Source organism: Megascapheus bottae, chromosome 1 (assembly GCF_031878675.1).
Source record: "Megascapheus bottae isolate mThoBot1 chromosome 1, mThoBot2.hap1, whole genome shotgun sequence".
Classification (NCBI taxonomy): domain Eukaryota; kingdom Metazoa; phylum Chordata; class Mammalia; order Rodentia; family Geomyidae; genus Megascapheus; species Megascapheus bottae.
In genome coordinates, this window is record NC_143509.1 from 59,598,205 (window position 1) to 59,720,234 (window position 122,030).

Genomic DNA, 122,030 nt, shown 5'->3' on the forward strand with positions numbered 1-122,030 from the left:
CAGCTTCTTTGGCCTCCCCAGGACCATGACATCTTCCCCCTGGGCCAGGGCTTCCTGGCCTTTGGTCTGGGGATCCAGCCTAGCTTATGAGATGCCCTGGGTTCAATGTAGGCTATGGAAACAAAGCAACCCAGAGACCTTTAGTTTCTCTTCTTTCTCCTCCTATCCCCTCCATGGAGGTCTCAGACCTTTAATACCTGGTCTTGCTTCCTGAAATTGCTCTTCTGAGAGAACCCCTGAAGTTTAAGGTAGGGTAAACAAAAAAGGACAACTACTGATTTTCACAATGACAGCCAGTCCAGGCTGTCTGCGGCCACAGGAGGAGTCACTGAACTTCTCCCAGGAGGCCACCAGACAAATCAGCTAAAGACTCAGGAGAACTCTACTCTACATGAACTGGGAAGATTTACCATTCCACCCCATTCTGTTCTTCATGGCATGATAGTTTTATACATCGAACAGCAGCTATGAGTGTCCCTGTAAGTTACATTTCAGGATCTGCCTTTCTTAGAAAGTCAGTGAAGGGGAAACTCCGCTTTCCATTCAAGCCATGGGATTGCTCTTTAATTTTGTGAACAAAAATACATTTCCCTTTTCTGGAAACAGGAAAATCATGACCTTCTGTTAAAGATCATTTTCTATATTAGATTGTGAATAAGAAATGAATGGCTACAAGGTGCCAGGGACTCATGCCTGTTATCCTCGCTACTCTGGAGGCTGAGATCTGAGGATCGTGGTTCAAAGTGATCCCAGGAAGGAAAGTCCATGAGGCTCTTAATTCCAGTTAATACCAAGCAGCCAGAAGTGGAGCTGTGGCTTAAGTGACTGAACATTAGTCTTGAGTAAAAAAAAAAAGTTAGGAAGGGACAGGCCTTCAGTTCAAGCCCCAGAATCAAATGAGGGGAGGAGGTGGAAGGGGAGAGAGAGAGAAAGAGAGAGAGAGAGAGAGAGAGAGAGAGAGAGAGAGAGAGAGAGAGAGAGAGAGAGAGAGAGAGAGAGAGGAGACAAAGTGGTCATTGTCTAGCTTACTTTTCAGGAAAAAAAATACAAGAAAAATGAAGATGGGGCGGGCAAGGGAGAAGAGAGGAGGGAAGAAGAAGGGAAATTACTCAGTGGAATGAATGGTAAACAGCTCAGGTGTCTACGCAGTAAACAATACCCTACCCTGAACAGGCCGTGTCTGGGACTCTCCAGATGTGATTCATTCAAGCTCCCACTCATGACCGTACTGCCTTATTTTGAAAGCATCCAGATGTCTCTGACTTTCTCCTGCTGATGACCCCCGACTTTGTCAGGGAAAACAAAATGAGAAATTGAAAAGAGTGTCTTTTCTTAACTTTGTTAGCAGTTCTGGTGAGCGGAGGACGAGATTGGAGGGGTAGGGGCAGGCAGTGGTAATGATGTCTTTAATATTAGCAATCCTGGACTGGTTGTGTTCCAGGACAGGCAAGGAGCCCAGTGTCTTCTCTTCTTAACATTTAGTTTCTCTCTTCCTCTTTCTTTTCCTTCCTTCCTTCCGTCCTTCCTTCCTCCCCCCTCTCTCTCCCTTTCCCCCTACCTCTCCTCTACCCTCCTCCTCCTTCCTTTCTCTCTTTCTGGTATTGCTGGGGATCAAAACCAGTCATGCTAGGAAACACCCAGTCCTCCAATTCTAATCTCGTCTTTGCTTCAGGCATCAGGCACCTTTCCAGTTTCATCGCACACAACTAATTCTTCTTTAAACTACCAAAATTTCTCCTACATCCATTTCACATTATTTTCTTCCCTTGGTTCTCTATGACAAGCTCTCAAGCAACAGGAACACTTCAAGGTACTAGAGATTAACAGATCCTTCAGAGCCTCCTGTCCAGTCAAAAAAAAAAAAACCACAACACCTCAGTCTTCCATTACACTATCCCCTAGGGTATCCAGGTCAGCACCCTTTTTGTTTTTGTTTGTTGCATCTCCTAGACCATCTCCATTTTCTACATGTACTTTGAAACGGAAAATGAGTATGTCAGTGAGGATCCAAGCTCATATGCAAAGAATATACAGAGGCAATTCTGGACCCCTGTAGGTCATCCTTCCATTCACACCATTCCATGCTCAGTGGCCTTTGCCACTTCCTACAAACTCAGATTCATATGCTCACATTTTTAGTCTTGCTCTGTGGTTGCTTTTTTTCTTTTCCTTAGTATCTTGTTCTCTTCTCTTCTGATCTAGACATCTTTCTTCTTTTTCTCCAGTACTGGAAACTGAAATCAGGGCCTCGTGTTTGTCAGGCAAGAACTCTACCATTTGAGCTACAGCTTCAGGCCTTTTCTGCTTTAGTTACTTTCTTTTTTTAATTTAATTTAATTTCATTATTACAAAGAAAAAATTCCTCTCCATTCCATTTCCTGGAGTTCATAAATATTCTTTATATGTCCATATGCCCACAGGCATTGTGCCTTTGTGTTCCTCTGCTAAGAGTGACCTCCTTTGGTCACACTGTGTGTGAATGCCTAGAGTCCTGTATAATTTACCATATCCCAGGATACTTTAGATCTAGCTTCCACATATGACAGAAAACATGCACTTAGCTAACACGTTTTTTTCCTAGGTCCATCCATTTCTTTGGTTATTTTGCTTTGTTTTGTTTTGCCAGTCCTGGGCCATGGACTCAGGGCCTGAGCACTGTCCTTGGACTTTCTCAAGGGTAGAGCTCTACCACTTGAGCCTTAGCACCACTTCTGGCTTTTTTCTATGTATGTGGTAACAAAGAATTGAACCCGGGTCCTCATGCATACTAGGCAAGCACTCTACCACTAGGCTAAACTCCAGGCCCTCTTTGGTTATTTTTAAAGTAGAGTCTTGCTGGGTGCTCAGGCTGGCATGGGCTGTAATCTTCCTACTTATGCATCCCCACATTACCAGGGAATGCACTATTGCACTTTGTACTTTCCCTATAGCTGGAATAGCAGGTGTGCACTACTGCACCAGCCATTGAGTGACATGGATCCTCCAAGCTTTTTTTTTTTAATCACCAGGCTGGCCTCTGTCCCTTGATTTCCACTTCCCAAGTAGCTGTCACTCCAGGCTCAAACTAGTGCACCTGGCTGATCTAGTGATTTTTTTTTTTTTGCTGCTGTTTCAGGTATATAGTGGGTGCTCAGTAAGTTTGGAGGAGTTGTGAAATAAATGTATAGATGTTAAGAATTCAGAGTAGGGGACAGAAGATGGAGTAGAGAAATCCAGGAAGTGAGTGGTCTTTGGTTGTTCTTGTAAGGAACAAAAAAATATTTGGGGGCCGGGAGTTTGGCCTAGTGGTAGAGTGCTTGCCTAGCATGCACGAAGACACGAGTTCAATTCCTTGGTACCACATATACATAGAAAAAGCTAGAAATGGTGCTGTGGCTCAAGTGGTAGAGCTCTAGCCTTGAGAGAAATCTAAGGACAGTGCTCAGGCCCTGAGCTCAAGCCCAGAACCGGAAAAAAAAAATTTGGATGGGCAGAGAGAAAGAGGAAAGAATAGCCAAAAAATCTAGGATGCCAGTGGTTCACGGTTAAAACCCTAGCTACTCAGAATGCTGAGATCTGGAGGACTGTAGTTCAAAGCCAGCCTTGACCCTCTCCCCGACCCTACCCCCACCAAAAAGTGTCTATGTGAATCCATTTCCAATTAACCAGCAAAAATGCTATACTAAAGAAGTGGTTCAAGAGGTGCAGGTATGATCAAGAAAGCCAAATTAGAGCACAAAGCCTGAGTGCAAGTTCAGGAACTGGAAGAAAAAAAAGAAAGGAAGAAGGAAGGAAGGAAGGAGGGAAGGAAGGAAGGAAGGAAGGAAGGAAGGAAGGAAGGAAGGAAGGAAGGAAGGAAGGAAAGAAGAGCGGGAGAGGTCGGAGTTTGGCCTAGTGGTAGAGTCCCTGCCTAGTATGCACAAACACCTGGGTTCAACTCTTTGGTACCACATACATAGAAAAAAGCTGGAAGTTGTGCTGCTGTGGCTCAAGTGGTCAAGTGCTAGCCTTGAGAAAGCCCAAGAACAGTCCTCAGACCCTGAGTTCAAGTTTTAGGACTGACAAGGGGGGGGGATATGAGGAAGGGAGGGAAGGAGAAAAAGGGAAGAAAGAAGGAAGAAAGGAAAGAAGGAAGGGAGGGAGGGAGGGAAAAAAAAGAAAAAGAAAGTTAAGGGACAGCGTGTTCTGGTTTGCAGGTAGGAAGAGAAGAGATCCAAGTGACAAAATGAAGAGAGACTTTCTTTTGAGCAGCGCTAGCTTCTAAATTCTTCACTTTTCATTTTAAACATTCCATTAATCTCCACTTCAAGTAAACAGGATATTGAGGGAAAGAGGTGGTCATTTTTGCCTACCCACCATCGTTAGCCAACTTGGCACTAGTCAGAGCACAGTGGCCTGAAGGCCATGAATGCCTAGGTCTGGCTGCTGTGGGCTGGGTACAGGCTGTCTGGCAATGGTGGGATAAAGAAGGATATTTCATTCTCTCAGATCATGTTAGAAAAATGGAAAAATAAAACTTCCTGGAAATTTTTTGCCATTGCATTAATATGTTGTGTTGCCTTGACCACAGTGAGCTCATTGTTGGACGGGGGGATTCCCAACTCCATTGCCCACATCTCATCTGCCCCAGCACCTTGAATCCTGAATACTCAGTAGGCAAATAGCAAAACTCACAAGTTTGGGAAGTCACCACCAGTGTGGCCTGCCCTGTGAGCTCCAGAAAGAATAGCAAGAAGCCTGAGCTCAGCTGGACCTGAAGCAGGAGGAGGTGGAACAGCTCTCAGATCAGGAGAGGAGAGAATGAACATTTCTGAAGACAACAGGCTGGTCCAGGATCAAAGCAGAAGGCAAGGTGCCCCACCACACCCTGCCAGTATGTCCTGAGTGGACATGGCTGCCTCTCCCTCTGGTTATTCCCTTCTACAAGGTCCTCTTCATACGTGGAGTCTGTGACTTTGTAGTGAGGGAAGGGTAGGAGGCTTGAGACTGAGTCTCGAGCTGGCCTCAATCTCTCAATCCTTCCACCTCAACCTCCTTGGGAGTCTGGGATTCTAGGACTGCCGGACTGTCTACATAAACTTTTGTTTCATTTTTGGTATCTTGAATTGTATATGTTGTTGTTGTTGTTGTTGTTGTTGTTGTTGTTGTGTGACTTCCAGGTTTTATGCCTAGCTCTCTCACCCAAGGATTCTAAAAATAATTAAGTAAATCACACTTCTAAATCTTCCTATAGAAAATTTAAAACATAGTTTATTATGCTCCTATTAAAAGGAAACTGAATTAAAAGATGAAGGGAGTCTAGGCTCTGATCCTCTCCAGACTCAGGGAACAAATACCTCTTTGGACTGATTTTTTTTTCCTTCTGATCACACAGGAATTTGGGTTTGGCTTCCTTTGCCCTGTCTTACCTATTATCTCTACCCATTTTCCTGTTTCTAGAAACTTTGCCCATAAATCTTTGCTTTATAGATCATTCTAGTCTCACAATTACAAATGTGCTTTGTGTGTATGCTGGTATTGGGGCTTGAACTCAAGGTCTGGGCCTTGTCCCTTATTTTTTATTTTTCATTCAAGTCTAAAGCTTTACTATTTGAGCCATAGCTCCATTTCATGTTTTTGGTGATTGGAGATAAGAATCTTATGGAGGGCCTGGTGTGTGGCCTAAAGGTAGAATGCTTGCCTACCACACACAAAGCCCTGGGTTCGATTCCTGGGTACCACATACACAGAAAAAGACAAAAGTGGTGCTGTGGCTCAAGTGGTAGAGCTAGAGTGCCAGCCTTGAGGAAGCTCAAGGACAATGACCAGGCCCTGAATTCAAGCCCCAGAACTGGCCCACACGTGTGTGTGTGTGTGTGTGTGTGTGTGTGTGTGTGTGTGTGTGTGTGTGTGTGTGGTGCAGGAGAGAGGATTAAACCATCCCATTGTTGTAAAACCATGGAAGAGAAACTTTCCATGTTTTAGGCAGAAGGAACCAGCTGTGAAGAATCTGTTGATGACCTTTACCTCCCAGTTTCTTTGATTAAGTCACACCCAGGTGTTTCAGCTATTACTGGAACCCTCAAACTTTAGCATATCTTTTATACTCCAACTTTTTTTTGTTTATATGCCCACAAATAGAATTTATCATATGTTTTTGCTTATTTGTAATTTTGTATTGCTCTAAATATCTGTGAAGGATATAGACACCTATGTGTTATACTGTCAGTTTAGAAAACATTTCCATTACCCTGAAGTAGATTGAGTAGACTCAAAAGGGGCATAAATTAGCAGGAGTCAGTGGAAACATTTCTTCTAAGATCTTGATGAATGTTTAAGAAAACATAAAACACAAGTTTACTTAGATTTGAAGTCAGGCAGTTGTTACATCCTTCCTCCTTGAAATTATTCAAAATATGCATCTGTGACTCACAGTATGGCACGGTGAGAAGAACGAGCGAGGCTCACCTCAGGCCCCTGCTCTGAGAGAAGGTCATGATCCACAGATCAGAGGAAGCCTTACCTGCTCAGGCCTGACTATTCCAACTCCAAGTGTCCTTCCATGTGTGTATTGTTTTTTTTCACATGCTCTTTGCTTTTTCTGACTCTGCAGAAACAATTTCTGTCACAAAACAGATAGGAAGTAGAAGTCCCTCCTGCCATCCCCCCCCCAGTCTCAGACTCATGAGTTTCTGAAGCCATATGGAAATATGAACAAAACAAGAAAGAACTCAAGGTCACAAGGCCTATCTCTTGAACTTACATGGAAACCACAATGACATTGATTGTCCCTTTGACATTTTGAAACTTTTTAACTTTCTAGAATATTCTGCCATAATAAGAATCAAGTTAGAGCTGGGCACTGATGGCTCACCTCTGTGAGTGATCTTTACTCAGTAGGCTGAGATCTGAGGAGCACAGTTCAGAGACAGCCCAGGAAGGCAAATCTATGAGATCCTTTTCACCAGTTAACCAGCAAAAAGCCAAAAGTGGAATATGGCTTACATGGTAGAATGCCAGACTTGAGCAAAACTGAGTTTAAGCCCCAAGACCAGCACACACACAGAGAAATGAGTGGGGGGAGTAAAGGAGGGAGAGAGAGAAGAGAGTGTATGTGTGAGTCAAGTTAGATTAGTTGGAGTAGAGATGAGCCTTTCTATTTAAATAGAGAGATGGCTAGACCCTTTCATTTTATGTTAGTTTTGGGTTTCTTTTTTTCCCCAGTCCTGGGGACTGAACTGAGGGCCTGAGCACTGTCTTTGGACTTTCTCAAGGCTAGAGCTCTACCACTTGAGTCACAGCACCACTTCTGGCTTTTGTATGTGTGTAGTACTGAGGAATTGAACCTCGGTTTTGTGCACTCTAACACTAGGCCAAACTCCCAGCCCCTGTATGTTAGTTTTAAGAAAGAATATATAAAGAGAGTGGAAATTTTGAACTTGATTCTCTTAAAATTATCAGTGTCAGGTACCTTGGTGTCTGTGGATCAATCACATCACGACCTATCAACTGCCACTCACTCCATGCAGAAGATTTGGGTCAAACATAGCCACAATTTTGCAAACTTAGGACAATCCCTGTCTAAGGAAAGCCTGCTTGTTATACCCCAAGCCTGAGCAGAGTCTGAGCATGGTCTCCAGACAGCAAAGCCTTTATTCTTCCCTTGTGTTTCTTTGGGTGATTTTTACTGTTCCTTAACCTTGGGACACCCATAGGCCTTACAAACATGGCATCTTTCCCTCTCAGCATTTTACTTAAGCAATCTCAATGCCTTTGATGACTTAAAAAATATAGAACCTTAGGGGAAAAAAAATAGGGCCTTAAATTGCGATTGTAATTTTTTTGGCCAGGAAAGATTTCTGTTTGATTTACATCAATATCTCAGATGGCTAATATTTCATATTAGCCATGCTTGCCAAATTCATATAGCACATCTAACTATCATTTTCCTTTTTCTCTTCAAATTAGATTCTCTGCTTCTACAGATTTACTTTAGAAGGACAACTATTGTCTCTCTAACATACCAAGGATTAATATTAGCCTGAATTTTCTGGAGAAGCAAGGAAGGGGAAAAAAAGAATGAGTAAACTACTTATGGAAAAAACAAACAAACAATGAGTACAAGCCGGGTGCAGTGGCTCACAACTATAATACTAGCTATTCAGGAGACTGAGATCTGAGGATCAAGGTTCAAAGCCAGCCTGGACACACAGGGACCTGAGACTCATCTCCAATTAACCTCTAGCAAATGGGAAGTGGGGCTTGGCTTGAGGGTAGGGCAGTAGCTTAACCTGAAGAGCTCAGGGACAGTGCCCAGGCTGAGTTCAAGCTCCATGACTCACCAAAAAACAAACAAACAAAAAAAAAAACACAAGCATGGTGGTCCAGGGCCAGGAAGTAAGACAGCAAAGTAGAGAAACCAATACACAGTGTCTCTCCCAAGTTGGCTTCTGTTAAAGGTGACAGGTCTTCCATCCCACTGAGATGTCTCTCAGAAGTCCCCACCTGGGAGACAGAAGGGGTTCAATCTGCTTTGAGCCCATGCTTGCATACAAAACTTCCCAGGGCGGTGGGGTGGGAGCATGGCCTAGTGGTAGAGTGCTTGCCTAGCATGCACAAAGCCCTGGGTTCAATAGCCCTGGATTCGATTCCTAGGTACCACATACACAGAAAAACCCAGTAGTGCTGTGGCTCAAGGACAGTGCCCAGGCCCTGAGTTCAAGCCCCAAGACTGGCATACCACACACACACACACACACATACACACACCTTCTCAGGGTACCCCAAGCCCAGCACTGGGTGGGGCCAGAACACAGTATGAAAAGTGAAGAAGCAGTCAGGCCAGGCCAGTGCGGTTCAGCTCTCTGAGTTCACAGGTTCACTGAAAACATGGTTGGCTGCTTACCCATTCTTAGGTCCTCCCAAATTCTACACAGAGGAACGCAAGGGAGCCAGGCTAGATGAAGGTGGTGGGAGTAGAAAGATTAAAATCATCTTCACCCCATCCCTTGGTGCTATCATCCTACTCACCTGGTGTGCAATCAACTGTGATGGGGTGAACAGGACACAGGAAAGTCCAACACGGCCTCTGGAAGCCCTGTCTGTGAGGACAGTGGGAGATGGGACCATAGGAATGTGGCTAAGGGTAGGAGGGTGAGTTAAGGCCTTCTTGAAAAGTGTTCACTACAGAAGGGGAGGACAGGCTGCTTCTGAAGGACTTTCACCATGACTAGGAAGAAGTAACTGGATATAATAACAAAACTTGAGGGCTGGGAGCGTAGCCTACTGGTAGAGCGCTTGCCTCATATGCACGAAGCCCTGGGTTCAATTATTCGGTACCGCATACACAGAGAAAGCTGGAAGTGGCGTTGTGGCTCAAGTGGCAGAGCACTAGCCCTGAGCAAAATGTGTCCAAGGGCAGTGCCCAGGCCCTGAGTTCAAGCCCCAGGACTGGCAAAACAAAACTTGAGACCCAACTCAGAAACCACCAATCCCCAAAAGCTCATATACCACCCCTTCTGGGTGTTTTTTCTCTTCTCCCTGTCCCCAGTACCCCGAGAGCTTTGTGTGCATTAGCTGGGGCTTTGTGGTGAGGAAACGCTGCTGAGCCGGGTGACTTGCCCGGGCTTCACCCTATTAGGAGGTTACTGAGAGAAGAGCAGAAGGAGCTTCCTCAATCATTTCCCACAAGGGCAATCTCCACAGCCTCACACTGTTCTAACTAATTTCTGAGTGAACTTGACTCCTCTGTCAAGCAAAGGGAAGTTGGAAAGTTGGAAGTTGGTGGGGGGAATGCCGCCTCTCTGATACTTTACTCATAGAAATACTGAGAGTCCTGCCATTACCTCACAGGCAGCAAAGCGAGCAGTCCAGAAGCAAGTGAATCATTTGGTTTTGATCATAAAAGGAAAAGAAGAAATTCTTCTTCAGCAAAGTAAGTACATTAACTATTATCTTACTATAGGATAGATTGGTAGTTATCATCAGTCTAATTAGTTTTCCTTTTTTTGTTTGTTTTAGTACTGGTATTGAGGCTTGAACTCAGGGCCTAGGCACTGTCCCTTAGTTTTTTTTGTTTTGTTGTTTTTCTGAAGGCTACCGATCTATTTCAAGCTTTTTGGTAGTTAATTGGAGATAAGAGTCTCATAGACTTTCCTGTCCAGGCTGACCTCAAACTGTGATCCTCAGATCTCAGCCTCCTGAGTAGGTGTGAGATACTAGTCCTGGCTCAATCCATTTGCTTTATTTTCTTCTTTTTTTGTTGGTCATGGGACCTGAACTCTGGGCCTGGGCACTGTCCCTGACCTCTGCAGCTTAAGGCTACTGCCCTACCACTTGAGCCACAGGACCACTTCTATTCTTTTTTTCTTTTTTTGCAATACTGAGGAATTGAACCCAGGGCTTGGTGCATGTAAGGCAAACATTCTAACCCTAGGTAACACTCCCAGCCCACCCATTTGCCTTTTTTTTTCTTGGCCTAGGCACTGTTCCTGAGCTCTTCACCATCCTACCCTTGAGCCAAGCCCCACTTCCCATTTTCTAGAGGTTAGTTGGAGATAAGAGTCTCAGGTTCTTTTGTGACCAGGCTGGCTTTGAACCTTGATCCTCAGATCAGCTTCCTGAGTAGCTAGGATTACAAGTGTGAGTCACCATACCCAGCTACCCATTTGCTTTTAAAACAAATATATCATCACAATTTTCCCTAAGAAGAGCCTTCTAAGGACTCTCACTCCTAAAAGATGCTGAGACTTCCCGACGCTGGTAGAGAAACACCATCATAAACACCATCTGTTATTTTGGAATTTCCTAAATGGTAGAAAATGTTTTTTATAGGCTGAATCTGAATTTTTCAAATCAGTAAAACTTCTGATGATAAACTGCATCCCATCAAACCTTGATTAAAATACCCTGTTAGTCCATGAAACAATCTGGTATGTTAAGCACACCGGTTCTGAGATGGCTTCTGAACAAAAAGCCCAAACATATCTCTGGTCAGCTTTGGACTGTGTCACTGGGAGAAGTAATGTGTCACCATCAAGTATAGCATTCATTTTCATTTCTCAATTTTGATATATTTCCTAGGGGGGAAAACCCCCAGTGTCTTCACATCAAACTACACAAATATAAATAAGAAATGTTTACAATGTGCTTTTTTCTTCCTTCTTTACTGGTAGATTTGCTGTTGATTGCAGTCCCTTTATAACTTATTATAATGCTTGAGGACTTTGCTTTAAGTAGAGGTGTTTTAAGAATTAAACATTTGAGCAAGGCGCCGGTGGCTCATGGCTGTAATCTTAGCTACTCAGGAGGCTGAGGTCTAAGGATCGCTGTTCAAAGCCAGCCCAGGCACCAAAGTCCATGAGACTCTTATCGCCAATTAACCACCAGAAAAGCAGAAGTGGCACTGTGGCTCAAAGTGGGAGAGCACAGCGCCCAAGCCCAGAGTTCAAGCCCCACGACCACAAAGACATTTGTTTTTCTATATGAATACGAAAAAAGTTGTTTAGTAACTCACATACTGCCTTGAACAAATACATCCTGATGGTGTCTCTGTTTCTGGAAATGTTCAAAAGAGGATTTGAGCTAGAGTTCTCCCTAGAGTTCTCTGTGGATTGTTGGTTGGATTGGGTTGGGTGGAGGTTTGCTTTTGAAACAGTCATATTGGATTATCTAGTCTAGTCTCACACTGCTGGACAGAAGTGGTCCTCTTACCTCAGCCTTTCAAGTGCTGGGAGGGCAGAGCAGAAGCCATGAATTCTCTGTGTTTCTAATAAAGTGAAGCAGTGAGTCATGTCAATAAATTGTGGTTGGTTCTTGGAACAGGCCTAGGCAAGGTCACTTCTTGGCAGTTTCTGTCCACTTTTGCTTTTTCATCATAGCCACACCCTGGTTTCAAACCTTACTGAAGAACTTCTATCTTTTAACCCACAATGTGTAGACCCTCATTCCTTAAAATTTTTTGCTAATTTCTTTTTCAGGTTGTAAGAATAAATCCACCAGTTTTAGAGACCCAAGAATATTATCTATTTCTCACCAGTGTGAAAGATTTGCAACCATTATCAGAGGACCTCGGTTTGAGACAACTGAATTGTCTTCTGTCCCTGCTACAAATGCATGGCTGAGCATTCTGATACCTTCTTCTACCTGCTTTTGTGAGCCTAGGAGGTGCTCAGATCCTGGGATATACATTGTCATCTTGTGTTCTTCATCCTAAGCCTCTGAAGCCATGGCTCACTCAGTGAGCTGGGAAACATCACGACCCAAGTGTCTATACTTCTGGCTTTTTATGGTCGGGATGCTGGCTTGTATTTTTCACATCTCTTCAGGTAAGCAACTTTCAGGAACTTCACTTTGTCCTGAGTTGAGATTTCTGGGGCAAAAAGAAATCCTCTGCACATCTCTGTGCCATATCCCTGTGATCCCTCCTGGCTATCCTGTGAGCTGAAATGTCTTTCAAGGATGCTTCCAGATCAGTTCAGGACTAAGAAAGCTGTGGTCTAAGTTTATTCATCTAGCTCAAAGAGTATAAAAGCTACAAATAGGAATCACCATTTTGAATCACTAACTCCCATTTCCTGGGTGGAGAGCAGTAAATGTTTCTGTCCTTCATTTCTCCTTACTTCATACTATCCTATTATACCAAATAACTTAGCCTGTTGTATTATAATAATCTTGGCCAATACTTAAAAAGAGAGACATTCACAGACAGGCATAAAGGAAAGGAGCAAGGAAAGGAAGGAGGAAGGAAAGAAGGGAGGGAGAGAAGGAAAAAGGGAGGGAGGCAGAAAAGAAAGAAGAATCTAAGAAAGGAAGTGTGGGGAGAAGCTGGGAGCTGGTGGCTCACACTTGTCGTCCTAGCTACTCAGGAGGCTGAGATCTGAGGATTGTGGTTCAAAGCCAGCCCAGCAGGAAAGACTGTGATACAGCTATTTCCAATAACCACCAGAAAACTGGAACTGGAATTGTGGCTCAAAGTGATAGAATGCTAGCCTAGAGCAAAAAGAGCTCAGGGAGAGCTCAGGCCCTGAGTTGAAGCTGCATGACCAATAACAAAAACAAAAAAGATGGTAAGGAAAGAGAGAAAAAAGAAGCTCAAGGCAACAGAAAATTAGTGGTAACACAGAAAGTTAGTGACCAGGCTAACCCAAGAACCCAAACTTTAGAGGAAGGGGTGAGACATTATTTGAACAAAATTGTGAAGGATGGCTTAGAGCTATGGCCTCTTCCAAGAATAATGTATGTTCATGTTCATGTCTGGAGGGGCCAAGGGGAGTTGGTCTTGGGGTCTAGACTACATTTCTGTGGTATAATGGTGATGTGTTTTGCCTCTAAAATGTTACAATGATTTTTTTCTTTTTTTGGCGGGGTATGGAGAAGATAATTGAGTAATGCAATCTTTTTTGTTTGTTTGTTTGTTTATCATGGGGCTTGACCTGGGTGCTGTCCGTGAGTTCTTCAGCTCAAGGCTACCGCTCTACTCCTTGAGTCACAGCACCCCTTCCAGTTTTTTAGTGGTTAAGAAAAGTCTCACCGACTTTAGTATCCAAGCTGGCCTTGAACCTCAGCTCTCAGCCTCCTGAGTAGCTAGGATTATAGGTGTGAGTCACCACGCTGGGGTCTTTTCTTAATTTTTTTTTTAATTATGCTGTACTGGGGCTTGAATTCAAGGTGTTAAGCTCTTTTTCACATGAGACAGGCCTTCTAGCTCTTGAGTCACACCTCTACTTTTTGGGCTTTTTGCTGGTTAATTAGAGATAAGTATTTCATACACCTTTCTTTCCTTCTCTCTTTCTTTCTTTCCTTTCTTCCTTTCTTTCTTTCTTTCCTTTCTTCCTTTCTTTCTTTCTTTCTTTCTTTCTTTCTTTCTTTCTTTCTTTCTTTCTTTCTTTCTTTCTTTCTTTCTTTCTTCTTTTCTTTCTTTCTTGTGCCAGTCCTGGGCCTTAAACTGAGGGCCCGGGCACTGTCCTTGGACACTCTACCACTTGGGCTACAGTGCCATTGCCGGCTTTTTCTGTCTATGTGGTACCAAGAATCAAACTCAGGGCTACATGCATGCTAGGCAAGCACTCTACCACTAGGCCACACCCCCAGCTCCTTTCATGAACTTTTTTATTCCAGTCCTGAGGCTTGAACTCAGGGCCTGAGCACTGTCCTTTGGCTTTCTCAAGGCTAGAGCTCTACCCCTCAGCCACAGCACCATTTCTGGCTTTTTCTATGTATGTGGTACTGAGGAATTGAACCTGGGTCTTCATAAAAGTACTCTACCACTAGGTCAAACTCCCGGCCCCTCTCTAGAGTTTTCTATCTGACTTTTCTTGAAACCACAATCCTCAGATCTCAGCTTTTTCAGATCTCAGTTTCCTGAGTAGCTGAGATCATAGCTGTGAGCACCAATGCTGGTCAAATCTTCTTAATGTTAAATCTTTCTTTTTCATATGTTATGGGTACTGACACCCTTTGTCCACACTGGCATATGATAATAAGTAGTTTCAGATTCATCCCTATCATATTTATAGTTATTCTTTTTTTTACTTTTATCTTATTTCTTTTTTGAGACAAGGAGGGTCTCGCTACGTAGCTCAATCTGACCTTCAACCTACTATCTTCCTGTCTCAGTCTCTGGAATACTGGGATTACAGGCATGCACTACTATGTCCAGCTAATTTCAGCTGTTTTTAATAGCTACATAAGTATTACATATGTGCCCCACAAAGAGTACATCTCATAAATGAAGAGAAAACTTGGGTGTCAATGTGGTTATCCCATCTGCCAAGAGCCATCCAAACTGCTCACTTAAGCCCAGAGTATCTAAGTATGAAAGACAGGGAAAAATATGAGAAAAGAAACCAGCAGCCCCAAGATTCGCTCCAACATGATGGTAATTGTAACTTCTGTGACTCAAGTTACAAAACCTGCTACCTTACCCTACTGCAGAACCAAGAGAACCAAGAATGCTTTTAGTTTTGCAGTGGACACATCAGATTTTTGTATGTGTGTAATATTGAAGCTTAAACTCTGGGCCTCTTGTTCCTGCTCAGCTTTTCCTGCACATAGCTGGTGTTCTACCACTTGAACCATGCCTCCACTTCCAGCTTTTTTTTACTGGTTTAATTAAAGATAAGACTCTGACCTAGCCTGGCTTGGAGGCTCACACCAGTAATTCTAGGAGACTGATGGATATCAATTCTAAGCTTTAAAGACCAGGAGATTCTAATCTCCAGTTAATCACTAAAAAAACAGGAAGTAAGAGTGGGGCTGTGGCTCTCGGGCCTTGAGCTGAAGAGCAACAACCCCAGGCCCAGAGTTCAAGCTCCACAACCAACCAAAAAAAAAGAGTCTGCCCAATCTAGTTCCAAACCACAATTCTCAGATCCCAACCTTCTGAGTAGGTAGGATTATTGATTGGAGCCACTGGTACCCAGACCCACACAGCAGATTTTGTGTAGATTTGACAGTAATAGTACATGTCCAACTACCACAAAGTTGCATATTTCTTCTGAGAAGTTGTGGATGTACACGCAAAGTCTTCTGGAGGAATTTAATCATGAGCTTAAACTTGGAAATAAGAAGTGATAAGGAAGAATACGAAGGAGATGTGGGGGGGAAAAAAGGGAGAAATAAGGGTGGTAGGAAAGAATACTAAGAAAAGAGAGAGAAAGAAAAAAAATAAACTGACTGTAACTGTATCAGAAAAATTAAAATCAGAAGTAAACTGAAGGAGCAGTCAGGAATTTAGCTTAGTGGTAGAGTGCTTGCATGGCATGCATGAAGACCAGGGTTTGATTCCTCTGTACCACATATACAGAAAAAAGCCAAAAATGGTGCTGTGGCTCAAGTGGTCAAGCCCCAGCTTTGAAAAAGCCCAAAGACTATACTCAGGCCCTGAGTTCAAGCCTCAGGATTGGCAAAAAAAAAAAAAGTAAACTGAAGGAAATGGTCTTTGAACAAAGGGGAAAAAACAAAACAAAACAAAAAAAACCTTGTTATATAGCTACATCTCATTTCCATGAGCCCCTTGGATTTAAATATGCACTTTGCACCATGAAGGTAGAGCCTGGAATTCCTACTTGTAGAATGGTTGGCATATATTACTTGGAGAAACTAAACATTAACTAACATAAAAATGAAGTACAGTGAAGTGCTGGGACCCAACTGCAAAAGCCCAAGATCTGGGAAGAGAAGGGCTGGGCTGGGCTGGAGTAGATAGAGAATGAGCTGGGGGTATGGGGAGGATGGGAATGGAGAGAGGAGTTGAGTTAGGACAACAACCTGAACAGAGAAGGTAAAGAAAAAAAAAGTCAATTCATCCAATATGGAGCAGCTCCTACATACAAGATACTTTTCTTAGTCTTGGGGAAAAATTACAAGGAAAATGAATATGGCTTTTGCCTGGCACTGGTGGCTCATGAATAGAATCCTAGCTACTTAGGAGGCTGAGATCTGAGGATCACGATTCAAAGCCAGTGAGGCGAGAGTCCATGAGACTCTTATCTCCAGTTAACCTCCAAAAAGCTGCAAGTAAAGCTGTGGCTCAAGTGGTAGAACACTATCCTTGAGCAAAAAGCTAAATGGCTTGTGGTCCATGATCAGAAATCTAAATGTTATGAGCAGAGCATTAAAAGAATCCATGGAAGAGTCTTAGGCAGAGACAGCCCAGGGTCCCTCAGGACTGTGCACATTTGATGCATGCATGCCAATCACCTCGGGGCTGTTGAACCAAGTTTCTAGCATGGGGGATTTTTTAGAGAAGTGAAACTCATTTGCATAATACAGCAATGATGGGTATGTTGCACATTTTTCAAATCTATAGAACATTCACCACCAAGTGCACTCAAAAAAAAAAAAAAGAGTGCACTCTAAGTAAACTATGGACTTTGGGTAACAATGATGCAATCAAATTTAACCTAAAACTGCCCTGGGAAACAAAGTCTCTCTCCACCCGCCCACCTCCTGCAATACTAAGTACTGAATTTTGCATGTTATTTTTCAGATAGGATCTTGCTTCCTACCTGGGCAGGTGTCTGGGCCTGATACACCTAGGTTAGGCTTCTTGGTGGGTGAGATAACAGTTACATACCACAATGTCTAACTCTTCCTTTGGAGAGGGTCATGCAAACTCCTTTCTTTTTGTTTTTATTGTAATTAATAGAAAGCTTACACTTATATTCGCCAGATAGAAGGTGCATTACTTCACACACCTTGATACATACCCCTCCTCATGTTTTTGTCCCCATTTCCCTCCCCTACCCCCTCCCCTCATCTTGTTTTCTCCCCTTCCCTTTCCTATTTCAAATAAACAAAGTTATATACAGTATACCAGGTAACAAGGTAAGATACTATAACAATATGAGAATAACCAAGGGAAAACGAAGGAGACGAGAAATAACATAGTTCATTAAAAACAACAGTCACATATTATATGGCTCTTGTTTCCATATCCTGGAGGTCCTTTCATTTAGCCTCATCCTATATGGCTTTATGTATCTAGGTTTTGAGCTATTGTAATCCTCTGCTAGGAGAGTCCTAGGTTTGTACGAACTATTACAAATGAGGGAAACCATTCAGCCTATGTTCCTTTGAGTCTAGCTTACTTCACTTAATATAAATTTTTCCCAGTCTTACCATTTCCTTACAAATGGGGCAATGTCATTCTTTCTGATGGCAGTGTGTATAAATACCACATCTTCTTGATCCAATCATCTACTGAGGAGCATCTTGATTGGTTCTATATCTTTGCTATGGTAAATAGTGCTGCAGTGAACATTGTTGTGCTAGTAGATTTAGTATGTTCTTGTTTTTGGACAATTGGGTAAATGTCAAGTAGTGGAATTGCTGGGTCATAGGGGAGTTCTATGTTTAGTCTATTGAGGAACTGCCATACTGCTTTCCATAGTGGTTGAATGAGTTTGCACTCCCACCAGCAGTGTAGTAGTGATCCCTCCTGGCCACATTCCTGCCAGCATCTGTTATTATTAGATTTCTTGATAATGGCCATTCTAACTGGAGTGAGGTGGAATCTTAGAGTTGCATGCAAACTCTTTTCTGTCCACATGGCTAGGATTGCAAGCATAAGCCAATAGCACCCAGCAAGTCCTTTTTTTAATTTCCCCCCTTTTCCCCCTTTTCCCTCTTTTTTTAAAAATTTGATCTTAAATGTTGTGTTTGCATAGGTGGGTCTGGAATGAGGTCTGAGATTCTGCATTTCTAATAGGTACCTTGGTGATATTTGAGTAGTGAGCCTGTGAATAACATTACAAAAAAAAGCACCAGTGGCTCATAACCACTAGTATCTTAGCTACTCATCAGGCAGAGGTCTGAAGATCAATGTTCAAAGCTAGTCAGGTCAGCAAAGTCCATTGGCTTGAAGAGTCTTATCTGCAATTAGCCAGTAAGAACTAGCCAGAAATGAAGCTGTGCTCAAGTGGTAGAGCTCCAGTTTTCACACCTTGAGTTCAAGCCCTCATATGGGCTGGATGAGCATGGATGTGAGTGGTCTCTGCCTATGACAAGATAGAATGACTAGAGTGAAAAGAAACCATGGAGGGCTCTGGTTGAGAGCTGGGGAAGAGCCATACAGGTCCCTCCTTTCCTGTCCTGGATTGGGAAGTCCCCACATTGACACTTTCTCTTCCCAGCAATGGACTTCTAGGGCAGATGACCATCTCCTGAGCAAGGTGGCTGTCCGTCTGGTCCCTCGGGTTTTTGGCATGCCCTGAGTGGCACAAACACCTGGCTATGAACTGCAGAAATAGGTGGCTCTCAGGCAGACAATAGAATAGGGCTGTTGTCAGAGAGAGCCACAAAAGCTACTCTTCCTTCAACACTAGAGGACTTTATGGAAGATTCTAAGAGAGGCCGAAAGGCATTCCACAAGAGGCAGCCAGGAATTCTGACACATTCTGAGAAACACAGATTTAGAGAGAGGGCAGAGGGCTATTACGAGAGAACTCCTCCACACCCATATTACTCTCAGGATGCTGCTGGACACAGGGTCCCTTTTTTCTTTTAATGCCAGTCCCGAGGCTTGAACTCAGGGCCTGAGCACTGTCCTTGGACCTTCTCAAAGCCAGAGCTCTACCAACTTGAACCACAGCATCATTTCCAGCCTTTTCTATGTATGTGATACCATGGAATCAAACCCAGGCCTTCATGCATGCTAGGCAAACACCGGGCCCCAACCAAGGGATGGGAGTTACCATGGTAACCATGATAATAGCTGTTCGAGACTGCACATTTGAAAAACTGCAAATACTATTTATGAAAAAGAGTAGAAACATAGGGATTCAATTTATAGAGTATGTAAGCTAGTCTAAATAGGAGGGAAAGTTGGAGCCATGTGTTGCTGGGCACCCAACCCAGCCCAAGCCAACACCAGCCCTCCCAGTGTGGTTTACTTGTTGGAAAGCTTAGAAAAGGGTCCCCAAATGTTACAACCACAAAAAAATGGGGATGAATGTATAAACATCAACAGTAAAATCTCCACATAGTAGGATAACAGATATTTATGCTGTTTTTACTCTTCATTCTTTCTTAAAAAAAAGTTTTTTTCAAAGCCAGACGCAATGGCTCACACCTGTAATCCTAGCTACTCAGGAGGCTGAGATCTGAGGATCAAGGTTCAAAGCCAGCCCAGAGACTCTTATCTCCAGTTAACCCCTAGAAAATGGGAAGTGGGGCTTGGCTCAAGGGTAGGGTGGTAATCTTGAGCTGAAGAGCTCAGGGACAGCACCCAGGCTGAGTTCAAGCCCCATGACCCACAGAAAAAAAATTTTTTCAGTCTTGGGGCTTGAACTCTGGGCCTGGGCACCATACCTAAGCTTTGCAGCTCAAGGCTAGTGCTCTACCACTTGAGCCATAGCACCACTTCCAGGTTTCCGGTGGTTAATTGGAGATGAGAGTCTCATGGACTTTCATGACCAGGCTGGCTTTGAACCATGATCCTCAGATCTCAGGATTACAGGTGTGAGCCACTGGCACCCAGCTCTTTTTAAATTTAATGTTCTTTTTCTCATAGTCCTGAAAAATGTCTATTTAACAAACACAATTAATTGGTGTATGCCACACCACTTGATAGATTTTGTACTGCTGTACCCAGGTCAGTTATTTATTTGTTTATTTAATAGACTTAATGCTGGTATTGGGGCTTGAACTCAAAGCCTGCATGCATTCTCTTGGCTTTTTTGCTCAAGGCTAGCACTCTACCTCTTGAGCCCTGCTCCACTTCTGGCTTTTCTTCTCTTTTTTTTTCTCATGGCTAATTGGAGATAAGAACCTTACAGATTTTCCTATCTGGGTTGGCTTTGAACTTCAGTCCTTGGATCTTAGCCTCCTCATAAGCTAAGATCATAGCTGTAAGCACCAAGGCCTGATTTTTTTTAAGCTATGCATTAAATTGTTTTACTATTTTTATTATACCTTACACCTTTCCCTGGATATTTTGTCATGCCACAAGTCACCATTTTAATATTTTTTAGAATTAATTAATGAATTTATTTATAAATTCATTTTTGCAATTCTTGGGTTAAACTCAGGTTGAACTAAGGTTAGACAGGCACTTTAACATTTAAGCCATGTCCCCAACCCCAAACTCACTATTATAAAATGTAAGCTTCCAAGTGTTTTGTGGGCTTTCTTTCACCATTTTATGATTCCATCACCACTATCTAATTTCATCACCCCATACAAGGAACCCTGTGCACCTTAGCACCTCCCTCCCTTCATGTCCTGGTAAGCTCTAATCTACTTTGCATTGCTATAAATTTTCCTATTGTTGACATCTCTTACAAACTGAGCCATACAGCATGTGGTGTTTGGTGTTTGATTCTTTCACTTAGCATTGTGTACTCTGGATTCATCTGTGATAAGCATGTATCAGGACTTCATTGTTTTTTAAATCATAATATTCTGCTGTAGATGGAGTTCATTTGCCAGTACCAGGGAGTGATTGTTGCATTTACTGGTTAAGAGCATGTTGATTTGTCCCCGAGTGGGTGGGGGAGGTGCTAGGGGCTGGGGTGAACACTTCTGAGTGTCCCCGATATGCCATATACAGGGATAAGGTAGCCACATTACCCAGAACAAGTGAACAGAGTTTCTTCCCAGCCTTGCCTTCTCTCCTAGCCTCTGTCCCTATCTGACTAATACTATCTACAAGTCTTGGACCCCCTTTTCCCCACCAAGTGAAATAGTACAAGGCAGGAAAAATGGGAGCAAAAGTAATGTTTATTTGAAAGTGAGAGTAAGATGCCAGGTAAACTGAAGATGGCCTTGAGACTACTAGAACCTTTGGCTGGGAGAGCCACTTGTGCTTTATAAGTTCCTGTCTACTCATTTCACAGGCAGGGAGGAGGGGTTGGAGAACACAGACTTCTCACAGCAAGAAGTAGGACCCAGAAATGCTCATAGGCCCCCCTTTTCTATCCTTTTGGGTGAGTCTCAGCTATTCTAGTATGTGATTGAGTCATTGTCCCACGTCACTGTAAAAGAAGACACCTGTCCCCTGCACAAGTATGCTCCAGGCTTGCCAGGAGCGTGGCTTCCATCAGGGCCACACTCTCTCCCACTGAGGGTCTTCAGGTAGAGGAAGGAAGGGGCTTGATCTCCACTGCGTGTTGTTTCTCCCTTTCTGCCTTTCCCGTTTTTTTGTTTGTTTGTTTGTTTGGTTGGTTGGTTGGTATTTTTTTTCCTGTTCTTGTACTCAGGGACCGAGTGCTAACCTTGAGCTTCTTTTACTCAAAGTTAACACATTATCACTTGAGCTACAGCTCTATTTCTGGCTTTTTAATTTATTTGTAGTTTTGTTTGCTTGGTGGTTTATGGAAAATAAGAGTCTCACTGACTTTTCCGACCCAGCTGTCTGAACTGTGCTCAGTCTCCTGAGCAGCTAGGCTTACCGGCATGAGCCCCCAGCATCTGGCTTGCCTCTCCTCTTGACTGTTAATGGGTAACAATGTCCTAACAGATACCTCAGCCCAGCTTTGATACTCATCTCAGCCCAGACAGTCATCTTCATCTCATCCTGGGTGTGGGTTCACGAAGCAGGTTGTGGTACTTGCTCTAAAACCCTGTAGAATGTCTTGAAATTAGCAAAACACCTGTCCCTAGTGGCCTATGACCATTGTGATAATTACATAATTACATTCAGGAAGGCAGTATACCCACTTCACAGAAATACTAACCAGTGCCAAAAGAGGTGAACCAACTTGTTCTCATCTGTAATGTGGATAGAACTAGAGCCCATCTCCCAAATGCCTTAGCCAAACATCTCCAGCAAGTATTTACTGGCACCAGGACTTATTCTAGAGACTTGAGATGTGACAATGAGCAAAACAGACATGGCCCTTGGACCCATGATATTTAGATGTCCCATGTGTAGAAGTACACCCTCCTGCGAGGAGACTACAGACCGATGAGGCTAGTGGAGGATACTGTGAAGACATCTGAGAAGGGAAGACGAGGCCACATGGATACAGGGAAAAGATTCTGACTCCTCGAATGTCGGTTGAAGGGCTGTGTCTTCTAATCCTCACCCCTGCCCTGTAGTGTTGCAATGCCCATTTGTAAAATGGCCTGGGTAACAAGCTCAGAAAAGAAATGAGGTGTTAGACATTCACACAGCGGTTTCAGGAAACAGACTTCCCTCCAGAGCCTCCGACACAGCCAACCCTCTTCAGCAGCATCCTCATTATTCTACATGACATATGTGCTGTCTTTCCATGGGAGCTGGGCTCCTGTGGAAATTTCCAAGTAGCCCGGAACATCTTTTGGTTCCTCTTTCCAGTCTGGTTCTTCCTCAGCCCCTGGGTTGGGGAGACGAGGCCCTCTCTCAGATAGGAATTCAGAGAAGCCCAGTGATGATGCATCCTGACCTTTAGTGACACCCACACCTCTCCTCAGATGGCCGAGCAAAAACTCCTTAGGAATTGTCATTGAGATAATAAGACTTCACTTTTAGTTATGGTTTCCGTCTTACTGCTCTCATCACTTAGCAGAATTAGAAATGCTGGATTCTTTTGAGACAGGAACTAGCAGTGCTGGTAGATAAGGAGTAGTAGACTCCACCACTTGGGGCCCCAGGTGGATGAGCTGCTTTTTGTCATAGAGACTGGGCCATAGCAAGAACAGGGTCTTATATTTCGGACTGAACTCCTGAGCAAGACAAAGAAGGAGGAGGAGGAAGAAGAGGAGGAAGAGGAGGAGGAGGAAGAGAGGGGGAGGGGGAGGGGAGGAGGAGAGGGAGGAGGAAGTGGAAGAGGAAGAGGAGGAGGAAGAGGAGGAGGCGGCGGCAGCGGCAGCAGCAGCAGCAAAGGGTAAAATTTGGGCAGGCAAAAAAGGAAAGAGAAGAAAAGGAAACCCATGTCCCCATATCTACCATAAAAATGAATTGTACAGTGATTCTGAGCGGGTAGATATCTACCCATTTTACAGATAAGGAAACAGATCCATGAGCAAGTGGCTGAACTGGGCCAAGAATATAAGTCTATGAGAACAGGCTTCGCTAGCATTTTCTTTTTCTTTTCATTTCTTTCCTAAAATAAACCCTTCACTATGTTGATACAGAGGTGCCTGGGACTAGTCTGTAGGACCTGGCTATGCAACTGTCCATCATCATATCTCTCCCTTCCTACCAGGGTGCTGGTGGCTCATCCCTGTAATCTTAGCTACTCAGGAAGCTGAGATCTGAGGACCTAGGTTCAAAGACAGCTTGGGCTGACAAAGCCAAGAGATTGTCATCTCTAACCAGCAAAAAGCTGGCAGTAGAGATGTAGGTCAAGTGCCAAGCCCGAGTGGGAGATTCTAAGTTCAAACAACAGTACTAACAAACTATAAAAAATAAATAAATAATGGGCCGGGAGTTTGGCCTAGTGGTAGAGTGCTTGCCTAGCATGCACGAAGACCCGGGTTTAATTCCTCGGTACCACATACTTAGAAAAAGGCAGAAGTGGTGCTGAGGCTCAAGTGGTAGAGCTCTAGCCTTGAGAAAAAAATCCAAGGACAGTGCTCAGGCCCTGAGCTCAAGCTCAGGACTGGCAAATCAATCAATCAATCAATCAATCAATCAATCAAATCTGTCCTATTTGCCTCTCCTGTAGGAACAGATAGGGTGTTCAAAGCAGTGAAAGAAATGGTAACCCTGTCCTGTGGTTACCAAATTTCCCTTAATGAACTGTCAAGAAGTCGAATCTACTGGCAAAAAAACAAGCAAGTGGTTCTGAGTATCGTGTCTGGGGATATGGAGGTGTGGCCAGCGTACAAGAACCGGACCTTCTGTGAAGTTTCTAAAAACCTCTCCCTCGTGATCCTGATGCTGCACCTGGCAGACAACGGCACCTACACCTGTGTCGTGCAGAAGAAGATGGACCAAAATTACAGGGTAGAACACCGACATTCCGTGGACCTCTCTCTCCGAGGTTGGTGGCGTTTTCAGACTCACTGGTACATTTTCAATGTCCTTAAATTAAGATGCATGTCTATTGAGTTCAACGGCACTTTTATCTTGGGGGGGGGGTCATCCTCAGTTTTTCAAAAGATTCTACTGGATTTCTCAAGACAGAAATGTCTGTGAATGTATGTTTCTCCATACATTCTATGAAGGCATGCTACTTGCCACTTCAAGTGGACCACAACTGTGTAGGGTCCTGTGATGACCTAACATGCCTTCTGCATCCTGAAGGACATGTTTGCTTTGGCAGAGTTGTACTATGACTGTGCTTGAGCCAGCAAGTTACGCCTGTGAACCCATGCAGGAAAGAGCAAAACCAATACAGGCATAATATTGACCAAGTAGTATTCAAAAATCTAGTAGCCTCTTGTTCCCACCTCCCCCAAGTCAAGAGAGCTTCTCTCTTCTTTTCTACTTACCGCTGCATTGCTAATCTTTATCTTTAAAAAGAATATTCCTATGGCTATTTTAGTCAAATAACATGTTGTATTATCTTCAAAGCAAATAGTTGTTACATATTTAAGGCTCTCATTGAGAATCATAGGGCTGGCTTTGAACCTCAATCCTCAGATCTCAGTCTCCTAAGGATTATAGGCGTGAGACCACCAGTGCCTGCTTTATTTCCTCACTCTTGAAATTCAAACTCTTTCTTTTTTTTTGCATGAAATCTAAACTTTATACTTAGTATAATATAAAGATTAGTCTTGAAAATATAGAGTATTTCAGAAGATCCTTTGTGAATTTCTCACCATCCTTCCACCCTCAATCCTTACCTACAATTTTCCTGGGGCTGCATAAAACTTAGTGGTATGCCAGAGTTCCTTATCTTCAACTAGTCTCTGTGTAGTTTATGTTCATAGTTGGAGCAAATGATTATACTATGATGTGATTTCAGGAGTACTGAGAAGCCCTGATCTTTCAAATTTTCACCAATCATTGGGTCCTGGAATTCCTTTCAGTATAAACAGATACCTTGGCTTGTTTCAACATCCCTGCTCTGCCCCAAGATCCCTGTCAAAAATAAAACTGTGCAAGCCAAAGGAGGTATCACCACAAGCACAAAATACTGTTAGTTAACTTCATTATGTTCATTGTTAGCTGATAGGATATCCCAGGAGACATAACTTCAGGATGGAAAGGATAAAGAAGGAAAACCAAGGAGAAGAGATCTACTGGCAGATTACAGTGAGGCAATCAAGGACAGATAAATAGGAGATGATGGGATTTCCAGGAGAGGTTGAGCTCAAAAGTCAGTGAAAAGAAGACAGAAAGGGCAAACTCACTTACCTTATCCAGAACCATGCAAGCCAGCTGAGTTCATTAAAGCCTTCTCAATGTTCATGTCCCACATGGGGGCAAATTTCAATTCAATACGAGGGCTTGGATCTGAGATTCTGCACTTCTACCAGGCTCTGGGAGATGCCATTGCTCAAGTGAGGACCACAGTCAGAGGCAAGGAATTAAACCAACTCTTAGTCCGTTTGAGTATCCCACTGTTCTACTTCACCAGGGAGGAGGGCTTTCCTTGGGACACGAGATTTTTAGTGCTAATCTGAGAAAATAGCTGGGCATTGGGGATTTTACACCTGTAGTCAGGCTGAGATCTAAGGAGTGCAGTTTGAAGCCAGTCCATGAAAGAAAGTCCTTGAGACTTTTATCTCCAATTTAAAAAAAAAGAAAAGAGAGAAGCAGAGCTATGACTCAAGTAGTGAAGCACTAAGTCTTGATCAGTAAAGCTCGGAGGACAGCATCCAGGTCCCTGATATTAAGATCAGGGAGGGAAAACAAACCTGAAAAAATAAATCTCTGGCAAAGGAAAGCAAGTTGGTAACTCTACATTGGTCTAAGGTTGCAACACAGCAACATTCTATCAGGATAGCAATGTATGAAAATTACTATTAAGTAGCACACTGGAGGAGTAGCTATGCTACTTAACAGATTCACATGTTTTTACCTTTCTAAAACATGTGTTCCACTCACTGATTAGTGGATGACAAAAGGACTCATTCCCTGATGAATCGGTGTTGCCCACGGGCCCTATGAATGACTAACCAAAACTCATCACCTTGTAGAAGGGATCAGAGAAAACCTGAGGCCTTTCTACCCCTAGCCAGACATGGAAAAGATGACTTGCAGTACAATCATTGGTGTTAGGGGCTTTATGCTGGTATAACTGTCTCTCAGAGGGGGCAAAAAAAAAACCAACAGAGCATAGAAATGAGCAGGAATCTAGGTCACAAGTTATTTGGATCTATTATACCAAATTAGAACACATGACATATGGATGTTATAAGAAAACTCAGGAGACCCCCCCCCAGGCCCTGGTGACTCACATGGAAATCCTGGATATTCAGAAGATTGAGATCTGGTCTGGAAGATCTTGGTTTGAAAACTATCTGGACAGAAAAGCCTGTGAAACTCCACCTCTAATTAACTAGCAAAAGTCCAGTCAGGCAGCAGAGCTCAAGTAGGAGAGTGCCAGTTGAGTAAGGATAGCATTTTTGCTGTTGGCTGCTAGTGTCCTGATCTGAACTTATGGGATAAATAAATGAATAGGAAATCATAATGCCAACTAAAAATGACTGAGAACCTGTGTTGTTTCATTTAGAAACAACACAGAATAGGTAAGGAAATGGGGGATTTCTCTTGTATTCTCTAGTCATTACCCCATGCTGTTTTAGTGTACTTTAGTATCTTACTGAGAGTAATGAAATGAAAGAGTGCCTCAAGTGCTTTTGAGAAAAGCCATCTGTCCCTTTAAGATATTTCAGAGCCAGTGTGGTGGCTCACACCTGTAATCCTAGCTATTCAGGTGGCTGAGATCTGAGGATCAAGGTTCAAAGCTAGCCCAAGCACAAAAAGACCTGGAGACTCTTATCTCCAACTAACCTCTAGAAAATGAGAAGTGGGACTTGGCTCTAGGGTAGTGTGGTAGCCTTGAGTTGAAGAGCTCAGGGACAGCACCCAGGCCTAGTTCAAGCCCCATGACCTGTCCCCCTGACACACACAAAATACATTTCAGAATAGCAAAGGAATCAATGAAGTGCAGAGGCTGAGATTAAAGGCTCTATATTGTACAGCATGGATTCAGGCTGGTATGAGTTAAATACTGCCTTTTACAAAGCAGAATGCTAAGCATGAATTTAGGGTATAGTTCATCTCAGTCAGGGAACCTGGAGGCAGGAGGAGATGTATGTAAAGTTCCTGCCAGTGTTCTGCTTCTCTAGATGGACGATAATTTCACAGATACCTTGCCGTCTACTAAGTAAATATATTAAGGAGAACAGGGCCATTGGCATAATTCAAATATCAGGAAGAAAACGAGGAGAGGAAGGAGAGGACCACAAAGACATTTCTGTGGCATCTCCGAAATTTGAATGCAAACCTTAGTTTTTCCACTTGCCAGTAATGACTTTTCTAAAGCTCAATGGTTTATAAAATGGAAATAGTATTAGACTAAATTACATGGAATGAGTGCTATTCAACCTTTTCATTTTTTTTTAACAGTCAGGGTCTCACTATGTTGCTCAGGCTGGTTCTAAACTTGTGTATTTAAGCAGTCCTTCTGCCTTAGCCTTTAATAGCTGGAACTACAGGCAAGTGTCACCATGCCAAGTTTGATATTTGACCTATTTTTATCTTTATCCGACCTTCTAGAGCTGTTGTAAAGACAAAATAAGATCATTTCCAGGCCAAACAAAGAGGAACCCAATAAATACTGTCTGTTTATCTCTTCTCCTCTTACAAATGTCTGTATTTAGTCAACTTAAACCTACTTCTTTCTCTAAATGTCTTCCTATTGTCATCTCCAGTGCCAGTGACTCATACCTATAATCCTATCTAGTCAGGAGGCTGAGTTCTGAGGATCACAGCTGAGCCAGCAGAAGCAGATAAAGCCAAAAGTCTTATCTCGATCAATCAGCAAAAAGCTGAAATTAGAAGTGTGGTTCAAGTGTCAATCACCAGCCCTGCACTGGTCAAGCAAGAGCTCAAAGCCCTGAGTTCAATAAGCCCCAGTACCAGCACCAAAGAGAGCACGTGCAAGATCCTTAGCACCACCACCACCACCATAATAATAATAGTAATAACAATAGTAAAGGATAAAAGTGTTAAAGAATTAAATCAACTTAAAGTATTTGGATTATACATAGCAGTAAGTTATAGGGAATTTCAAATTAGATATAACTTTTATCATTCTGATTAAAGCTAGGTACCTAATTATTTAAAATATGGCCCCATACCCATAGATATGAATCCACATGTAAAAATATACCCTTGTTCTTTCTTTAGCTGACTTTCCCACTCCTAGTATAACTGAATTTGGAGATCCATCTCCTGACATTAAGAGGATAACATGCTCAACCTCTGGGGGTTTCCCAAAGCCTCACCTCTCCTGGTTGGAAAATGGAGAAGACATAAAAGCCCTCAACACGACCGTTTCTCAAGATCATGAAACTAAAACATACACCATTAACAGTCAACTGGATTTCAACATGACCACTGACCACAGCTTCCTATGTTACGTCCAGTATGGAGATTTCCACGTGTCACAGAACTTCACCTGGCATGCACGTAAGCATCCTTGTCCTGGGAGTGTCTACTGTGTAGAATCGAAGAAAAAAAGAACTTGGCCAGACAAGTTTTTAGAATGGCAAATGCTGACTTTTATAATGCTATGTGCTAGAATTTATTAAGGTCACTTTACAAGATGTAACTGATTCTATTTTCTCTCTTTTATTTTGCATTTGGTTTGTTTGGGGGCTTGATTGACAGAATCTCACTTTTTAGTCCAGGCTGGCCTCAAGCTCTCAATCCTCCTGCATCAACCTCCCAAATGCTGAGAAAATAGATGCACGAGTTACTGATTTGATTTCCTTTCAGGAAATATTCTAAAACTGCCTCACCCAATCATTTATCCATTAAGCAGTCATCTTGGCAAGTAATTATTATAAGTTTTAGATTGAAAGCACTAAATTTGGCCTATTCTGTCATTCCTTTGTAACTGCTTTGGCAGTTTCTTTCAGATACTTCGTGCCCATATGCCCCATAAGGCAATTGCTTGTCTTCAGTGAGCATACTTATTAGAACAGGCAACTGTTCTGCCACAAGCACAAGGCCCTGGGTTTGACACAACTTTAATGAAGAAGTTGAATGATATTTGAAGGAATGCCTGAAATAATTCTTTTGGGTTTTTGTTGTTGTCGTTGTTGTTTTCTTTTGTCACAGTACTGGGGCTTGAACTCATGGCATCACACTCTCCCTTGTTTTTTCACTCAAGGCTGGTACTCTGCCATTTGAGCCATACCTCAATTTCTGGCTGAGATTCTGTGATAGGGCTTATCAAACCTCATCGTGGTAGAGTTTCCTTTTAGCTTCTGTAACTCCATTTTGCTCTTGTGACTCACTGTATCCCACCCATGAGAGTAAAGATATGTGTAGACATGGTCCCTTTTCTATTCCTAGGTAACAATTGTTGTAATGGGTCATAGAAATAGGTCATAGAAACATCATGGCAGCAAGTCATGCTGCCTCCCTCAATACTTGCTTTCAGCATTGTCCAAGCTTCTTTAACTTCACGCTTGGCTTGCACTTGCAGGAAAGAACCATTAGGGACTTGGCACTCCTGAGCAAATATAAGGAGGTGGGTTTTCTGCTTTTAAAAGGGCCATGAAGTATGAATGTAGCAGTAACCCCTCTATACCTCATCCTGACAATACATTTTTTCAAAAGGGGGCGGAGGGAGAAGGCAGGCACCAGTGGCTCACCCTAATCCTGGCTACTCAGGAGGCTGAGATCTGAGGATAGTGGTTCAAAGCCAGCTGGGGCATGAAAATTCATCGTCTATGAGGCTCTTATCTTTATTCAACCACCAGAAAACCAGAAGTGGTGCTGTGGCTCAAAGTGGCAAAGCGCTAGCCTTGAGCTGAGGAGCTCAGGGTCAGCACCTAGGTTCTGAGTTCAAGTCCCACGACCAACCATGAAGTCAGGCTTAGCACCGCACTTTTGGCTACCTGACTGCCCAGTGTAGTCCCAGTTTGTAATAAAGACTTTCTATTGGTTGTACTCCATGTCTGTATGGCCTCTCCAGGTGGTCTTCCCCACCATATTTCTCAGATCTCAACCTCCTCAGTAGCTAGGATGATGGGCATATGCCACCAGGGATGGTGAGGTCATTTTTTTTTAATCCCATACTTTATCTTACAGATAGAAAACTTATATAATTACCATTCCTCAAGTGGGAAAATCACCTGAAGTATAAAATGAACAAATTGGGTTTATATAACACAATTGTCACAGGAGAATTCGGACACTTGAAATAGATATCTAACTTGTGTAACTTACAGGTAGCTGCCAACTCTAATCCAAAGATTAGATCTGCACAGTGAGCAAGGGTGCACTGAGAATGATATTCGGTGGTACACAGCAAGTAGTATAAGCTATGATACAGCTTCTGTCTTCTTCCTGTCTACTGGTTGAGGAGATGTCTCAGCTGATTTACTAGTTGCCTCTATTGAATGATTTGTTATACATCTTTCAGACTTCAAGTACATTCTTTTTCTGGTTTGGGTTTTTATTTTATTTATTTATTTTTGTCAGTCATAGGGCTTGAATTCAGAGACTGGGTACTCCACCAATTTGAACCACAGCTCCATTTCCAGTTTTCTGTTGGTAAATTGGAGGAAGAATCTCAAAGACTTTCCTGCCTGGACTAGCTTTGAACCAGGATCCTTAGATCTCAATCTCCTAAGTACCAGCTTGGTTTTTATTTTTTTATTTTATTTTATGTTATTTTTTGCCAGTCCTGGGGCTTGAATTCAGGGCCTGAACACTGTCCTTGAGCTTTGTCAAGGCTAGTGCTCTACCACTAGAGCCATAGTACCACTTTGAGCTCTTTTCTGTGTGTGGTACCAGGAATCAAACTCGGGTCTTCTTGCATGCTAGGCAAGTACTCTACCAGTAGGCCAAACTCTCAGCCCTGTGGTTTTTATTTTTATTTTATTGTGTCAGAGTCTTTTAGGCCAACTGACCTCAAATTTATGACCCTTCTGCCTCAGTCTCTCCTAGTGCACTATGCTCGTCTTGGAGAGAGATTCTTTAACTATTTCCCTCAATGGGTCACAAGAAAATTGCCTTAGAAAATGAGTTCCAATATGAACTGTATTTTAATATAGGTGGGGTTTTTGTTCATTTATTTTGTTGGTCATGGGAGTTGAACTCAGGGCCTGAGTGCTGTCCCTGAGCTCTTTTGCTCAAGGCTAGCACTCTACTATTGTAAGCCACAATGCCACATCCAGTTTTCTGCTGATTAACTGGAGATGAGTCTCACAGGGACTCTGCTGCCAGAGCCAGATTTGAACCACAATCCTCAGATCTCAGCTTCCTGAGTAACTAGGATTTTAGTCATGAACCACTAGCATCCAGCTTAATATAGTTTTATTCATACTCTACAAATTCTACAAATGAGTTGGGTGTTGGTGTGTGCGCGTGTGTGTGTGTGTGTGTGTGTGTGTGTGTGTACGTGCTAGTACTGGGACTGGAAATCAGCCTGGGAGCTATCAGGCTGGTGCTCTACCATTTAAAACATAGCCCCACTTTTGGCCTTTTGGTGATTAAATGGAAATTAGAGTCTTACAAAGAGATTCCTACCCAGGCTGGGTTTGAACCTTGTCCTCAGATCTCAGCTCCCTGAGTAGCTAGGATTACAGGTGTGAATCACCAGCTCCTAAATATGACCTGGTACTTCAGAAACCAAAGAGAAACTAACTTTTCCCAGACTGGAAGTAGTAGCATCCTATGATCATATGTACTTTAGAATGAAGACTATAATAAACATGTTTAAGAACTGCTACAGCCTAGAAAACTTGAGACAGAATATGAGAAACAGCCAAAGTAAGGCAGTTGCTTCAGAAGACACAATTAATATCAAATTATTCAACAGACAGCATAGAAAGCACATGAAAGTGTCCTGGGGCAGTGAGCTCAAGGGAAACACACACTCCTAGCTCAATAATTTTGCGTGTCTCTCACTGTAATGACAAGGATGATAAGTAGATGTCCTTTGGAAAAAGGACATCCTGGCTTCAGCTTTCACCTTGTAGAGAAGTTGGCCTCCAACTGTCAAATGAGAAGCTGGAATAACAAAATCCAGAGCTCAGAAATTAGGTCAGAAATAAAGATATACAGCCAGGCGCAGTGGCTCACACCTGTAATCCTAGCTACCCATGAGTCTGAGGTCTGAAGATCAAGGTTCAAAGCCAGCCTGAACACAAAATGACCTGAGACTCTTATCTCCAGTTATCCCCTAGAAAATGGAAAGTGGGGCTTGGCTCAAGGGTAGGGTGGAAGCCTTGATCTGAAGAGCACAGGGACAACACCCAGGCCCAGGGGTAGGGTGGTAGCCTTGAGCTAAAGAGCTCAGGGACAGTGCCCAGGCCAAGTTCAAGCCCTATGGCCCACAAAAAAAAAAAAAAAAGGAAAGAAAGAAAGAAAAGAAAGAAAGATATACAAGCCTAGAAACCAAATGGCATGTTAAGTCTCAGATGGGGAGATCACCCGGGAGGAGCAAGCTATAATCAGGACCTGGAAAACAACAGTTATTTAAATGACAAGAAGAGCCTCCAGGAAAGCTGAGCACAACTAGCAGAAATAGGAAGGGGTGTGATAGGAGCCCTGGGACCAAATGGTATGGAGCTGTCCAATAAACTAAAGGACAAAATGGTCACACTTGGTCATCAGAAAAAAAAGGAGAAACAATAAGTTAGTAAAATGTTTAATATTTACTTCAAATCCATTCCAGAGAGCCATAGGAAATGGGCTGCTAACATTCCTTCTTATGTATATGTTCTTGTATTCTCTTTCTCTCTCTCTCTCTTCTCTCTCTCTCTCTCTCTCTCTCTCTCTCTCTCTCTCTCTCTCTCTCTCTCTCTCTCTCTCTCTCTCTCTCTCTCTCTCTCTTGCCCACCTGTATCTTCCTTATTTTCTCCAGGGATTGGAAGTATAGCTAGCAGGAGGGAGCTGGACCAGCTGCCATACCTTCCAGTGTGTCTCTTTTTTTGGGGGGGGCGGGGGGTCATGGGGCTTGAACTCACCCTGGGTGCTGTCCCTGAGCTCTTCTGCTCAAGGCTACCACCCTATCCCTTGAGCCAAGCCCCACTTCCCATTTTCCAGTGGATAACTGGAGATGAGTCTCAGGTCCTTTTGTGTCCAGGCTGGCTTTGAACCTTGATCTTCAGACCTCAGACTCGTGAATAGCTAGGATTACAGGTGTGAGCCACTGCGCCTGGCTCCAGCGTGTCTCTTCTAAGCCAAGCTACAACTATTTATACTTCTTTGCCAGTCTCTTCCAAAATCTACCACCCACCCCGCCACACACACACAAAATTCATTTGAAAGCAAATGTAGCTTTAGGCAACGCACGTGTGTGTGTGTGTGTGTGTGTGTGTGTGTGTGTGTGTGTGTGTGTAATATGCTAAAAGAATGGGAAAAGACATAATAGTGCTAGAGAAAGAAAAATAAGGTACATCTGGAACACGACATCAATTGAAGTCTAGTGATATCAACTAGAAAAACATCTGGGCACTAGTGACTGGTGTCAATCCTGTAATCCTAAGTACTCAAGAGGCTGAGCGCTGAGGGTTGTGGTTCAAAGCCAACTCAGGCAGAAAGTTCATGAAATTCTGATTTCCAATTAACCAGTAAAAAGCTGGAAGTGTGGAGTCATGGCCCCAGTACCTACACACACACACACACACACACACACACACACACACACACACACACACACACACACAACGTGCTATGAAAACAAGATGAATTTTAAAGTATCACTTGGACCAATTTAGCCTAGCAAATGCAAAGGTTCAAATTGTCTTTTCCATAGTCAGTATCTGCCATCTGACTATAATCATGTGCACAGAATTGCTGACGAAGTAAAACAATTGTTGTGCAAAGGACAGGTAGAAGAGGCCTGGAGAGGAATCCAGGCGACAGTACACCCATTACGGCTGACATTACTCTTTTCTCTCAGCAGCCTACAAAGAGTTACCCGACAAACAGTTCCTATGGTGGGTCGGCATTGTGGTGCTTGGAGCTATAACCATTGCGCTGATAGCTTTCCTGGCCTACAGGAGTAAGTGTGTTTTCCTACCTCTTGCAATCCCAGACTTCACCTACATGTGTCAGCATTGCTGACTTTCTAGCCTCTTCTCTTCTGAAGCAAGTCCATACTGTCTCCTTGTCCCCAGTCAGCTCTGCTTCTTCACTAGACAAACATTTCTTTAAACCCACCCCTGTTCCGTTGGTGCTTGGCACTGTCCTAAGCACTGAAGTCACAAAGATAAGAAGTCACTGCCCTTATAGAATGTTCTAGGAAGTGGCACTGTGGCTCAAAGTGGTAGAGCACTAACCTTGAGCTGAAGAGCTCAAAGGCAGTGAGTGCCCAGACCCAGAGTTCAAGCCTCACGACCAAGGACAACAAGAACGAAAAAGACATTCTGGTTTTGAATGCTAACTTTGTCCTTCTCACTAACTGATTCTCTCTGATGTTAAGGGATATTCTGATCTTTGGTTTGTAGTTGGAAGAAAGGTTGAATGTTAAGATCCATAGGAGGAGTAAAGTTGTTTTGTTTTGCTTTTTTTTTTTTTTTTTTGAGAACACAATGTAGTAATAGAGCCAATAGGCTCTCTGGCCACAAGTGGCTTTATCAGCTTCTTTAGAAGACATTGTTGGAATGGTTATTGAAAGGAAGACATTGAGGAATGGTTATTGAAAGGAAGACGTATAAGGGTATGAGACCCTCTGAGTTTAGACCTTAGGCCTGAGGCATATCCTGCCCCTCAAGCTCTGTGATTCGATGCAGAGGAACTGCCAGGCCACAGCTATGGCTGTGTTGACTCTGTAATTGAAATCATATTTGCTAAAGCAAATTAGAAGATGAGCCTCTGCTGATTTTCCAGCCTTCAGCACACATTCACTAATGTGGAAGCTCAGAGAAACTCCTTCCACTCTGCTATGAGCTCACCCTCCCTCCCCAAGGGAGGCTTGAGCCTGAGGGGCTCAAGATGTTTCTACTACAAACTACCCAGCCTCACCTTGGAGTTTGGAGCTCCTCCTCACAATCAACTAGATTCCTATGGACACGTGGAGCCAGGGAATCTTCATTCTACACTGCTGTTCTATACATGGGACACTTCAGCAGCTTCCTTGGCTTCCACTCAACAGGTGTCAGCAATACCCCTGCCACAGTTAAGATATAGTTATCTTAACTGTTTCAGCAATTAGCCAGTGTACCCCAGAGATGGGTCAGAAAAGGCCCCCTGGTTTGGGAACCACTACTGTAGGCCTAAGGCAATCTGAAGACTTGCTGAAATATATGCGCTAAGAGACTCTAATATTTTTATTGTTCATGTTTGTCTCTGAGAATGCAAGGTGACAAGGAAAAAGATAAGAACCGGAAGGAGGATATCCCAGATCTACACAGGCCCTGTGGCAGCATGAGGATGAGCGGTATGGCTGAAGTAAGCCTCCCATCGCGTTCCCCTAACCACCGGGAAATCTCATGCACAGCAGGAAGCAGTCTTGCTTTCAGGACCAAATCTGAACTTCAGTACTTGTTATCCACACATAGTTTCATCTCCCTACACTAGATGCCAGTGAGTGGAGTCTAGAACTTTAGATTTGGTCCTATAGGAGTCTACATGCAACCAGAAAATGACTATATGGAATGACTATATGATCTGGAATGTTCTTTCAAAGGAATAAATATCATTAATTTTTTTTTGTCAGTCACACTGTTAACTACGTCAACTTTGTGTTCTCTTAAGAGCTCCTAAAACAGGAGTCCAGGAGTGTGGCTTAGTGGCAGAGTGCTGCATGCATGAAGCCCTGCGTTTGATTCTTCAGTACTACATACACAGAAAAAGCTGGAAGTGGTGCTGTGTCTTAAGTGGTAGATTGCTAGCCTTGATCGGAAGAGCTCAGGGACAGCACCCAGGCCCAGAGTTCAAGTCCCATGACAGACCCAAGTGGGGGGGTGAGGGAAAGAGGGGCTGGGAATATGGCCTAGTGGTAAAGTGCTTGCCTAGCATGCATGAAGTATCACAAACAGAAAAAGTCATAAATGGCACTGTGGCTCAATTGGTAGAATGTTAGCCTTGAGCAAAAGAAGCTTAGGGACAGTGCTCAAGCTCTAACTTCAAGCTCCAGGACTGCCCCCCTTCTAAAAAAAAGGAAAATGATATTTAACATCATGTGTTTTTTTGTTCATTCTTTTCTTCAGGCATCACCTCCATTTGAAACAGACTTCTAGACACTTTAGATGATGAAGTGGGCCCCACCTTGGCCTTCAAGCACCTGTCCTGTATAAGGAGTTTCTCTACTCAGTGGCTTTGCAAAGTGTCTACAGGAATGCAGCCGGTACCATATTGACTCTGGCCTTGGTCAAGGAGGTCTAGAAACAATTCTTTGTCTGGGACTTTAGAGAATGGGTGTTCAGGAATCCAGAGTCCTGTTTGGCCCTTCCCTTCATCAGTTAAACTCTCAGCCCTGAACTGGACAGTCTGAGTGCTTTAGGAAACAGAATTTGTCTAACACCAACTGACTGTAAGAGATTTCATCCTATGTTCCTATGCACTGTTGAACACGAGATTATTTTGTTGATTTTAAAAGTCTAATTTGTAAGAAGGGTGTTGGTATGTAGGCCTATTTGAAGGTGTTGGAAATAGTGTCCTTTAGCCAGCACTTGATTTTTCATCTTCTTTGTAGTTCTCCCACTTCCACATCAGATTCAGGAGAAAACAGAACTGTCTGAGGTGAATCTCCTCTGACTCTAACACGTAAGATGAATGAACATCTTTCATACCTCAGAGTAACACATAAGTTGGAGATAGATGTTTACAGATTCACAATCTGCTATTGGACTGGCAACATCTTTAAATGGTGTTATGTTAGAAAGTTCTCATATAAGGTAGGGTTTTCTGTGTGTTCTTATTGTGTATATTCTATGCAGCACATATAGCCCTCGATTGGGCTTCCTTAGATGCCTACAAGTGGCTCTCCTACTTGAAATTTCTGGATCCTTCTTCCATCAGTGGAGAATTAGAAAGCAAAAAGTAGCCAGCCACTGTTGCTGTTGTTTTCAACTCCTCTGAAACTGGTGTCTACTACTCATAATGACTAGAGTCGATCAGGTGTAAGCTGGGCCAATGAGATGGTCTCATCTGAAAATATTTAGAGTTGAATAGGAAGAAATGACCAAACTTCTCAATGTGGCTGGCTTTTAAAAGTTTTGTTTTGATAGCTCTCATAGGGCCAACACAAAACACAGGTCTGCTTCCATATGGGTGCTCTCAGAAAAGCAACCACTATAGAAATAACTGACTCAAAATGGTAAAGTGCTAGCCATGAGCTGAAGAGTTGAGGGACGGCGCCCAGCTCTCCCCACTCCCGGCCCTCAAAAAAAAGAAAAGAAAAAGGCAATTTGCTGGCTTGTCAACTGAAACAAATATCAAACAAAACCCCCAGAAGTACCATGTTTAATCAGATTCATAATCCTTAGATGGACTGAAAAGAGATCTCAAAAAAGAATTAGGCACAAAATAGGGGAAAAAAACTAAAGGAATATTTACTAAATTCAAATAAATTATATTAAATTATTACTTCATTGATAATGTTTTTTAAAGTTACTTTTATTTTCTGTTAATTTCATGATATGAATAAAATTATTTTTAAAGCAACTCCCTGGTTTTATTATTTCTAATTGACAGACTTCACCTATGTGTGATTGTGATGCTATGTGCCAGAGCACACATTACACAAAAGGCTTGTTAAAAAAAACTGCTGTGATCTGAAAGGTGTGAGTTTTCCCAGCCAGCCAGCAACCATGTACAGTAGATACTGAGTCTGACACTGCTTACCGAGAGGTAGCATCAGAGATCAGGAAATTCAGGTTCTATTAGTTTGCTTAAGCAGCCTTTAGAACTCAAGAGAAACACTTGCATTTGCTAGTTTATGGCAAGAAACACTGCTAAAGTACAAAGGCGGAGGTGCATAGGGAGGGTGAGGTATGGCCAAAACGGTGTAGAATGCTCCCTGGTACACCATCTGCCTAAGAACTTCATGTTAACTCATCCACAAGTTCCCCAAAGCCTGAATGTTTGGGGTTCATGAAGGCTTCATGTACATGACCTTGGCCATTGGAGACCAGCCCAGCCTTCAGTTCTCTCCTCTCTTGTGGGGTGGGTCTTGAGTTCTGCTTTGAGATTTCCAGTGTCTCAGTTCCCAAGTGGCTGCCAGACACCCTTTAGCTCATACAAAAAGACACTCATTTCAGGTATCCACAAGGACTATAGAAATTGCATATCAAATGTGTATTTTGCAGTCTCACAATTTCATTTAATCTCTATTTTCAAGTAGATGCTATTTCACTGGACAGGTGAAAACACTGAGACAAAATCTGATGGCCTGGGGATGTGACTCAATGTATGCTCCCTAGCATGTGCCAAAACCCTGGGTTGATCCTTAGTATGGCAAAATGGCTTTGCCATTGGGCACATGATTGCTGAGCCATTAGCCTGAGAAGGGAAGCCAGGTTTCTGGAGATCATGGATTTAGCTAGTACATGATGCTGCTCCACATACCTTGTTCTGTGCAACAGTAGTATAGGAGAGGGATCCAACACCAAAATAAAAGCCAGCAGTTTTACACCCGTTGGTATAGAAGTCCTGCCTTAGCCACGGAGGATACTTCCAAGACCCACCAGTGATGCCTGAAGCCTTGGTATTGCTAGATCATAGTCAAGAACTCTTTTTTACAAATAAAAGCAAAATGAGGATTCGCTACTACAAGCACTTGACCTAATAAGCAAGAAGACAATGTACTAACTAAGCAAGGGGAGTATACTGTAAGACCTTCTAGTTAAGATTGTCATGCTATCTAAAAGAAATTGTTTATCAAGAAATCTCCACTTCATATTTTTGGACCACAGTTAGCTGGAGGGTAATAGAAAACTACTCCAGATGAGGAAGGGCTGTCACACATTTAGTTCACCCTTGATTGCTTTGCAAGTGCTGACAGTGGAAATCTTGCAGGACAGTCTCCTTTTTTTTTTTTTCAGTCCTAGAGCTTGAACTCAGGGCCTGACCAATGGGCCTTGGCTAGAGCTCTGAGCCACAGCACCACTTTCAGCTTTTCCTATGTATGTGGTACCAATGAATTGAACCCGGGTTTTCGTGCATGCTAGGTAAAGCACTCTAATACTAGGCCAGCCCTCACTCCCCGCCCAGTTTCCTTCTTCGGCAGCAAGCTCTTGAGTGTAGAAATGGCAACCCTCCATCAGCAAGAGGAAGCAAGGCCCTGCAGTCTCTTCAACCTACTTCCTTCTTGTTAAACTTTGTATCTATTTCAAATGGCATAAGAATAACCTTTCATTCTCTACTCCCCCCTCCTCTTTCAGTGCTAGTATTGGGGCTTAAATTGAAGGCTTCAAGCTTGCCCTCAACTTTGTGGCTGTAATTCTACCACTGGAGCCACCTTTCTACTTTCAGCTTTTTGTCTACTAAGTAGAATAGGAACCTATTTTGTCTGCCTGGGTTGGCTTTGAACAATAATCCTATATCAGCCTCCCAAGTAGCCAGGATTAAAGGCATGAGCTCCTGGTGTCTGGATTTGTTTTTGATTCTTAAGACAAAACTGAACATTTAGGACTATATCCAGGGCCTAAGGACACAAGTTTATTTACAAGCCAAATGGCATATAACCTAACTTGGTCCCTTGGTTCTCTTCTAACAGTAATCTAGCGATTCCTAGAGATTCCCCCACCCACGTACTTTGTTTTTTTAGATCTCATGTATCCTAGGCTGGCCTTGAACTCACAATCCTCCTGTCTCAACCTCAAGAGCCACTAGGACTAGAGTATGTGTTGTGTGCTCAGCTCTACCTTGACCATCCATGAACAAATTAGAATCCAACTTTTAAGAATTCTTTTAAGAATTGTTTACTCATGACTGGGAGGGGGAGGGGGAAGAAAAGGGGAATAAAAACATGAAAAGGAGTATCGAGGTTCAAAAAGTAATGTACTCATTCCCTGATGAATGTAACTGTAACCTCTCTATACATTATCCCCACAATAAAATACGATTAAAAAAAAGAATTGTTTATTCACTTTGATGAACTCTAGGAAAATGAAACCTAAACCTATAAGTAAATCAGTATAGATATAAGTACACATTTAAATTAAAAGGGCAAATAAAACAAAAATACACTAGCCCAATCTTGATTTTTTTTTTTTTTTTAAGAGCCAGTCACTGCCACCAAAGGTTTCAGTGCTTATGTTTGTCAGCGGGCTGACCAGGTGTCACCTAGCATGGGCATTCATGGGCACAGCCATGTAGTTCTTCAGCAAGCCCATGAGGTTCAAGTCCATAGTCTTCTCAGTCCTTGTCCTGTTTATCTGGTGATGAGGGGTTCCTAGGAAGGCTTAGCAAGGCATCAATTTTCTTAACATCTTCTTCAGCTCTATTTTTCTGTAAGCCACTTTCAATTTCCTCAGGGAGGAGTTCAGTAATTTTCAGGCTGTCTTTCCTATAATCAAAGAATAAAAGGATGTGTCAAGCACTGCTCCATTTCTTCAAAGACTAAGAACAACAAAAATATAGTTTACCTTGTTCTCTTCCTTTGACATGACAATCTAAGAGCCAATTCTGCCCCTAGAACTTCAAATACAACCTTCTCTCCCTTAACCTGTTCCACTTCCAGCCAGCCAGGAACCCTAGAGAACCCAAAGACACAATGCGGGACACCATGCTCCAAGCCCTTACTGCACCCACACACCTGTGCTAAGGTTAAGTCCTGAAGCTGTGGTGTCTTCTCGCTGTGGGAACCTAGCAGATGGAGCAGTTGCCTGCCACTCTATGAACTCTCCCCACAAACCCTAGGAAGCAGGATTTGTGGAGACATGGATTTGTGATGATTACAACCTCCTTTCCAAACAACAGATTCATTCTTTTAGTAAGTGTTACTCTCTTCAAGTGATAATCAGGGTCTCTTGCAACTTTCTCCTTAACATTATTATGCCTACTTCCTCCATGCCCCTATCACCACTTTTCTGTACTTCCTGCCAATGCAGACAGTTATTAAACTGCTTGTAAATATTTTGTTAAAGTTATCATTAAACTTCTTGCAGCAGACACTACAAGTCCCTTATGTACTTTCTAAACTCTTCTTAGAAATACCACAGACATATACTAATACATAGGAACATATATGAACTCTACCTCAACATTATTTTCTGTTGCCAAATCAGTCTTTCATCACTCTGATTTAAATTATGGTTTATTCATTCATAAGGCTTTTCCATCTCTACATCAGTGACAACTTCAAGTTTTCTCAGTTTCTTTTAAATTTTAAGTTATTATTTGTCTATATTTTCCAAATGGTAATTCTTTATAGCATCCTAGAACAAAGTCAAATAGCCAATACTTAGCTTTCCTTTCTAATCTCGTTCTCAAAGCTTTCCTTTGGACAACTCTCTGTGACACCAAGTGGCTCTTGAACTTGACTCTCCACAGCAGCATACTGAGTCTTAGGCGGTTCATCAGAACCTAGATAACTGAATGCTTGCCCTCCCGAGTGCCAAGGAAACAAGAGAGTGGACAGTGTGGTTAAACCTGCCCCTTGGAAAAACTGAAAACCCGAGGAGTTGAAGGTAGGGGAAACTATCTGGGACTAAGCTTACTTTTCATTTTCATTGGCTCTAAAATCAGTATGCTTTTCCTACACACTTAAATCTTTGACAGCAGCCCTACAGAGGTAAGAATTTCTGCGTGTGTGTGTGATGCACACAAAGCTCTCAAGTCACATCATTGATCCATTGCCTAACTAGTGGCCTCTGCCACCATGTCCTCTTTATCCTGTGGAGGCTAAGCATAGAGACATTTGTCCCCTCACTAGGTGGCAGCAGGTTACACTGACCTTCCACAGAAACTGCACAAAGCCTGCTATCATGGACTATCCCACCCCAGGAAAGAGAGGTTGCCCTACCCCAGGAAGATACTAGGTGACACAGGCAAAAGTTTTCACTAGTGACACTGTCTTGCCCATAACAGGAAGTAGAATTTTTGGATGTGGAGACATGTTCCATGTTATCATAGACATACGGTGTGTAGAAAGTTAACAGTCACTCAACTAGGCAGTGCAGCTTACTCCTGACCTGCATTCCTTCTAAGTATCTTCCATGTAATCAAGACAAGAAAATTTGCCTTAAATGAAATTCTGGGCTGGAGTTATGGGCACAGTTGTAGAGCACCTGAAGCCTGAAGCTCTGAGTTCAAACAAACACACATACAAAACACAAATACACAACACTCCTCCCCACTAGGACTTGAACCCAGGGCTTCCTGCTTACAAGGCAGCAGCTCTACCACTTGAGCTATACCCCACCCCTTTGGTTTTACACATAGCATTTGTTTTTCACATAGGATCTTACCATTTTGACTGGACCTGACCTCAGACTGATCCTCCCACCTACACCACCTCACAGCTGGAATTACAGATACTAACTACCATATTCTATTTATTTGTCCAGATGGGGCTCTCATTAAATTTTTGCTAGTGTTGGCCTCAAATGGAAATCCTCTACATCTCTGTCTCCCAAGTAGTTGAGATTTCAACTATGAGCCATTATACCTGATTATTTAACATTTTAAATGCCTAATGTTAGATCTACTTCAGATACAAATAACTTACTGTTTTCTTTTCCCCATTCTTAGTGAAATAGACTAAAAGACTACAAAGGGTAGGAGACGAAGGACTCAGTAAATACAAGTTCTCTGAACTGAGTAGGAGTTTAACAGATTTTGTGGCTAGGACTGAGAGACTGGTCTCTACATGTTCCTTACCACTCTTTCAGTTTCAGTTCACGGAAGGCCTTCACATCGTCCTCTTTTCTCTCCTGTACTGTCTCACCAACATAGCTCTGGAGTGCCATGAGTAGGCTTCCAACTGGCAGGCTGAGGGGAAATCGGAAAGTTTAAGGTAGACATGAGCCCGTGTGCTTTATGCATTTCTCCACTAGGCAACACCACAGAGACATATGCTCACTGTCAGATAGAACAAGAATTGACAACTTTAGTGTCTGTTAAATGAAGACATGAATCCTTTTTTTTTTTTCTTTTTTTTTGGTGCTGGTCCTGGGGCTTGAACTCAGGGCTTATATGCTGTCCCTGAGCTTTGTGCTCAAGACTAGCACTCTACCATTTGAGCCACAGTTCCATTTTCGGCAGTTAATTAAAGAATCTCATGGACTTTCCTGCCCAGGCTGGCTTCAGTCCATGATCCTCAGATTTTAGTGACCTGAGTAGCTAGGAATATAGGCAGACAAAAGCCATTGGTGCCTGGCAAATATTGAGGTAATTCTTTCTTGGTCCGAACAACAAGGAAAAATAATCATTAGAAGATGGACATGGTAGCACATGACTATAATCCCCACCATAAAAGAGACATTTGGCCTGAAATATCTATTGCCAATGAAGACTGGAGATCTTGCCAGGCACCAGGGGCTCACACCTATAATCGTAGATACTCAGTGGCTGGGATCTGAGATCATGGTTCAAAGTCGGCCCAGGGAGGCAAATCTGTAAGACTTTTTCTCCAATCAATGAGGAAAAAAGCTAGACTTAACATATGGTCCATGTTGTAGAGTTCCAGCTGCGATTGACAAAGCCAAGTGAGGACTCAATACCAGGAAAAAAGGAAAAAGACAGAGATCTTTGTGTGTGGGTACCTGTATTTACTGGAGTTGAACTCAGAGCTTTGATGCTGTCACTCAGGTTTTTTTTGTTTTTTGTTTTTCCTCAAGGGGCACTTGAACTATACTTCTACTTCTGCTTTTTTTTCTTTTGGTGGTTAGAAATTTTTTTAATTATTATTAACGATTTTATTAACATTGATTTTTACATCATATTTCAAATGTCATGTTTAACAAATAAGTATTCAAGAAGAGAATCTATATACAATCACTGGCACATAGATCGTAGAACATAATTAAGCTGAAGGTTTGTATGTCATAGATACATATTAAAATACGTAATAAAACATTATGTCTACAGAGTATATAACCCATCATAGATTTTTATGTCTATGTAGTTACGTTTATATCTCCAAGACCATGTCCATAGCCTTGGGTACACAAATATTGAGTTATCGCTGTTGTACTGTTTGGATCTAATATCCACACATTAAGGATACCATGCGCCTTTTGTTCCTTTGGTCTTGACTTATGTCACTCAACATGATGTGCTCTAATTTTATCCGCTTCCCAGCGAATGTCATTATTTTATCTTGTCTGTTGGCTATGTAGAATTCCATTGTGTATATATATACATATACACACCACATTTTTTGTATCCATTCATCTGCAATAGGGCATCTGGGTTGTTTCCATCGCCTGGCTATTGTAGATAGTGCAGAGATGAACATAGCTGAGCAGGTGTCCTTATCATATCCTGGGTTATGATGCTTAGGACAGATGCCCAGGAGTGTTATGGTGGGATTGTAGGGAAGGTCTATTTTCAGCTCTTTAAGAAATCTCCAAACTGCCTTCCAGAGTGGCTGAACTAGTTTACATTCCCACCAGAAGTGCAATGGTGGTTAGACATTTATTAGAGTCCCTGCTTGGTTTGGCTTTGAACTGAGACCTTCAGATTTCAAGACTCCTGAATGGCTAGAATTGCAGGCATGAGCCACTAAAGCCTGGGCACTCAGGATCACATTTGGTTTTTGTTGGAAATGAAAGACATTTTTAATTTAAGGCACTAATAAAATTGTATCAATTTAGAATCAAACCATGTTAATGCTTACCCAAATAGGGCTCCAATTATACCACCAGCCACCAAGCCTCGCATGCCCAAGTTTATTCTGAAAAGGCTTCCTGTGACAGCTATTTAACAGAAAAAAGTAATATTAAATCATTGTTAAATACTAGATTCCCATTAAATTTTTCCCTTCAGTAATAAGAACAGACATCTAGATGAACTTCCTGAACCCAATTAATACAGCACTTCAGCCTAGATTCCCTCAATCTAAAATGCTCATATTGGGAGTTTCCTATCTATTCTACAGATTCCAAAGGAAAAATATCCCTTAAAAAAAAATTTCACTGAGCAAGAACAAGGGAAGGTGTGACAATGCACTCCTCAAAGTACTCTTTACCTGATATATATACATAACTGCAACAATAAAAAATTTTAATTATCTTTGAATAGTTGTATAAAGTGGATATCATTTAACAAAAGTTTATGAATACAATGTATCTTAAGCAATGTCACCAATTTTACTTAAGTCCCTTTATAAAAAAGAATGTTTAGTCTGTTCAATGGGTCCACACGACATTCCTTCCATTCCGCTTCACTTTTGCCTATTTGCCGAACACATCTGTAAAAAGTCCCTGCATGAAAGTCTCTTTATTTTCTTCAAGAAGAGTTTTTTTCAAAATTAATAAAATCCTTCCCTTGGCCCCACAGAAAACGTTTCTTCCCAGTCTTACCTTATCTGTACTGCCATGGGCAGCTGGTGGGCAGTGCCTACAATGCCACCTGCTGGCCACAGGGAGCACTTCCCTCCCATCCTCCCTCTGGCAAGGTGCATGCAAGACATCCATTTACTTTTCCCATTTATGGTATACAATGAAATAAATGCCACCTCAAGGAGCAACAAGTGATACTTTGCTTTATAAGGTGTTGAGAATTGAACCCAGGGCCTTGCACATGCTGGACAATTGCTTTACAACTGAGCTCTATTCCCAGCACATAATTTTTAAAGAATAATGCCAACATTTGAAATCATATTTTTATTTCTTATATAAAAAGAACAAAAATCATTTGTGGTCTATTTATTTAGAGATAGTAAAATTTTTGTCTTTTGTTTCAGCCTACCAAAGGTTTTTTTGGGGGGGAGGAGTATGTAGAGGAAGGATGAATTCAGGGCTGTGTGTTTGCTAGGCAAGCACTCTACCACTTGAGCCATAGTCCAGTTATTGAGTTTTTTGGTTTGTTTTTCCAAGTAGAAGCCTTGCTATATACATTCTAAACTTGTTTTTCTCCCAACATATTAAATACCCTATCACCAAAAGTAAAAATCTGGAACTAATAAAATCTCCTACATGTTTCTATTGTACCACAAATTGTCAAACACAGGTTTTCTGGGTATGGAGGTTTAAAATAAAGGCATAATAATTCCTACATACAAACTTTTAGCATTTGATTGCTTTCTTGGCATCAACTCAAGAAATGGAGTTTCTGGCCAGGCACTGGTAGCTCACATCTGTAATCCCAGCTACTCACAAGACAGATCCGAGGATCACAGATTAAAGACAGCCTAGGCAGAAAAGTTTCTGTGAGACTCTTATCTCCAATTAACCACTAAAAAGCTGGAAGTGGGGTTAATTTTTATAATAGAGGAGGTAAAGTTGATCAGAATACATTGTAGGTATATAGGGAAATGTCACTATGAAACCACTCTTATACAATTAATGTATGCTAACAAAGATAAAAGTGAGCAATTATTAAATTCATTATGAATATTCTTGTGTTTTATAAAGGAAACTAGTTTTTAAGAAATCATGGCCTAGTGGTTAAAGTGCTTGCCTAGCATGCACGAAGACCCGGGTTTGATTCCCTGGTACCACATACATAGAAAAAAGCTGGAAGTGGTGCTGAGGCTCAAGTGGTAGAGCTCTAGCATTGAGAAAGTCCAAGGACAGTGCTCAGACCCTGAGCTCAAGCCCAGGACTGGCCAAAAAAAAAAAAAAAAAAAGAAATCATGGATGGGATATAAAAATTTATTTATGTCTACTATTTTGAGATTTAGTTATTTGTTTCTTGAGTTACATGGAAGATTAGGCATAACTTGTTCTTCTGTCCCCTCTCCACCACCTTGGGTGTAGGTTCTTGTTATATATGCCCAGGAGGGTCTGAAACTTCTTGCCTTAGCCTTCTGAGTGCAGTAATCACAGGCACACACCACAAGACCTGGTTCAATGTGAAGATTTTTAAGAAAGTGCTAACCTGTTTCTAAACAATTATGCCAACTTATATTCCCCTAACAATGTAAGAGGATATCTGAATTGCATCCTCATCCACCCTTTTTTAGCCCCCATACCAGGTAATGAACTCAGGGCATCACACTTGCTTAGCTGGCAGGCACTCTTACCACTGGAGACATTCCTCCAGCCTAAGTTTTTGCTGCTTATTTTGGAAATGGAGTCTAGCTGAGACTCATTTAAAACTGTTTTTAAAAATCTGATGTACGGGGCCGGGAGTTCAGCCTAGCATGCATGAAGACCCAGGTTCGATTCCTCAGTACCAAATACGTAGAAAAATGAAAGCCAGAAGTGGTGCTGAGGCTCAAGTGGTAGAGCTCTAGCCTTGAGAAAGCCCAAAGACAGTGCTCAGGCCCTGAGCTCAAGCCCAGGACTGGCAAAAAGGCAAAAAACAAAACAAAACAAAAAAATCTGATGTATAGAGGGAAATGGGGACCAAGACATGAGAAAGGGTATCCATGTACGTGAAGTAATACACTTTGTATCTGGTGAATATAATGTAACCCTTCTATTAATTACAGTACAAATATATGAAAAAAATGTACAAAAAAAAATCTGATAAATAGGGCCGGGAGTCTGGCCTAGTGGTAGAGTGCCTGCCTAGCATGCACAAAGACCTGGGTTCGAGTCCTAGGTACCACATACATAGAAAAAAGCTGGAAATAGTGCTGAGGCTCAAGTGGTAGAGCTCTGGCCTTGAGAAAGTCTAAGGACAGTATTTAGGCCCTGAGCTCAAGCCCAGGACTGGCAAAAATAAATAAATAAATCTGATAAATAGAAATTACATGTCAATGGAAACAGTATGATAGTAAACGCACACATATACATATACACACAATTAGAAATGGCTAGTTCAAGTTTATCAATAAGTATAACCTTCCATACTTTTTTGTTAGGAAAAAAAAACACTTAAAATCTTATCTAGCAATTTGAACCAAATTGTACAAACTATCTGCAACTCGTATCCTTTGACCAACATCTACACAATTCCATAATTTTTATAATTTGTTACTTTCCATCATCTTCATTAGACCTAAAAATTCATTGAAAGTAGGTCTTGTCTTATTCATTAATTGTACTTGGGGGCCAAATATACTACTATCCATAATTTCATTCCCATGAATGCTAAGTGGGAATATAATCCAGCAGCTGTGATTCACAGGTCATTACATATTTTCTGAACCATATCTGAGATTGAAAAATGTGAATTAAAATGGAGTACCAATAGCTCATGCCTGTAATCCTAGCTACTCAAGGCAATGAGATCCAGAGCATCATGGATCAAGGCTATCCTGGGAACAAAAGTCCTCAAGACTCCATCTCCCAAAAATAAGCAGCAAAAATGTGCACTTGAGGCCCACCAAACTGAGTGAGAAGGAGGCCCTGAATCCAACCACTGATACTAGGAAAAGAAGAAAAGAAAAAAATATATAAATAGGAACAAAAGTGTCTTACCTCCTGCAATGACAAAATGATTCAGGAAGTTTTTATTTTGGTACACACTGAGTCCTGAGGTCACTGTGCTGGGAAGAAGGTAGAAAAAATGAAACAAAATTCAGAGCACATACTACTTAACACTGACTGCTATATTCACTAAAATGGAAAGTGTCAGAGAGCCTCTATTTTAGTCCCTGGTCCTGGTCTAGGTCCCTGAAAGTGATCTATTCTGCTGATATAGAAGGAAGACCTTCTGTTGAGAATGAATTAAAGAACTATCAAGTTTCTGGGGGTGAATAGTCACTTAGAAGGTGTCTGTAGAATTTTTTTCTTTTGTCAGTCATGGGGCTTGAACTCTGGGCCTGGGTGCCCACCTAAAACCCTTTGTCTACATTGATCCTGGCTGGGAGGGAGGGCCATATCATGGATGTGGCAGTACAGCTGGACAACTGTACCAAACTCTTAACATAAGCAACCCAAGAGATCCTGAGGGAAAAAAGGCATCTGATTCTTCCATGTGAGAGCTGTGTTCAGAAGCACTTACTTGAACATAGTCACAAACAGCGCAGTTCTCCAACTCCAGCGCCAGCCATATCGAATGAAGCCTCGAATGGCAGCTTGATGTGCACTTTGCTAAAGGTAATAAAAACACTGTGAGGTTCCAAGACACCTGCATGTTTTTCCTAGTCTAGAACTGTAACAGAACTTTGTCAGCTATGAACTCAGCATGTATATCTAACTAGAAATCAAGGAGAGGACATCTCTGGAGATAATCAGACTTTATGGAGGCTCAAGCAAATCTCATATATCCATGCTACCATGGATGGACAGGGAACCAAGATAGGCCAGTGTTGTTCCAGCATTACAATCATTCACCTGAAGACAATGTGGAAGCCACCCTGACAGTGAGAAAAGAGAACAGTACTCAGAGAACAAGGAAGAAAGCTAAAGTACACTGGAGGTGACTTGACTCGGCTTCAATCCTGACCAACTTAATTAGAAAAAATAATGAGTGCTGGGGATATGGCTTAGTAGAGTACTTGCTAGCATGCATGAAGCCCTGGGTTCAATTCCTTACTACCACATACACAGAAAAGGCTAGAAGTGGTGCTGTGGCTCAGCTCAAGTGGTAGAGTGCTAGCTTTGAGCAAAAGCTCAGGGGCAGTGCCCAGTCTGAGTTCAAGACCCTAGACTGGCCCCAAAACAAGCAAACAAAACAAAACAAAAAATGACAATAAGACGACAGTAGAATGAAATAAGAAAACAAAACTGACAGTAGAATGAAATAAGAAAATAAAACCGACTACTATACATGTAGTCATGCTCTACATAACTACCAAACAAAGGTGGTCCCATGAGATTATAATGCACTGTCTTTGTAAATGTCTTGTTTACATAAATACTTCTATGAGGGCTAGGAATGTGGCTTAAGGGGAGAGTGCTTGCCTAGTATGCATGAAGACCTGGGTTTAATTTCTCAGTAGCACATAAACAGAAAAGGTCGGAAATGGCACTGTTGCTCAAGTGGTAAAAAGCTAGCCTTGAGCAAAAAAAAGCTCAGGGACAGTGCCCAAGCCCTGCACAAGTCCCAGGACTAGCAATAAATAAGTAAGTAAGTAAATAAATAAATAAATAAATAAATAAATAACGTGGGAGTAGGAGGGTACTTTCTCTTTTTTTTGGTCCTGGGACTTGAACTCTGGGCCTGGATGTTGTCCCTGAGCTCTTCAGCTCAAGGCTACCAACTGACCTCTTGAGCCACAGCACCCAGTGGTTTTCTAACCACTTCTAACCACTTTTGGGTGGCTAACTGGAGATAAGTCTCGAGGTCTTTAGTGCCTGGGCTGGCTTCCTGAGTAGTGAGGATTAAAGGTGGGAGCCACCGCACCCAGCTAGGAGGGTACTTTCTTAGAGCAGAACACCACCTTTGGTGTAGAAAGAAAGAGTTAGAAAATGCCCATTTAGCAACCACCATTGTAACTACTATCTTAATGCTAAAACTAGAAGGTAGGAATCTGACAAAAACAGAATATTTATACAATCTCAAAAGATAAATTAAATAAAATAAATAAATTAAATAAAAAATGTATTATTGCAAAGGAAAAAATAGCAATTTTTACAATGGACAAGCCTGACAGATGCCATCTTAACCAACTGACTAAATACCAAAAGTAAAAAGGCAAATAGCTGGTGCTGGTGGCTGACTCCTGTAATCTGAGCTACTCAGGAGGTGAGACCAGAGGCACTCAATGTGAAATCAGCTGGGCCAGGAAAGTCTAATGAGGCTGTTAACTAGCAAAAAGCTGGAAGTTAGAGCTATGGCTTGGGCAAAAAAACCCGGGGACAGAACCCAGGCCCCAAATTTAAGCAGGACTGGCACCCCATCCTACCCCCCACCAAAAGTAAACAGATATCATGTGCTTCTGAGAGTAAATCAATTCTAGGTCTATCTGTCCACTAAGACTGAATCTTATCATGAGAAAACATCAAACAAGCCTAGGTTGAGGGACATCCCACAAAGTATATAGCTCAAAACACTGCCAAGTTCAGAATAAGACGTTCCATAGCCAAGAGAACTAAAGAGGTATGGGAGACCAAGCTAATGTGTTAAGACCTTAAACCAGGGAAAAAAAATATTTCTTAAACGATAAGACCTAGGAAATATCAGTGTTAACTTCCTGATTTTGATCATTATAACTGTGGTTACATAAAAGAATAACCTGGTAGTTAATTAAACTTAACTAAATTATTCCTCATGTTTGAAATTTCCTCTCAAACAGTTCAGGAAGAAGATAACCGTATTCACTACACGAGAAACACTGTACAAAGTTAAAACATTATGCAGGTAAAAGGTAAGGAAATCTCTGTGTTATTTGTGAGATTTTTCTTTAAATGTGACACTTTCCAAATAGAAAGTTAAAAAAAGCCTCTCAGAGCTGGAAGTTTGGCCTAGTGGTAGAGCACTTGCCTATCATGCATGAAGCCCTGGGTTTAATTTCTTGGTACCATATACACAGAAAAAGCCAGAAGTATCACATAGTGAGACAAAAGGAGGGTACACTTCGGGGAGAAACACAGACACAATGCCTATGTGCCTCTAATCATATAAAATGCAAATGAACTCTAGGAAATGGAAATAACTTTGTAGCTTTCTTTTTCTTTTTGTCTTGTTTTGTTCACTTATCCATCTTTGGGAAGGTAACGAGGGGAACAGAAAAGGTGGGAGAAGGGTGAACAAATGTAGCAGTGACACTCACTAGATACTACGCTGAAAATGAACTATATAGAACTTGCAGGATGGGGAAGGAAAAACTGAGAGAGGGAGAAGGGATAACAGTGTCCAACAAAAAATATACTCATTACCTGACTTATGAAACTATAACCCCTCTGTACATTACCTTTATAAAAACAACTTTTAAAAATGCATTAAAAAGACACCGTCTAAAAAAAAAGGGGGGGCTGGGAGTTTGGCCTAGTGATGAAGAGTGCTTGTCTAGCATGCATGACGATCCGGGTTTAATTCCTTGGTACCACATACATAGAAAAAGCGGGAAGTGATGCTGTGTCTCAAGTGGTAGAGCTCTTGCCTTGACAAAACCAAGGACAGTGATCAGGCCCGAGTTCAAGGCCCAAGACTGGCAAAAAAAAAAAAAAAGTTACTGTTTTAGAGATGAAGGCAAAACTCAGGCAGTGAAGCTCTTGTCAATCAAATGTGAGGGCCTGAGTTTCAAACTCTAGTTCCGCCAAAAATCAAGAATTACAGTTTGGGGGCAAGGATTCTGGCCTAGCTGTAGTGTGTTTGCCTAGTATGCATGAAGACCGGGGTTGGGTTCCTTAATACCACATACACAGAAAAAGCCAGAAGTGGCACTGTGGCTCAAGTGGCAGAGTATGAGTGTTGAGCAAATTAGTGCCCAAAGACAGTGTTCAGGGCTTGAGTTCAAGCCCCAGGACTGGCCAAAAAAGAAAGGGGGGGAGGAGGAAAGGGAAGAGGAAGAATTACTGCTTTAGTATCAACAAGGCCTTGATGCTTCAGGAGGAAGTTACTGTTTGGAAAAAGTCATAGTTGTGATCCTACACATGCTGGTTTCCAAGGTAAATAATTAGACAAGCTGGGCGCAGTGGCTCATGCCTGTAACCCTTGTTACTCAGGAGGCTGAGATCTGAGGATCACAGTTCAAAGCCCGCCCGGCACTAAAGGACTGTGAGACTCTTATCTCCAATTAACCACAAAAAAAAATGGGAAGTGGGGCTGTGGCTCAAGGGGCAGAGTGGTAGCCTTGAGCTACAGTGCCCAGGCCCAGAGTTCAAGTCCCATGACCAAAAATTAGACAATAGTATAGGTTCTTCAGCCATATTAAGAACAGACTTAAACAGTGCTGGAGGTGTGGCTAAAATAGATTGCCAGCTGAGAACAGAAAAAGCTGCCCCACAACAGTGCAAGGCCCAGAGTTCAAGCCCAAGTATGCACACATACATAAAACATAAACTTCATTTCTTTCTTCTGACATGTTAAATCTCTCTTAACCCATGATCTAACAAAAGATTAAGAAAAAAGTGAATTGCTCAATTAGTGTGCATCTAAGTATTATTTAACCACAGAACTTACCACAGCATCTAATCGGTTGTGATAAATTTCTCCTTGGTTCTTTTCAATGTAGCGTTTTTTGGCATGAATAAAAGCTGGTATTCCCCCATATGCCCAGCCAATGACGCCTGCTGCAAGTGCTGCTCTGTAGATACTGTCAAGTTCCTGTGAAATCCTCTGATTCTCACTGAAATGTCAAAAAGACAGTTGCTGGGACATTGTGTAAAATATTATGATCAGAATTATCCCAAATGCTAATGCCACATTTCTCATTGTGGATGGCTGGAGTAAATCCTTTAGTGAAGTAAGCAGTAGTTACAGTAACAGTACAATCTGGGTCTGGTGGCAAGCTTCTTTAATGCCAAAACTCAGAAGTCAGAGGCAGGGCAGGATTGTGAGCCTGGGCTGCATACTGAACCTCTATCCTTTTTTTTTTTTAAGCAAACAAAAATCTCAGGCAAAACTATTTTGCTAGAAACTAAGATAGTAATTACCACAATAGGAAGACTGACATTAAAATTTTGTATTTTATCTTTTACAGTGACTAGGATCAAAATAAAAACTTGTCGGGCCGGGAGTTTGGCCTAGTGGTTAAAGTGCTTGCCTAGCATGCACAAAGACCCGGGTTCGATTCCTCGATACCACATACATAGAAAAAAGCCGGAAGTGGTGCTGAGGCCCAAGTGGTAGAGCTCTAGCCTTGAGAAAGTCCAAGGACAGTGCTCAGGCCCTGAGCTCAAGCCCAGGACTGGCAAAAAAAAATAAATAAATAAGTAAAAATAAATAAATAAATAAAAACTTGTCTCCCAAGCCAGGTATGGTGGCTCACGCCTATAATCCTAGCTACTCAGGAGGCTAACATCTGAGGACTGTAGTTCAAAGCCAGCCTGGGCACTCAAGTCCCTGAGACTCTTATCTCCAATTAATCATCAGAAAACCGGAGGTGGCACTGTAGTTCAAAGGGTAGGGCAGTAGCCTTGAGCTGAGGGGCTTAGGGACAATGCCCAGGCCAAGAGTTCAAGTCCCACTGTGACTTGGAAAACAAAACAAAACTTGTCTCTAACAAAACTCAGACAAGAGAAAATGTAAAAGGGCTGAAACTTGAGATGTGCATGTCTTACCTCTTGTTATTCTCTCAATAATTCCACAATACACCTAGTATCTATCTCCATTTTGTCAGTATGGAGGTACAAGTTTTACAAAGTTGTGTGATTAGGCTAAGATTATCTTTCAAGGGCCTGGAGTTTTGCCTAGTGGTAGAGGGCTTGCCTAGTATGCACAAAGACACGGGTTCAAGTCCTCGGTATAATATACATAGAAAAAAGCCAGAAGTGGTGCTGTGGCTCAAGTGGCAGAGCTCTAGCCCAAGGACAGTGCTCAGGCATTGAGTTCAAGGCCCAGGACTGGCAAAAAAAAATTATCTTTCAATAACTAATGCATGGTGAACTTATTATTACCGTACTGTAATGGATCTAGACTTAAGTTATTCATGGAGTTGTGGTCCTTGCTTTGCCACACATGGCTAAGCAATCCAAAGCTGGTCACAGTCCATCTGGACCATCCACAATATGGAAGTGGGCATGAAAGTTCTATCATGTTTCTTGCAGAGTCAGTAATAACGCTGATCAAAGTTCACTCTGTTATAATACTATATAGTCCACCTATTCAGAGACAACATAAACAAAGACAACAACTTAAAATAATGAAATACAAGTTGGCCAGCTCCCCTGCACCCCCACACATGTGTGATGTGTCATTACATATGTATCTGTATGTATATATATACACAAGCATACATACATAAATAAAGCTTCTACTTATCTAACCACTTCATAACAGAAGATGGTAAATTAGTTCATGAAAGAGCAAACTTTCGCCAGTACTTGATCAATATGAGTTAATGAATGAACTTGAGGGTGGGGGGAGGGAGAGGTCAGGGGGCTTGAACTCAGCCTGGGCTTTATCCCTGAACTCTTCAGCTCAAGGCTACCACCCTACCTTTGAGCCAGGCCACACTTTCGGTTTTCTAGAAGTTAATTGGAGATAAAGAGCCTCAGGTCCTTTTGTGTCCAGGTAGGCTTTGAACCTTGATCCTCAGATCTCAGCCTCCTGAGTAGCTAGGATTACAGGCGTAAGCCACCGCGGGCAGCTTTGAACTTGAGTTTTTAATCAATTGAAATTAACTCCATTTAAAGGGCTCTGGCTGATTCTAAAATACTTTGTTGTAAAAAGCTATCTTATCTTCGATAAAGTAAGAGGGGTAAGGATGTAGTTCAGTGACAGAACTCTTGCGTTGCAGCCCAGAGGCCTTTTATGTTGGATCCCTAGCACAGCAAAACCGGACAGACAAAAGCTGTTTTTGTTTGGTGCTGATCCTGGGGCTCGAACTCAAAACCTGGGCGCTGTCCCTGAGCTGTTTTGCTTGAGGTTCGCATTCGACCACTTAGGCCACAGCTTTATTTCTGGCTTAGTCTCAAGGATTTTTCTGCCTCGACTGGCATTGAAGTCCAACCCTTAGCCTCTTGAGTCGCTAGGATTAGAGGCGTGATCTACTCGTGCCTGGCTAGCTGCTCCCCTTTTTCACTCAGTGAGCAAAAAAAAAAAAAAGGTAAATCTCTCTGCTTCCTCAATTCCTATTTTCTGGAACATTATTGATCACGAAATATATTCTAGGCCCAACTAAAATAGGACAGTGGAGTGGTCTCTGCCCAGCTAAACCATAAAACCAGGGTCTAGGTTTCACGGGGACGGTAGTCCCTTCCCTCCTTCAGGCTTGGGGCACGGACGTCTGAGACGCCGGTGCCCCCGCGCCGGGCCGCCCCCGCCCCAGGCCCCGCCCCGGCCCCGGGGGACGCGTTTACTCTTTGGCAAACAGCTTCCGGAGGCGGTCCCAGCCGGTCTCTGCCCAGCGGGGCTCCTCCGCCACTCCAGAGTCCGAATCGGCGGCAAACGCTCGGGGAAACAGACCCAGCGCCCCGCAAAAGGGCCTCCGAGGCGACTCCATCACAGGCGTCTGAACCTCGAGATCGCCCGGAAAGTGAGCAGGAGGGCTTGCGGAGGGCGCGAGCTAACCTCCCGCCAAGTCCTCCATCGCAGATCCGACAACCTTCACTGAGAGCGTGCCGACACACATGGACGAGCTGGGGACACAGGAAGTCCCGCCCCCCACTAGGGCAAAGGCCAAAGGGCAGGACGACAGCGGAGCCGGCGCAAAAGTAACTTCCGGTTAGAGTCGGGAGGCGGTAGCTTCCCGCCCCTCCCCCCCGCCCCATTCCCGGAAGTGAGTTGGCGGCGAGTTGGTCACGCTTAGAGCAGCCCCGCCATATTTCCGTCGTGTCCCTGCGTCCCGCTCCGCACCGTCCGCACCGACTTGAACGACGCCGGAAATCCCACGTAAGGTAGTGCAGTGTTCCGTGCCACTGGAGTAGAGGCAGGATGGGGACCGACCCCGACTGGGCCCGTGCAGGAGGATTTCTATTCAATATTTGATAGTCCAGAGCAAGTTTCCCACTTGTATAGTTGTGCTCAAATGCAGTGCAAAATATTCCCTTTTTTCCTTCGTTGGTCGTGGGCTTGAACTCTGGGCGTGGGAATGCAAAATATTCTTAAACCGGGTGGCGTAATTTCAGTTTTACCTTTATTAGTCACCTAACAGTCCCTTAATTTAACAATCACCAACTTTATTCCTTTCTAATTGTAGTTTAAAAACTACTACACTCTGCCTGGTGCCAAGTGGCTTTACACCTGTGAACTTCTTAGCTACTCAGCAGGTTGAGATCCGAGGATCTGAGCCAACTCACGAAAGACTTTTTTTTTTTGCCAGTCCTGGGCTTGAGCTCAGGGCCTGAGCACTGTCCTTGGACTTTCTCAAGGCTAGAGCTCTACCACTTGAGCCTCAGCACCACTTCGGGCTTTTTTCTATATATGTCGTACTGAGGAATCAAACCCAGGTCTTTGTGCTTGCTAAGCAAGCTCTCTACCACTAGGCCAAACTCCTAGCTCGAAAGACTTGACTCTTAACCTACAATTAACCAAGTTACAAAAACAAGTGACTCGTGTACTTTTGAACAAAAAAAGCTTAAGGGACACTGCTCAGGCCTTGAGTTCAAGCCTCAGTATGGGCACATAAATAACATTACAACACGTTTTAATAGTTATAAAATAGAATCCTAGGACTTGACAGCTGAAAATCCTATAGGAAGTGACTGACCAGAGTGACCATTTGCTTAGTGATAGTGTCAGGACTTCTCTGGTGTCTGGGAAACACCAGATACAACACAGCCCCAGCAACACTGTTGTACTCTTAATTGCTGATCTAAGTAGACTTAATTTTGAAGTCTGAGGCTATGTATATCTCTACCTTCTGAGTCTACTTAGTGTCTGACATTAAGTAGGTATTCTGTAAGTCTGTCCAGTAGGGGAAAGAAAGCAAAGCCCCTAACTCTGTCCCATCTTTAGGGAGAAATGAGCAACAAGAGGAAGTTCCAAAGCTGAAATACTACACAGGCTATCCAACCTCCATGTAGAGAAAGTCAAATGCTTGCACTAGTCCAGCATGTTCCAAGTCTTAGGTTTATTCACCAGCACTACGAAAATGGGGAAGCAGTCACAAAAATCAAAATACTTAAAATAACCCTAGAACCATTCTGTGATGAGAAAGGACTTGGAGTGTGATTTGGTAGAGGCTCGGCAGATGCAATGTTAAGCCATGTTACCCCATCACATGTTCCCCACTTCCCCAAGCCCTCAGACCCTTTCTTCCTTTACCAAGGAAATACCCTCCCTCCCCTGCCCTTTTTTTGAAATGTATTAAAGCAACTGTCCAAGTCAAAAGGTGTTAGGGGATATGACTGGATTATTCTGTAAACACAGCTCTCATCCTAGGGAAATGTGTATGCCAGCAGAGTATCCACATGGGAGGATTTCAGTACCACACTGCCTGGAACTCCCACTTTACCCTCAGTCCTTGTTGCTGAAACTTGCACATAACTTAATGGCTTCTTTTTCCATAGTGAATTTCCTCCTGTCATGGCCAAGTTTACAAACTACAGCCCCTGCTGCATATATATTATATGTAATGTGATATATATACACATTACATTCGTTGTCAATCTATTCCATAGGTAGAATGATTTTTTTTTTTTTTTGCCAGTCCTGGGGCTTGAACTCAGGGCCTGAACACTGTCCTTGGGCTTTCTGAAAGCTAGAGCTTCAGCCATTGCACCACTTCCAGCTTTTTCTATGTATGTGGTACCGAGGAATCGAACCCTGGTCTTGGTGCATGCAAGCACTCTACCAATAGGCCAAACTCCTGGCCCCTAAATTTTTTTTATATGCAGATGTGACACTTTTTGATATTATTCACTTTCTATCATTTTCTTTCTCTTTCTTTCCCCTTATCTTCCTAAACAGCACCATAGTGACAACCATGTTGTATGTTGTATGTATGTGTATTGTGTGTCTATATGTAATGTCTACATATACATTATACATGTATACATATATAGCATTGTACACATATGTGTATATGTATGAATATGTACAACCAACATGATCTCCAGCTCCATTCACTTTCCTGCAAATGATATAATTTTGCTTTTCTTTTGAAAAAAATGATTCTGAAGACTGAGCTAGCATCAATATTAACAAAAACCAGTAACAGCAAATCAAAAACCTTGAAAAGTTGTGGGAAAACTATTTTTAAAAACATAGTTTACATATTGTTATAAACCATCCTTATTCCAGCTACACTGAAGTAAATGTATACAGTATAAAATCTGAGTAACTTTTGCTGTATTTAGAGACAAAGGCAGCTTCTTCCAAAAACAAATGAGGATTTACATTGATCAATTCTTATGGTCTTATCCAATTCCCTTGGTGCTAATGGCTGAGGAATCTATAAATAGATTCTACTTCATACAACTGTCTTCACCACCTGCCCATTCATCCACCTATCATGGATTTGGGAAGAGTCATGCTGGGGATTTAACTCATAATATCACACACAATAGGGCGGGGAGTTTGGCCTAGTGGTTAAAGTGCTTGCCTAGCATGCATGAAGACCTGGGTTCGATTCCTAGGTACCACATATAGAAAAAAAGCCGGAAGTGGTGCTGAGGCTCAAGTGGTAGAGCTCTAGCCTTGAGAAAGTCCAAGGACAGTGCTCAGGCCCTGAGCTCAAGCCCAGGACTGGCAAAACAAACAAACAAACAAAAAAACACACACACACAATAGACAAAAACTCTACCACTGAGCTTTCATCACCACCCATAAAAGGTTTGTGATTATTATTCTGTGAGAGGCACTGTGCTGGATAATGGAGTCATCAAGATAAGTAAAACCATGATTCCCTCACATCAGTAGGCACACAGGATAAAAGAAATAGTCAAGCAACTAGAGTGCAATGTCTTGTCAATTAATATGGGCATGAGCAAATTATAGTAATCCATAACTACCAAGAATTGGAGAAATCAAAGTGGTAGAGCACTAGCCTTCAGCAAAAGAGCTCAGGGACGTGCCCAGGCCCTGAGTTCAAGCCCCATGACTGAAAAAAAAAAATCAACAGCTTAGGTATCAAGGAAATGCAACTTAAAAATACATTGAAATTTCCTTACCCCAGTCATGATTGCTACCTTAAAAAAACAATAACCAAGAATTAGAGAAAAATTCAAGGATGAAATTTGACTTGTGACTTTAAATTGAGAAGAATCCCAGAAAAATGAAACATCGGCTCCTAATTTGGAGAACATAGTTACACCTAGTTGAGCCTCATGGTAACAAGACAAAACCACATGACAACTCAGAGAAATGTGCTGAGTATGGCTATCATCTAAAAACATAGTCCCTGTGAGTTATCACCACGCAACAAAAGTAACTTTAAATATCTGCCCTATTTCAAACAATGGTTTTACTAGGGATATTTAACTCTTTCTCCCCACCTCCCCCAGTACTGGGGATAGATCCCAGGGCTATTGCTCAAGCTATGTCCCTCATCCTATTTGTATTTTCTTTTTAATTTTGACTTTCCCCCCCATTTGGGCCAATCCTAGGGCTTGAACCCAGAGCCTGGGTGCTATCCCTGAGCTTCTTTGGCTCAAGGTTAGTACTCTACAACTTGAGCCACAGTCCCATTTCCTGAGTAGTTAATTGTACGTAAGAATCAGGGATTTACCTGCTTGGGCATATTTGAACTGCGATCCTCAGATCTCAGCCTCCTGAATAGCTTGGATTATAGGCATGAGCCATTAGCACCTGGCTTTAACTTTGACTTCTGGGTGGTATTAGGGTTTGCTAATCTAAGCATTCTACCACTTACACCATTCAGCCAGACAATTTTTCCATTTTTATGTTGGTTATTTTCAAGATAGGGTCTCTTTATGCCCAGGCTGTTCTGAAACATGTTCCTGATACTTGTTCCTGGGATGATAGACACATACCACTGTATCCAGCCATTGGTTCAGAAAAAGCCTACTGAGACTCCTGTGGGTCTGCACAACACTGACCTAGCCCTGCTGGTTCTAGTTTCAGAAGGAAAGTAAGGTGTGCAAAGGGTGAAGAATGACTGCTCTCCTCAGCCATTTTAGAGTAAGGATGAATTCTAAATTTATTAGTAAGTTTTATCCACTTCCTTCCTTCCTCTTTTTCCTTTCCTCTTGTCCTTTAGAGGGACAATAAAAAGAACAACATGAAGGCACAAAATAGGAGTTTGAAATCAGCTGCAGTATTCACGCAACTGGGTCCTTTCTATGTGGTATTATAGACACCTCCTGAGTACCAAAGTTTATGCTTTTATAAAAGACAATTCCTACATCACTACATGGCACAACCACTGCTTCTTTACACCTTTCAGGAAACAATCCCTAGGTATTTTTCACAAACCCTACAGGGTTTTCTACACTGAAATAAAGCAATAGCAATCAAGCCTAAAAGTAACTTCAGATTTGTGGTGATGAGTGGTACGAGTTCCAAATAACAGGTTTTCTGCTCCAAATGGTGGCACAAAGAACATCAACACATGGACACAGCCAATTTCACAGTGATGAACATATACATACAGGTGACCTGATGATCCGAGGCACAAGCTGTGATTGGTAATCAAGTAAATGAAAGGTAGAAGGTGTTCACAATCTATAGCTCATCATCTCTGCTCATTCAAACGAAGAGTTGAGCTGCTTCTTAATTGTGCGTCAGACACACTTTCTATCTTTCTTAAGAATTGCTCTGGTGCAGCATGATAAGGAAAACCAGATGCTTGGCTTGATAAAAGGTGTTCCAAGTAAGCTCACAGTAAGCTTCTTACCACAGGGTATCTGCTGCCATAAGACATTGGTCCTATAAGTACTACAGTTCAGTTTTCAAAATTCTGGGACTAATCTGATCATAGCCTTTTCTTCTTGTTACATTATAGGACAGAAATTTGGAGTAATCATTCAAGAGGTTTTCCCAGTAACAGGTGATGTCATCCATCTGCAAGTGGTTCATGATAAACTGGCTTCCCCTAGAGAAAAGATTAACGAGAATATTTTAAGCAAAAATGTAATAATACCCAACATTTATTCAGAGGATTGTAATGGTGTAACTCCTTCAAACAGCTAACTTGCGGCCTAACAAAATGAATATGAGGAAATTGAAACTTGTCAGAAGGAGGGGAGATGAAGGGGAAGGGGAGGCAGACAAATGGAAAGATGAAGGATAAGGTGAATGCAGTCATAATATTTGATGTATGTATGTGAAAACGGAATTTAGGATATGGGTGGGGTTGGAAGAGATGGGGGAGAACAATGGACAGAGTGACACTGAGCAAGACAAACTATACTCATAAATTAGTATTTTGCATTAGTATTTTTACAACTACTTAAAGATCATTTTAAAAATAATACAACGTAGACAGACACTGGTGGCTCACACCTGTAATCCTAGCTACTCATGTGACTGAAACCTGAGGGCTGCAGTTCAAAAAGAGCTTTGGCAGGAAAATCTATAAGGCACTTATTTTCAACTCATCACCAAAAGGCTGGAAAAAAAGCTATGGTTCAAGAGGTAGAGCACTAGCCTTGAGCAAAAAGGCTCATGGACAACACCCAGGCCCTCAGCTCAAGCCCCAGGTCTGGAAAATCAAAATAAATTAAAATTTAAAAAAACAGCCTACACTAATATTGGTTATCTTGGGCCCAGCCCTGTTCATACATTGTATCAGAAGCAATCCTAGAGCCAGTATATCCGAATACATTTATGCAGTAATATGCATATGCAGAATTTAACATTTTCATAACTCTGAATTATTTTTTATGAGGCTGAAGTATGGAAATCATCATAGTACTAATATTCAGGTAATTTTAGGGAAAAATGGGAATTCTAAAGAGAGGAAAGGGAAAATGAACAAAATTTACCTTTCAGCAATTTCCTGAGCAATATCATCATTTGCCTTCACAAACTGCAATAGCTCCCTAAAATGAAAAGAATCAGACTTCAATGTATGTACTAAGCTCATTAGTACTAAGTCAGACTGTAGATTGAGCTCTAGGTAGGTCAATGTTGGATAATTTGTTTTTTTTTTTGTTGTTGTTGTTGTTGTTTTTTTGCCAGTCCTGGGCTTGAGCTCAGGGCCTGAGCACTGTCCTTGGACTTTCTCAAGGCTAGAGCTCTACCACTTGAGCCTCAGCACCACTTCTGGCTTTTTTTTCTATGTATGTGGTACCGAGGAATCGAACCTGGGTCTTCATGAATGCTAGGCAAACACTTTAACCACTAGGCCAAACTCCCGGCCCCAATTTGGTTTTTTTTATTGTAATTAATAGAAGGATTACAGTTATATTCACTAAATGGAAGGTGCATTACTTCACAAACATTTATACCCCTTCTCATGTTTTTGTCCCCATCTCCTTTCCCTCACTCCCTCTTGTTTTCCCCCTTCCCTTTCCTATTTCAAATAAACAAATAAAATTATATACAATATACTAGGTAACAAGGTAAGATACTGTAACAATATGAGGATAGCCAAGGGACAACAAAAGAGATGAGAAATAACATAATACATTAAGAACAACAATCACATTATATAGCTCTTGTTTCCATATCCTGGAGGTCCTTTCATTTAGCCTCATCCTATATGGCCTTGTGTATCTAGGTTTTAAGCTATTGTAATCCTCTGCTAGGAGAGTCCAAGGTTTGTACTAATTATTACAAATGAGGGAAACCATTGAGCCTATGTTCCTTTGGGTCTGCAGATAATTTATTTAAAGCAGAGATATCAGGGTCCTTGCAAGAATACAATAATAGGTAAAATAATATAAATTAAAAGCAGTCCTGTTATACATTTTGGATTTCTTTTAGAAAAAAAAAAAAACAGAAATGTTCAATGGTAGACATCAGAAATCATGAAAATAATACTGTCTCAATGGGGCCAGGAGCATGGCCTAGTGACAGAGTGCTTCCCTACCATGCATAAAGCCCTGGGTTCAATTCCTCAGTACCACATACACAAAAAAAAGCTGGAAGTGGTGCTGTGGCTCAAGTGGTAAAGTGCTAGCCTTGAGAAAGCCCAAGGACAAAACCCAAGCCCTGAGTTCAAGCCCCGGGACTGGCAAAAAAAAAAAAATATATATATATATACTGTTTTCAGATTTGTATCCTAATTCCCCTAAGAGGGAACTAAGCTCACACTTTGTCCCTACTCCTATCTCCTCCTACCATGAGAGACTTGCCTAAGCCTCAATTCAATCAGTGCTCATACCATAATAGGAAATCTCACTGACAATATAACAAGATCAAATTTCTCTATTACTAGTCTTTAAGAAATTAGAGCTTTAACCAGGTGCAGGGGCTCATGCCTGTAATCCTAGCTACAAGGAGGCTGAGATCTGAGGATCTCATTTCAAAGCCAGCCCCAGCACCAAAGAATGTGTGAGACTCATCTCCAATTAACCACGAGAAAACAGGAAGTGGGGCTGAGGCTCCAAGGGTAGGGTGGTAGCCTTGAGTGGAAGAGTTCAGGGACAATGCTCAGGCCCAGGGGTAGCCTTGAGCTGAAGAGCTCAGGGACAGCACCCAGGCCCAGAGTTCAAGCCCCATGACCTACACACAAAAAAAAAGAAATTAGAGATTGCTCACTTCATCCTGTCTTAACATTACTATGGAATTAGCATTAAAATACTTCTAGTAAAATCCCACTTACAGCCCATCTGGGTAATAATGCAACAGAACACAATATTTGCAAACCAAGTAAAAGGGATAAAAGTTTCGCTGGAAAAAGTCATCAAGAGTAGTTAAATGACTTTAGTAGCTGGACTTAAGAGGCAGAATGCGGGGCTACTGAGCTCTGAACTGAGGGTTAGCTGCTTACTGGACATTGGAAAGATCCGTTTTGACTGGGATATAGTGAACCCAGGGTTTCAGTTGTGGGTAGAAGAATTCTAGCCACTGGTCACCAACATGGAAAACAAGTGAACCACACAGGAAGAGGTGTTTGAACCGGAAGCTTGCAGCTACACCCCGAAAATTAAACAGATACCTGGGGGAAAGATAAAAATACATTCAATACTCTATGCTTGCAACCACAAATATGTCCCTTTTTTCCCCTTATTCCTTCCATCCTCTCTTCATTTTCAGTTTGCAAGGACATATAAACGCTCCATAAACACCCTGCTTTTCTAGAGCTGAAGGCTATAGGCTATTCTGAGAATGTCAGATTGGGGAGAGGGGAAGAGGATAATTTCATCAAACAGAGCTAGACTGGGTCAGAGGTTAGGTGCTGAGAGGAAAGGAGAAAGGGCTTAGAAGGAAATAATAGCCTCTTGTAGATAGAAACATATTTAAGGAAATACAGAAATAGTCAATGGCATACATCAAAAATCAAGAGAAAAACAAATTTACAAGCTATGCTGATGGATCCCAAAGCTTTCTTTTTCCTCCCATCTAATCTCCCTGCTTCCTGGACACTGTCTCCTTCTCCAAGTCTAGGATGATCAAAAAAGAGATCTTAGAGCATCTTTCCAAAATCCCCCCCCCACACACACAGTCATACTTACACACCAACCTATCTCTAATATAGAGCTCTAACGCATAGCCCCACTGTGTCATTAGCATTTTTACCTGTGAATTTCCCTCTACTATTCCTCTAAGCCCAGATTTACCTGTTAGGTTGATTCTGAGTCATGGCATTTCATGTTTGTTTGGTGGTGCTAAGGATCATGTATGTGCTAAGGATCATGTATGTGCTAAGGACCTCATGCATTTAAGCACAAGCTCTATTACTGAGCTACATCCTTAGCCTCTCAGTATAATATTTTTTAATCTCACAGTTAACTTCAACTACTGGGTGGGTAGTTAATGGAGAGAGAGAATCCCTCGGCTTTAGTTAATGGTAAGCTCTCTGGAAACAATGACCATATTTCACTCTTTTCTGTTACACGCACAGAACTCAAGTCAGTGTGCAGCAAATCTCAGTAAAAGGTAGCTAAAGGGATTAACACTAGATCTTAGATACGCTCACTCAAAGCAGAGCTATTTCAAAACCAAATGGAGACCAGTAACTGGAAGGCTTACTTGTATTTGCAGTGATCCACAAGATGGACATCCTTAGCGGCTGGTTTTCCCAAGGTGTCCTTCAAGTGAAAAAAAAGGTATGAGCACTAGTGATAAGGGATTTATAGGGACCTAATGTCCATGAAGCATTATTAAACATTCCAACAACTTAATCTCAGTTAAACCTTATGATAAACATATGAAGGAAGCATTATGATCTTCATACTGAAGAAAGCCAAGGTTTCCAGAAACTGAGAGACTTACTCAGTTACATGACCCTAAGTAGAAGTGCTAAGGTTTTAGCACAGGTCTATCTGGTTTAAGAATTTTAAATTTAAGCCGGGCACAGTGGCTCAAACCTGTAATCCTAGCTACTCAGGAGGCTGAGATCTGAGATCTGGCAAAAGCCAGCCCAGGCACTAATGTCCGTGACACTGATTTCCAATTAACCACTAGAAAATCAGAAGTGGTGCTGTGGCTCAAGGGGCAGGGCCATAGCCTTGAGCTGAAGAGCTGAGGGACAGCACCAAGGACCAGAGTCCAAGCCCCACAACCACCAACAACAAAAAAAGAATTTTAAGTTCACCTGAAACCTTACTGCAGGGGGGTCATGGCTTGCAGCCCATTTCTGTAAATAATATATGCATATACCATAAACATTGGCAGGTGGGATGAAGGGTGTATGTAGCTTACATGTAAGTTCTGTTGGGCATGAAAAGTACTTAAAAATAAAATACTCAACCCGGTGCTTGAGCCAATAGCTCATATCTGTAATCCTAGCTACTCAAGAGGCTGAGATCTGAGGATCATGGTTCAAATCCAACATGGCAGGAAAGTTGCTGAGACTCATCTCCAATTCACCACCAATAAAATAGAAGTGGACATGTGGCTCAAGTGATAGAACACTAGCCTTGAGCAGAAAAAGTTAAACAAAAGCACGAGGCCCCGAGTTCAAGCCTCAGTACTGGCAATAAATAAAAAGGTGACAGGATACATGTAAAAATCCAGATTCTAATTTCCCTAGGGATATCTGGTAAACCAGGCTCCTACCCTAACCAGCAGCTGAAGCTTTCGGTGGTCTGTGGCTCACTCCCTCACTCACCTGCTGGCCCCTGAGCCCTGGGTCTAGGACCTGTTGGTTCATTCCCCCTTGTTGGTAAGAAGGTAAACTTGATGAGGAGAGTTTGCTTTTGCTGCCTCGGTACACAGTAGGGTCAAAGACTTATATGCAGAATGAATATATTCTTCCTGCTTTTATTATTTGACAATGTTCCTTGAACTCATTTGTTCCTATCTGACTAAAACTATCAAACAATACATATATCTCAGATACATTTAGTTTACATTTAGTTTAGCTCCCAGGAGTTTAATGCTTTTTCTTATACTATCCGTCATACACTACATGGAAATTTCAGATAAGGAAATATATGGCTTTAAGTTCTTCATTAAAAGCAAGCAGCCAGAGTTAGAGATGACAAAGACAGACTGAAAACTAAAGGTCCCAACCTTTGGCTTCATCTCTTAGAATCATATGGAAAGTCTTAAAAGAAAAGAGTATTTCTGGAATCCATCTCCACAGACCTGGAATCAATGGGTTCATTCATCTAGTTATACTATTCAGCCAGGATTAGGATCCAATGGTTTAAACCAGAGGTTAGCAAACTACAACCCTTAAGTCAATCCAGCCCCTAGTTCATTTTGTAGAATCCATGGACTATTTTTACCTTTTCAACTGGTAGAATGAAATAATTTTGTAATGTGAAAATTATATGACATTGAAATCTCAGTGCCCATACATGGAGTCATTATTAAGGAACAGCCATGTTCATTTGTTGATCTACTAATTGTGGCTGCTTTTCCTCTGCTACAACAAAGCTGAATGCAACAGAAACCAAACAACTCTTATAGTCCAAAATATTTCCTTTGGCATAAAAAATTATTGACCTCTGGTTTAAACCTCTGGAGTTATAGGATATACAAGTCACATGACCAGAAAAGCAAGAAGAATTTGCAAAAAGAACAGACATAAATGCTAATACAAGGAACTTTCTCAACATTCATCTCACCACTGAGAGGAAACCTAATCTTATCAATTCTACCCAGGTAGAAATGCTGTTTGAGTGAAAATATTCACTGCTGTAGTTCTATTCAGATGATTGCTGATTACTTTCATAGATTTCCAGGCCTGGTTTTTGGTGTATTCTGCATCAACAAGTTTTGGATTTTTCCGAGATAGAAGAATAAGAGGATCCCGTTCTGGACTTGTCCTATGAAAGAAGCACATGGTGTAAAACTACAAAGCCTACATCACAGTACTGTTCCCAGCCTCTGAAAGGTGAGCAGCAGGACACCCAGGTAATGTCTGTCTGCACACATGGATGGTTCATGGCTTTTTGTAGCTTTAGCAGATGGGGATCCTCTGTACTACAACATCTAAGAGATCCTGATTCTTCCTCTACTGCACTCCACGACAGGGGGTGCTTCACTCTCTCTCTTATATTTAGTCTCCAAGGACTTGTTCTGGTCACTATAGCTATATATCAGGGATGAGCAAAAAAAAAAAAAAGTTCAGGGATAGTGCCCAGGCCTTGAGTTCAAGCTCCAGGATGGTATACACATAGAAAACAAGATAAAACAAAAACCCATGGAGGTGTAGCTCAAACAGTAGGGCATCAGTGATGAATGAAGAAAGAAAAAAAGAAAGAAAGAAAGAAAGGAAGGAAGGAAGATAGATAGATGAGTCCTGGGGGCCGGAAGTATAGCTTAGTGGTAGAAGTACTTGCTTAGCATGCACAAAGCTGTAAGTTCAATTCCTCAGTATCATATCCTCAGAAAAAGCCAGAAGTGGCATTGTGGTTCAAGGTGCAGAGCATTTACCCTTGAGCAAAAAGTATCCAAGGACAGTGCCCAGGCCCTGAGTTCAAGCCCCATGACTGGCAAAAAAAAGAAAGAAAGAAAGAAAGAAAGATGAATTCTAGTTTGAGCTCTGGTACAAGCACAAAATAGTAACACAAAAAGGACTAATGGAGTGTCTCAAGTGGAAGAGTACCTGCCTAGCAAGTGTGAGGCCTTGAGCTCAAAATCAGCAGCTGCAAAAAAGAAAAGAAACAACAACAAAAACCCTTAAATGAAATATAACAAAAGCTGAGAATGGTATCTCAGGTCTCTAATCCTAGCTACTTGAGAGGCTAAGGCAGGAAGGCCACAACTTTGAGGCCAGCCTGGGAACCAGAGCAAGACCCTATCTCAGAAAAATAAAATAAAATAAACATTTCAAAGGCATTAGAGATACGGCTCAGTGGTAAAGTACTTACATAGTATGTATAAGGCCCTGGGTTCAATCTCTAGTCCATCAAAACACAAACAAAAACATACTAAAGGGTTCAAAAACCTGGAGACCACATGTGAGAAAAGTCCAAGTAGCAGTTAACTGCTCAAACAAGGAGGGGAGCAGACAGTGTGATGTGATAAATACCACAAAAAACTGGAGCGGGAACATAGCCTAGTGGTAGAGTGCTTGCTTAGCATACATAAAGCACTGGGTTCAATTCCTTGCTACCACATACTCAGAAAAGGATGGAAGTGGTGCTGTGGCTCAAGTTGCAGAGCACTAGTCTTGAGCAGAAAGTATCCAAGGACAGTGCCCAGGCCCTGAGTTCAAGCCCTTGGACTGGCAAACAACAACTAGGGCCCAGAATTTGGCCTAGTGGTAGAGTGCTTGCCTAGCATGCATGAAGTCCTGGATTCTATTCCTCACTACCACATACACAGAAAAGCCTGAAGTGGTGGTATTGCTCAAATGGTAGAGCACTAGCCTTGAAAATGCTCAAGGATAGTGTCCAGGCCCTGACTTCAAGCCCCAGGACTAGCAAAAAACAAAAACAAAAAACAAAACAACAAAAAAAAAACATAAACACTACAAACCTCTGTCCTTTCCTGGTGTTTTCCACTCATCCACTGGTTTCACAGGTGTTTACTGTGCAACTATACCAGGTATTTCTCTTGGCTCTGAGAATATGGAGCTCAACAACACAGGCATTGTACATATATCATTCTCTATTTCTACCAGCATCAGAATTATTATACACAGCTTGGAAGTCCCATGGCTTGATCAAAAAGGCAATTGGTATACCTGGTGATGATTGCTGCTCTGCACTGCACTAATCAGCAGAGTGACTGAGCCATGATAAACTATCCCTAAGAATCTAAACACAACAAAAACTTTCTGTTCTGTTCATATTATAGAGACATCCATTGTATCACTCTGCTAACTGACAGGTGAACTGTACTTCTTTGACTTCCAGTTCAATTCAGAGGGTAACTTGGAGATAGGTGTAGTAATGCATGCCTGCAATTCCAGAAGTCAGGAAACTGAGGCAAGAGGACTATGCGTTTAAGGCTAGATTGGACTCTACAATAAGTTTCAAGATGGCCTGGACTACATAGCAAGACCCTGTCTGAAAAGAACAAAATCAAAACAAAACAGTGTTTTCTTAAGTTATTTAGCTTTCTTTTGAGCCACAGAGTTGTTTGATTTTTTTTTTTTTATCAGTCCTGAGGCTTGAACTCAGGGCCTGGGCACTGTCCTTGGACTTCCTCAAGGCTAGAACCCTACCACTTGAGCCATAGCACCACTTCTGGCTTGTTCTATGTATGTGGTAGCGAGGAATTGAACCACTACACCACACTCCTAGCCACATCCACATAGTTCTTTAAAGCCTTAAGATTACTTATATTTTACATAAGCCTTAGGAGAATATATCTTATAAGTAGTGAGAAAAAATAATCACCTTGATCCTCGGAAATATGCTGTAGAATTTTTCTTATTCCATGGCCACTGAGCTGCTGATCTAAAAAATGCAGACTCTGATTAGTTTCTTTTATTTTTTTCTAAAATATATAAGGCTATGTCTTAACCATTTTTTATGAAATTAGCACACATTCATATACAAAAGATCTCACTGTCACAAGTCCATAGATGTAGAGTGAACTTTAAACAGGTCTTTCTTCTCTTACTGCATTCTCCAAATCCCTTTATCCTTCCACTTCAGCAAACACTCTTTGGTGGGTTTCATTAAACTAAAATCTTCACATATATGCACAGTATTCTCTCTTCCCAATGCACTGTCTTTTTAGTTTTAAATTACACATAAGTAAAAATGTGGTGTTTGGCTTTCTGAGCTTGGCTTATCTTGTTCCATATGACCCATCCATTGGCTCCATCCATTTTGCCATAAATGGCATTTCACTCGTCTTTATAACTGAATAATATTGTACTGTGTATAAACACTATACTTTCTCCATTTGCTTGTTGTTGAGCAGCTGTGCGGTTACTGTAAATAGAGTTATGAATAAAGAATGGGTACACAGCTATCCCTATTGTATTCTAACTTTACATTCCTTTGAATATATATCTAAGAGTTGTAGAGCAGGATTAGATAGTAGTTCCACATATAATTTCTTAAAGAACCTTCATACTGATTTACACAGTGATGACATTAACTTGTATTCCTACTAACAGTGTGTGAGTTCCTTTCCCCCTCACATCCCCAACCCACATTATTGTAGCCAGCATTTTTATTGTTTTCCTTTTGGGGGGGGGGCGGGCATGGGGCTTGAACTCTGGCCTGGGCACTGTCCCAGGGCTCTTCAGCTCAAGGCTACCACCCTGCCCTTGAGCCACAGCCCTACTTCCTGTTTTCTAGTGATTAATTAGAGATAAGAGTCTCTCAGCTTTATATTGTCCGGGCTGGCTTTGAACCGTGATCCTCAGATCTCAGCCTCCCGAGTAGCTAGGATTACAGGTGAGAGCCACAGCGCCTGGCTATTATTATTTTCTTGATCATTACCATTCTGATTGGGGTTAGTTAGAAATTAATTTACATTTCCTCTGTAACTACCAATGTTGAAATTTCAAGTACAGGATCATATCATCCTCAAATAGGGATAATTTCAACTTCTTCCTTCTCTACTTGAATCCTTATTTTTTTTCTCATGTCTTATTGCTATTACCAGGAATTTTAGTATATTGAATAAAAGTAGGGAGAGTAGACAGTCTCTTCCCATTCCTGACTTTAGAGTAAACAGTTTCAGTTTTCCCCCTTTTAAGTATGATATTGGCTATAGGTCTGTCATATACACCATTTATTGTGTGATGATACATTGCTTGTATTAACAGTTTCTTCATATCTTTTAGATGAAAGAATGTTGAATTTTGTCACAAGCCTTTTCTCTATCTGTTGAGATGACTTTTTTTTTGGTCCTTTTTCTGTTTATGTGCTACATTATGTTTTCTGTATTATGTTGAACCATCCTTGTATCCTTGGAATATAACTTACCTGATCATAATATATAATCTTTTTTAACATTTTACTGTTTCATTTGTAATTTTTTTGTCTTTCTTTGTGACGGCCCTGGGGCTTGAACTCAGGGTCTACATGCCATCCCTGAGCTTTTAAATTCAAGGCAATCACTCCACCACTGGAGCTACAGTTCCACTTCTGGCAATTTTTTTGATGGTTAATTAGAGATAAGAGTCTCAGGCAACTTTCTTGCCCAGGCTAGCTCTGAACCATGATTCTTGGATCTTAGCTTCCTGAGTAACTAAGATAAATGGTGTGTGCTACCAGTACCCAGTACACACTCGCGCTCTCTCTCTCTCCATGTGTGTGTGTATGTATATATATAATGAATGTTTATATTTATACTAGCTTGATAGAATGAGTCTGTAGCATTCTTTTTTTAATTTTTAATTTTTGGCAGTGCTTATAAATAGGCATGGACTACTTGAGCTAGACACTCAGATCTTTGTACTTTCAATGATTTTTCAAAAAGGGCCATGTAGGCTGGGAGTTTGGCCTAGTGGTAGAGTGCTTGCCTAGCATGCACGAGGACCTGGGTTCGATTCCTCAGTACCACATACATAGAAAAAAGCTGGAAGTGGTGCTGAGGCTCAAGTGGTAGAGCTCTAGTCTTGAGAAAGTCCAAGGACAATGCTCAGGCCCTGACTTCAAGCCTAAGATTGGCAAAAAAAAAAAAGCCATGTATTTCTGTTTGGGCTACCCTGGACCATCATCCTTGTATTTATGCTTTTGAGTATGTATTTAGCAAAGATGATAGGCATATGCCACCAAGCCCAGCTTTTATTGTTTGAGGTGCAATTTTATTAACTTTTTCCCTGAGCTGGCCTCAAATCTCGATCCTCTCAGTCTCTGCCTCCCAAGTAGATAAAATTATAGGCATGAGCCACCACACTCAGCAGCACATCTCTCCTTTCTATTTTATAAAATACTTTGATGAGCATTGAGATTCTTAAAAGAATTTCTGCATTTGACTTTACCTTAAAAGTCTGGCATCTCAAAACACAATTGGTTATATTCTTTTGCTTATTTCAAGAAAACCCACAAAGAAAGAAAAACAAAACAAAACAAAACACCAAAACCCCTATAAAGGCCCTACCTTACCAGATCTTCTCTGAAGAGGTCCCACCGTCCAAGACCTGTGGGATAAATTGGCCAAACAGCAGGTCCCCCTTCCCAAAATGTCCAAGCAGGATACATGATATCGTGGTATTCTGATGTCTTCGACAGAAACAGGAAAGTGTTATAAGTAAGTCTCAGAAGTTACAAAACCTCTCACTAGAAAAGTGAGAAGGAGCAAGCAACATTCATGACACAAGGTCTGGAGAAAGGCCTGGCTATAATATCAACTTGCTGAAGATACTGTCTCCCTGCTCCTCCCCACCCCCATACTAGGACTTCAATTCTGGGCCTGGGATCTGTCCCTGACCAAAGCTAGCGCTCTACCATATGAACCACAGTACCATTTGTCGTTTTTCTGAGTAGTTTATTGGAGATAAAGAGCCTCATGGACTTTCTTTCCCAGGATGGCTTCAAACTGCAATCCTCAGATCTCAGCCTCCTGAGTAGGATTACAGGCATGAGCCACTGGCACTAAGAGCCAAAGATATTTTCTCTGGCCTGCAAGGTCTAGACTCTAAAAGGCAAAAATAGCAGCCTTAATGGCTCACACAGCTATTCAGGAGGCTGAGATCTGATGATCACAGCTTGAAGCTGACCTGGGCAGTCCCTGTGTAATTTTTTTTTTGGCCAGTCCTGGGCCTTGAGCTCAGGGCCTGAGCACCGTCCTTGGGCTTTCTCAAGGGTAGCGCTCTAGCACTTGAGCCACAGCACCACTGCTGGCTCTTTCTATGTATGTAGTACCAAGGAATTGAACCTGGATCTTCATGCCTGCTAGGCAAGCACTCTACCACTAGGCCAAACTCCTGGCCCTCCTTGTGAAACTCTTATCTCCAATTAACCATTCGAAAATCAGAAGTGGCACTGTGGCTCAAGTGTTAGAGCACTATCCTTGAACACAAAGAGGCTCAAGTACAGTGCTGGGGCCACTCATTCAAGCACCACAACTGACAAAAATAAACAAACATACATAAATAAATAAATAAATGGCAAAAGTGATTACAGGTTAAAATTCCTAGAATTGAGAATCGTATTAAAGGTTACTTCTCAGTTCCTAAAAATCCTGTTTTTCTCATTTTTGGGGGGTGAGGGGAGCTTGTCTTTATTTTTTTAGTTCAAGGAAATAATATACCCAACTGTGAACAATCTGAGATCTTTCTGATTTTACTCTGGGGATTTACCTTGCCTTATGAGTTCTTGGTTACTTATTAATTAAGTCTTTTGAAGTAAGACCCAGGCTACAAACTGTGCAGTGATTGAGGGATGGATCACAAGGATCTAAATATTAACTGTACTTCTCTACATCTCTACTTGAGTTCTTTAATCTTTCTAGGCCTCCATTTCTGTACCATGTAATAAGGAAAATAGTATTAATAATTCCATCTAATTCCATTCAAATACAAAATGTCTTGAAAGACACCAATTTCAGACTATGTCTGGTGTATAATGAGTACTTAGAAACACTGGTAGGTAATACATCTAACTGTGGCACAGCTGAATTTATTACTTACAGTCGTAAGTGCCACAGGAAGAAATGGGAAAGAATATCACACATTTTCTTTTTTTTTTTGGCCAGTCCTGGGCTTGAGCTCAGGGCTTGAGCACTGTTCTAGGACTTTCTCAAGGCTAGCACTCTACCACTTGAGCCTCAGCACCACTTCCGGCTTTTTGCTATGTATATGGGGTACCGAGGAATTGAACCCGGGTCTTCGTGCATGCTAGGCAAGCACTCTACCACTAGGCCAAACTCCCAGCCCATACATTTTTTTAGTTTATATTGTGCCAGTACCAGGGCTTGAACTCAGAGCCTGGATGCTATTCCTTAACTTTTTTTTTGCTCAAGGTTAGCACTCTACCACTTGAGCCATAGCTCCACTTTTGGATTTTTTTTGTGTGGTTAATTGGAGAGAATCTCACAGACTTTCCTGCCAGGGCTTTGAATCACAACCCTCAGATCTTAGTCTCTTAAGTAGTTAGGACTACAGGCATGAGGTATCAGTACTTGGCTAACATATCTTTTGAAGAAAGTTTATACCACCTTTCCTTTTTCATAGTTACTTCTGCTAATATATGACCATTATTGCTTCACTGGAATTACATGTGCAATATGGTGTTTGACTTTTCTTAAATATTTTTAAAAATACGTGATTGATCAAGAACCTCAAATATAACAGCTGTTCAGTAGAGGAAGGTATACAATTAACCGTAAAATTGGCAGACTAAACCCTCCTATGGAAACTGATATAAAAAACGTAAGAGGAAAGAGAGGACAAAAATACAATTAGTAAGGTGCTGGTCATATTTTATTATCTACAGAAAGAACAGATAATAATGGACACAAGGTCCTTACTGACTTACATGGGAGCTTCTATCTCTTTTTCTGGGAGAGTATCATCATAAACCACGGGACCAAGTACCTTTGTGAAATGAGGTTAAACCATGGGCAATATAACACAAATAGGGCCTCAGCCCACTCGAAACACAGGAAAAAAAACAAATCTAGAGAGAAAGTAAACTTTCTGGGAGTAAGAGGTCTCTCTGCTTTGGAGGAGCCACATCAGAGATCATTTTCCTTTCCCAAATGCGAGGGTTTTCCAAAATCCATTTGTCTAGCCTTCCCATCCCCCAACTCCAAATGCTTTCATAACTGTCAATATAGTCACCAGGTTAGTTCATGCAAATGATAAGGTTAAGCACAAACGACTCACAGATGCTAGTTCTCCAAGACACACTTGTATCTCCACAATGCAAACCAAAGGTCCTGCTATCATATACCCTATCTCTACAATGGATACAAACTATCTGGAGCTACCCAGAGCTTTCAGGGTCAGTTCTAGATATGCTGGGCCTCTGGGCTACAGATGATTTTTGACATTTTGGCTGATACATTTGTAGGAAGGCAAGGACTTTTAGTGGGTGTTTGTTGTTTGTTTCTTATTGAGACAGTGTCTTGATACATAGCAGGCTGGCCTTGAACTTGGGATCTTCTTGGCTCAGCTTCTCAGTGCTAGGGCTATAGCCATGAAGTACTATGCCTAGCGGTAACAGTTGTTTTTGTTTTTTTGTTTTTTTTTTGTATTTCCTAACTCCAAGCCGGTAAGTTTTTTGAACTCCTCTCCTCATGCTCTATAGGATCTTTAAACATCTTGTAGGGTCCTCAGGCATCCATCTCCCTAGCTTCTACTCCTGGCCATAAACACTTAAGTTGTCATACGTTACTCATAGGTCTTTAGCTCTACCTCCTCAGACTCACTGCTCAACTAGTTCCTAGTAGCACTGTGGCTCAAGGGATAGGAGAGTAGCCTTGAACTGAAGAGCTCAGGGACTATGCCCAGGCCCACAGTTCAAATCCCATGACCAAAAAAAACCCCCAAAAACAAGAAACGAAGAGGGATACTCCTCTTTACTAGACCTTATACCTCATCTTCCTCTCTCCCCATCAGATTCTGATAAAGGACAGCAACCTCTTGTTCATATACTCAGCATCACCCTCCATCTCCCAGGTGGCTTTTCTTACACTCACCTTACTGAAGGAGAAGACTGGGATGGTAGGCTCCATCCACTTGGGAACCTGGGGATAATCTCGCACATTGATCACCATCTCCATGTCAGGGAGGCGCCCAATCACTTCCAAAATAAAGTGCTCAACCCCACTACACCTAGAAATGAGAAAAAAACAAGTTACCAGACCATATCTGGTGACCAGGAGAAGGAAAGGTCTTCTCGATCAAAGAAGTTAACTATATACAAGTGTGTTACCATGCAAGTTATCATTCATGGCTAAGCTATTCCAGCTTGTAACACGTAATGAATTTATTCCAAATAAATTGTTGTAAGTTTGAATACTATTGCTACTACTACCCCTTTTCCTTTCTTCATTCCCTTTATTCATTACTCCAACTTTTTTCTTACTTTTACTTTTTTTTTTTCTTTTGCCAGTCCTAGGGCTTGAACTCAAGGCTATGCTTGAGCTTATTTTCTTCAAGGCTAGGACTCTAGTACCACTTGATCCCTAGCTTCACTTCTAGCTTTTTTGTGGTTAATCAGAGATAAAAGCCTCATAGATTTTCCTGCCATGGCTGGCTTTGAACCTTAACCCTAAGATTTCATCCTGCTGGGTAGCTAGGACTATAGGCATGAGCCACCAACAGCACCTGGAAGCTCAGGGTTTTCTTTACTACTCTGATAGAGAACAATTTAATTTTATAGAAATATACAAATTATGGGCCAAGTTGGGCCTAGTGTTATGACCTGGCTTCAATTCTTTGGTACCTCACATAAGAAAAAGCTGGAAATGGTACTGTGGCTTAAGTGGTAGAGCTCTTGCCTTGAGATAGCCTAAGGACAGTGCTTAGGGCCTGAATTCAAACCCCATGACTAGCCAAAAATAGGAAAGAAAAGATACAAATTCTGATAGGAATTGAAAGAATTAATTTCTAACTGTAGTCCATGGGCTTTGCTTCCCGCAAAGATACTGTAGTTAGGGTTCAGAATATCTTCAGAGGCCTACTGTTTGGATTAGCCCTCAGCTGGGCACTATTGGGGAGTGATTAAAAGAAAACTTTAAGAGGACAACAGCTGGATATTTCAGATTATTGAAAGTTTTCCCTGAGGGAGACTGTGGACTATATATCCCTGCTATGATGTGCTGCCTTGCCAGACTCAAAAGCATTGACTAAGGATTACAAACTCTGAAACAATGAACGAACCAAAGTAAACTCCTGGTCATGATGATTATAGCATCATTATCTGCCTAGACTCACTGCAAATTCTCAGAGGATTTCACAAAATCAAGAGAAGCTATAATGACAGATTAATTGGTACCTGCTGTGTGCTTCAGGATACTGACAAGCATCATATTAGGGCAGCATTCAAAGGACTGGTCAAAATTTTCTGGTAGTTGGGTGCCGATGGCTCATACCTATAATCCTAACTATTCAGGAACCTGAAATCTGAGAATCAAGGTTCAAATCAGCTTGGGCAAGAAAGACCATGAGACTCCTATCTTCAATTCACTACCAAAAAGGAGGAAACAGAGCTCAAGTGGTAGAGTGCTACCCTTGAACACAAAAGCTCAGAGATGATCACCCAGGCCCTGAGAAGCACACTTGCAAAAAATTTCTCACAGACTCAGACATGGTGGCACAGCGACTGGGAGGCAGAGTCGAAGGATCTCAGATTTTTTTTTTTTTTTTTTTTTTGCCAGTCCTGGGGCTTGAACTCAGGGCCTGAGCACTGTCCTTGGCCTTTTTCCTCAACAGTAGTGCTCTACCACTTGAGCCACAGCACCACTTCCAGCTTTTCTATGTATGTTGTACCGAGGAATCGAACCTGGGTCTTCGTGCATGGTAGGCAAGCACTCTACCACTAGGCCGAACTCCAGGCTAAGATCTCTGATTTGAGATCAGCCTAAGCAAAGTTAGCAAGACCCAATCTCAAAAAATATAAATGCGGGTTGGAAGCACAGCCTAGTGGTAAAGTGCTTATCTAGCATGCATGAAGCCTCAGGTTCCATTCCTTGGTACCGCATACACAGAAAAAGCCAGAAGTGTTGCTCTAGCTCAAGTGGTAGAGCACTAGCCTTGAGAAAAACCCAAGGACAGTGCCCAGGTCCTGAGTTCAAGCCCCAGAACTGGCAACACACACACACATGGCCAGAAGTTTGGCCTTGTGGTAGAGTGCTTGCCTAGCATGCATGAAGACCCAGGTTTTGATTCCTCAGTTCCACATACATAGAAAAAGCCAGAAGGACTACTATGACTCAAGTGGTAGAACTCTAGCCTTGAGAAAACCCTAAGTTCAGGCCCTAAGTTCAGGCCCAGGACTGGCAAAAAATATATATATATTTTATATATATATATAGAAAACAAAATCTGAAAAGGTAGAGTGCTTGCCTAGCAAGTTTGAGGGTCTAAAAAAAAAATCTGGCAACATGAAAATGACCAATTTAAAATTGTTTTATATAGGGCTGAGATGAATCTCAGTAGCAAAGTGTTTGCCTAGCAAGTGCAATGTCCTTGGCTCAGCCCCCAGTACCAAAAAAGAAGAGTCAAAAAATTTTTAAATTGTTTTATATATATATATATATATATATGAAGATAACTACAAAAAAAAAAATCAGCCAGACATGGTGGCTCACACCTGTAATCCTAGCTACTCAGGAGGTTGAGAGAATCATGGTTCAAAGCCAGCCCTGGTACCAAAAGTCTATGAGACTCTTATTTCCAATTAATCACCAGAAAACTGGGAATGGCACTGTGGCTCAAGGGGCAGGGTGGTAGTCCTGAGCTGATGAGCTCTGAGACAATGTCCAGGCCGAGAGTTCAAGTCCCACAACTGGAAAAAAAAAAATCAGTGGGGCTGGAAGAATGGCCTAGTGGTAGAGTGCTTGCCTACCATGCATAAAGCCCTGGGTTCAATTCCTAGGTACCACCTTCATAGAAAAAGCTGGAAGTGGTGCTGTGACTCAAGTGCTATAGGGTTAGCCTTGAGAAAGCCCAAGGATAGTGCCCAGATCCTGAGTTCAAGCCCCAGGACTGAAAAAAAAAAATCAGTAGTTGATAAACATGCATAAAGATGTTCAAAAGTATTAGTAACAATGTCAATGAGATATGATGCTAATTGGAACAGTAAAAATGAAAAAGTCCTGGTAAGGGAGGGTACGAGTTCTAGTCTGAGCATGTGATGTTAATAGCAGAAGTGTAAATAGGCATAACCTCTTTGGAAGACAATTAGCTATATTTATCAAATTTTGTTGTTAGTGATGATGGTGGTTTTAAACTCGGGGTCCTGCGCTTGCTAGGCAGACAATATGGCAGCTATGACCTCAACCTCTTAAACCAGACATAGTAGCGCATGCCTGTAATTCCAATACTTGGGAGACTGAAGGAAGACAGTTGAGTTCCAGGCCAGCTAAGGCTGCACAAAAGTACTCTGTCTCAAAAATAATATATATACATATATGTAAATATGTTTTATATTAGCCATTAATTAGCCTAGGTATGGCACTTTTCAGGTTTCAGTCATATATCCTGCATATGTCTTTACATGAGTGCTCAAGGTACATGCAGAAGAATGACTACAGTTGACTACAATGCTATTTGTTGGTTACATTCAGGGTGGTAAGGAAGAATGTGAATGTTCATTGATGAATTACACAGCCATGCAAGTTCTCTATTGACATGCTTTCTCTGGACCTGAACGGTAATACTAAGTACCTATGCATCTCCTCCTCCTCCTTCAGCCCAACTCAATCTGCTAGGTCTCAATATCTCATGCCCTGCAGTACTAGAGCCAGAGAAGGAACAGAAGGGGCAGAGCCATAGTCATTATAACCAATGTCATGACCCAGCCTCACAAAAACAGAGATGACAGGCCTTGTTTGACAGAAAAGCTGGCAAAAAAAAAGAAAAAAAATGTCCCTAGCCAGGTGCCAGTGGCTCACACCTGTAATCTAAGCTACTCAGCAGGCTGAGATCTAGGGATCTCAGTTCAAAGCCAGCCCAGGCACTAAACTCCATGAAACTCTTATCTCTAATTAACCACCAGAAAGTGGTTAATTAACCATTGGAAGTGGTACTGTGGCTCAAGTGGTACAGAGCTGTCCTTGAGCTGAAGAGCTCAAGGAGAGTGCCCAAACCTAGAGTTCAAGCCCCACCAAAAAAAAGTCCCTGGCAAGGAAAGCAGTCCCCCTGGAATGTAAGGACTCACTAGAGAGTCCTCTGTACTGGCTTAGTATGGAGTAAGGTTGTATGTGATGAGGTGAAGAGATGTCTACCACTTAACTCTTACCTTGAGGGGAACATGCAATCATTCTCTCGGTATAATCTGTTCTTAATGATCTGATAGTGTGTTCCTAGTTTCCGTCTCACTACCTCTGCCATTATCTTCCTGGAGATACCTCCTCGGAAAGGAGTCAGATCCTCTTCTATGACACTGGGAAGGAATGAACACAGACCAAGGGAATGAGTCCAATTCCTTCTATTTCCTAAATATAATTCTGCTTGATACTAGAGAACACAGCAATCCAAGAGCAAAGGCAGAAGGCAGGAACAAGCAACACTGCCCCAGAAACACCATGGGTAATGGGAAAACCATCAAACAGCAAAGCAACAAAAAGTAAGATCAAGTCAATTCTCCCTTCCCTCTCTCCTTTCAGGATTGCCCCTTCTTTAGCAGATCCATATTTTTACTTATGCTATATACATGCCCTCCCAACCATTTCAGTTCTGCTATTGCCCCTTTTTCTGGATTCTACAGAAGGTAGGGTTCATGTTTCAGTCCAAAACTAACTGTCTGTTCCCCAATCCACCCCTATACATGCTCAAAAACCTTTGCAGAAATAACCAGAGGGGGCGGGGAGTTTGGCCTAGTGGTTAAAGTGCTTGCCTAGCATGCATGAAGACCCAGGTTCGATTCCTCAGCACCACATGCATAGAAAAAAGCCAGAAATGGTGCTGAGGCTCAAGTGGTAGAGCTCTAGCCTTGAGAAAGTCCAAGGACAGTGCTCAGGCCCTGAGCTCAAGCCCAGGACTGGAAAAAAAAAAAAAAAGAAAAGAAATAACCAGAGGCCGGGAGTTTGTCCTAGTGGTAAGAGAGCTTGCCTAGCATGCACGAAGACCCAGGTTCGATTCCTCGGTACCACATATATAGAAAAAAGCCAGAAATGGTGTTGTGGCTCAAGTGGTAGAGCTCCAGTCTCGAGAACGCTCAAGGACAATGCTCAGGCCCCAAGTTCAAGGCCCAGGACTGGCAAAACAAAAACAAAAACAGAAATGGGGTGGGGAGTGTAGCCTAGTGGCAGAGTACTTGCCTAGCATGCACAAAGCCCTGGGTTCGATTCCTTGGTATCATACACATAGAAAAAACCGAAAGTGGCATTGTGACTCAAGTGGCAGAGCAGTAGCCTTGAGCAAAAAGTGTCCAAGACAGTGCCCCAGCCCTGAAGCTCAAGCCCCAGAACTGGCCAAAAAAAAGAAAAAGAAAAAGAAATAATCAGAAGTAAAACTAGCTGGGCTTGGCTGCTGGTGGCTCACGCCTATAAACCTAGCTACTCAAGGAGGCTGACATCAGAGAATCATTGTTCCTGGCTAGCTCAAGAAGAAAACTCTTGCTACACTCCATCTCCAAAAATGCAGGGCTGGAGGTTTTGCTAAGTGGTAGAGTGACAACCTAACAAGCAAGAGACCCAGAGTTCAAACCCTTGTGCCACAAAAAAAAAAAAAAGGAAAGTTATTAAGTAAGTAAGTGTTTTAAGTAAATACCATTAGCCTTCCCTAGATTTTTTTTTGCCAGTACTGGGCTTGGGCTCAGGGTCTGGTCTGAGCACTGTCCTTGGGTTTTCTCAAGACTAGCGCTCTACCACTTGAGCCAAAGCACCACTTCTGGCTTTTTTCTATGTAGGTGGTACTAAGGAATCAAACCCCTGTCTTCGTGCATGCTAGGCAAGCACTCTACCATGAGGTCAAACTCCCAGCCTTTCACTAGATTTTTCAAGAGATCAGAGTAGCAGATAAGAAGCCACAGAACTCTTGTTTAGCTGATGAAGAATCATGAGCCCCACAGAACTTAGGTGGCTTGCCACTGGGCAATTAGGGGGAGGACTAATGCAAGTCTGTTTTTAGTATATTACAATATATACCAAGTCCCACATACTTTTAAAGACAACCAACCGGAAGTGAATACTGACAAATACATGCACCCCCAGACCTTAAGACATTTCTTGTACAGGGGAAAACCAGTGAAGCCCATGTGATACATCCCCCTGGGATGTAGAAGTGATGTGGGTACCATGAGCCTCTCCCAACCCAGGACATTTTCACTCCTTCGAATAAGGCAGCCTTTCTGCTTTGAATACATTGCTAGGTTCTGTGACCACTACAACCAAGATCTCTGGGGGACAGGCTTGTGACAAGAACTCACCCATGGTAACAGCTGCAATTCTGACTTGAACACGGTTCATAATTCTCCAAAGACCTGTTAATTTGGTCAATAAATACTTTCCATTTTGATCCTTCAAAAAGGGAAGTAAACGACAGTTAACAGAATACCCACCCCTGACATTCTTATTTGCAAGCAGCAGGCAGAACAACAACAACAACAAAACTCCACTGAATTCCCCTTTCCCGTCACTCTGGTGGAAACGAAATAAGGGATTCTTTCTGCCGCTTGACCAGGCCCTTTTGCCTGGCCCATCACAGGAGTCCAAGGAACTGGAAAATCCACAAGCTAAATACTCCCAAGGGCTAGGGACAGACAAGAGCCTGAGACACACACCCTCCCCTTCTCATCGAGACAGAGCCCCGTAAAGAGAGCCCGCGTAAAGTCACCCCGCTTCATCTCTCCCGGTAAACGCACGCGACGCCCTCACCTCCGTGGGCTCGGGGTTCCCCCTGCCCGAGGGTGGGTGGCCCGGGGCTTTCTCCTCCCTGCCCTCCTCATCACTCTCCGGGTCCAGGGCAGACCCAGTCAGTCGGGCGCCCTGGCTCTCCACCTCCAGGCCCCCGTCGCGCCGCAGCGAGGGGCGGGAGGCGTCCCGGGACCCGGCCCCGGCTGGGCCGCGCCGCAGACCACAGAGGCGGGCTCCGACCCCGGGCCCCTCCTCCCGGAGCCCACCTGACTCCTTCTGGCGGCCCTGAATCTCGGGCAGGAATAGCAAAAGCAGCAGCCAGAGCCGAACCGCAGAGCGTGCACGCCGCTCCATGGTCCGCGGACCCATTGCGGATTCCCCGCCGCGGCGGCCGGTGGAAGCGCTGCCCTGCACAAAGATGGCGGCGGGCTGCCCTGCTCAAAGATGGCCGCCGAGACCTGCCCCGCCCCCCCCCACGGGCCCCGCCCGGCGCCGCTCGGCTGCCGGCAAACCCGTCCCACGATGAAGATCAGAGGGTCACAGCCAAAGCCTAGAGGTCTTTCTATACCAAACTGTGCATTGAATACACTGCAGTTCTATAGTAACCGCAACTGAAGATGCTTCTACTGAAAAGGACGGAGTCCTTCCTTACTTGAGCCCTCAAACTAAGCAAAAGAAGACGTTGCCTCCATTGTCTCTGTGGTCTCTGCTTTAAGCCCTTTTATTTTATTTATTATTTATATTTATTATTATTTCTGCCAGTCCTGGGCTTGACCTCAGGGCCTCAGCACTGTCCTTGGACTTTCTCAAGGCTAGAGCTCTACCACTTGAGCCTCAGCCTGGGTCTTTGTGCATGTTAGGCAAGCACTCTACCACTAGGCCAAACTCCTGGCTCCCCCCCCCATTTTTTTTTTATCTTTAGGCCATTTTATTTTTACTGTCACTTTGCAACCACTTTCCATTCAAGGAAGAACGGGGCATATCAATAACATCTCATGAGAAGTGGGGGGAGGCAAAAGCTGTCCCAAGGGAATGTAGTAAGTACTTTGTACCCACTACCTCATTCCTTTTCCATAGACAATAAGGATTAAACGGAATTTTCTTCTGCTGTTCTTGAGGTGGGCAGAGCCCATTTGCTTTACAGCTAACGTTGCAGCCCACAAGCAAGCAATGCTGCAGCTTCACTGCCAGTGCAGCTGCTGTAGTTTTCTTGGGTTCTACTCTGACAATTCTATGAATGAAATCCAGGAGAAAGGAGGGTGAATGTGGGCAACTTTATTTACCTAAGTATCTGGGTCAAAGTCTCTGTTTCCCTGTCTTTCCTGCTGCTTTCCCAACCTACTGTGTTGTCTTGCTAGGGGTTTTTAGTTCCCAGAGCTGTGCTCTGATTGGTTGCCCCTATGCAAATGAAGTGCAGGGCAACCAATCAAGCAGCGAAGTCCTGCTGAGTCACTGTGGATCAGTAATTCTAAAATTACATGCTCAATTTGGTCTGTCTCCTGCATCTCCTCCCACCAAGTAAGATTTAGAGAAACTAGGAAGGATGGAGGCTGGACATTCTATTCTCCACAACTGAGGTTTATTTTTTTTAATTGTTAAGAGTTTATTTCCTTTTGGACCATGCTGTCCCTTCTAATTTTCCCCTTCTGTCCCTACCCACAAGTTGTTTCTTTTCCTTTTTTTTTTTTTTTTTTTTTGCTTGTCCTGGGACTAAACTCAGAGTCTGGGCACTGTCCTTGGACAGTTGTTTTTTTTTTTCTTTTTTGCTCAAGGCTAGAGCCCTGTCACTTGAGCCACAGTGCCATTTCTGGCATTTTCTGTGTATGTGGTACGGAGGAATTGAACTCAGGGCTTCACTCACTCTACCACTAGGCCAAACTCCTGGCCAAGTTGTTTATTAACATCCTGTCTAGTGAGTACCACTGCTGCATTGGTTTACCCTTTCTCCCTCCATTTTGGCTCCTCCCAAATGACATAAATGCACAAACAAGGCAAAAAGAAAAGAATACAAAAACACAACAAAGAAAAACCCTATTGTAACCATTTCCTGGAGTTCATTTCAATAAATATAATTTTGTAACAATTCACATAGGCATTGTACCTTTGTGTTCTTCTCTAAGACTATCCTTTGGTCACACGGTATGTAAATGCCTAGAGGCCTATATAATTTTTCATGTCTCCATGCATTTTAGATCTTGGCTTACCTTGCTTAATCTGATTTGTTTTAGGTCCATGCATTCTCATGCAAATGACATAATTTTATTCTTTCTAATGGCTGTGTAAGACTGCATTGTGTATAGGGGCCACATTTTTGGTAACCACTCATCTATTGTAGGGCATCTGTGCTGTTTCCACAACTCAGCTATTGTGAATAGCATAGTAGCAAACATGAATGTGCAAGTATCTTTACGGTATCCTGGCTTGTGATATTTTGGATAAATGCCCAGGAGTGCTGTGGCTAGGTCATAGTGAAGATCTAGGTTCAATTTTTTGAGGAACCTCCAACCGGCTTTCCAGAGTTGTACTAATTTACATTTCCACCTACAGATCAACATTATTGTTGTTTGAATTCACAGTGTTGGCCAATCTAACTGGGATGAAATGGAATTTGAGTTGTTTTGATTTGCATTTCCTTTGTGGCCAGGGATGAGGAGCATTTCCTTATGTGTTTCTTTGCCCTTCTTACCTCTTCCTCTGAGAAGTCTCTCCTTTGTTCCTTTGTCCATTAAGTGATTGGTTTATTAGATTCGGGATGGGTTAGTTTCTTGAATTCTTCCTTGTACATTTCAGATGGGCTTTTTGGGAAACAATCTTGTATTATCCAATTATCCAGTATTACTTTATTAGCTTGCCAACCGCAACACAATTCACTGCAAATTGTTCTCCAGTTAAAGAATCTACCAAACTTTTAAACTTTGAAACTAAATCTACCTTTTCATAACCTATAATGATGAGACTATGCTCTGGAGATGAAGTAACTATTTCATGGGAATCAGATCACTCCCCTAGAGTGAAGACAATGATTTCTGATGCCTAGGGAAAGTGACATCATTCTGGTTTGGGTTTGGTTTGTTGTACTCTATTCCAGGAACTCAACCCAAAACAGAACATATTGAACATCACTAATGTGATTTGCATCACATTTCTGTTACAAAAGGACCTGTGCCATACATACTATTTGCAATCCCTTGTTGTCTATTAACATGCACAGTGATCCTGAAATCAGATTTTTAGATGCCAGGCTCAAACTTCTGGGATTCTACATATCAGGTCATTTGCTCCTATATGGCAAATAAAGAGACTTGGTGAAGGGCATGGAAAGGAGGGCATAAAGGATATATAATTCTTAAATAGCCCCAGTCACATATGTTCTGGTGTTGAGAGGGAAAAGCAGACAGACTGGCAGCTCATTATTGTCTCAGAACTGGTTATGTAGGGCCTTGATCATTTTTTCAGTTCTAATTCTTCCAGGGCTGCAGAGAAATTGTTGCTGTCATTACTTGAGGTATTGCTAACTCTACTGACTCTACTGCTAAACTTGGTTTCTTTTTTTTCTTTTTTATTGATATCCCGGCTTGAAGTCAGAGCTTCTTGCTCTTTTATTTTTTTGTGGGTCATGGGGCTTGACCTCTGGGCTTGGGCACTGTCCCTCAGCTCTTCAGCTGAAGACTACTGCCCTACCCTTGGGCCACTGCCCCACTTCCCATTTTCTTGAAGTTAATTGGAGATGAGTCTCAGGGCTTTGTAGTGCCTCAGCTGGCTTTGAACCTTGATCCTCAGATCTCAGCCTCCTGAGTAGCTAAGATTACAGACCTGAGCCACTGTGCCCGGCCCATAGTGGTTTTTATTATCAGCCATTCAGTTGTTACTAGAATTTGAGGTTTCTACCACTGAAAACTAAGACACAAAAGATGGTGGAGGAGCATAAACATGAGTATGCAATGCTGGCCTTGAAAAAAGAAAAGAAGAAGACTTCTCTTACAATCTCTGAATGTTCATGGAATGGGAAGGTTGTTATGGCAGACAAAGGGTAATCGTATGACAACTGTCAGGAAAATCCCACTGAACATGGGAACTTTGCTCACCAGATGCTATCTTCTTTCCCACTTGCTAAAGTCCTCCTGGAGGGCTATGTGCATTTTCTTTTCGTTTTCCAAAGTTTGTCAGTCATGGGGCTCTTGGACTCAGGGATTGGGTGCTGTCTCTGAGTTTTTTGCTTTAGCGCTCTACCACTTTGAACTACAATTCCACTTCCATTTTTTTTTTTTTTGGTAGTTTATTGGAGATAGGAGTCTCACAAACTTTTCTGTGTGGGCTGCCTTCGAATCATGATCTTCAGATCTCAGCCTTGTGAATAGTTAGGATTACAGATGTTTGCCACCCTGCCTAGTGCATTTGCTTTTTATATAAACCAGTTTATGAGACAAGGGGCATTTATAAAGGTGGAAAGGGAGGATCTTATGAATGGGACTGGGAGAAAGATCAGGAGAGGTGACCAAAATCTAGTGTCTCTGCCATAATTTCTTCTAATTCTCCAAAATAATCAAGTCCAGAAGTTTGTTGTTCTGGACATATTTCTTTAATTTCATATTTACGGCATGAACATGATTTCCACTTGTATTGTTATACCCTCGACATACACACTGTCATTCTTTATTTCTCTGAGATGTGGGGTAATGTTCTGTTTGGTGCTGAGTGTAGGGTAGAGCTAAGGATTTGGGAATGGAAGGTCCTCACTGGATGAGATATGTGCAGGCAAATCAGAAATCCAACAATGGAATTTGAAACCCTCCAGGAAGTTAACTGAAACTGAAGGAAGGACTTCTCTTTAGCAAAAAGAATTATGAAGGGATGGTGGGTGGTGAGGGGGGAGCACAGTCCAGTTCCTGTTACAATTCTGGCTACTCCAGATAAGAGTTTTTCATTTTGCTTTTTGGGTCATGGGGCTAGAACTCAGCCTGGGCACTGTCCCTGAGCTCTTCAGCTCAAGGCCACTACCCTACTCCTGCACCTGCGTGTTGTTCCTGTGCTCTTCAGCTCCAGTATACCACCCTAACCTTGAGCCAAGCCCCACTGCCCATTCTCTAGAGGTTAACTGGAGATAAGACGCAGGTCCTTTTGTACCCCAGAACCTTGATCCTCAGATCTCAGCCTTCAGAGTAGCTAGGATTACAGGCAAGAGCCACCTCGCCCAGCCAGATGAGATAGGTATGTATACATATACATATATATAGTCCTGGGCCCTGAATGCAGTGCCTGGGCACTGTCCTTGGGCTTTCTCAAGGCTAGAGCTCTACCACTTCAGCCACAGCACCATTTCTGGCTTTTTTCTATGTATGTGGTACTGAGGAATTGAACCCAGGTCTTTGTGCATGCTAGGCAAGCACTCTACCACTAGGCTAAACTCCCAGCCCCAGGTGAGGTTGTTATTTAATTTTATTTTTTGTGGGTCATGGGGCTTGAACTTGGCTTAGGCGCTGTACCTGAGCTCTTCAGCTTAAGGCTACCAACCTACTCCTGGGCCTGGCTTTTTGGCTCAAGGCTTCAGCCCTACCCTAGAACCAAGCCCCACTTCTCGTTTTCTAGAGGTTAATTGGAGTTAAGAGCCTCAGGTCCTTTTGTGCCTGGGTTGGCTCTGAACCTTGATCCTCAGATTTCAGCTTCCTGAGTAGCTAGGATTACAGGCTTTTGCCACGGCGCCCAGCCAGATGAGGTATTTTTAATGTTCGTGAACGTCTCTTAATTTCAATGTCCCCTGTAAATTAGAAATCCTGCTAGTAGCTACCGCTGTATGAGATTTGTTTCTCCTCGAAAGTGTTGATCTCACATGGTAGGCAAAGTGCTCCATCATTGAACTCTTGTCACCAGACTGACTTATGAAATTTAAATGTGTAAAGTTGCCAGGCCAGCATCTGAAAGAACAACAAACCATAAGCATTACCCAAACTAGATACGAGGTTATTTCTCTGTATGTCTTTTTGTGCCGGGACGGGTGCTTGAATTCAAGGCCTAGGTCTTGTTCCTTAACCTTTTTACTCAAAGGTAGTGCTCTATCACTTGAGCTATAGCTGAGCTATAGCTCCACTTCAGTATATATATATATATATATATATATATATATACATATATATATATATATACATATATATATATATATATTTTATTTTTCTTCTTGTTTGTGCCTAACTAAAAGTAAGCGCCTCACAGACATTTTCCGCCCCGCTGGCCTCGAACCACAATCTTCGGACCTCGGCCTCCTGCGTGGCCGGGAGCGCGGGCGCGAGCACCGGCGCCCCGTAGGCCTTCTCTCTTCCCCGGGCATCGGTGTGGCCTGTTACTTAACAATACAGTAGACGGCAGGCTGAGACTCGACTTCATGACTGGTCTTCCTTATTTAGCAGTGACGTGATGTGACCTCGGGTGATGTCTGCCGATCCTCCTTCACCTGTGTGAAACCGGGGCGGCGACAGGTTGTACCAGGACATTGGGGAAAAGTCCTCAAAGAACCCTAAGAAAAGAGAGCTGAGCTGACCGCAGCAGGGGAAGAAAAGCGTCGAGGCCTTAGGTGCCCAGGAAGGCGGGGCCAGCCTTTGCAGAAGCGGACGAGCCCCATTGCGCAGGCGCACTCCACTGCGCAGGCGCAGTCCCGAGCTTTCAGCGAGCGGGTCGGCTAGGCAGAGGAACTTGTAAGTTCCGAGGGCCGACGCGGGCTCGGTGACGTCATCTCCGTGCGCTGCCACGTCTGCTCAGCTCCCGGGTAATGGAGGCGGAGGATGGGTGCTGAGTGGGCCGGTTCTGCTTCCAGGGTTAGCTTCGATTGTGGTGGTCACTCAGGTTCTGGGACTTGGCGGACTAAAGCTTGGCCATCTTTTCTCGGTCCTTCTAGGCAGGCGCAGCCTGCGTACGAGCAGCTGGACTGGAGCGCTTTCAAGAGGGAGAGAAAGTTCTTGTGCGTGGGGTCCATTCTGAAAAGCCGCCGCCGCCGCCGTCCCCACAGGGATCCCGCCCCCTCGGCCGGGCCTCCTCCATGCGTGAGTATTACCTAGTGCCGGGGCCTCCGGGGGTCCCCAGCCGGGCCTGCGCGGTGAGGGCCGCTTTGTCGTCCCTTCTCAGGGACCAGTCCAGTGAAGTGCTTGGTCCCTCGCCATCCACCTCCCCCCTTATGTCCTCCCCATCTCCTCTCCTCCGTCCTCCCCATCTCCCCCCACCTCCGTCCCAATATTTTTGCCTCTTTCCTCTTTGCTCGTGATAATTAAGCAAGAACCAGAAGTTCCTCCATTGAACGGTTGGATTGCTTTGTCTCACCTGACGTTGGTTGGTCTGCTGCCAAGGCTGATAACGAATGGGAAATTTTGGATCGGACTGTTGTAAGGATTTAAAAAAACAAACAAAAAAAAACAGTTTTTTTTTTTCTCAGCGCATGATTCTTCAGTTGTGTGTGTGTGTTTGTTTAGGAAACATTTGATGCCTTATTGCTGGAACCACGTTTTGTCCTCCCCCCCCCAAAAAAAAAAAACTTGAGGAAAAATATTTTCTTTTAGGAGATCTTTCTCAGTAATTTTTGAATGACTTTTACATCAATTTTGCCGGAGTGGACACAGTAAAAAGGAGATTATTACTTGAACGGTTTTGCTTCATTTTGGTCGGTCCTGACAAATGCCTCTCTAGAAAGTGGGACACCTCTTTTTGTTGGTGCTTTGTTTTATTTAATTCTTGTTGTAGAAACAAACTCAGAGGATAAGTGAAGTCCGCGCAGATAATATGCTACCCACGCAATCCATTGATAACAAACATTAACCTTTCCACTGGAAAAAGCCTGTCAAGTTGTGGTGTTTCTTGACAACTTCTACCTAAATATAGTATGTTTCATATGATAAAAGCCAAATGAATATGATAAAAGCCAAATGAACGACACATATTGTGATTTTCCTAACACTGAGCAGAGCTTAAATTGGAATTGAGACTTCTGACCCATTAGCATCTAAGTAATCTTTTATTAGAACAAAGTAGGTAATAGACACTGGATCGTTTGTTAGAAAATCTGGTTTTACAAGGTCTGCTTACTCAGTTTTTCTGGTGGTTTGTTACAATGCCTATTTAAAAATAGTTAACTGATATTTGTTTAATTTAGGGTTGAAACAGATTGGCAACCATTAACCTGGGTTGCAGCTACAAGTGGCACTGGAAGCAGATTGGTTCCTGGACATGCCCGGTGGAAGGAGGGGCCCCAGCCGGCAGCAGCTAAGCCGTTCAGCTTTACCTTCTTTACAGACATTGGTTGGTGGGGGCTGTGGCAATGGAACAGGCTTGAGAAACAGGTAAAGAACAAAGAAGACTATGCATGATATGTAATGTCCTGTGATCAGTAAGACTGACATTCAAAGGTTTGCTTATCAAAACTAATTATTTACACTGAAGTTGAAATTCTACCCTGAAAGACTGAAAATTCGGGAAAAGTACTGGTGGCTAACTCCAATAATCCTAGCTATGCAGGTGGCTGAGATTTGAGGCTCAAAGCCAGACTAGACTGGTGCTTATCACCAGTTAAACAGCAAAAAGCTGGTTGGAGGTTTGGCTCATGTAATAGAGCACCAGCAATGAACTAAAAAGCCAAGTGAGAATATGAAGTCCTGAATTGAAGCCTTAGTACAAAGATAAAGTAGGGGGTCTCACAAAGTGAAAACAGTCTGCATCTTAATGGCTAATAATCCAGATTTTAATTATGACCACATTAGGGCCATCTTGTAGCCCTTTTGTTTTTATTTTTTTCTCTTGTTATCTTTTTAGATAAGATCTGGAGTTTTTTTGTACGTGTGTGTGGGTCCTGGGGCTTGAACTGGCCTGGGTACTGTCCCTGAGCTCCTCAGCTCAAGTCTACCACCCTACCTTTGAGCCAAGCTCCACTTCCCATTTTCTAGAGGTTAACTGGAGATAAGAGTCTCAGGTCCTTTTGTGCCCAGGCTGGCTTTGAACCTTGATGCTTAGATATCCTCCTGAGTAGCTAGGATTACAGGTGAGAGCCACCACACCTGGTAAGATCCAGAGTTTTTGTCTGAGGTCTCCTCAGACCTGCCTGTTTATATCCTCCATCATAGCTGGAATTTCAGGCATGTGACCACATGGCTAGTTTGCTCATCACTTCCTTCCCAGTGTTTTTGCCTCTCACTTTTTGTTCCCCTTTGCTTGTTAATTAAGAACCAGAAGTTAAGGAATATGTGGTGGCTTTGGGAGTATGAGAAGAGTTAAATTGTCAGCCAACCTGAAGTTCTTTATTAATTTTGCTTTTGTGTGTGTGTGTGTGTGTGTGTGTGTGTGTGTGTGTGTGTGTATGTATGTATATATATAGACCGTTCTAGGACTTATTTATTTATTTTTGGCTAGCGTACGGCTTGAACTCAGGGTCTAAACACCGTCCTGGGCTTTCCTCAAGGCTTAGTGCTTTACCACTTGAGCCACAGCACCACTTTTGGCTTTTCTATGTATGTGATACTGAGGAATCAAACCTGGGTCTTTGAGCACGCTAGGCTAGCAGTCTACCACTAGGCTATACTCTGGACCCCCAGTTCTCAAGGCCTGTGCACTGTTTGTTAGCTTTCTCACTCAAGATGCTTTATTGAGCATCTTGAAGTATGAGTCATAACAGATTTTCCTGCTCTGGCTAGATTCTATCTACAATTCTCAGTTCTCAGCTTCCTGATTAGCTAGGATACAGACATAAGTCACTGATAATTATTATTTTTTTTAAAGATAGGATCTCAGTGTTCAGCTGAGTCTAGTCTTTTTTTTTTTTTTTAATCAGTCATGGGGCTTGAACTCTGGGCCTGGGTGTCCTTGAGCTCTTCAGCTCAAGGCTATCACCCTACTCCTTGAACCACAGAGCCACTTCCAGTTTTCTAGTGGTCAATTGGAGATAAGAGTCTTACGGACGTTAGTGTCTGGGCTGGTTCTGAACTGAGAGTCTCACATTTCAGCTTCCTGAGTAGCTAGGATTATAGATATGAGTCACTGATACCTAACTATTCCTAACTTGTAAGAGTTTTTAAGGGGAGAGACTAGGTTTTGACTAGAATTTTATGCTTGCTTAACTATTGAGCTATACCCTAGTCCACAATGTTATTTGTAATTTTATCCAGGGTAACTTGCATCATCATCAGGTTTGATCATATATCAATGCAGAGGTGCCTTTTACCTGGATAATTTTTGCCAGTTTTTCTTCTTGAACAGGGATTTTCTCTTATATTAATTTAATATTCAGAGCTTCATTTCTTTGGTTTGCTCTCTTCATTGGCCCTCTCCACTCCAACTTATATCTGTCCCCAAGTACATTTTTCTTTGTTGACGGAGGGGAGGGGCAGGGGGGCAGTGCTTGAACTCAGGGCCTGTGTGCTGTCCCTGAGCTTTTGTGCTCAAAGCTAGCATTCAATTACTTGAGTCACAGCTCTACTTCTGGCTTTTTGGTGTCAATTGGAGATGAAGGTCTCACAGATTTTTCTTCCTGAGCTGGCTTTGAACTGCAAATATTAGCCTCTCAAATATTAGCTAGGATTATAGGCATAAGCCACTGGCACTTGGCATGATTCTGTTGTTGTTGTTGTTATTGTTATTGTTGTTTAAACATATATTAATTGTACAAAGGGTTTTCACCATGTTAATTCATATCTATATGTTATAATTTAGTCAGATTAAACTTATTTGTTGATCTCTTTTCTACTCCCCATATCTTTGTTGTTTAATCTTTCTGTGAGTTTGTTATGCCATCCTTCACACAGAGATATCATGTATATTATATTTTGTCTTCTGCCTTAATGTTAATAGCCAAAGCTGTATACCATATCATGAGCATGTTTTGAGTATCGTTTTTGGAAACCAGCATTCATTGATGCCATTAATAGGTAGAAGTGTAACTCTAAATCATGTCAGCTTAGCATGCGTTTTCCTTTTATATTTTGACTGAAGAAGAATATGAATTTTTACTTTGTTTAGGTTAGAAGCTCTTGGTAACATTTTTCAAAATACTTTAGTTCAGCATCATGATTAACTAGGAATAGGTTGGCTGCTGAACTTAGTTATTTATTTTTTGCCAGTCCTGGGTTTGAGCTCTACCACTTGAGCCTCAGCACCATTTTCGGCTTTTTTCTATGTATGTGGTACCAAGGAATAGAACCTGGGTCTTCGTGCATGCTAGGCAAGCATTTTACTACTAGGCCAAACTCCCAGCCCAAACTTAATTTTTTGTATCCAACTTATAGTATCGTTAACAAGTGAAATTTGTGTTCCTATTAGTTGAACAAGTTACTATAAATGCCACCCAATAGAAATGTCAGAAGATGATAAGACTAATACTGTTCCTTCTCTTCAGTCTTTAAAAGTATCAAAACCAAGCATCAGGCCCAGGAGTTTAGCACTAATGGTAGAGTGCTTGCCTAGTACGCATGAAGACCTGGGTTCAATTCCTTGGGATACCACATACATAGAAAAAGCCAGAGTGGCTCTGTGACTCAAGGGTGGTAGCCTTGAGCTGAAGAGCACAAGGATAGTGCCCAGGCCCAGAGTTCAAGTCCCACAATCAACACAAAAAAAAGATACATACATTTGGGCTGGGAGTTTGGCCCAGTGGTAATGTGCTTGCCTAGCATGCACGAAGACCCAGGTTCGATTCCTTGGTACCACATACATAAAAAAAAAAGCCAGAAGTGGTGCTATGGCTCAAGTAGTAGAGCTCTAGTCTTGAGAAAAACCCAAGGACAGTGCTCAGACCCTGAGTTCAAAGCCCAAGACTGGCAACAAATAACTGGCAACATATACACTAGAGCTGACTTTTCTGAGTTCATTGCAAATATATACCTTTTTTTTAAATTGTAATTAGTAAAAGGGTTACATGATATTTGCCAGATAGAAGGTGCATTAATTCACATACATTGATACCCTTTCACGTGTCTTGGTACCCGTTTCCCTCCCCCCCCAAGCAAATATATACCTTTACATTGAGAAAGCAGCAGACCAATATAGTCATGAAAAAGAGGTCCTTTATGACATAAATAAAAATACAAAGATTATAATTTCTGTATTCTTGTTCTTCTTTCCAAGCTCATTAATAGGTCAGAAATAGCTTTACTCTCTGATGTGATAACAGGGGGATAAGAAAATTTCTTTTTTTTTTTTGCCAGTCATGGGCTTGAGCTCAGGGCTTGAGCACTGTCCTTGGATTTTCTCAAGGCTAGAGCTCTACCACTTGAGCCTCAGCACCACTTCCGGCTTTTTGCTATGTATGTGGGGTACCGAGGAATTGAACCGGGTCTTCGTGCATGCTAGGCAAGCACTCTACCACTAGGCCAAACTCCCGGTCCCAAGAAAATTTCTTACTGTTAATATGCCTACTATTGTTCACACAAGGAACTGAGACTTGGTTTCTTTTTTTTTTTTTTTTTTTTTGCCATTCCTGGGGCTTGAACTCAGTGCCTGAGCACTGTCCTTGGACTTTATCAAGACTAGAGCTCTACCACTTGAGTCACAACACCACTTCTGACTTTTTCTATGTATGTGGCACCGAGGAATCAAACAAACCCAGGTCTTTGTGCATGCTAGGCAAGCACTCTACCACTGGGCCAAATTCCGGCCTCATAATCCAGTTTTTTAGAGAGTGATTGGGTATGAAGAAACAGGAAAAACCTTTGCCAAGATTTTTAACATAGGCAGTTAATTAGCAAGGTAGATCATGAGCGTGGGTCAGAACTATAGTAAGAAGAATGCAGATGTCCAGTGGGGAGATAGATTAGCACAAGTCTAAAACCCCACAGTGAATTCTGTGAAGAGACTTTTAGTCTTCATAATGCAGGAAACACTGGGAGTCATGACTACATCTTAGATCACGTAGGGTGTGTAGAGGGAGAAAAGAAGAGGAATCTTGGGGAAGGATACTTCCTGGGTGGGTGGAGGTGGCAGGGCTTTGTGTGCTGTATGACACTGAGGCTGTCATATCACCACTTGGGATAACTGTGGTTTTTTTCTTTCAGGAATGGTAGCACTATTGGCCTTCCAGTCCCACCTATCACAGCCTTAATCACTCCAGGTCCTGTTCGCCATTGCCAAATTCCTGATTTGCCTGTGGATGGGAGCCTGCTCTTTGAATTTCTTTTCTTCATCTACCTGTTGGTTGCTCTGTTCATTCAATACATCAACATCTATAAAACTGTCTGGTGGTATCCTTACAATCATCCTGCATCTTGTACTTCACTGGTAAGTCTTCATAGGTCTGTAAGTTCTTTGTTAGTAGGCAAGAAACTGAAAAAAATCTATGCGTAAGAATAAAACTTCATGATGATTTTGTTTGAGGAAATAAAAATATAAATGAGAATTCAGAGAACATTTCATTTATGATAACATCTCAGAATGGTTTGGTATTTAGCCTTCTTTAAACTATGTTTAGACTTTCTGCCACTTGAGCCACAGATCCACTTACAGGTTTTTTTGGTTAATTGGGTGAGTCTCAGGTTGGCTTCTACCCATGATCCTCAGGTCTCAGCCTCCTGAGTAGGTAGGATTACCGGCATGAGCCCTCAGTGCTGGGCTTTCTTCTTTTATGAGATAGAATTTTACCATGTAGTCCAGGCTGGTCTTGAATTTGAAGCCCTCTGACCCCTGTGTCATTGGGCTCAGTGTGAACTTTATTATTTTAGTTGTCAAGATAACAGATACACCCAAAATTATGCAATGTTTCTAACATAAAAGTCTGAGACAATTGATTACTGATAGGAATTCTTCCATGTGGCCAACCTTAGGATTCAGGTGAATGAAGATTTCCATCTTCTACCATGTGGCTTTCCAAGTGGGAAAGAAGAATGAGCAAAGGGAAATAAAAAGGTCTTGCATGCCAGGTCTATGGTTTTCAAACTTTAGAGAGTTTAGAAAATATAGTTCTTCTTTAGGTAAATGAAGTGTTAACATGGACACGATTCAGTTATATTAAAAAAAAAGGCTATGAAGTCTGGCTGTCTGCTGTGGTAGATTTTCTCTGATGTCTTTCTCTTCTGTACTCTGTTAGGTGATTAGGTATGCATGTTTTTGGCAGTGGTGGGTTTGGATGAGTGAATAGTAAGGTAAAGGAAAACTGGACGTGGCGCTGTGGCTCAAGGGGTAGGAGGGACAGCACTCAGGGCCAGAGTTCAAACCCCAAGATCGACAAAAAAAAAAAGTAGGGGCTCATTCCTATAATCCTAGCTACTCAGGAGACTGAGATCTGAGGATCAAGGTTCAAAGCCAGCCCAGACATAAAAGGACCTGACTCTTATCTCCAATTAATGGGAAGTAGGGTACTTAGCTCAAGGATAAGATGGTAGCCTTGAGCTGAAGAGCACAGGAACAGTGCCCAGGCTGAGTTCAAGCCCCATGACCCACCAATAAAAAAAAAAGTAGGGGCTGGAAGTGTAGCCTAGTGGTAGACCGCTCGCTTAGCATGCAGGAAGCCCTGGTTTGATTTCCTTGGTACCATATGCACAGAAAGCTGAAGTGGCGCTGTGGCTTAAGTGGCAGGCTGCTATACTTGAGCAAAACAAGTCCAAAGACATTACCTAGGTCCTGTGTTCAAAGACCAGGACTGGGAAAAACAAAACAAAACAAAACAGTAATCTTTTCTTATCTGAAAATAATCTCCATGAGTCTGTTTTTGAGTGGAGAATTACATATATTATGACGTATCTATATGACATGACATATCTATGTATATGTGTGTGTATATAGAGAGGGGGAGGTCATCTATCTGTGGCCAGATTTTCTAGGGACAGGTGGGAAAGGTTAATTGTTCCCAAGAAACATGTCAGAATCCCTGCCACTTTTTTCCCTCATAGACGTGGCAGAAACTAAGCTAGAAGAGCAGGAACATTGGCTGTCATCTTCACCACTAGTATCCAGAAGAATACCTGGCATATTTGGGGTGCTAGGTACCTTTTCCCTGGGACGCATACTCAGGGTGTGGGCACAGTCTGTGATTTTTTTTCTCTCTCAAGTCTATAGCTTTACCACTTGAGCCGTAGTTCCACTTCGGGCTTTCTGCTAACTAGCAAAAAGATGAATTGGAGATGATTGGAGATGAATCTCACAGGCTGGCTTTGAACCTTGATTTCTAGATCTCAGCCTCCCGGGTAGTCAGGATTACAGCCATGAGCCACCAGTGCCTGGCAATATTTATTCAATTAATAGAGAAATTCAACTTTTTTACTTTGAAAAGGCATTGTAGAAACCTGCCATCAAAATGAATAGCCCAGGGTTGTTGGTTCCTAGGATATTGTTATATACTTCATTTTGCTTATTAGCACAGTTATACAGGCAGAATTAGAAGAAACTGTAGATGTCATCTATTTATTCGAGAGGAGAACATATAAGATGTTTCTTTTTTTCTTTTGGTGATACTAGTCTTAGCTCAGGCACTTGAGCCATACCTTCAGCACACTTAATCTTAAGTGAGAAAAAGTGAATATAAATGATGTGTCATTAGGAGTTTTTGTTTTTTTTTTTGTTTTGCCGGTCCTGCGGCTTGAACTCAGTGCTTGAACTCAGGTTCTGAGCACTGTGCTTGGGTTTTCTCAAGATTAGCACCCTACCACTTGAGCCACAGCACCACTTCTGGCTTTTTTCTGTGTGTGTGGTACTGAGGAATCAAATCTGGGTTTTTGTGTATACTAAGCAAGCACTCTACCACTAGGCCAAACTCCCAGCCCCCAAAAGGAGTGTTTTTTTGTTTGTTTGTTTTTGTTGGTCAGTCATGGAGCTTGGACTCTGGGCCTGGGCATTGTCCCTGAGTTCTTCAACTTAAGGCTACTACCCTCCCCCTTGAGTCTCAGCCCCACTTCCTGTTTTCTAGTGGTTAATTGGAGATTAGAGTTTGACGTTCTTTAGTTCCTGGGCTGACTTTGTACCTCAATCCTCAGATCTCAGCATCCTGAGTAGCTAGGATTACAGTGTGAGCCACCGCGCCTGGCCCAAATAGGAGTTTTATAGATGCTCTTATAGACTAAGTTTGAATGAAAAGTTCACAACAGTAATTCCAATAACCATGCATCCATTAAATGAGACACATTATACGTATGTCAGTTTAGATGAATTGTTCTTATAATTCCAGTTAACTCCCAGCTGTAAACTTTTCCTTTTAGTGTGGCAAAGTTTCACAAAAGGAGGAAAATATATTCTGTATAGTTTGAAATGATACTTAAAAAGTAAGTTTGTCTTGAAAGGACAATTAAAAGGTGAGCAGTCTTTTCTGAAGCTCTCATGTTCCATGGTCTGTAAGGGTGAAGTGATTGCAGTTATTCTTACTATCATGTGTTAATGGCACAAAGGGGTTTCATGATCTGTCCATTGTGAAAGAAGGTCTTTTCCGGGGTGAACCTCTGTCCATATACTAGTTCCAGCTAGGTGGGGACACATGGTATTTCTTTCTGAAGCAGTTCTTTGTTTCTCTTATAGAATTTTCATCTCATTGATTATCACCTGGCAGCATTCATCACAGTGATGCTTGCGAGGAGGCTTGTATGGGCCCTCATCTCCGAGGTATAACAGCTCATTTACTATGTTCTGTCACTTGGAGCTACACTGACTTGCTAGCATGGGTTCACACTGAACATGTGAAATGTCCAAATATAATTTAAATAAAACTGTAAGTTGACTTCTTTATTAACCCCTGTGTGAGTTGTGCCAATACATTTAAGAAAGGGTTTCCTGCAGTATATTGAAAATTAAAATGTGAAATAACTCAGAACTATTAGAAATAGCATTGTAGGTTAGGTTCTTGTTTTCAACTCCTAGACCTTTTTTTTGTACAATTTTTACTTTAAACAATTTGAGTTAAAAAAAAAAACAAAACAGGATGCATTTCAGGTAGCTCCAAGAGTTATCTACACATTTGGTTGAATCTAAAACATTGTTTCAGGTAATATTCACTTGAAATAGTTTATAAACCATTTGTAAAATTTACTAATAAGAAACCATTGCTTAACTTCATTAAAACTTGTAATTTTAGTGAGGAACTGGTAGCTCATGCTTGTAATCCTAACTACTCTGGAGGCTGAGAATCAGGAGATAATAGTTTGAAGCTACTTTGGACAGAAAAAAAGTCTATGCAATTCCCTCCCCAAAATAACCAGCAAAAAGCTAGGCTGGGAACACAGTTTAAGCTCAAACCCTAGTACCGATTGTATAAAACACTTAGAACTTTTAAAAGGTAATGCTAAAATTTGCATAGGATTAAGTTGAAAATTAGTACATGGATAATCAGGTAAAAGAGGAAAGAATAAGATCCTTGAATTTGTCATGGTGGGGGTGTGCAGAGAGGAAGGGGGTTAATATTGAAATTTGAGGCCAAGGCCTGAAAGTTGCCAGACTTGTGCTCTGCTACTTGAGCCTAGCTCCCAACCTCCTCCCACCTTTTTTTGTCCTCAGCCTTTTTTAACTTTGGTTACTATCAGGTAGAATCTCACATTTTGCCCAAGGCTGACCTCAGATGATAGTACTTTCTAGGGCCCCGTGCATAGCTGACTTTATAGTTATGAATTACTATGGTTGGCTTATTGGTTGAGATGAGATCTTGCTGGGTCTGGCCTTGAAACTTGATCCTTTTGATCTCTACCTCTTGAGTAGCCTGAAGTATAGGCTCATGCCTGGCCTTAAACATCTTTTAAAAATTAAGTTATTGGGCTGGGAGTTTGGCTTAGTGGTAGGCCATTCACGAAGACCAAGGTTCATTTCCTCGGTACCACACACATAGAAAAAAGCCAGAAGTGGTGCTGAGGCTCAGGTGGTAGCGCTCTAGCCTTGAGAAAGTCCAAGGACAGCCCACAGCGCTCGCCCTGAGCTCAAGCCCAGGACTGGCAAAATAAATAAATAAAAAAAAAATTAAGTTATTGAGAGTTGATTATTGATATCATTTTTGTGTATTTATAAACTCTGGTGAGGGAGAAAAATATACTTTCATAAAATTTTATCTTCTAATCCATAATTACAGATAAAAGATACTAGAGTGGCTAATAGTTTTAATCTTGGAACTTAAATTCCAGTGTAAAATTTTAAATGAATAGTTGATGTAATCACAACTGAGTCAGTTTTTCAATTTTAGAATATACACAATCTGTGAAAGCTCTGTAATTTTCAGGAACTAGATTTCTGTAAGCACAGAGTAATTGAAAATGAGAAGTCGTGATCTAAAGCCACTTGAATGATATGAAACAATGGTAGTAAGAATTCTTCTCACAGTGGAAAAGGCTGTAATCTTTCCTATAGGTTTGGTATTTAGGATTTAAATGAAGACAATAGTGCTCACTTTTGGGTATATTGAAAAAAATGGTAGAGGAACTTGAAGTTTTTTGCATTTCTTCAAATAGGCAGGGGAAAACTAGAAGCTCTTTATTACTTTGTCTTACTAACTTCCTAATAGCCTTCGTGCAGTCATAATTGGAGAGCACATTACTGTTTTCAAAGAAGCTGTGATTTTCCTAGGAACAGAATATTTAAGCTAAATTGAAATGGACTTGTGTTTGTGTGTGCATATATATGTATGTGTGTGTGTCCATTATATCAGGGCTTAAATTCAGGATTTTGTGCTTTTGCTGGGCTTGCTTGCTCTTACCTAGAGCTTTTATCATTTGAGCCACTCCTTTTGTTGGTTTTGAGCCAGCCTTTTGCTGGTTGAGAGTCTTGCAATTTTTTTTGCCTAGACTTGAAACTTCTTTGCTTCAGTTTTAGCCTTCTAAATATCTAGGATTATAGATGTGAACTGCTGACACCTGACTACATTTAAACTGATTTTTTAAATAGAGACTAGAATCTGTACCTCCATCATCAGTAAGGGAATGTTAAATAATTGCTATATATCTATATATCTCCATAATGGGTTATATATTATGGGATAGTATACAGCTATTGAAAAGATCAGAGAGTGCTTATGTGTTGACCTCCCAAGTGCTACATGAAGAAAACAGCATGCTTTTTTTTTTTTTTTTCGGGGGTGGGTCATGGGGTTTTCTTGCTGTCCCTGAGCTCTTCAGCTTAAGGCTACCACCCTACCCTTGAGCCAAGCCATAGTTTCTCCATTTTCTAGAGGTTAACTGGAGATAAGAGTCACATGTCCTTTTGTGCCTGGGCTGGCTTTGAACCTTGGTCCTCAGATCTCAGCCTCCTAAGTAGCTAGGATTACAGGCGTGAGCCACCACGCAGCTCAATATGCTTTCTAAAATAGTGTGTAAATTAAGGCAGATAGAGGGAACAAAATGTATCTGTTTATATATAAATAAGCTGTCTCCAAGGGGAGATAGAGACTAGTAACAGACTGCCCACTGGTTGCTGGGGGACAAGACCAGCAAAAGGGAACCTTACTACTCCATAAACACTGTAAATATTTTCTAGTTTGAATTATGGCATTGTATGAGGTTCTCAAGGACAAAGAGCTGCATTGTTATTTTAGTTAGAGGGCTAGGATGTAGCTCAGTAACAAAGTGCTTGCCTAGCAAGTACAATATTCTGGGTTTGATTCCCAGTACCAAAAAAAAGTTAGATAAATCCATCATGAGTCATTTTTTCCTTCCATCAAAATATTTGCCTTTTTTTTTTCTCTTATCACAACAAGGATTCCTGAGAATTACTGTCCATTTAGGTAGACTATGTTTATTCATCTCCAGGCTTATACTACTATTTTAATTGCTTCCAATAGTAAAAAGAAATTCAGCTATTCTTTGGTCAACTTGAAACAAATGGGTTCTTTCCCTTTGTGGCCAGGCATGTGGTGCTTGCCTTTAATCATAGCACTTAGGAGGCTGAGGCAGAAGGCTCACAATTTCCAAGTAGTCCTGAGCTACTCTTTCTGCTTATTAAAAAACAAACACAAAAAAACTTTCAAAAATTGGGTAACTTAAAGCAGAAAGTTAAAAATTGCTTTCCTCTTAATCTTTATAGTAATATAAAGGTTCTTACATATATTCTGATGTATTAGGGGCTATCTGTACTTTCACATAACATAGTATCATGCATAGTTTTCTACTCCTCACCTGACTAGCATTTGCTTATCCTTTAGGTCTCAGCTGAATATCACTCATCTATCCCCTCCCTGTACTAGATTTTAAACTCAGGGCTTTGTGCTTGCTTGGCTTGTCAGGTCATCTGGTTCACTACTACTAAAGCCATGCCCCAAGCCCAGCCTTTGCTGATTATTTTGGAAAGGGAGTCTCCTGGTCTCATGGGCTTTTCTGCCTACACTGGTTTTGAACTTCAATTCTAAGACACTGCAGCCTGAATAGCTTGGCTTAAAGACATTGCCCACTGACACCTGCCTTTAAAAAACAACAAAAACCCACTTCCTAAAGGAAACATCTAGTTTAACATCTTCTAGTACATTATACTTTTTTGGGGAGGGTGGGGTATAGGGCTTGAACTTGGCCTGGGCACTGTCCCTGTGCTCTTCAGCTCAAAGCTACCACCTTACCCTTGAGCCTATCCCCACTTCCCATTTTCTAAAAGTTAATTGGAGATAAGAGTCTCAGGTCCTTTTGTGCTCAGCCTGGCTTTGAACCTTGATCCTCAGATCTCAGTCTCCTGAGTAGCTAGGATTACAGGTGTGAGCCACTGCGCCTGGTTTGGTACATTATATTTTTCCTATAACATTAACCACAGTTGGGCTGGGAGTTTGGCCTAGTGGTAGAGTGCTTGCCTAGCATGCACGAAGACCCGGGTTCGATTCCTCGGTACCACATACATAGCAAAAAGCTAGGAGTGTTGCTGAGGCTCAAGTGGTAGAGCTCTAGCCTTGAGAAAGTCCAAGGACAGTGCTCAGGCCCTGAGCTCAAGCCTCATGACTGGCAAAAAAAAAAACCATTAACCACACTTGTAAAAGTGATTGTGGAATTCTCGCTCCCTCCCACCCCCACCCCCATCTCACTGCTTTGAACTCAGAGCCTCATGCTTTCAGCTTTTTTACACTTTCTCACTCACAGCTGATATTCTGTCATTTGAACTACATGTCCAGTAAGCTTTTCAGAGATATGTTACTGGATTTGTCTGCCCAGGCTGGCTCCAAACCTTGGTCTCATATCTCAGCCTCCTAAGTAGCTAAGATTAATCTGGCAAATATCATGTAACCCTTTTACTAAGTAGCTAAGATTATAGATGAAGTCACTGGAGTTTGGCACATTCTTAAACTTGGTTTAATATTTCCGTTTCTCCCCCCCCCCCCCCCCCCCCCCCCCCCGTCGGTCATGGGGCTTGAACTCTGGGCCTGGGTGTTGTCCGTGAGCTCTTAAGCTCAAGGCTACCACCCTACCCCTGGAGGCACAGTACCACTTCCAGTTTTCTGGTAGTTAATTGATAAGAAGAGTCTCACAGACTTTAGTGCCGCGCCCAGGCTGGTACTGGCTTTGAACCAAGATCCTCAGATTTCAGTCTCCTGAGTAGCTAGGATTACAGGCATGAGCCACTGCACCTGGCTTGTCCAGGGTTTTTTTTTTTGTTTTGTTTTGTTTTTGCCCTGGTAGCATAAGGCAGAGCAGCCATTCTTATTTCTAACCCTGAACTTCTGAAGACCAGGGCATTAAGGTACACCAGCATTGAGCATGTTAGGCAGTGATATGGAGCCATTTGCCCTGCTTTAGCTAAATATAGCTTGCCCCTTCTCCATAGTTGCAGTCTTGAGCCTTCATACATCTATCAATACACATCACCTCTAATGTAATCCAGAATTGCTGTAAGCACAGATGTATGAGAGTGGATGCTTCCTGAGTTAACATAGTAGCATACTGTTCCATGAGAAACTTTTTAAAAGTAGTACACCTTAATGTTGAAAGAGCTAGTAAATACAGCAAGTGCATACTCTTGTAAGTTCACTAGTTGTTTACTGTCTTTTTTTTTTTTTTAGTATAATGTGCTGCACACAGTTATCTGTGCTGCACTTTAACAAAACTAAAGTTCAGACTTTTGGTTTACATTGGCTTCCATAAACATGTAGGCAAGGCTGTCTACTATGACATGGCAGCTATGATAGTACTAGGCCATTGGATTCTTTTTTCTTTATCTTTTCTCTCCTTCCTTCCTTCCTTCCTTCCTTCCTTCCTTCCTTCCTTCCTTCCTTCCTTCCTTTCTTTTTGTTGTTGTTGTTTTGGTTGGTCGTGAGGCTTGAACTCTGGGCCTGGGCATTGTCCCTGAGCTTCTTACCTCAAGGCTAGTACTCTACCACTTGAGCCACAGTGCCATTTCCAGTTTTCTGGTGGTTAATTAGAGATGAGTCTCACGGACTTTCATATCCGGGCTGGCTCTGAACTGTGATCCTCAGATCTGAGCTTCAAGAGTAGCTAGAATTATAGGCATGAAACACCGGCATCTGGCAGGATTTTCTTTTCACTGTCTTAATGAGGCAACAAGAAGTCTATTTCCTCCCTCCCTCTCTCCCTCTTTCCTCTCCCCTTCTCTTTTCTCTCTCCCCCTCTCTCTCTCCTCCCCAGTCCTGGGGCTTGAACTCAGGGGCATGAGCACTGTCCTTGGACTTTCTCAAGGCTAGAGCTCTACCACTTGAGACACAGTACCACTTGCAGCTTTTTTTTTTTTTCTATGTATGTGGTACCAAGAAATTGAACCTGGGTCTTGTGCATGCTAGGCAAGCACTCTACCAGTAGGTCAAATTTTGCCTCCCCCCCCTTTTTTGAGATAGGATGTTACTATATTGCTCAATCTGGCCCCCAATTTCTGGGCTCATAAGATCTTCCCATGTCATCCTCTCAAGTAGCTGGAATCACATAGGCACGTGCTTGAGCACCCAGATCTCCCTGTAATTTTGTAGGACTGTCAGCATATCCACAGTTCACTATCTGAAATGTCACATAGAGCATTACAGTAGTATATGTTGTATGTATTCCAAATGCTGTATTGTGCGCTCCACAATGTAGAAATGGTTTCAGGTGAGACTTGATAAGCATTCTTACGTGTACTGGTGACTCCAGATCTTTTTAGCCCTCTCTGGCCCTAACACTGCTGTTGTAGAGGTATCTGCATTGTGCAAAGGCTTTCTTTCCTACAGCATGTTGGAAAATCAGCAGCTCAAAGCTTCAAGTTTGACTAGTTTTTTTTTTACTCTATGCACACAGTTTTAAAGACATGATCTTAAAGACTATTTGAACAGCAATGATTGAATTGAAAGTGCTTTGTATTATTTCTTTGTGTGCAGATCTTTATTTATGTAGGGCTTTGTCAAAGAATATGTGGTTATTTTGTGAACTTTATTAAGCATTAACTCAGCATATAGTTCAGAGGTGAGGACTCAAAGGAAAATAGAAATAAAGTTGTTGCTCCTGAGATTCTTTGAGTGTGGTAGCAAGAAACATATATAAGTTGATAGCACTCTTTTATGTACATTGAAAATCACAGGGAGACTGTTAAAGTATACATTCCTTGACTCCAAATTTTATTCCCTACTTCTGGGCAAGAAAGTTGAGATTTATGTTTAATCAGCAACCAGATGGTTCTAATGATTAGTGTGGGCCATGTTTTGAGAAACCCTAGTGTAAACAAATTGAAAGTAATCTTAAGAATTGAAAGGTGTGTATGAAGAAAAAAGAAATGACTTAACTGCCTAGAGAGGTCTGGATTTTCAAACATTAGGAAGATAAAGGAGTTGAGCAGTCCCTTCTTCTAGTCCCTGCCTTCCCTTCTGTTTTGTTTTGTTTTGTTTGCCAGTCCTGGGGCTTGAACTCAGGGACTTGGCAGTATCCTTGGGCTTTCTCAAGGCTAGAGCTCTACCACTTGAGCCACAGCACCATTTCTGGCTTTTTTCTATGTATGTGGTACCGAGAAATTGAACCCGGGTCTCTGTGCATGCTATGCAAGCACTCTACCACTAGGCTAAACTTCCAGTCCCCTGGGCTCCCCTTCTGCGTCACTTCTCATATTTCTCTCCCTGTCTCTTCAATAGCCCAAGATGACCTCAGACTCCCAGGTGCTAGAATTACATTATGCATAGCCATATCAGCACTTGCCAGTATTTTAGGCAGTGTAGCTTCTGGTAAACCTACTAAGCCCTTATTTGAGTCAAATTTCTTTTGAATAAAATCATTTACAAAATGTTCCTTTTGGTGCTTCCAAACTTTCAGGCCACTAAGGCAGGTGCAGCTTCTATGGTTCACTACATGGTTCTGATATCGGCTCGCTTGGTGCTACTTACTTTGTGTGGATGGGTGCTTTGTTGGACCCTCGTCAATCTCTTTCGAAGTCATTCGGTCCTCAATCTCCTCTTCCTTGGCTATCCGTGAGTACTCCAGTTTTACATTCTATTAGTAGAATTTGTTTGGGTCATGCAAATTATACTATAAATAAGAGGAAGATAAAATGCTTCAAATATAAATTAAGAGTTCAGGAAATTAGAACAATAGTGTGTTTATAACTTGCTCTTTAAACTGTCTGCCTAAACTAAGACTGACCTAAGAAAACAGGCTACATGGCTATGCTATCAATAAGAATATTTTAGTCAGCTCTGTTCACCAAGGAAAGATCTCTAAGAGGTTTACTATCCTCAAAATGGTTCACAGTGTTCTCATTTTAATTTAGATATATAAAGAAGCTTGTTTGTCTTTGGAGGTTCTCCACACCCTACACAACAAAATATGCATGTCATTTAAACAAATTATAGGTTTAAATATATTTAAGGCAGAGTCTTGTAAAGTCTAACTTTTATATAAACTTTAAAAACTAAATTGATTTCCCCCCCCTCTTTCTGCCCCTTATTTCTATCCATCTCTGTTTTCCTTTGTTATTTCCCCTTAGTTTTCAAATAGGAAAGTTAGTAGTCTTTACCTGTGTGGCCTCTAAACCTACCTTGAATCGGCCACTGCTTTCCCTGTTCCTATGTTACATTCTAAACCTCTGTCTGACCATGGGCTAGTATATTCTTACTCCCATTGGTTCCTTTTCATTATAGCTAGAATGATTGTCAAAATGCAAAATTTAATTGCGTTACTGGCAGCCTACCTTCTTTGACCATATTGGGATTTGATGCTTGCTAGGCATCGGAGCAATACTAGGGTTTGAATTCAGGGACTCATCACTCACTGGTGCTTTACCAGTTCACCTACATCTCCAGCTCTATTCATGCTTCTGACTTGCTTCCTGCCCATGCATGCAACTGAACCTTGAACCAGCTACTCCAAGCTCTCTGTTGTTGCTGGGATATCAGGCACATACCACTTCTTCCAGCTTCCCTCTCTGGACATGGAGTCCCCTGGGCTGGCTTGGAATTGGGACCTGTCTAGACTCAGCTTTCCATGTAGCTAGGAAAGAAGGCATGTGCCACTATATCCATGAATGTGAACAGATTTTATGTTCTTTTTCATCCTGGTTGGCCTTAAACCAAGGTCTTCCCATTATAAATTTCCCAAGTAGCTAAGATTAAAGGTGTAAGCCACTGGAGTCCAAATGCTTTAGTTATTTTGTTTTTCAGATAAGGTCCTGCAGTTGTTCTTTGGGGCTGGCATTGGATTGCAGTTCTCTTATATTTCCCACAAAGCTGTGATTACAGTCATGAACCACTATATTTTAGTTTGTTTGTTGCAATGGGGTGAGGGGGGAACCTCACTAACTTTTTGCATAGGCTGGCCTCCAACCATAATCCTCATTTCTGCTTCCCAATTAGAGATGTTACCCTTTACCTTACAAAGCCTATTATAGTCTTAAGCCCATATACTATTCTATCCTGTATCTTATTTTACTTTCTCTCTGGTGCCAAAGTACCCCACAAAATCATACTAGCCTATGACAACTTGTATATATTGTACATGTGTTTGGGTTGGCTGTAAGTCAAGTGTCTTTCTTGGCCATATACCTGGGATTGCCTGGCCATCATTTTAGGCAGCTGGAACAAACAACTCAGTCTCCCTTCCCCTCTCATCCTCCAGCAAAACTAGCCTAGATATGTGTAAAAGAAACTGGTAGAGCATTGAGAGACTGAGCATCTCAAGCTGATGCTGTCCCATGTCTCCTGACAGTTCACTGGGCTAGAACAGACTCACTGTTGAGCTCAGCATGCAGATCGAATAGGTACCTATAGAATGTACACTGCTCTTGCCCTCCTGTTCAGCTTGGGTCAGCTTGTGTCTCAGCAGTGTTGAACTCCTGCATATTTTTGTAGTCTTCAGTTTTGCACATGTGTTTTTGTATCTGATACTTGTACTTCCTTCTTTCCTCCCTGTGGGTGTAGTCACCATGCATCCTGGGCTCCCACTAACCATACTGTTAATAATGAGCTCAGCCTTTTCCCAGTATAGACCTCCTAACTGCAAACACATGTCATTTGGGTTTATTTGTTTGTTTTTACTGGTTCTAGGGCTTGAACTCAGGGCCTGAGCACTGTTCTTAGGCTTTCTCAAGGCTAGGAGCTCTTCCACTTGAGCCACAGCACCACTTTCAGTTTTTCTGTGATAATGAGGAATCAAACCTGGATCTTTGTGCATGCTAGGCAAGCATTCTACCACTAGGCCAAATTCCCCGCCCCTACTTGATAGTATTTTTAAAAATTTAAATAATAGTTTTTGTATCTGAATTTTCATCAGTGAAGTGTCCATTTTTTTCATACCACATAGGTAACAAAGTAAAGTTATTTAATGATGGCTTGAAGAAGTATTTAAATGTTTAAGATAATAGGAGGTTTTTTTTTTTTTCTTGTTTGTTTTGTTTTGTTGCCAGTCCCAGGGCTAGAACTTAGGGCCTGACCACTGTTGTTGGGCTTTCTCAATGCTAGAGATCTACCACTTGAGCCACAGCACCGTTTCTGTCTTTTTGCTATGTATGTGTTACTAAGGAATTGAACCCAAGTCTTCATATACTCTACTACTAGTCCAAACTCCCAGTGCCATAATAGCATTTTTTAAAAAATTGTAATGCATAAAGGGGTCACAGTTACATTCGCCAGACACAGGGTACATCACTTCTCACATGACACCCCCTCTTATGTTTTTGTCTCCATTTCCCTCCCCTAACCCCTCCCAATCATCTTGTTTTTCCCCCTTCCTTTCCTATTTCAAATAAACTATAATATATCAGGTAACAAAGTCAGATACTGTAACAATATGAGATTAACCAAAGGGCAACAAAAGAGAAGAAAAATAACATAGTACATTAAGAACAACAAACACATAATACAAAGCTCTTGTTTCCACATCCTGAAGATCCTTTCATTTAACCTTATTACCTATATGGACTTATGTATCTAGGTTTTGAGCTACTGCCATCCTCTGCTGGGAGAATCCTAAGTTTGGATTAATTATTACAAATGAGGGAAACCATTGAGCCTATGTTCCTTTGGGTCTGGCTTACTTCACTTAATAGGATTTTTTCCAAGTCTTTCCATTTCCTTACAAATGGGGATATGTCATTCTGATGGCAGCATAGAATTCCATTGTGTATAAACACCTCTTGTGGATCCAATCATTTACTGAGGGGCATCTGGGTTGGTTCCATATCTTTGCTATGATAAATAGTGCTGCAATGAACATCATTGTGCTAGTAGCTTTGGTATGTCCTTGTTTCTGGATGATTGGGTAAATCTCAAATAGTGGAATTCCATAATAGCAGTTTTTGTATGCATGAAAATAGAACAGTGAAAGCTGTTGAAATTGTTTTTAGGAGGGAGAGTGAATGGGGTGGTAGTGATGGAAGAATGCTGATTGAAATGCATTGTTTACATGTGTGTAGGGAGCCTAAGAAATGCTAATAAAAGTAAATACTCAAAAAATATGTAAACATGAGAATGCTCAGTACACACAAAGTTAAAGTAACAGAATACTAAATAGTTTAAATATGAGTTCAAATGCATAATAATGAAAGTGTAAGTCTCGAGTTTATGCATTGGAAAAAAGTTTATCCAGTAATTTAAGAAAGTGATTATTTATTATAGATGGTGTCTACTTTATCGCTGCAATTTTGTGTTGTTTCCTCTTGGAAATGGCTTTTGTGGAAAGCATTTCTCATCAGCAAAGTCTCCTTGTGTTAGGTTACCTCTGTTGGACGTGGATGGTGGTATTAGATGTGTTCATGGGTATGTCTGGTCCTATTTTCATGTTTGCCCTGTTTTACAGGTTTGGTGTCTATGTTCCTCTCTCCTGTTTCCACCAAGACAGCAGAGCTCATTTTCTTCTCACAGACTACATGGTTCAACACCAGGCTGTAGAGGAAAGTGCCTCCACTGTGGGTGGCTTGGCCAAATCCAAGGACTTCCTTTCCTTATTGTTGGAGTCTCTGAAGGAACAGTTCAATAACACCACTCCCATCCCCACCCACAGCTGCCCGCTCTCTCCAGACCTCATACGCAATGAAGTGGAATGCTTGAAAGCAGATTTCAACCACAGAATCAAGGAAGTTCTCTTCAACTCCCTCTTCAGTGCCTACTATGTTGCATTTCTCCCCCTGTGTTTTGTGAAGGTGAGCAATCTTGCTTTACACACTCCCTGGATTTGTGTGTAAATTACATAAACTGGGTATTTCTTGTTTAATCCCCCTTTTCTCTGTCTCCCCTTTGGCAGCCTGGATGGTGGAGTTTGGTTGCATCTGGAGTGCACTAGTACCGCTCCTGGTTGGTGCATAGGTATTTCCATATATGTGATACACCTGTGGTAGTCCCCTTTCTTTTCTTTCTTCCTTTCTTTTCTCTTTTATTTTGCTTTTTAGTTTCCAGTTATTATTTAGTAGCTTAAAAGAACCAAGGTTCCAATAAAATTCAGCCTTCTGTGGTTGATATCAACAGGATTATCAGAAGTTTCCTTGAGTTGAATCTAACCTTTGAACTTCAATTTATTTCAGTAGACAAAGAAAGGTGGTCTGGATGTCACTTGGCCCAGAATCTTGGAAGCATTTTAGTGTCCTTCCTTCACCCATTTAGAAGCATTTCTGCAGCCGAGTGGTCCTTGAGAAATATTCAGTTCTTCTAGGAAGGAAACACTTAAAATACTACCACCTCTCCCTCCCAGCCCTAACTCATACAGCCAGAAAGTCAGGTTGCAGGATTTTGGAGGACATTGATCTTGAACTTTCTGCACGGACAGCAGGACAACCAGTGCATGTTGACTCTGTGTGGCATTTGTCTGCAGGGCCTGTGTACACACAAACCCATCCCTGACTCTTCACCACCAGTGCATGGCTCATTCTCTCTCTTATGATCTTTTCCAGAGCACCCAGTACTATGACATGCGGTGGTCATGTGAGCATCTCATCATGGTGTGGATCAATGCTTTTGTCATGCTCACCACACAACTGCTGCCATCTAAATACTGTGATTTGTTACACAAATCAGCTGCTCACCTGGGCAAGTGGCAGAAGCTAGAACATAGGTCCTACAGCAATGCTCCCCAGCACATGTGAGTAGTCAGAGGGTAAATCCATGCAACACTTTTCTACATGCTGTGATCATGTTGATTTGCTCTGTGTCATTCTTGTTCTTGGCTTTGAACATTGTTTAGTTTTTTGTCTACATGGATGTTATTATCATGCTAAACCAAATTCAGGGCCATTAACTCATTTCCACCATCATCCCCCAACCCCTTCTTAAATATGTCTTACCTTTCAGCTGCCCAGTAACTAAGAGAGTGTAATTTGGGTCCCAAGCTGTATTTTAGAGTTCTGTTTCAGTCTGAATCCTTTGCCCAAATTTAGAGAGTCATGATGTATTTTAAATTCTTTCATAAGATTTTAATATTGGTCCTTCCACTTTCATTGCCACAGCTAAATAGTTGCTAGCTACACATCTCACACGTAAAACAGCTGGAATTGCTTTTCTCAACTATTTCTAATATGTGCAGCTTTGGTCTGTTATTTTTCTTTTCTGTAATTGTTTTTTTCTTTTTTCCTTCCTAATCATCTCTACTATTTCCCTGCCTCTTCTATACTTAAATGGCTGTGAGTTCTAAGTTTTCTTTCCTCATCTGCCCTTCTCAGTCATTTCTCTGCATGGCCTCTCTGTTACAAAATAGCTAACTTTAAGAACAACTTTTTGTTCTCTCACTTCTGAGCCCATCGTCATACCTACCAGACCTGGACCACCTTCATCTTCCTTCCCTTTATTATTTGAACATTTCACATATTTCATCCCCTACCAGTTTTTTTTTTTTGTTGTTGTTGTTCTTTTTTGGCCTAAATAAGTGGGACAGATTGAGGTGACCTCCCTTCCCCTCTCCCCCTCAGAGTTCTCCCTTCAATTATCTGCCTTGATGTCTGATACAGATTAGCACAGGCCTTCAAGCCCAGGAACTGAAAGAGATTGGGCCAGGCTGAAAAGAAACCCGACTGTGGGCAAAGGACAGATTTCAATAAAAATTGAAAATCCAATCCACAGTACTAGTACTGTACATCTTCAGGCTTCTGATGGCCTCGGCCATGAGGTGTATCATCATGTAATGCTGGTAAGTGCGAGCAGGGCCCGTGGAGCGTTTTCTGAACTGGGAAAGCCGCAGGGTGCTGGAATGAGTTCTTTTTTTTTTTTTTTTTTTTAACATGCCTAAACTGCTGTCCCAGTTCTTACCCTAGGAAACTAACCTTTTCCAAAATCAGGAAGAGAAGAATTAACTTAGATTTTTTTTTAAAAAAAACAAGCTTAACCTGAAGATCCCTATCCCCATCCCAACTCCATTACACTGATGCTGGAAAGAATGAAGCTTTTTCTTCCCTTACTTCTTTTCCCTAGAGAAAACTCTATAAAAATAAATGAAGAAAGCGGTAAAGAGAAAAATGTGTGTGTCACTACCTTGTATGTCTCTGTTTTACTGTGTAGCTTCTCATATGTGTGAGGCAGTTAAATTATTTGATAAGCAAATTGGTTCTCTGTAGCCTTTGGGGTTGTCACTCTGCAGTAAGTAAGTGTCATGCTACTCTGACAGTATGCTGATTCCCCTCTACTCTTACTGCCATCAACTTTCTCTTCTTATTTGCTCCCTGTCAGTCCCACAGTAGACTACTCACTTTGGGATGGAGATAACGGCACAGTTGCTTATACTATGTACGTTGGCCCACAGATGCCTTATTGTAATATTTGTCTGCTCATTCTCCTAAGCCTCTTAAGTCCTTTAACACTGAGTTAATGGTATGCTGTTCATGGTAACAGGCACTATGTTACTGTAACAACTCCTTTCTAACTCCTTCCAGTTTGACCATGGAATTACTGTACTTTCAGAATTCAGGTACATGAAGTCTCAAATGCTCAATCTCTTCTGTACAAATACAACTGGCCTTGCCAGACTATTTTAGCTGTTAATTGTCAATATGCTAACATTGGATTTCTTTCTCTCTTAGTTGGTCACAAAATACAATATGGCCTCAAGGGGTGCTGGTGCGGCACAGCAGATGTTTATATAGAGCCATGGGGCCTTACAACGTGGCAGTGCCTTCAGATGTATCCCATGCCCGCTTTTATGCAAGTACCACTTACTTGTTTTCAAACATAGCTTATTAGGGATAGGTGTTAGGTCACTCTTCGTGTGAGCTCCTAACAGCATGTAACACATACTGGGAAGTCAGCAAGTGGTAATTATAGTTATTACTGGAATAGTGGGCTGTGTCCTTTGGAAATGTTTTGAAAGGGAGCTTGAAGGCCGCATGTTGTTCCACTTTTAATAGTGCACTTGTTTCTCTAGTTATATTTGGATTTATTGTATTTAGTATTGCTTGAAACAAGGAGACTATAAGACCTTTTTTTTTTAATCTTACGATTTGATTTTGTAATAGTTTGGTTTAATGATACCTTTATATATATATATTATATATATATAATATATATATAATATATATATATATATATATATTTTTTTTTTTGCCAGTCCTGGGGCTTGGACTCAGATCTGACCACTGTCCTTGTACTTGAGCCACAGCACCACTTCTGGCTTTTTCTGTGTCTGGTACTAAGGAATCATCCCAGGGCTTCATGCATGCTAGGCAAGCTCTCTACCACTTGAGCACGCTCCCAGCCCCTGTATCTTCGCCCCTCCCCTTTTTTAAAATGGTGGGGATAGAACCCAGGGCCTTGAGCATGCTAGGCAAGTCGTCTGCCAATGAGCCATAGCCCAGTTTCTTTTTTTTAAGTGTTTTAGATTTTTGTGCCTGTCCTGGGGCTTGAACTCAGGGTCTGGGTACTGTCCAGCCTGAGCTTTGTTTTTGCTCAAGGGTAGTGCTCTGTCACTTTGAGATAAAGCATGCCATTTCCAACTTTTTGGTAGCTAATCAGAGATAGGAGTCTCACAGACTTTATTACCCAGGCTGGCATTGAACTATGATCCTCAGATCTCAGCCTCCTGAGTAGCTAGGATTATAGGATGAGCCACTGACACCTGGTGTATGTCTTTTTTTTTTTTTTTTTTTTTTTTTTTTGGCCAGTCCTGGGCTTGAGCTCAGGGCCTGAGCACTGTCCTTGGACTTTCTTAAGGCTAGAGCTCTACCACTTGAGCCACAGCACCACTTGGGGCTTTTTTTTTTCTGTGTATGTGTTACCGAGGAATCAAACCCAGGTCTTTGTGCATGCTAGGCAAGCACTCTACCACTAGTCCAACCTCCCAGCCCTGTATTTGTCTACTTTTAAGTGTTATTTAATACAGTGATAATATGATGTCATGTGTCATGCATATTGTTCTTTTAAAGCTTCCACTTTGGAAGTTCGACATGTCTAGTGGTTTTTAACTTTTACCTTTACTTGGATTTGAAAGGGGAAAAAAAAAAACTTAAAAATTAAAAAGGGAAAAGCAGTAGATATCCTTAACTCCATATTCTGTACTACTTAACTTAAGCTTTGGATGATGTTCTGTTTCATTTTTCATTTTTCTAGAAATTCTGGCCCTTAGTGGCAATGTGTGTTTATAAAAGGAAGGTCAGCTGGCTGACCAGTGAGAATGAGGAACACCAGGCATATGCATGAGGCATTTCTTAGTAAAAATATCCATTGTTGAATGGAGATCACATTCTAAAATAGAATTACAGATCCTTTCTAGACACACTGTATTTCTTTCTCCCTCTGTGCCATCTAGTTCCTTGTGACAATACACAGGCTCTTTGGTTCTGCAGGTACTTATTTCAAGGGACTTCTCAACTTCATTCCAGGAACTTGCATCAGAGCAGTATACTTATAACCAGGCTAGGAGAGGCAGATGAGTGGGAGATTGTGAGAAGCAATAACTTGCAAGGAGAGTGAAAAAATTTTTGAGGAGCCTATAGCATTACCTCCTCAATGCCCTTGTAATTGCCTTACATGAGTGGGCTCAAGTCAGAACTCCATAAATATTTGTTTTCTTCACAGGATATTTATTTAATTCGGTTGGCAGAATTGTCTAGGCCATTACTAGCTTCTCCCCCTTAATCAATTTAGCAGCTTCTACCCCTTTTCCTGTCGTAGCCAGGTATTTTATTATAATTTTTCCTTGTTAGTGTTAACTGGAATCTACAGAAAGATGAAACAAAGAAACTGGTGATTTTAACTTACCAAACAGTTTTATCAGTGCTTCTCAAAGTAGTTCTTGGACCCACTTGTGTGCTCAGTCTTTTAAAACATTGATTTAGGCCCTTTCCCAGAATTCTGAATCAGAATCTGAAGGATCCTGGAATTTTGTGGCATTTGCATATTTGGAAATGGTTTTTTGGCAGATTGAAGCTTGAAAACATTTATTTAAAAGGCCTGCTTATCAATAGTTGTTAGACTTTTAAAACCTGACCGTATCTTTTTACTTAACTTATAGATAATTAGGGCATCCAACTACAATATAGACCTTGACACAGAATTTAACAATTTTGTTTTCCTTGGTCCTTCTAAAACATTACTCTTGAGCCAGTTTACATGTGACATTGATGGATGTCATGTAACAAAACCAAAGGAAGATTTTCTTCTTCCCAAGGAAAGGCCCTGAAAACAGTTCTTTCTGAGCTGTGATGATAGTTTGTCTTTATTATCAAGTTTAAGCTTTTAATACTGAAATTCGTCTAAGGCCCTATGGAGGGGCATGCTTGTAATCCCAGCACTTGGGAAGCTGGGATAGGAGGATTAAAATTTTAAGAATTTGAGACTGCTCTAGGAAACATAGAGAGGTTTTGTCTCAAAACAACTACCACCCCCCCCAAAAAAAATGCATTTAAAAAAAAATCTGACCATCACAATCTGCCTTCATCTAAATTTAGGACTGAACTGATTACGATGAATTGCTAAGTAATATTTCTTTGCAATCCATAATCTATATCTTTCTTCTCATAGAACTTTATTTAAAAAGAAAATTTGGCAGAGCTTTATTGAACAAGCAGACAGGTAGAATATGGGTATTCTCATAGGGAGAGACACCTCGTGGAACACCTCGTAGAATATTTATTAGTCAACTGGGATTTAGCTTCTTACACTGAAAAGTTTGATAAAAATGGAAATAATGAACCCTGATTTTAGTCTAGCTGTAATTCCTGCTTAATTTTTTTCTTCCTTGCCTTGTCTTTTAAAATTTTTTAAGTATTCATAATAAAAATAAATACGTACATATATAGATCAGTAAACAGGAACACAGATATATGGTGTAAAGGCTTTCAGAAATTCTGGGTTAAAAGTGAGGAAAAAGTAAGCCCAGCACAGTAGCTCATGGCTGTAATCTTGGCTGCTTAGGAGGCAGAGATCTGAGGATTGCGGTTCAAAGCCAGTTGGAGCACTAAAGACTCTCTATTTCCAATTAACCACTAGGAAACTGGAAGTGGGGGCCAGGAGTTTGGCCTACTAGTAGAGGGCTTGCCTAGCATACACGAAGACCCGGGTTCCATTCCTTTGTACCACATACATAGAAAAAAGTTGGAAGTGATACTGTGGCTCAAGTGGTAGGGTAGTAGCATTTAGCTGAAGAGCTCACAGACAATGCCCAGGTCCAGGGTGTTAGCCTTGATGAGCTGAAGAGCTCAGGGACAGTGCTCAGGCCCAGAGTTGAAGCCCCACGACCAAAGAAAAAAAAAGAGGAAGGAAAAAGTAAGAAATACTGGATATTTCCACTTGTAGTATTTCCCTCCTTTCCAAATGTGTGTGGTGGTAGTGTTTAGATTGTAGCATAAGAATGCTTTTTTATATATTCAAATAGTGCCTTTTGAAAGGCTATAGAAGTACCTACATTTTATCTTGTAATTTTTGCCTCTTGAGTTACAAAACCTAAAATATTTCCCATTTAGTCCTTTATCCAACCCCTATCTTAGAAAAATAAACTTTTGGTTATCTGAAAATACATACCTGCATTATAAACATAAAAAAATCTTTTTAGGTACTATTGTTGAGTGCCAGATCCCTTTTTGTATTCCAGAGGCACTGGAAAAAATTTACTTCATTATTTGTGAACAAAAAGGAAAACATACATTTAAAACCAATAAATGAAATAGCCTGATTGAGGACTAGGACCTGGCTCAAGAGGTAAAATTATTCAACATGTACAAGATATTGAGTAGGAACTTGAGTACCACCAAAAACAACCACAAGAGAAACACTTGGATTGATACTTAGTAATTGTTATTGCATATAAGAACCTAAAATACAAAATTATATCTTAAATGAATTTAACAGTAACTTCAGCCTTTCTGTGAAATAATGTTTTGTATTTTAACTTCCTTACAGTTCCTGTTTCATCGTCCATTAAGGCTGTTAAATCTACTTATCCTTATTGAGGGCAGTGTTGTCTTCTACCAGCTATATTCCCTGCTGCGGTCAGAGAAGTGGAACCATACACTTTCCATGGCTCTCATCCTCTTCTGCAACTACTATGTTTTATTTAAGCTCCTCCGGGACAGGATAGTATTAGGCAGGGCGTATTCCTACCCACTCAACAGTTATGAACTCAAGGCAAACTGAGCTGCCTCTCAACAATGAGGAGAACCTAGATAAAAATATTTTCATACGTTCTATTTTTTTCTTGCGATTTTTATAAATATTTAAGATATTTTATATTTTGTATACTATTATGTTTTGAAAGTTGGGAATGGCAAGGGATATTAAATGTATCCACAACCAAGGTGATGTGATCCTTCATATGTTAGTCTATATGAGACATATGCCTCTAGTAAAATTGGATTTGGCTCTGGAATAACTCGTTTGTGTATACATCTCTGCATCACTGGACAGAGCACCTTTGGTGTGTTTGCCTTCTTTTCAGCTCTTCTCATCCTTAGTTCTCAGCTGGCCAGTAATGATCACTATAATAAGAGTTGTCTTCTAGCCTTTGCCTCTCTCAGTTCAGCTAATATGTGTTGGAATAACTGTAGTCCAAATGAATTAAGAGTCCTAGGTTGGGGTTCTTGCCTTCGGTGAGGAAACCTTTGTGATACATGTCTCAAATGGTTTGTTTCATCCTGTGACGTTTAAAGGTACTTTTCAATAAGCTGCTATCCTGAGGCCCAAGGTTTTGTTGTCATGTTTTGCCCCCTCTAGCCTTCCCCCCGCCCCGCACCGTTTGTTTTTTCCTTCTGCTTCTGAAGACTTTTTCTTTTACCTTTAGTTGTTTGAAGTGATGCTTTTCAAACACAGAAATTTTTTTAGAGTACTCACTGTTGTGAAGGGATGATGGGTAGCTGGATCCTTGGGAGAAGGTGAGTTAAATGTCACGTGGCCTGTTAAAAGTATGGGCTAGGTGAAAATATCCAGGTAACTGGAAGAAAGGGCAAGTCCTCAACTTAACATCTTGGGAGCAAGCTTAGCAACAGCCATTTATAGTGGCCTGATGTTTGGAGTTGCAAGGGAAAGTGAAGTACCAGTGCCTGGTTTGTGGATCTATATCCAAAATATGTGCTTTAGATTTCATTCTCAAAGGTTGGGGATGTAGCTCAGTAGTAACATGCTTGTCTTAACATGACACAAGGCCCTGTATTTGATTGCCAACACCACAAAAAAATGAGTAAATAAATAAATTTGATACTGCAGACCCTTCATGTTTGTGAGCATTACCGTAACAAGACCAATCATGTAATTCATAAACTGGATTGAAAAATTCTTGGAAAAGAGTTCTTCAACAGGAAACACATCTAAGAAACATGCATATGTAGTTACCTCAGCTGACCACTTTCATGTTTAATCAGGGCTTCCTTAAATATGTTCACATGTGTACTTGTTTTTTTAAAAAAAAAAAGATTTGAGCCGGGCGCAGTGGCTCATGCCTGTAATCCTAGTTACTCAGGAGGCTGAGATCTGAGAGTCACAGTTCAAAGCCAGCCTGGGCTCTAAAGACCATGAGACTCTTAGGGGTAGGGCAGTAGCCTAGAGTTGAAGAGATCAGGGACAGCACCCAGGCCCAGAATTGAATCCCCACGACCCACCAAAAAAAAAAAAAAAAAAGATTGGGCATCCAGCCAGTCTTCAGCTGTTCAGCAGACACGTGCTGACCACCAGGTCCTGTTGAGGTGTTGGATATGGCCATAGTAGGAAATGTGGGAGCCTTCTGTCAAGCCTACAATTGAAGGTAGATGGGGCAGATCATGTAGTATGTCTGTTAATATAAAATGTTTCTGATGGTGGTGGTAAGTGCAGTAAAGAGGGGATCAGAACAAGGGAACAAAGTGATAGAAATGGTAGACAAGGCGTCTTTGAGGAGATGATTTTCAGACCAGAAAGATCAAGGTTGGGCTGTATATGTAGCTTTGGTGAGGATCCCATTACAGGAGCATCAAGGCAGTGTAATCTTAGGTGGGAGCAAGTTCGTAAATTGGAAGAATGGCAAGAGAACCAGTATATGAAGTTAGCTGCTATTTAGAAAAGTAAGTGGTTCACCCTAAGTGGTTCTTTTGAAGAGTGCAGGGAGCTACTGTGTCACTGTTTTAATTATTGATGATTCTCTCAGCTAACAGACTGGAATTACTTGACAGCTGAGAACAAATTCTGGTACTCAGGAGACTAGGACAGCATTACTAATTTGAGGCCAGCTCAGACTACATGAGTTAGGCTGGGCACCAGTGACTCAGTGACTCACCCCTGTAATTCTAGCTACTCAGGAGACTGAGATCTGAAGGTTGTGGTTCAAAGCAAGCCTGGGAGCTAAAGTCTATGTTGTGTGTGTGTGTGTGTGTGTGTGTGTGTGTGTGTGTGTGTGTGTGTGTGCGTGTGTGTGCGCGTGCATGCGCGCGCATCAGTCCTAGGACTTGAACTCAGGGCCTGGGCACTGTCCCTGGACACTTTTTTTTTTTGTGGGTATGG

At 41.9% G+C, this 122,030-nt stretch overlaps 4 protein-coding genes across 9 annotated transcripts; 2 read left to right on the forward strand and 2 right to left on the reverse strand.

Moving 5' to 3' along the window:
• The first annotated feature begins 12,029 nt into the window (after window positions 1-12,029).
• On the forward strand, window positions 12,030-38,014 carry Cd80 (CD80 molecule). The gene is made up of 6 exons (XM_090345794.1): window positions 12,030-12,284; window positions 24,051-24,368; window positions 28,691-28,972; window positions 34,431-34,529; window positions 35,821-35,917; window positions 36,679-38,014. Exons 1-5 carry the CDS (start codon window positions 12,185-12,187, stop codon window positions 35,895-35,897), a joined length of 876 nt encoding a protein of 291 aa, XP_090201920.1. The 5' UTR covers window positions 12,030-12,184; the 3' UTR covers window positions 35,898-35,917; window positions 36,679-38,014.
• Window positions 38,015-40,374: 2,360 nt separating this feature from the next.
• On the reverse strand, window positions 40,375-56,666 carry Timmdc1 (translocase of inner mitochondrial membrane domain containing 1). 2 transcript variants are annotated; one of them, XM_090345806.1, is made up of 7 exons: window positions 56,380-56,666; window positions 53,540-53,705; window positions 49,475-49,563; window positions 48,949-49,016; window positions 45,255-45,333; window positions 43,295-43,405; window positions 40,375-40,979 (listed from the first exon to the last, which is right to left on the reverse strand). In XM_090345806.1, exons 1-7 carry the CDS (start codon window positions 56,520-56,522, stop codon window positions 40,829-40,831), a joined length of 807 nt encoding a protein of 268 aa, XP_090201932.1. In that variant the 5' UTR covers window positions 56,523-56,666; the 3' UTR covers window positions 40,375-40,828. The 2 variants fall into 2 exon arrangements, with proteins under 2 accessions (XP_090201932.1, XP_090201941.1); XM_090345815.1 differs by lacking the exon at window positions 56,380-56,666 and adding an exon at window positions 54,981-55,081.
• A 3,787-nt stretch (window positions 56,667-60,453) lies between these two features.
• On the reverse strand, window positions 60,454-84,274 carry Poglut1 (protein O-glucosyltransferase 1). 4 transcript variants are annotated; one of them, XM_090345889.1, is made up of 11 exons: window positions 84,133-84,274; window positions 83,440-83,493; window positions 81,310-81,453; window positions 77,042-77,177; window positions 73,499-73,620; window positions 70,831-70,890; window positions 68,208-68,307; window positions 66,062-66,120; window positions 64,860-65,027; window positions 62,908-62,964; window positions 60,454-62,015 (listed from the first exon to the last, which is right to left on the reverse strand). In XM_090345889.1, the coding sequence occupies exons 3-11, from the start codon at window positions 81,399-81,401 to the stop codon at window positions 61,859-61,861; spliced, it is 951 nt and encodes a 316-aa protein (XP_090202015.1). In that variant the 5' UTR covers window positions 81,402-81,453; window positions 83,440-83,493; window positions 84,133-84,274; the 3' UTR covers window positions 60,454-61,858. The 4 variants fall into 4 exon arrangements, with proteins under 4 accessions (XP_090202015.1, XP_090201984.1, XP_090202005.1 ...); XM_090345858.1 differs by having other exon boundaries at window positions 83,440-83,530; XM_090345879.1 differs by lacking the exon at window positions 84,133-84,274 and adding an exon at window positions 83,888-84,023 and having other exon boundaries at window positions 83,440-83,530.
• A 6,348-nt stretch (window positions 84,275-90,622) lies between these two features.
• Window positions 90,623-120,282, forward strand: Tmem39a (transmembrane protein 39A). Of its 2 annotated transcripts, XM_090345831.1 has the most exons (9): window positions 90,623-90,897; window positions 91,998-92,184; window positions 96,880-97,102; window positions 100,325-100,408; window positions 107,977-108,131; window positions 111,952-112,294; window positions 113,039-113,226; window positions 115,154-115,274; window positions 119,466-120,282. In XM_090345831.1, exons 2-9 carry the CDS (start codon window positions 92,072-92,074, stop codon window positions 119,697-119,699), a joined length of 1,461 nt encoding a protein of 486 aa, XP_090201957.1. In that variant the 5' UTR covers window positions 90,623-90,897; window positions 91,998-92,071; the 3' UTR covers window positions 119,700-120,282. The 2 variants fall into 2 exon arrangements, with proteins under 2 accessions (XP_090201957.1, XP_090201968.1); XM_090345842.1 differs by lacking the exon at window positions 100,325-100,408.
• The last annotated feature ends 1,748 nt before the right edge of the window (window positions 120,283-122,030 follow it).

Coding starts and splice junctions, on each gene's coding strand:
- Cd80 (XM_090345794.1), top strand. CDS start 12,185: ATGGCTCACTCAGTGAGCTGGGAAACATCACGACCCAAGTGTCTATAC. Junction 12,285..24,050: donor TATTTTTCACATCTCTTCAG/GTAAGCAACTTT, acceptor CCTCTCCTGTAG/GAACAGATAGGGTGTTCAAA. Junction 28,973..34,430: donor GAACTTCACCTGGCATGCAC/GTAAGCATCCTT, acceptor TTCTCTCAGCAG/CCTACAAAGAGTTACCCGAC.
- Poglut1 (XM_090345858.1), bottom strand. CDS start 84,235: ATGGGTCCGCGGACCATGGAGCGGCGTGCACGCTCTGCGGTTCGGCTC. Junction 73,621..77,041: donor CAGTCTTCTCCTTCAGTAAG/GTGAGTGTAAGA, acceptor TTTCTGTCGAAG/ACATCAGAATACCACGATAT. Junction 68,308..70,830: donor GCATATTTCCGAGGATCAAG/GTGATTATTTTT, acceptor CTTCTTTCATAG/GACAAGTCCAGAACGGGATC.
- Tmem39a (XM_090345831.1), top strand. CDS start 92,072: ATGCCCGGTGGAAGGAGGGGCCCCAGCCGGCAGCAGCTAAGCCGTTCA. Junction 97,103..100,324: donor CTGCATCTTGTACTTCACTG/GTAAGTCTTCAT, acceptor TTTCTCTTATAG/AATTTTCATCTCATTGATTA. Junction 112,295..113,038: donor TCCCCCTGTGTTTTGTGAAG/GTGAGCAATCTT, acceptor GATCTTTTCCAG/AGCACCCAGTACTATGACAT.
- Timmdc1 (XM_090345806.1), bottom strand. CDS start 56,522: ATGGAGTCGCCTCGGAGGCCCTTTTGCGGGGCGCTGGGTCTGTTTCCC. Junction 45,334..48,948: donor TCATTTTGTCATTGCAGGAG/GTAAGACACTTT, acceptor TCTGTTAAATAG/CTGTCACAGGAAGCCTTTTC. Junction 43,406..45,254: donor ATAATTGGAGCCCTATTTGG/GTAAGCATTAAC, acceptor ATTTCCCCTCAG/CCTGCCAGTTGGAAGCCTAC.